The sequence below is a fragment of the Leopardus geoffroyi genome, chromosome A1 (assembly GCF_018350155.1).
Source record: "Leopardus geoffroyi isolate Oge1 chromosome A1, O.geoffroyi_Oge1_pat1.0, whole genome shotgun sequence".
Classification (NCBI taxonomy): domain Eukaryota; kingdom Metazoa; phylum Chordata; class Mammalia; order Carnivora; family Felidae; genus Leopardus; species Leopardus geoffroyi.
This window is the reverse complement of record NC_059326.1, coordinates 2,100,095-2,221,990: the sequence shown is the minus strand read 5'-3', so window position 1 is coordinate 2,221,990 and position 121,896 is coordinate 2,100,095. Positions and strand designations below refer to the sequence as shown.

The 121,896-nt window shown below is 40.9% G+C and overlaps 3 protein-coding genes across 8 annotated transcripts; 2 read left to right on the top strand and 1 right to left on the bottom strand.

The window, feature by feature from the left end:
- The first annotated feature begins 493 nt into the window (after window positions 1-493).
- Window positions 494-80,815, top strand: ZDHHC20 (zinc finger DHHC-type palmitoyltransferase 20). Of its 4 annotated transcripts, none has more exons than XR_006705872.1 (13): window positions 542-858; window positions 27,147-27,173; window positions 31,591-31,694; window positions 37,434-37,554; window positions 45,218-45,287; window positions 47,072-47,104; window positions 48,189-48,309; window positions 57,986-58,118; window positions 64,475-64,601; window positions 67,683-67,772; window positions 69,190-69,305; window positions 76,719-76,883; window positions 78,285-80,815. XR_006705872.1 is itself a non-coding variant. In XM_045452880.1 (13 exons), exons 1-12 carry the CDS (start codon window positions 741-743, stop codon window positions 70,433-70,435), a joined length of 1,098 nt encoding a protein of 365 aa, XP_045308836.1. In that variant the 5' UTR covers window positions 543-740; the 3' UTR covers window positions 70,436-70,475; window positions 72,456-75,957. The 4 variants fall into 4 exon arrangements, 3 of the variants coding, with proteins under 3 accessions (XP_045308898.1, XP_045308836.1, XP_045308972.1); XM_045452880.1 differs by lacking the exons at window positions 76,719-76,883; window positions 78,285-80,815 and adding exons at window positions 70,398-70,475; window positions 72,456-75,957 and having other exon boundaries at window positions 543-858; XM_045452942.1 differs by lacking the exons at window positions 76,719-76,883; window positions 78,285-80,815 and adding an exon at window positions 72,456-75,957 and having other exon boundaries at window positions 494-858.
- Window positions 80,816-97,862: 17,047 nt separating this feature from the next.
- On the bottom strand, window positions 97,863-98,463 carry MRPL57 (mitochondrial ribosomal protein L57). The gene has a single exon (XM_045453843.1). The coding sequence runs from the start codon at window positions 98,461-98,463 to the stop codon at window positions 98,155-98,157; it is 309 nt and encodes a 102-aa protein (XP_045309799.1). The 3' UTR covers window positions 97,863-98,154.
- A 382-nt stretch (window positions 98,464-98,845) lies between these two features.
- SKA3 (spindle and kinetochore associated complex subunit 3) lies at window positions 98,846-120,327 on the top strand. 3 transcript variants are annotated; one of them, XM_045453132.1, is made up of 10 exons: window positions 98,917-99,019; window positions 99,580-99,627; window positions 102,589-102,650; window positions 102,776-102,941; window positions 106,102-106,513; window positions 108,892-108,977; window positions 114,371-114,456; window positions 116,065-116,268; window positions 117,999-118,129; window positions 118,431-120,327. In XM_045453132.1, the coding sequence occupies exons 1-9, from the start codon at window positions 98,917-98,919 to the stop codon at window positions 118,125-118,127; spliced, it is 1,296 nt and encodes a 431-aa protein (XP_045309088.1). In that variant the 3' UTR covers window positions 118,128-118,129; window positions 118,431-120,327. The 3 variants fall into 3 exon arrangements, with proteins under 3 accessions (XP_045309161.1, XP_045309088.1, XP_045309237.1); XM_045453205.1 differs by lacking the exon at window positions 99,580-99,627 and having other exon boundaries at window positions 98,846-99,019; XM_045453281.1 differs by lacking the exon at window positions 116,065-116,268.
- The last annotated feature ends 1,569 nt before the right edge of the window (window positions 120,328-121,896 follow it).

Here is a 121,896-nt window from a genome sequence, read left to right as displayed (position 1 = left end):
ATGTCATCGTAAGCATCGGAGGAGCTTAAAACAATACCCATTCCTCGCCCGCACTTGAGGGGGGCACGGTCTGCTCCTTATCGGAAAATGGGCCCCGACCAGTCAGAGTCCGCAGGACCCCAGGGGAGCAAGTTCCGTACTTCGTGGCCCGAGGCCCACGACCCGGCCAAGGAAATCACTCCCAGCTGCCCCCCGACGTGAGACGCAATCCACGAAAGCCACGTCCTCTCCCGGGCAGCCATCCAGGAAGCGTCCGTCGCCGCGCGCACCGCGCGGGGCTCGCTTCCTTCTCGGCCGCCGCGGCCTCCCCCGCCCCCCGGGCCGGTCCGCACCCAGCCCCGCCACGCCCCAACGGCCGCCGCCGGCGCAGGCCCCGCCCCCACGCCCGGGCCCCGCCTCCTCTGGCGGCGGGAGCCACGCCCCCGGAGGCGCGGCGCGGGCTGCGGCGCGCGGAGGCGGGGCGGACGTGGGCGCGGGGGCGGGGTGGGGGTGGGGGCGGCGGGATGCAGGACCGGGGCGGGACCCGGCCGGGCGAGGCGGGGGGAGGAGTCGCGGAGGGGCCTCCCATCTACTCTTCCTGGGGCTCGGGCTCGGGCTCGGCCTCGGAGGCGGGGCGCCTGGACGAGGAGCGGCCCGGAGCTCCCGAGTCGCCGCCGCCGCCGCCGCCGCCGCCGCCGCCGCCGGGGGCCTGGCGCTCCCCTCGACCGTGGGGCGCCGGCTTCTGCAGCCGCCAGCGGAACATGGCGCCGTGGACGTTCTGGCGCTGCTGCCAGCGCGGCGTGGGCTGGGTGCCGGTGCTCTTCATCACCTTCGTGGTCGTCTGGTCCTACTACGCGTACGTGGTGGAGCTGTGCGTGTGTGAGTACCCGGCGGCCGGGCGGCGGGCGGGCGGAAGGCCGGGCCTCTGCGGCCCCGCGCCCCGCCGGCCGGCGCCTGCGCTCGCCAGGCGGCCGGGGTCCGGCCCAGACCCGGGAGGAAGGCCGGGCCGCCGCGCCCGTGGCTTTGTCGCGGCGGTGCGGGGCGGCGCGGCCTTCCGGCGTGCGCGACACCCCGCGCCGCGCTCCTCGGGGCCGAGGTCGGGGCGGAGCGAGGCGGTGTGAGCGTCCTGGGGTCTGCGGTCCCCCGCGGGCGCCTCGTTCTCCTGGGGCGGAGCGCTCAGAGAGGGGCTTTCCTCGAAAGGAGCAGCCGCACATCGTCCAAGTGTGTGTGTGTGTGTGTGTGTGTGTGTGTGTGTGTGTGTGTTGCATTCTTTGCTTTTGTTAATGTTTGCAATAAATCTGTCCCTCCTAGATCGCCTAACCAGCGCGAGAGGAAAACTGTGCCACCCGAAGAGCCGGCTGGGGGCCGGGGCGGGGGTGGGGGGGCGGTGGGGACAGGTGGTCTGTTCGCTGTCCCCTGCTGACCGCAGGCAGGTGAACGGCGCAAGAGTGAGCGCCCGCTTCTGATTTCTCGTGGCGCGGGACCCGTTTTAAAGTTCATTTCTTTCGAGTCTGAATCCAGGAACTTACACAAAATGCCATTTTTAAGACCGAAAGAATGAGTGAGATGAGACCTAGCCCGATTCTCTTTTATATTACGTCCATGCTGGGGGTTTGAGCTCTTATGTTCGTTACTGCCGATTCTCTCGTTAGTTCTTCGTACCCAGTTTCTCACCAGGTTCCCTGGGATTAAAAAAAAAAAAAAAAAAAAAAAAAAAAAAAGAGGAGTAGCATGGCGGTACGCTTCGACGATGTACGATTCCGATTTGAATCAGTTGCCGTTAAGATGGAAGGGAATTGTTTGTAATCAAAACGTTGTTTGAGGGCTCCGACTGTGTGTGTCACAGTGATTGGTTGCTCGGCCTTAAATGTTCGTAGGCTTTGAGTGTGCGGCTGTTCTAGGGTTAGGCTAGACGGTTAGGCTAGCCTTCTGCTTTCCCGTATGTCTGCTGTTGATACCAGTGCTTCGTGAAAACTCAGGACCGAGTGGGAGGTGGTGTTTGTAAAAGCAGTCCCTTGGCATCCCAGAATGATCTAGTTCGTCCCCAGACTGAGGCCAAAGCTATCCAGAGGGCTCTTGTGACATGCACTTAATAAAAGAGCCACCTGAGCTAGACTGATCCCAACAGGATGAAATGAAAAGTAGTTACACCACCCAGTCCTCTTGCAAGTGGCAAACCCGGGACGCGTCCGGTTGTGGCTCTCGGAGCTGTGCAGCTCTCTACTTGGTTTGGACCGAGTTCTGCACGTGAAAGAATGCTTTGGTTCAGGAAGTTTCAGGGTCGGTTTTTAAATGAAAATAACCACCTTCAAAAAAATTATACAGGGGAGCCTGGGTGGCTCAGTCGGTTAAGTGTCCGACTTCGGCTCAGGTCACGATCTTGGGGCTCACGAGTTCGAGCCCCGCGTCGGGCTCTGGGCTCACGGCTCAGAGCCTGGAGCCTGCTTCCGATTCTGTGTCTCCCTCTCTCTCTGACCGTCCCCCCATTCATGCTCTGTCCCTCTCTGTCTCAAAAATAAATAAACGTTAAAAAAAAATTTAAAAAAAATTATACAGAAAACTACCCCCTGCGACTAGGCCCAGAATAAATTAGCTGTCAATAATAATAGCGTTCATCTGTTGAATGTGATTGAAAAATGATGTTTGAATCCGTTAAAATTGACTAGATTTAGGTATTTCTTGAAGCTGCTTCCCAAAAGTGATAGTGATCATAGGATTGATTCTCTTCCGCTTTTGATAATACTTGGTCTTGTTTACTCTGAAGTGGGCGTTTATTCCGGAAGTGGTACCAGTCTCATTTCATTCTGTCAGAAGATTATTCCCACGCCATTGTAATGCCACAGTGGCTTCGAAGTGCATCTTGTGAAGGAACACTGTTACGGTGAAATCACACGTCTTACATTCAACATAAGGAAAGGGAAATGAATACGAATTGGGAAGTGCTGGGTGCGAGTGTGGGTGGAAGGGACATTTTATTCATTCTCTCCTTTAATCCTCAGTATCTCATAGCATAGATGTCTCTACAGATGTAGGAAATGAGACTGAGCACATAGGTCGTCCTTTGGTCACACAATTGTTGAGTGGCCGTTGTACTGTGATCCACATCTTTATACTCTCCAGTGAGTATAAAGTGCAACTATAATTGTTGCACTGAGTTAGTGAGTCAGTGCAACTATAATTGTTCCATGATTGGGGAAGGGGTTTCGGTGGGGATAAGTGGTTGCCCTTTCTGGAGATCGTAACTTGAGTTAGGCTTTAGGCCCATCCTTTAGAGAGCATAAAAGGATTTCATGAAGTTACACATTCTGCAACAATTAAGGCCCAGTGCTTGACAAAATTTTAAAATATTCAGTAGTGAAAGGTCTTCCGTAGGGACTGCATTCAATACTTCTAAGTTTGGGACGCCTGGGTGGCTCAGTCAGGTAAGTGTCCGACTTTGGCTCAGATCATGATCTCGTGGTCTGGTGGTTCGAGCCCCACGTCGGGCTCCATGCTGACAGCTCAGAGCCTGGAGCCTGCTTTTGTATTCTGTGTCTCCCTCTCCCTCTCTGCCCCTCTCCCACTCACACTCTGTCCCTCTCTCTCTCAAAATAATAAATAAATATTTAAAAAAATTTTAATACTTGTAAGTTATCTGAGTTTAACTAGGGAGGATTTGGGAGGTGTGCAGTGTCACGGGACTCTGGTTGAGCATAAAAGCTCATTCACTTTCATAGTAAAACTATCTTTACTGCTTATATATATTTGTTTTCATAGCACGGACCCTGCCACTAGAATATATCGCTATATAACTTTGCTTTAAGTTGAGTGAAGTGTGAGTTTTACTTGAAGTGCTGTTTTAGCATTATTTACAATAGCTACACTGCAGAAGTGGCCCAAGTATCCACCGGTTGATGAACGGATAAAGAGGAAATGGTGTATATATACAAGGGAATATTATTCGGCCATAAAAAAGAATGAAATCTTGCCATTTGCAACAACATGGACGGAGCTAGAGACTATTATACTAAATGAAATCAGTTAGAGAAAAATGTCATGCGATTTCACTCTTAGGTGGAATTTAAGAAACAAAACAAATGAACAACAGGAAAAAAAAAGGCAAACCAAAAAATGGGTGTTAATTACAGAGAACATAGGGGAGGTAGGTGAGAGGATTGGTAAAGTCGGTGAAGGGAATTAAGAGTACACTCGATGAGCCCGGAGTGCGGTATGGAATTGTTGAATCGGCCTGTTTTACACCTGAAACTGATACAACACTAGTATGTTAACTACATGACTTAAAATAAAAAAATAAAGTGCTGTTTTAATAATTTGTATAGAGTTTTCTTAGTTCCTGGTAATTTTTTTATCAAACCAGATGGGAAAGGATGATTGTATCTTTACTGTGTTAATTCATTTAATACTCAGAAGTGAAATAATTTGTCCAGGGTCATACAACCAGTAAGTGGCGTCAACTGGCTTGGAGCTAGAACCCGTGCTTTTAAAATTAGCTGTTATGCGGGGCGCCTGGATGGGTCAGGCGGTTAAGCGTCCGACTTCGGCTCAGGGCGTGATCTCGCGGTTCTTGAGTTCGAGCCCCGCGTCGGGCTCTGTGCTGACGGCTTGGAGCCTGGAGCCTGCTTCGGATTCTGTGTGTGTGTGTCTCTCTCTCTGCCCCTTACCCACTCATGCTCTGTCTCTCTCTGCCTCTGAAAAAATGAATAAATATTAAAAAAATTAAAAAAATAAAATTACTATGCAAGAATAGTCTACTTGGTTATCAGGATCTGTACACTGAAGGCAGATTTCAGTCTTACGTGTAATATATGTATAGAAGGTAATTTTCTCCTAAAAGGTAGCCGCAGAGGGTTCCTAAATATCTCAGACAATTAAAATGCCTGGCCCACAGGAAGACAGTTGACAAATAGGTTACGAGAGGCCCTCATTCCATCTTAGCCTCTGTAAGTTTCTAATTTTGTAATTCCATACACACACGTATGAAATGTGTAACTCCTGTTACAAGACGGAATAATATTGAGGACAAAATTGAGTAAGAATTAATTAATCGAAGGTGGCCATGTTACAAGGGTGATAAGCAGAGAAATGAGGATCAAGTAATTAGTCATATCGGTGCTTGGTGTTCAGCTGAACTCCTCTTTTGATTTTCTCCCAAGGCTGATATTTAAACATGAATTTATGGGCGGATTGCCCCATTTTTACACTTTGGTCAAGATGGTTATTTCTGAGGAAAGTGCTAATTCAGGTTCCCAGGGTTTTATCAGGATGTCTCATTCAGGTCAGCTAGAGCTGTTAATAGTAGACGTGTACCTCTTATGTGGCAATTTGAAGATCTTAGAGCCCAGAGAGATTTTAGAGATGATCTAATCATTCCATTTATTTAACTTATGAAGAAACTACTGCACGGAACAGCTGTGTGGTTTGCCCGAGGATGGAGATGCCTCTTTTCTCGGAGAGAAGTGTGTAGAGTAGAAACGTAACCTCTGAGTCTGTATATCTGACATTCCTGTGTCTCCTTCGTAATTTCTTCAAATTTAGAATGAGGCAAGATAAATAGTTGAAATACCAACATTGAGCATAGCTCTTGCCACAGTTGATTCCAGTGTTTTTTATTGACTTCAAAAGAACCAGCTTTTGATTTTTCTTGATTTTATTTTCTATTTCATGGATTTCTTGTCTGATATTTATTATTTCTTTTCTTTCTTTTACTTTGGGTTCCTTTGCTCTTTTTTCTGGGTTTTTTTTTTTTTCTTTTTAGAGAGTGCAAGCAGGGGAAGGGCTGAGGGGACGGGGGAGAGAGAATCTTAAACAGGCTCCGTGCCCAGCGTGGAGTCCAAGGTGGGGCTCCATCCCATGACCCTGGGATCATGACCTGAACCAAACTCAAGTTGGACACTCAACCAACTGAGTCACTCAGGTATGCCCCCTCTTTTTCTAGTTTCTTAATATGGAAACTGGAGTCACTGATTTGAGTCCTTTCTTACGTGTTTAGTCTTGGAAATTTACTCCAGATACTACTTAATTCACATCCCATCAATGTTGATATGTTATACTTTCATTTTCATTCAGTTAAAACAATTTTCTAATTTCACTTTTGATTTCATCTTTGACCCATGGGTCAGACTAGAACTATGCTAGTTTGCAGTTATTTGCAGATTTTTCCAGATACCTTTTGGTACTGATTTTGAATCAGTTCCATGTGGTTGGAAGACATACCTTGCATGACACGAGTCTTTATGTACCTGGGCTTGTTTTTTGGCCCAAAATGTGGTCTGCGGTAGAAGCATTTCATCTGCATTTGAGGAAAATGTATTCAGTGTTCAGTCGTGTGTTTTGCTGTTTGCCATTAGGTGGAGTTTTCTATTGTGTCATAATGTGCTGTCGATGTCAAGGCAAGTTGGTTGACAGTGTTTTTCAGGTCTCCTATGTTCTTGCTGATTCGCTCTTTGTTCTAGCAATTAATTATTGAGAGAGGTAGGACTATAATTACGCATTTGTCTCTCCTGGTAGTTCTGGCAGTTTTTGCTTCATGCATTTTTCAGCTCTGTAATTAGGTACATATAATGTTTGGGATTATTGTGTTCTCTTGGTGAATTGACCCTTTGTCATTATGAAATGACTTTCTTATCCCTGGTATCGTTTGCTTTCAAATCTAGTTTGGCAGATATTAACAGTACCACTAATCTTCCTTGTGATTAGAGTTAGCATGGCAGATCCTTCCCCGCCCTTTTAACTTGTTTGTGTCTTTATATTTAAAATGCATTTAAAATGCCTGGGTGGCTCAGTCGGTTCAGCGTCCCAACTCTTGATCTCAGGGATGTGAGTTGAAGCCCCACATTGGGCTTCATGTTGGGTGTGATGCCTATTTTAAAAAAAGAATTGAAATGCATTTCCTATTAGCGGCATGTAGTTGGGTTTTTTTGTTTGTTTGTTTGTTTGTTTGTTTTAATTCAATCCAGTCTGAAATGTCTGGCCTTTTTTCCCCTTTTTTGGGGGCGCTTTATAGAGCTAAAAATGACATAACATTATATTAGCTTCAAGTGTACAACATAATAATTTAAAATATAAATATATTTGACATAATTAAATGATCACTGCAGTAAGTCTGGTTAACGTCCATCACCCACATATAGTTAAGTAATTTTTTTGCTTGTGTTGAGAACTTTAAGTATAAACTCTCTGCAACTTTCAAATATACAATAATATTATCAACTATAGTCACCCTGCTGTACAATCTATTTTAATTGAGGTGTTTTAACCAGTAACATGTAGTGTGCTTATGATGTAGTTAGGTTTAAGTCTTATCATTTGCCATTTTTTAAATCTGCCCTATCCTTTGTTCCCTTTTCCTTCTCCTTCTGCCTTCTTTTGAGATTATTCAAAAAATGTTTTACTGTTTATTTTTTGAGAGTGTGCAAGTGGGGGAGGGGCAGAGAGAGGGGGACAGAGGGTTGGGAACTGGCTCCACGCTAACAGCAGGGAGCCCAACGTGGGGCTCAAACTCAGGAACCCTGAGGTCATGACCTGAGCCAAAGTCCACGCTCAACTGACTGAGCCACCCAGGCGCCCCTTGAGTTAATTTTTAAATGATTTTTGAGTTTCGGTTTTTTTAAATGATTCTATTTTCTCTCCTTTGTTGGCTTATCAGCTGTAACTGTTATTTTAGTGATTTGCGTTAGGGTTTACAGCATACATTTTAAAAAATGTTTTTATGTATTTTTGACAGAGAGAGAAAGAGTGTGCGCAAGTAGGGGAGGGGTGGGTACAGAGGATCTGAAGCAGGCTCTGCACTGACAGCAGAGAGCCCGAGGCGGGGCTTGAACTCGTGAGCCGTGAGACCAAGACCTGAGCTGAAGTCAGATGCTCAACCAACTAAGCCACCCAGGTGCCCCTTAGAGAGTCTAATTTCCATTTGACATTCAGTTAATGTGTGTTCAGTTGAATAGAATCATACAGTGAGGGTCTTCAAACTCACTTGAATTGTGTTTGAATATGTTAGAACAAACATCCACAGTAACAATACTAATTAAATTGTAATTACCTAACATATATTTCAGTAGTCTTCAGGGTTGAAGCCTAGATGAGAATGCTTATTGGTTCTGTATCTGTAGTCTTTGTTTTGGATAATGAAACAATGATTCTTTGAAATTACGCTCATGTTATTTCGGAAAAAATTCTGGCTCCCTATGTCTCATCGCCAGTGGTTGACATAATTATAGGAAAATTTAAGACGTGATTTAGAATATTTTTAAAAACCTTCTTGGGGCGCCTGGGTGGCGCAGTCGGTTAAGCGTCCGACTTCAGCCAGATCACGATCTCACGGTCCGTGAGTTCGAGCCCCGCGTCGGGCTCTGGGCTGATGGCTCAGAGCCTGGAGCCTGTTTCCGATTCTGTGTCTCCCTCTCTCTCTGCCCCTCCCCCGTTCATGCTCTGTCTCTCTCTGTCCCCAAAATAAATAAATGTTGAAAAAAAAAAAAATTAAAAACCTTCTTATTTTGTTATTTCCTTTTTCTATCTGTTCTCAGATCCTGGAGTGTAGTAATTTTCTATATAACTTGCCTTTTGAAAGCTATAGTGCCCTGCAAGCCTTATTTACATTCTATAATTATCCCAGCCTTCTTTCCTTTTTTTTCTTTTTCTAAAGAACAGATTTTTTTTTTTCTTTTCACTGCTAGTGAATTAATCTGTTTTTATGTTATTCTCTGTTGAGACCAGAAAGCAAACTGGTCAGAGAGAGCCCTATAAACAAGTATCCAAAAAAAAAAAAAAAAAAAAGCCAAAAAACAAAAACAGCCCAACCCAAATGAACAAAAAGAGCTTTTTTTTTTTTTAAATGTTTATTTATTTTTGAGAAAGAGAGCACGAGCAGTGGAGGGGCCAAGAGAGAGGGAGACACAGAGTATGAAGCAGGCTCTAGGCTCTGAGCTGTTAGCACAGAGCCCAATGTGGGGCTTGAACTCACAAACTGGGAGATCATGACCTGAGCCAAAGTCAGATGCTCAACCAACTGAGCCACCCAGGCGCCTCAGAAAGAGCTTTTATATATTCTTTTATATAAACTGATCCTTTGCGTCTTCACTGGTTTCTTATAAGAGGAGATACGAAAGAGAAGGTACTGGACAACTTAGAAACCAAGGCAGACTGTTCGGAAGAGGGTGATGCCCTTGTGATACAAATAAAACTTTCCTTCTCCCCTGGCCTCTCCTAGTTTGTGACACAGAAGATAGAGCGTGTATCTTTCTTTGTCTCTCTTTTGTCCTTGTCTCTCTCTCTCTCTCCCCTGAACCAGCTCTTCCTGTCCTAGCTCAGTAAATGAGTTTCATCCTTCTCGTTTCTTGGTTGACAAATCATCCCATATCCAATTAATCAGCAAATCCTGGCATTAAATCTGCCTGCTGACCATCACTCCTGCCACTATATTCATTCAAGCCACCATAAAATCTCTGTCTTGTGAAGCAGATTGAAAAACAGGATTCCAGCAATTTGCACCTCCTTTCGTCAGGATAGGGAGTCTTTGCCTGCCCCGTGAGTCTGGGTTTGGCGTTGTACTGGCTTTGATCAATAGAATGTGATAGAAGTGATGTGTGAGATTTGGACCCGAGGCATCAAGACAGCATGCCTCTCCTGTCTCAGCTCTTTGAAACCGGTTGCCTTAAGGGAGGTCAGACTCTTTGGAGAGAGAGGCCCAGCCAAGATGAGCTAAGTACCAAAGGCCTTGATGTGTGAATGAGACCATCTTAGACTCTCCTGCCCCAGCTGAGCTGCCAGTTGACTGTAACGAGCAGGAGAACAGTCCAGCTGATCATAGCCTGAACTGCTAACCCCCACGATTCCTGGAAATAATACATGGTGGTTCTTTAAAGCCATTGAGTTATCGGTGGTTTGTTACATCATTGTAGTATTCTACATTTTTGGCGCTCTCTCCTCACCCCCATACCCCGTCCATTCTCCACACAGCAGCCAGAATAACTCCTTGAAAATCAATACCACATTCGTCACTCCTCTTCTGAAAACCTCGGCTGGCTTCCTGTCTTGTTCAGTGGACTACCTAAGGTCCCTACCATGGCCTCCTCCCCTCACGACTTCTCCGACATAATTTCCTCTCCATTCCTCCTTTGTTTCGACAGCGGCTACACACTGGCCTCCTGGCCATACTAATACTTGTTGGATGATCTTCATAAATTATTTAACCTGCCTGTGCTTGTTGCCATGCTATAAAATGGAATAATACCGGTCTTGCAAAATAATGTAAAGTTTTTAGCAGAGCAGGCTTTCAAATATTACTGGAGGTGGGGCAAAGATTTAAGTAGCCACTAGCATATTTTTTCTTGTCTTCCTTTTTTGGGCAGTTTTCTTTGTTTCTTTATTTTTAGTTTTTTACAATGTTTATTTATTTATTTTGAGAGAGAGGAAGAGAGAGCACCAGCAGGGGTGGGGGGCAGAAAGAGGGAGAGGGAAGATCTCAGGCAGTCTCCATGCGGCCAGCGCAGAGCCTGACATAGGGCTCAGTCACACAAACCGGGAGATCATGACCTGAGCCAAAACCGAGAGTCTGACGCTTGACCAGGTGGCCACCCAGGCGCCCCGTGTTTCTCTATTTTTCATTCTTAGAGTTTTTATCCCTTCCTCCCTCCGACTTCAGTGAATGAAAGAGCACTTTCTTACAGTCTTTTTTAATTCTTAATTGACTGTATCTGAAGATCGTATTGCAAAAGCATGTGCCTATCTGGCATGAGCGGGTGGGGGGGCGGGGGAGTATGCTGAGAGAGGGGGTCCTCCACGTCACATGGGACTTTAAGAAGATTGATACCTGGCACTGTTCTTGCAGGTGTATGAGCTACACAGATTTAGGTGTTGCTGAGATACGCAGCACGTCGTCTTTAGGGGATGGGCCTCTCCACTGAACTCAAGTAGTAGGTCCCAAGTAATGGTGATGATGCTTTGATGGAAAACAGGTTTCTCTAAAGTTGAGATCCACACGCCTTGATGATAAAAGATCGTTTAAAATTATTATTTAAAAAAAAAATTTTTTTTAACGTTTATTTATTTTTGAGCCAGAGAGAGACAGAGCATGAACGGGGGAGGGTCAGAGAGAGAGGGAGACACAGAACCTGAAACAGGCTCCAGGCTCTGAGCTGTCAGCACAGAGCCCGACGCGGGGCTCGAACTCCCATACTGCGAGATCGTGACCTGAGCCGAAGTCGGACACTCAACCGACTGAGCCACCCAGGCGCCCCAAATTATTTTTAAAACATTTCTGTTCTCTGTGTCCTCTCACTTCTTCCAATGCTTCATTATGCTTACTAATGTGAACGTAGGCCCACCCAGTTGGAATCATAGGAGGAGACATTTTTATTAGTGTACTAATTGGACAACATATAAAACCAAGTATGAACTTATTAAATGTGAAGTCTTCAGGGAAGCTTTTTAAACTAATTGCATGAAAAGGATATCATCAGCACCTGGAGGAATTAATAACACCGAAATGTTATTTTTGCACATGTGGATCGCATATATCACTGGTGTGAATTTACACTGATTTTTTCTTGTTCCTGGTACTGTATCATTCTTATTTTTCTGTGGATAAGTGTATACTTTTTACAAGCATTAAAAAAGGAGAAGTGAGGGGTCATGGCTATGAGAAATACCATGTACACCTATGCAGTAGCTTCCTAACAGTCCCCCCCTCAAATGTCAGCAGGAATCATTAAAAATCCGAGGCAAGATGATTACTTCTGTGTTCAGCACCCTCCAGTGGCTTTCCTCTTTGCTCCTAACGAAATCCAACGTTCTTTCTGTAGGCCGTCAGGCCCTAAGTGTTCTGGTCTGCCACTGATTTTGACTCCTCTCTTCCTTTGCCCACTTTGCTTCGGCCAAACAGGCCTCCTTGCTTTTTACCTGCCAGACCACGCACGTCCCACCTGAGGACCTTTGTGCTTCCTTCTCTTTCTGCTTGGGATGCTTTCCTCCCAGATTCCAAAGGGCTGCTTGTCTCCATCTAGGTTTCTTTCAAAATACTCAACTGTCAGAGAGGCTTTGCTGACTACGCCGTGGAACATAAGTGCTTCCTCTTTCGCTTTCTTACCCTGCGTTGTTTTTCTTCATGGCACTTACTGCTGCTTAATGTAGTTATTTATGTTTCTCTCCTGAGTAACATGTTCACTGCTTTATTTCCAGAACCTAAAAGCAGGTCCTGCTTAATATGTACTCAGATATTTGTTGGCTGAGTGAATTGACTATATAGCACCAATTCCCATGCTAGTAGAAGAGAGAGAATTGAATGTATTCACATAGGAGATAGCTCACAGTTAATCTTGAATACAGATCTGCCCCCGACCTTAAGAATATCTCCGTGTTGATTTCGTCATTTAACAAACGTTAAGTGCATACAGTGTTCTCGGTCCGTATTTGGCGCTGGGAATACAAAGATGTACAAATGTGCACTTGTGCTTCATGCGGTAGTTCTTTAATATCACAGCGCTCATTTGCATATTACAAGTTTCCGTTTTAAATGCCGGTGTAATTAAATTTTTTTTTTCAACGTTTATTTTTGGAACAGAGAGAGACAAAGCATGAACGGGGGAGGGGCAGAGAGAGAGGGAGACACAGAATCGGAAACAGGCTCCAGGCTCTGAGCCATCAGCCCAGAGCCCGACGCGGGGCTCGAACTCACGGACCGCGAGATCGTGACCTGGCTGAAGTCGGACGCTTAACCGACTGCGCCACCCAGGCGCCCCAAAATGCCGGTGTAATTAACAGTGTTGTATTCGTTTCAGGTGTACAGTGTGGTGATTCGGCAGTCCCATAGACTTCGCATCTCTCGTCAGCATAAGCGTCCTCTTAATCCCCTTCCCCTGTTTCATCCACCACCCACCTCCCCTCTGGTAACCATCAGTTTGTTCTCTGTAGCTAAGACTCAGTTATTTTTGGCTTGCCTTTGTTCGTTTGTTTTGCCTTTTAAATTCCACAGATGAGTTTGGGGCGCCTGGGTGGCGCAGTCGGTTAAGCGTCCGACTTCAGCCAGGTCACGATCTCGCGGTCCGTGAGTTCGAGCCCCGCGTCGGGCTCTGGGCTGATGGCTCAGAGCCTGGAGCCTGTTTCCGATTCTGTGTCTCCCTCTCTCTCTGCCCCTCCCCCGTTCATGCCCTGTCTCTCTCTGTCCCAAAAATAAATAAATAAAATTAAAAAAAAATAATAAATAAATAAATAAATAAATTCCACCGATGAGTGAAACCATGCGCTATTCGTCTTTCTCTGACCGGCTTATTTCACATAGCATGGTACCCTCTGGATCCATCCGTGTTGTTGCAAATGGCAAGGTTTCGTTCTTCTTTATGGCTCAGTAATATTCCATTGTAAATATATAGCACAGCTTCTTTATGCATTTATCTGTCAACACTTGGGTTGCTTCCATAGTTGGTTATTGTAAATAATGCTGCAGTAAACATAGGGGTGCATATATCCCTTCAAGTTAGCGTTTTCATATTCTGTGAGTAAATACCCAGTAGTGCAGTTCCTGGATCATAGAGTCGCTCTATTTTTAATGTTTTCAAGAACCTCCGTCTTCCACAGTGGCTGTACCAGTTTGCATTTCTACCATCAGTGCACAAGGGTTCCTTTTTCTCTGCTTCCTCACCATCGCTTGTTTCTTAAGTTTTTGGTTTCAGCCATTCTGACAGGAGTGAGATAATCTCTCGTTGTGGTTTTGATTTGCATTTCCTTGATCATTAGTGATGTTGAGTACATCGTCCTGTGTCTGTTAGACAAATGTGTGTCTTCTTGGACAAATGTCTACTCATGTCTTCTCCCATTTTTAATTGCATTATTTGGTTTTTTGGTGTTGAGTTGTAGAAGTTCTTCATATAGTTTGGATATTAACCCTTTATTGTATAGGTCATTGGCAAACATCTCCCATTCGGTAGGTTTTTTAGGTTGTTGATTGTTACCTTTGCCGTGCAGAAGCTTTATATTTTGATGTAATCCCAATAGTTTATTTTTGCTTTTGTTTCCCTTGCCTCAGGAGACACATCTAAGAAGTTGCTGTGGCCGATGTCAAAGGTTACTGTCTTTGCTCTTTTATGGTTTCAGGTCTCATATGTAGGTCTTTGATCCATTTTGAATTTATTTTTTGTGTGTAAGAAAGTCGTCCAGTTTCATTCTTTTGCATGTGGCTGTCCAGTTTTCTCAGTGCCATTTATGAAGAGATTGTCTTTTTCTGATTGGATATTCTTTCTTGCTTTGTTAAAGATTATTTGACCATATAATTAGGAATTTCCTTCTGGGCTCTGTATTCTTTTCCATTGATCTATGTGTCTGTTTTTCTGCCAGCACTATGCTGTTTTGATCACTACGGCTTCGTAATATAACTTGAAGTCTGGAATTGTGATAACTCCAGTTTTGTTTCTTATTTTTTCAAGATTTTTTTTGGCTATTTGGGGTCTTTTGTGGTCCCATACAAATTATAGGATTGTTTGTCCTAGTTCTTTGAAAAATGCTGTTGGCATTTTGATAAGGATTGCATTAACTGTGTAGATTGCTTTGGGTAATAATAGATATTTTTTAACAATATGTGTTTTTCCAGTCTACGAGTATGGAATGTCTATTTTTTTGTGTCATCTTCAATTTCTTTCATCAGTGTTTTATAGTTTTCAGAGTACAGGTCTTTCACCTCTTTTGTTAAGTTTATTCCTAGATATTTTATGCATATTACAAGTTTTAAGAAGTCCTGCCATAACCAAGTCAGTAACTGTTTCACCAGTATTTTTCTAAACTTTTGCCATAGAATTCTTTTTTCATGAAATACCTATTTAAATTCTTTTAGACTTGTTGATCTTTGGGAACAAAGCTACCAATAGTGGTGATGGGGGTGGAGGGTGGGGAGCACATCACTACTGAAAGGACTGCGCCTCTGGAAAAAGTGGTATTACAGTACATCCGGGAGGTAGTAGCTAATTTCTTCTACTTACCTTTTGTTATTAAATTCATCATTTAGGAAGAAAAGTCATTATTGCTGTAGATGATGAAGAGTTACTTGAAAAATGCCAACATCTATTTCTAATTTTATGTATTTTTTAAGGTTTATTTATTTATTTTGAGAGAGTGAGAGAGAGAATGAGTGCTAACAGAGGAGGGGCAGAGAGAGACGGAGAGAGAGAATCCGAAGCAGGCTCTGCACTGTCAGCACAGAGCCCAATGTGGGTCTTGAACTCACAACTGTAAGAACATGACCTGAGCTGAAATCAAGAGTCGGATGCTTAACTGACTGAGCCATTGAGATGCCCCTATTTCTCATTTTAAAAAAGACTTGATAAAATAGTAATAAATGACTTTTGGACAAAATTACACACATACAAAATACTTGATCACGTTCTGCTAAAACCAGGAACAAGTAAGATGCTTTGTTACCATGGCCATTGCTGTGTACCATTGTACTGTATTGACAAAATCAACTGCTATATTCAATCGAGAGAAAATAATTAGAAGCATAAGACATTGGAAAGGAATAGAAAAAGCTACTTCTCTGTGTAGATGATGTGATAGTGTATGTTGAAAAGCCAAGAGGATCCATAACAGCAGAACACTGAAACCAAAAGAATTGAGTAAAATTAGCAAACAAAAACCCAATACTTTCTGTATATACATAATAATTTGTTTGAAAACATAGTGGGAGAAAAGTCTCCTTTTCCACTAACATCAAGAAGATAAAATACTTAAGAATAAACTTAAGAAATATGCCAAATCTGTAAGGGGTAAACATTCTTGAAAAACACAAAAGTAGACTTAAATAAGTGGAAAGACATTTCATATTTCATGTTCATGAATAGAATAACTCAACATTACAGAGATTTCTGATCTCCTCAAGTCAATATGTAAATGAATTCCATTCTCAACAAAGTTGTCTTTTTCCTGGCACTAGATAAGTCGATCCTAAAAGTCATTGGGAAAAACAAACAAGAAAGAACCAGGAAACCTCTGAAAAAGAGTCATAAAGAGGGCAAACCCCACCAGATTTTAAACTACAAAACCTCTATAATTAAATCTGTTGAGGGGAGCCTGGGTGGCTCAGTCAGTTGAGTGTCTGACTCTTGATTTTGGGTCAGGTCATGATCTCAAGGTTAATGGGATCAAGCCCCACATCGGGCTCTGGGCTGACAACATGGAGCTTGCTTGGGATTCTCTCTCTTTCTCTCTCTCTGCCCTTCCCTTGCTTACGCACCGTGCGCGCCCTGTCTCTCTTAAATTAAAAAAACCTGTTGGGGTAAGGGGGGTATTTGAGAACTCACTCTACTGTCGCTTCAGTTTTGCTCTGAACCTAAAGCTGCTCTAGAAGATAAAGCCTTAAACAGTTGTATGGTGCGTGGATAGAAGTATTGGCCAATGGAGCAGACTAGAATGTCCACAAATAGTAATTATAGAAATGTAGGACGTGATAAAAGTAGCATCTCAAGTCACAGAGGAACAGATGGGACCACTGGGTAGATATTTGGTGAGAGATAACATCCAGTCCATACCTCACATGATACTCCAAGAATAAACTACAAATTGATAAAATCTTATTTTTTCTCTTCTTCTATTTCAACATTTTAATTTTATTATTTTTTTTAATGTTTATTTATTTATTTTGAGAGACAGCAAGAGCTGAGGAGGGGCAGAGAGAGAGAGGGAGGGGGAGAGAGAGAGAGAGAGAGAAAATCCCAAGCAGGCTCCACACTGCCAGCACAGAGCCCGATGGAGCGCTTGATCTCACAAACCGTGAGATCATGACCTGAGCCAAGATCAAGAGTTGGATGCCTAACCGCTTGAGCCAGCCACCTGGGCGTCCCTAAACTTTTAATTTCAAAGTAATTTCAGACTTGTGAAAAATAGTCCGAAGGATTTTCATATGTCCTTCACCCTGATTCCCTGAATGTTATTATTTGCTGCACGTTCTTTGTCATTGTCTCTCTGAAACAGTTTGGGAGTAAGTTGCAGATATAACGTCCCTTCACCGATACTTCAGCGATATTTTCTAAGAACAAGTTTGTTCAAACTTCTGTAACAGCACCGCAGGCCAGGTGGCTTATAAACAACAGAAATTTATTTCTCAGAAGGCTGGGAAGTCCAACATCAGGCACCACAGATTTGTTGTCTGGTGAGGGCCCGCTTACTGGTTCAGATGGCCATCTTGTCACTATATCATCACGTGGCAGAAGGGACAAAGGATTTCTCTGAGATCTCCTATGAGGGCACTAATCCCATTCTCGAAGGCTTCACCTTGATGACCTAATCACCTCCCGAAGGCCCCATCTTCAAAAAATGTATGAATTGGGCGGGGGGGGGGGGGGGGGACACAAACTTCCATCCGCAGCAAAGAACACTTTCTTACGTAGTATCAGCCTACAGTTCACAAAATCAGGAAATTAGCGTTGATAAAATACTCCCCCAGTCTGGAAGCCTTGCTCAGATTTCACCAGGTGCCCCACTAGTCCCTTCTGCTCCGCGGTCCGGCCTAGGATCACGCTGCAGGTAGTCTCCTGTCTCTTAGAGGCTTTTCATCTGGAAGAGTTGCTCAGTATTGCTTTCTCGCTCGTGACCGTAACAGTTTTGACGAGGACAGGCTTCCTCTGCGGAATGCCCCTTAAATTAGGTGGTGTTTCCTCACGATTGGATTCAAAGCGCATATTTCTAGCAGGAGTACCCCAGAGTGACGCCGTGCCTTTGATTGTACCATGTCTCGGATGTTAACTTCAGTCACCACTTCAGGCGCTTCAGGCCAGGTTTCTCCATCCCGTAAAGGTACAGCGTTTCTTTGTAATTAATAAGTGGACTCAGACGTACCACACAGACCCTTCGAGCAAGCGCTCGCCGCTCAGTTGTGTCAGCTTCTGGCTGTCAGCTCTGTCAGTGTGACTAACTGCACACACGGTCACACCTTCCCGTGCCAGCTGCATCCATCCCGTGTCTGAGTGAGAAGGGGCCGCCCGCTCTAGAGCTCTCTCTCGTCGGCCAAGGTTTGGATAAGCCTGTGCCACGGTTGCATTTCTCCTTAGTGCATGGCTTGTAGCCCGCACGGTGTCTCAGCATCGGACTCCAGGTGGGTGTCTTTGTGGGCAAATACCTTGAGACTCTGTAATCTGTTCCTCATGTTGTCCCAGATTTGGCCGGGAGGAGCCCCTTCAACTTTTCCGTGTTCTTTCAACGGGTCGCCATCATTTATCCTTCCCTGACTTTCTGGCAACACAGGATTTTTCAGGCTTATCTGATACTCTTCCCCTTTCAAAATGGGCCACATTTGAGTGTAAAAAATGAAAACACTCAAGTACTGGAAGGAAACATGGGCGGATGGCCTTATAACCGGGGAGTGAGGAAAGCCCAATAGAAAAAAAAGTGCATAAGTGACAGAAACAGTTCCGGGGAAGGGATGGAAGGAAGGGACTGGCTCATAAACATATGAAAAGATGCTTATTCTCATGTAGAAGAAAATGCAAAGTCAAATCACCCTGTGATACAAAACGTTTAGCAACACTGTATTGGGTCGATGGAAAAAACGGGCAGTCCCCAGCATTGCTGGGAGGGGTACAAAATGGAACAACCCTTCTAACAGGGATTTGGGGAAACCAGGCAGATTTACTTTTGGTCCAGTAATTTCATTGTCAGTCATCGACACTGAGAATAAACTTCCACAAACACACAACACATGCGTAAGGTTATTCATTGCCACATTGTTTGTAACAGTAGAGGCTGGAGACCGCCCAGCTGTCTATCGATAGAGCCCTGATTGTAGAACTGGAACACCCACCCCCTGGAACACTGTGCGCTGCTTCCACACACAAACAATGATTGTCTCTGTGTACTCATGTGCAGTGATTTCCAGGGTGTGTTAAATGAGAAAAGCAAGATGCAGAATAAATATGTAAAGGAAGAAATTAGGAATGCATTTTTATTTGTTTACTTTGCTAAAAGAAATATGACAAAGGAGGCTAATAAAAATGACTACCTGGAGTGAGAGGGTAAGGAAGGAAAGCTAGGTCTTTCTGAGTACCTTTTTGTATAGTTTTGACTTTTAAGCCATTTATATTTTTTGCCTATTCAAAAAATAAACAAAGAGGAGGCAAAAGCAAACTGGAAAGTTTGGGACCATGACACAAATAACTTAATTTTACGTAAAATTGATACTATACACAGGAAAGAATCGTTTCAAGTGGCTTTTGGATATTGTACTCCTTCGTGGGATATAGTTTAAAGCCAAAACGAAGCAGAATTTTAAAACTACAAAGAAACCGTAAACTAGTATGCAGTTTTTAAACTATTTTATTTATATTTTAGGATGAGCTGAGTAAGTAAATTAATTAGGAACTAAGATTTTCACTGTACATAAATGCAAAGAGATACAAATATAATGCCAAGAAAATTAAGGAAAAACTTCATAATGTTCTATTTGAATGGGAAATATCAATGTGAACATAAATACGGATTTGTAACACTATTTCGGTCATCCCAAAGGGCCTAAAAGCAGTGAAACTCCAGTAGCTATGAGCACCCCTAGTATTCATCACTTGGTTTCCAAATACTACTAAAAGGAACCAATGCAGGCACCGTGGCTGGCTGGGTCCAAAATGCATGCCACTCTTGATTTGGTGGGGGGGTATGGGTAGGGGTCGTGAGTTCAAGACCCACATTAGGGTTAGAGCCTACTTAAAAAAAAAAAAAAAAAGAACCAGTGCCCCTTGGAGAAATGGCTAATTTCAGGTCTGCAGGAGGGAAGATGTAAAGTGAGCCCTGGGACATCTTGTGCTAGACAGCAAAGACGTGCTCAGAGACTAATGGGGCCCATTCAGGAGGTTGCAGGGGTCCCTCGGAAGAGCATCGGCCAAAGACGAGACAGTTTGAGCCTAAAAAAGAATGAGGGTAGCCGATAATGGCATATTAAATAAAAATCCATAAGTTTCCTCATTGATATTCAAAAAGAGAAAATTTGAATTTATTTGCTAACGGTGGAGTTGAATGTTATATCAACATTCTGTTCTGAAAGTGGGTAAAGGGCAATAATTAAGTTTTTGTGCTGCCTTTTTCGGAAGCTCTAGTTAATCACTAGTTGAAAGCGCTTTATAGAAGAATGCCTGCTTAAAAGTGTAGAAATAAATAAAAGAGGGTTTTTAATGGTAATTTTCAAATTCTACAAAATAATTGATTCATCAGCGGATATTAACACCATTCGGTGAAACGTGTTGGGTGAAGAAGATATTCACATATTGTTAACTTTTACCCCACAAAAGACTTCATGATTAAGTGAAAAATGTGCCTTCACGAAGGAGAGACTTGGTAGTTGCTACCTTGTCAAGTGATCCAAGCGTGGCAGAGTGACAGACTTCAATAATATACCTCCTGATCCCAGAATATTCAGATCTGAATATTCTTGTCCATTCTGTCCCTCCCACCCCCAAATTACATTGAAACCTTTACACTTGGAGTGGAATAATAGGAAGAGGAGTTTGGGGTAGGGGATAGAGTATGAAGTTGAGGACACCAAAAAGAAACAGACAAATCCGGTACATTTCATAAGGCGTCTGGCCTATTCTTTTCATTACTTATTTATTTTCAGAGAGGAAGAGGGAGAGCGCCCATGGGAGAGCAGGGGAGAGGGGCAGGGGAAGAGAGAAAGAATCTTTTTTTAAAAAAAAATTTTTTTTAACGTTTACTTATTTCTGAGACAGAGAGAGACAGAGCATGAGCAGGGGAGGGGCAGAGAGAGAGGGAGACACAGAATCTGAAACAGGCTCCAGGTGAGCTGTCAGCACAGAGCCAGATGCGGGGCTCAAACTCACCGACCATGAGATGGTGACCTGAGCCGAAGTCCGACGCTTAACCGACCAAGCCACCCAGGCGCCCCGAGAGAAAGAATCTTAAGCAGGCTCTGTGCTAAGCTTGGGGCTCAGTCCTATGACCCTGGGATCATGACCTGAGCTGAAATCAGGAGTGGGATGCTCAACCATCCCAGGCACCTCTGGCACCCAGGCACTTTTTCTTTTCAAAAAGTCACTGTCCTGAGATTCTGGGAAGGTGATGGTGCATTATTTTTGAGTCTCCCCAGAGCACAAAAACATTCAACAAATTGAATAATATCTATGACAAAACCAGTTTGCTAGAGAATGGGAATGAGTTTTAGACAACCAGAGTGACTGCAGAGATATCAGCTTAAACTCTGATATGAACATTAAATACGTCTGTTCTTAGAGACCTAAGACCTATAAGTAAAGGTAATAAGGAAAAGGGACTATAGTTTGTAATTGGGTATATGCTACAACATGTAGATATAGTAGAGCTATTAGAAAATGGACAGCAGTGGGCGCCTGGGTGGCGCAGTCGGTTGAGCGTCCGACTTCAGCCAGGTCACGATCTCGCGGTCCGTGAGTTCGAGCCCCGCATCAGGCTCTGGGCTGATGGCTCGGAGCCTGGAGCCTGTTTCCGATTCTGTGTCTCCCTCTCTCTCTGCCCCTCCCCTGTTCATGCTCTGTCTCTCTCTGTCCCAAAAATAAATAAACGTTGAAAAAAAAAAGAAAAAAAAAAAAAAAGAAAATGGACAGCAGTGTGAAAAAATTATTTAAATGAGTAATCATATTTTCAGTAATCATATTGGTCTTATTATCAAAGTTGTTGGGTGGGCAATATGGGATAAAGAACATGAGTAATAAGGGACGCCTGGGTGGCTCAGTCAGTTGAGCATCCAATTTCAGCTCAGGTCATGATATCGTGGTTGGAGAGTTCGAGCCCTGCATTGGACCCGCTGCTGTCAGCACAGAGCCAGCATCAGATCCTCTGTCTTCCTCTCTCTCTGCCCCTCCTCTGCTTGCACTCTCTCTCTCTCTCTCAAAAATAAGCATTTAAAAAAATAAAATGAGTAATATATGATATCCTAATTCTTCATCCTGTCTTTGAGAACCAGGGTTCTCAGTTCTTAAAAAAAAAAAAAAAAGGTACAATTACAAGATAAATGATAAAAACTTTGTAGGCTTGAATTTGAATTTGAATTATTAGTATGAACTCATGAGATGTTTTACTTTAAAAAAAAGCATGTATATGCATATACATAGATAGTAGGGAGAGGAAAACTGTTAATAGACATCATATATGTAGAAAATCGCAAGGAATATACAAAAATACTACTAAAAACTAATAAGTGAATTTAGCAAGTTCATAGGATATGATGCAAGATCACTAAACAAAACTCAGCTATATATCTAACTAATAAGAATTAGAAATTGAAATTTCTTAAAAGCACTATTTATAATCACATCAAAAACATTAAACACTTTAGGGATAAATGTAACAAAATACATACGAGATTTTGTGTATTGATGAGATAAAATCTAAAATGAAGAGATGCCCTGTGTCCACGGAACGGAAGACTGATTATTACAAAGATGTCCGTTCTTTCCAAATTGATCTATGGAGTCAACACAAAGCCAACCAAAATCCCAGCAGGCGTTTTTTTTTTTTTTTTAAAGAAATCAGTAAGTTTAGAATTTATATGGGAATGCAAAGGACCTAAAATAGCCAAAACACCTTTCAAAAAGAAGAAGTTGGAGGACTCACACTGTCTGATTTCAAGATTTACTGAGAGCTACATATAATCAAGTGAGTGTGGTATTGGGGTAAGATTGGTCACATATACATCAATAGGCAGAATAAGAGTTCAGAAACAGACCCTTACACATATTAATTATTTACTTTTTAAAAAATGTTTATTTATTTTTGAGAGAGAGAAAGCATGGGGGAGGGGCAGAGAGAGGAGACAGAGGATCTGAAGCGGTTTCTGCACTAACAGCAGAGAATCTGAGCCATGAGATCATGACGTGAACCGAAGTCGGATGCTTGGCCAACTGAGCCACGTAGATAACCCCCATTAATTTAATTTTTAATTAGTTTTTTATCAAAAGTTTCAAGGCAATTCAACAGGGAAAGGATAGTTTCAGCTAAAAAGATTGGAACTGTTGGCCATCTAAATGCAATAAAATTTATTTCAACCCTGTTTATACCATCTTTTTTATACCATAATTTTTAAAATCAGCTTTTAAAATAGATTACAGACCTAAATGTAAAGCCTATATAACCTCAAGAAAGAAATATATGAGCAAGTCTTTGTGTCCTCTGGTTGGTAAAGATTTGCTAAGTAGGGCCCAAAGCATGAACCATATAAGAAAAAAAATGATAAATTAGGCTTCATCAAAATAAAATATTTCTGCTCTTTAAAACTCACTGTTTTACTGTGTTTCTTTAAAAAATAAATAAAACTCACTGTTAAATAAGTGAAAAGATAAAATATGGACTAGATGGAAATATTTGCACAATATATTGGTTAAAGGACTATAGGATATATAAGGAGCCTACAGTTCAATAATAAAGGAAATAATGATTAAAATGTGGCCAACAGTTTCAACACACAACTTCACAAAGAAGTGTAGGACTGGCCAATAAGCATGTAAAAAGATATTCAGCATCATTAGTCTTTAGGGAAACACGAAATCACAATGAGGTATCACTATATATTTTTTAGAATAGCTACGAGTTTAAAGATTGACAGTTCCAAGTGTTGATGAGGGTGTGAAGCAACTTGTAACATACATTTTTGGTGGGGAATGTAAAACAATACAGCCACTTTTGAAAGCGGTGTGGCTGTTTCTGATAAAGTTAAACAGAGCTCCAGCAATCTCGTATCTAATATTTACCCAAGTAATGAAAATATATGTCCACCCAAAGGTTTGTATGTGAGTATTCGTAGTAGCCAAAAACGAAAAGCAAATGTCTTATCAGCTGGTAAATGGATAAATAAGTTGTGGGACCTCCATACAATAGAATACTACTCTGCAGTAAAAAGAAACAAATTGGAGTTTCCAGTTCTGGGACGAGTGAATACACACTCTTACTGTTCTTCCTGCTAAGTACAACGAAAACCCCTGGATATTGTACGGGGGGGCGCCTGGGTGGCTCAGTCGGTTGAGCGTCCAACTTCAGCTCAGGTCATGATCTCACAGTCTATGAGTTCAAGCCCCGCGTCGGGCTCTGTGCTGACAGCTCGGAGCCTGGAGCCTGCTTCAGAATCTGTGACTCCCTCTCTCTCTGTCCCTCCCCTGCTCACGGTCTGTCTCTCTCTCTCTCTCTCTCAAATAAATAAACATTAAAAGTAATAATAATAAAAAAACCCTGGAACATAAACAAACATAAGATGCTGAAGTGTGGAGAGAGAAAGGCAGATCAGCTGAGGACCGTGGTGCCTGAGGAATGATACTGAGGCAAACTCCCTGCTTCGTGTGTCCCGTCCTGCATGCTAGAGAAGCTGGCAGCCTGGAAGCACCAGTGGGCACAGACAGAAAAACCCCAAGAAAGCTGGTTTTCTTCAGCCAAACCAGGAGAAGGGCGACCTAGGAAGACAAACTAGACAGTAACTGCCCTGCTCCAGCCAAAAACCATGGAAAAACTACACTGTGTCCCCACTTTCTCCAGCAGAGGCTGAGTGTGGGCTTAGACTTCCCCCTGGCCCAGCTTTCACAAGGAAACCGTCTTGTATCTCCTCCCCCACTTGCCTACTGGGGCCGTAACAGAGCAGGTGAAGGCCTGGGCAGTTGGTAGATGTCCATTCCCACGGGGCAGGAATGAAGCATCCGTCCCCGTGGTATCAGTGGAGGCTTGTGGGGAGCCCTCGTGTAGATCTTGCCCAGTTCTTCTGTCCATCCATAGGAATGTTATCTTTTTAGGTGGCCTTATAAATAAAACTTTTATTCACTTATAATTTCTACAGAGCGACTGCACGTATATTGGGAAAGCTCTGATTTCTGTATACTACTGCCACCTTCGTTTATGGTAGTTTCTCCGTTGGTTTTCTTTGGCTATGAAGGCATGTAGTCTTACAATATACAACTAGTGATACATTTGCTTCTTTTCCATTTGTATACCACTAATTTATTTCTCATAATTGTGTGGCTTGCCTAGTGCTTCCTAATCATTTCACATCATGCCAGTATTGAAAATTTTATTTTTAGTGTATATTAGCATAAATGAGGAATGCTCTGTGAGGCCAGGGGGCACCAGCCCAGGATCTAACTACTCCACTGTTCTACCTGACTGTTCTGAGCTGGGTTGAGAAGAAGCCCTATGCCTCTCTAAAACAATGCTTTAAAAAAAATCATGAACTTGCTTATTTTGTTCCTGAACGCTAGTGGGAATACTTCTGTCGTGTTGCTCGTTAATTATGCTGGTTTGGAGATTGAAGTAGGTATGTTTTAGTTTATTAAGGAGGTGTCCAGGTACTTCTCTCTTTTATCAACAGATTTTAGTCCAAAATGGTTATTGAATTAACAAATATTTCTTAAGCATTGCTTCTGTATGCCAGGCTTTGGAACTAAAACAATGAATAAGGTGAGAGATACTGTAGGACAGAATACAAGTCCAAGGAGGCTTGAGCTACACTACATGTACTAGTTTTGTGACTTTAGCCAAGTCACTTAAATATTTTGAGCTTTAGCTTACTTGTCTGTAAAACACAGTTAATAATAACTTTTAGGGTTGTTAATCTGAGACATGATTCCACACCTGTGCAGTCCAGTAGAGCGAGACAGACATATCACCAAGTAATTGCAAAAAAAATGGCGTGGCATGGCAGAGATGAAAGAGTGAGCAGTGATGATAGAAAGGAGTGTCTGCTCTGCCTAAAGAGGGACTCAGGAAGGCTTTACAAAGGAGGTAGTATTTAAACTGTGCCTTGGAGTAGGAGTTGGAGAGGCACACAGCACACATGAAACTGCTTGGTACATTTAGGAAACTGCTGTTTGTTCAGGATAATTAGACCACAGGTACGGGCAAATGACAGACTGGAGAGGTAGATCCCAGAGGGCCCGTGGTTGCTGCCCTGAAGATCTTGGACTTTATTCTGAAGGCTGCTGGGAAGTGTTAAAGAATATTCAGCCATCAAATTTGCTGGGGGTGAGGTGTGTTGAAACTGATAGTTGAAAGTGTCTTTAAGCCATTATGTTTGACGAGGGCCTGAAATAAGGTAATGGGAAAAATTGAAAGGAGGTGACAGATTTGAAGAGGCTTAGGGAGTAGAATTAACAGGACCTAAAAGCCATTGGACTACCTGGAGAGAAGGAATAAATAGCAATTCTCAGGATTTTAGGCTACAGATAAAAAGCACTCTAAAAATTATAGGGATGGGTTCCTTTCCTTTTTTTCTATAGAAAAAGACAAATTGTCTTGAGTATAGTTTTCACAAAGTTTAGTAAGGTACATCCCAGACTGATTATGTAAATATGAGTGCCATAGAGGAGAGTCCTATTTATTCTGTAGGTGGCATTAAGGAAAGAGCTAAAGAAAACATAACTGTCTACGTATTGATAGGTTTGAAAGTAACAAAGGCCTGAAAAAAATTTTAATGTGATTGGTTGAGGAGAAAAAAAATTTTATGTTTAGCATTTTAGTGTTTTTAAAGTGTGCAGGGGCGCCTGGGTGGCGCAGTCGGTTAAGCGTCCGACTTCAGCCAGGTCACGATCTCGCGGTCCGGGAGTTCGAGCCCCGCGTCTGGCTCTGGGCTGATGGCTCAGAGCCTGGAGCCTGTTTCCGATTCTGTGTCTCCCTCTCTCTCTGCCCCTCCCCCGTTCATGCTCTGTCTCACTCTGTCCCAAAAATAAATAAACGTTGAAAAAAAAAAAAAATTAAAGTGTGCAGTCTTCTCATATGTGGAACTTGAGAAACTTAACAGAAGACTGGGGGAGGGGAAGGGGAAAAAAAGTTACAAACAGAGATGGAGGGAGGCAAACCATAAGAGACTCTTAAATACAGAGAACAAACTGAGAGGTGAAGAGGGGTGGGGGAGAGGGGAGAATGGGTGATGGGCATTGAGGGCAGCATTTGTTGGGATGAGCCCTGGGTGTGTATGTAAGTGATGAATCATGGGAATCTACCCCCGAAACCAAGAGCACACTGTATACGCTGTATGTTAGCCAATTTGACAATAAATTATATTTTAAAAGATAATAAATAAAAAGTGTGCAATCTTGAATTTGCGTTAGTGTTTACATATTATAACTAAATTTTATTTTTGTGAAAAAGATACTAGGATGAATAGTTGCTCTGAAATAAAATTTATGTACAAAATGTTTAAAGTATATTATTTATTCACTATTTTTCTTCTATTCTAGTTACTCTCTCTGGAAATGGAGAAAACGGTAAGGCAATTTAAGTCTCAATTTAAGTAGAATATTTATGGTATCGTAATTGCAGCCCGCTTGCTTTTATTTAGTGATGACTATATGTGTTTTTGTTTTCAGAAATAAAATCTGTGTTTTTAAAGTTTAAGTAGGAGATACAGTATTGTGTTTATTCGTATTCATTCGATATCTTTTCATTTGTGGTGTTTATATAAATTGGAGTAGCTGTTATTTTGTAAGTCACCTAGTACCCAAACTTCTTTGATATATTTATGTACATATTTATGCCTTGTATGTTCTTCAGAACTCTTGACGGTAGTACTTCAAAGATTTTTTTTCTTTTTTTTTTAATGTGTAGTTAGTTATTTTAGAGGGACAGAGAGAGCTTGAGTGGGGGAGGGGCAGAGGGAGACAGAGAATCCCAAGCAGGCTCCACCCTCAGCATGGAAGTGACACAAGGCTTGGTCCCAGGACCGCAAGATCATGACCTGAGCCCAAATCAAGAGTCAGGTGCCCAACCAACTGAGCCATCCAGGCACCCCCAAAGATTTTTAATATCCGTTCTAGCTAGAGTTGAAGAGGGGATTTTGTTTCATGATGCCCAGATTTTACTGATGGTTCTCTTGATAATGTGTTTGTTAAAAATAATGCTTTGCTGCTCACAGACATCTTACAAAATAACCAGACTAAATTTGTGAATTGTATTACGAGTTTATTTTGAAAGGGAATTCCACTTTTTGTAACAACTAGTCAACGAGATAATGCCTAGAGGGAAAAATCATTGCTCAATATTTCCCCAGGATAAAAGAAAATACTAAGTTATTGAAATCAAATTTCAAAAATAAAATTTGATTTGAGATACAAAATCCAGAGGATTTCTAAAACAGTTGAACAGTTAGAAATTACTGATAAATATTTATTCTTATTGGAAAGAATTAGGCATTAAGCATGTAGATCTCAAGTTGCCTTTGACTCTTAATTTGTCAGTTCTAGCCAGGGTTGGAGAGGAATATAGACTTCCCCTTGGTAGGCTTGATTTTCTTCCTTTAAATCAAAACTGTTTTCTATATGTGATAGCACAGATACAGAAAGCAGAGAAATTTCTGAAGTATTTAGAAAAGAACATCTAACTTATTATTTCTTGGGGCTATTTTGCCCATGTCTTTCAAAGATTCTTTTGATGGAGTTTTTTTGTTTGCTTATTTGTTTGTTTTTTTAAATTCACTTACAGGTGATTTTTGAATCAGATTTTTTGATTTATAGATTTTTTTTTTTGCTTTTATTTAATTTGCTTAGTTAACTAAGAGTTTACTTTGTTACTTCTGACCAATGGTTTATAGCATATATATGTGAACCAGAAGTTTTCTTACTAACAATCACATTATTTCTAATTTATTTAAAAGCGGTATTTCATCAGGGCGCCTGGGTGGCTCAGTCGGTTGAGCGTCCAACGTCGGCTCAGGTCATGATCTTGTGGTTCGTGAGTTCAAGCCCCATGTTGGGCTCTGTGCTGACAGCCCAGAGCCTGGAGCCTGCTTTGGATTCTGTGTCCCCTTCTCTCTCTGCTCCTCCCCTGCTTGTGCTCTGTCTGTCTGTCTCTCTTTCTCTCTCTCCCTCCCTCTCAAGATTAAAAATAAACATAAATAAATAAAAGCAGTGTTTCATTACATTATAATGTGATAATTTCCATTTGTTAAGAACTTATTATATTTCAGGCATTATGCTAAGAGATTTATCTGTTTTGTTCTTTTAGCTGAGGGTTGAGATTTTTTAAAGCAGAAACCATTTTGTTCTGTGGAGAGCAGAAATACTCTAAAAAGATATTAAATGTCTTTAAAAATATTTTGAGAGTATATTGTTTCATATGCTGACCTTAGTTGTAAGTAACTAAATGATTAAGAAGTTTAAAGTTCCTCAAGGTTACCGTTTATCTCAAATCTATACAGTAGTATACAGACGAAGATTGACAAATTTGATTGAATATGGAGGCCAGGCAAAAATATAAAGAAGTGAAGCAAGCTAAGTAAAAATAATACTGCAGACTCAGTAAATGCCTCACTGTTCATATAACAGTAGGAGACTGAGCTCCAGTATACTTTTCCAAAGGAAGTCGAATGAAGGAATAATAATGAATCCTTTGGGTGGACCACGGGGTTCAACCTGAAGGGAGCAGAGATTTTCAGAAACCAGAATTTTCAATGAGGGTGACAATCAGTTTTAGTGGACGTTGAAAAGAAAGCAAATTTGAAGATAGATGGGAGATGTGGGAAAGATTTTATCTTGGCATCAGATGTTGGCTCTGAAATCGGATGTAACTACTAAGATGGTGGGTAAAGTGAAGGAAAATATACTCTTGGAAAATACGACGTAATGAAAAGAACCTTGGATTTTTGTCAAGCGGATGTGGGTTTGAATTCTGGCTTTATCATTTACTAAGTGACGTTGGGCAAGATGCTAAATTCTCTGAGCCTCAGGTTTCACGTTTGGAAACTGAAAGAACACCTTCCAGGACTATAGGGAAGGTTAGAAATAAGGTATACATTATATACCTTCAGGTAGGCTTTCAGTGGGTGGAATTAGTGATCTGCGTAGCTGTGGTCAAACGTGGCTACTAAGAAGTCCCAGTGGTTTACAGCGCATACACCAGTCATGCACATGGAGTTCCTTCCCAGCCGTGTCACAGCCAAGGTGATACTCTGAACAACACATTTTACACTGGCCATTGAGATGGGCTGGAGGCAAGGGGACCAGTTGGCTTTTGCAGTGAACCAAATGAGATCAGCAACAGGATATGAGCTGTTACACTGAGAGTGAAAATAACGAGAGAGAGTTTACTTTGAAAGAGATTTTAGGAATTGGAATTTGAAGGACTTTGTGCCGATCAGCGGTGCGATGTGAGGAGTCCTTGGGCCCAGGCTTCCCGCGCCAGTTAACTGTGGGACTGGTGGTTCTGCTCTCTTAGCCACACATGCACCAGTATAACAGCAAAAGAAAAGGCTGGGTCCAACGATTGTTAATTTTTTTATCATTATTTTATTTCAAAAGAACACTTTTTAAACCAGAAGTGAGAGAAAAATAACTTCAGACCAAAGGAAGAATAGTACTTCGAATTCAATACATGTTAGCTTTATGAAAACTTCACTACATTGTTCGTAATGTTTCTCATTTCACTGCAGACCAGTGAAAACTTTTATCATTTCTTTAACTTGCGAAACACCGAAATAGGGAACGTGCAAAAAGAACCAAATTTTGAGAGGAAATTAAGATTCTTGGATAGTAATGATAATAATAGCCAGTACTGGGGCTCCTGGCCAGCTGAGTCAATAGACATGCGACTCTTGATCTCAGGGTTGTGAGTGCGAGCCCCACGTTGGGCGTAGAGATTACTTAAAAAAATAGCCAGTATTTATTAAGGATTTATTATGTACCAGGCACTGTTTTAAATGTTTTGCATGTATTAGGTCATCAATATTAAGCAGCTAACTTTAATGAAACAAATTAAGTGCTTTAACTGAAGTCTGAGCAGATTTGGGAGGGAGTATGGTATGAAGAGGTAATGAATTGAAAAGTAATGGAGAAGGCTTATGTGGAAGAAGTAATATTTGATCTCAACTTTCAAAATGAGTAGAATTGCAGACTTTTATGCTTGTGTCTACGTGGTTTTGTTCAGTGGTTTGTGGTGCCGCATTCCAAATGGAAAAGGACTTTAGGCAGCTGGTAAATAGTCCTTGCTTCTTTTGGAAACCTGTTCTGCTTCTTTCAAATAGAAAAACTGCAGAAACAACAAAAAGCTTTGAATTATATCTGTGAGTTAATATTTGGAGCTAAGGGTGTTAGAATGTTACGCTAATCTACTTGGGAACCAGTTATGGCAGGAATTTTAAGTGGCTGAAAATTCTTGGGTACCCTTTGTGGAAAGGAGAATGAAATTTAGCATAACTTTTCTGGACAATCCAGGAACTGAGTTTTTCAGATGACTCATTATTCACTGTGATGGGAACTCCCTGTATTACTTTCAGCTGATAGTTCCTTGGACTTAATGTTCATGGTGGTGGCTTCTGTCTTAAATAAGTTTTAAATCATTTAAAATGTAACTTTTAGATGTAAGTTTTAGAAAGACCTTGAAATACACTGAGAGAAGGTGTTTCAACTTGAATCTTAAGCGTTTTAATAAAATCAAATCTCCTCTCAGACTGCAGTCTTTACTTATAAACCAGGCTGATAACCCTTAAATGCAGGAATTGAATGTTTCTTCATATCTGTAATTGTGACATCATGCAGATAAAGGCGTTTACATATTTGATGTCTTCAGTAGATTTTAATGAAGGTTATTTATTAGATTAAGCATCCTGACCCTAAATATTGTGTTTTAATGTAAAGCTTCTTCCTGTTTTCACCTGGATTCAATGAAATGTTATTTGTTTTTATTTACCAGGAAAGGCCGTTGTTTACCTTGTGGCTTTCCATCTGTTCTTTGTTATGTTTGTATGGTCCTATTGGATGACAATTTTCACATCTCCCGCTTCCCCCTCCAAAGAGGTAAATTTCATGTTGGTAAATTGCCAAATGCTGTAGCTAATTGTGGAATTATTTTCCCTGTGTTACCTTCGTTAAAACTTTATTACATAATGCATTTGTTCTGTTTCCGCTCATGAACTCGCTTGGTGACTCCACGCTATGAATGTGAGTCGTCAGCCCGGTCTTAGATACAACCCGCTCAGCACGCGGAGATCGAGAATAGTGCTAAAGTTTGCTTATACTGGTATTTTTCTGCCATGCTATGTTTTCTTAAAGACATATTTTTTTTTTTATTGGAGTAAAAAATCTTAAGGGACAGAGAATTGAATTAGAGAAGTAGAGTTTATTTTTGGACACCTTAACGTATTTTCTCAGGCCTGAACAAATATGCTGCGACAGAAGAAAGTTTTGGTTGTGAGAACAACTTGTCTAGGCTATTGTTTGTTATACTTTAGTATGTCTAGTGTTTCTTCTAATTTGAGGTTCCATTGGGAAAAATAATGTGAGTAAATATTCATGTAGAGTAAGTTTTAAGACCAGTATGTTTCTCCTGCCTTGACATAGCTGACTGACATTTGGTATAGCTAGATGGCTAAGAATATGCTCTCTGGCGTTAGGGTTACCTGAGTTTGATTTTCTGCTCTAACACATTACATAATGTCTCTGAACCTCAGTTTTCTCATTGGAAAATGGAGCTAACAAATAGTGCCTGTTTCCGTAAGATGTTTGTGAGGATTAAGTGAGATTCATTCACGTAAAGCTTTTAACACAGTACCTGCCACATGGTTGGCAACCAGTGATGATGATAATTATTTCCCCTCCTATCAAATTCTTTCAGAATTATAGACCCAGTGTTTAAAAATGATATCAACGTTCATTTAACTTTTTGTAGAACATACACACAGAAGAGTATAAACATAAGTGTACGCTTGATGCATTTTCACAAACCGAACACCTTTTAGTAACCACTACCCAGTCGAAGACACGACACATCTCCAGCATCTCGTAAGCCTCCTCGTGCGCCCTTCCAGGCACCCACCTGCCACAGACCACTCTCCTGACCCCCTGATAGCATCAGTTTGCTTTGCCTGGTTTTGCACTTCATGTAAATGGGATCCTACACCGTGTGTGTTTGTGTGTCTGGCTTCTTTCACTAACATTCCGTTTGCAAGATTCATCCGTGTCGTTGCATATAGTTGTGAAGCATTCATTCTCATTCTTGTTGAGTATTCGGTTGCGGTAAATAACAGTTTGTTTAACTGGTCTGTTATTCATGGGCAAGGGCATTTGGGTGGGTTCCAGTTTAAGGCTGTTAAAAATAGGGCTGCTGTAAACATTCTTCTGTATATGCATATTATATACACATACATGCATATTTACAAACGTACATATATAGCTCTTTTGGGTAGATGCCTAGGATTACAACTGCTGGATCATATGTGGTGTGTAATTGAGCATTAAGAAAATGCCAAATGGTTTTTGCCCTTTTTTTCTATTGGGTGCTTTTGTTTTAAGGGGTAGTGAAATCATCGATCAAACTTTGTGTTTCTTCAGATATATTCTTCAGACATTTGACGATAATTAGTCGCCTCTTAAAGTTATGTTACAAACTGCCATCCATACCTTAAGCTCTGAGTTGAAAAGGAGCTGATTTTATTGGATCACTTAATACTAGTGATGGCCATTGAAAATATAGCATGTGTAGAAGTAAACAGTTGTCATTATAGGAAAGAAAACATAGAATAAGAAAAACAGTCGGTAATGCTTTTGAGAAGCAGTACAGTGTAGAGGTGAAGAACTCAGGCTCCGGCCCCAGACTGCCCCGGCTCAACAACATTGGAGACTTCCCTCAACCGTCTGTACCTCACGTCTGTCCTGTAGAACGAGGACAATACTAGTATATGCCTTACGGGATTGTTGTAAACGTTGAATAGATTAGTAATATATGTGGTTAGTAATGTTTATAATAACAGTGTATGGTTAGTAGTGTATGTAAAGTGCTGAGAAGAATACACAGCACGTAATAAGCGCCATTTGAGTGTTATTTACTTATTTTGGTTGTTGTTTTGTCATATTGCATCCATCTAGCATTCAGCCCAGGACCTAAGCCGTTACATACACCCCCATTCTTCACGCTCCCTGTTCCGAGAAGGTGAGCTGACTGCCCCGGCCTGTGGCCAGTGGCCCTGCCATGGCACGCTCCACCTTCCCGTCATAGAACTTACCGTCCAGTTTCATAGTTGCCTGGTGCCTTGAATGCATCACTTTACTGTCCGTTTTTTGAGGGCAGAGATCATTTTCATGCTGTTCTGTGCTACACCCGTCTCCCCACTACTTAGCACGTAGTAGGTGTTCACTACTGAATGAGTTGATTATGAAATCGTCAAGGGCGGCTAAGTTAAGCTAGGGTGACAGCCAGAAAAGAGCAGGAGTTTGTGGTTCTCTGATGGCTGACTGAGGTAGCTCCTTGTAGGAGTTACAAAGCTGTGAGGTGGCTCCTAAAGTAACTGCATTAAAAGGACTCTGTGAGCTGAGAGGTTAGAAAAACACTTGGCCATCAGATGCAGGGAAATTGTTTGAATCTAAAAAGCTCTACATTTTTAGGAAAGTTAAGTTATACATATGGGTATTTTTTTCTTTTTTTTCTTTTAGTGTTTTTATTTTTAAGAGAGAGAGAGAGAGAGCGAGCACGAGCGTGCACAGGCGGGGGAGGGGCGGAACGAGCAGGGGGAGAGGATCCGAAGCGGGGCTCTGCGCTGACAGCAGCAAGCCCGACGTGGGGCTCGAACTCACAAACTGGGAGATCGTGACCTGAGCCAAAATCAGACGTTCAACCGACTGAGCCACCCAGGCGCCCCTGGGTATATTCTTCATTCTTTGTCAGCAAGTACTTAGCACCTACTGTTTACCAGACTGTGCTAGGCTCTGGGAATTAAGGGAACAAGACAGACATGGTCCTTACATTTTAAAGGGAGAGACAGATGGTAAACAAATGATTACAACTGTGATACATTTACCTAGTTTTCGAATGAGGACATGATGATGGAGTAAAGCATAACAATAAAAGCCACCAGGGAGAAAAGCTCCTTTGGGTCGTATGGCCAAGGAAACCTCTGAGGACGTGGCACCTAAACTGAGACCTTTATAAGCATAGTATCTCTCTCGCTGAAGTCTTAGCTCTTTGAAGGGAGGATCTTCGTTGTTTATTGCTCTGTCCCCGTTGCCTCGAGTCAGACGTCTTACACAGCAGGCAGATTGCTAAATATGTGAATGAATGAACTGTGAGGAGGAGCAGCATCTGAAGAGCCAGCAGGCATCTTCTGTCACTAGGCGACCTCTCTCCGAGGACAAGATACGGCCCCATCGCTCCTCCCATCACCCTGCAGCGGCTGCCGGCCAGCTACACGATGCAAGCTGTGCTCCTTTGCACGGTGCACGAGACCCTTCGTGACCTAACATCTTAGCAGTGTCATCTCCACTGCTTCTTCCTGGCCCTCGATAGCCAAGTCCTATCTCGCGCTGACTATACCTTGCTGCGGTCACGTCTCCGTGCTTTCTGCACGCTGCGCCTGTTACGGAGATTCTCTTCCCCTCCTTGTTTTCCCACAAGATTCCTGTTTATCTCTCAGAACCAGCCCGGACCCCACTTCCTCCGAGACACTTTCATTGGCAGTTCCCGCTCCCTCCTAAGGGAGCTTTATATCGTACCTGGCACTTACGCTGATTTGTAATTTGTACTTCTCTGTTGGCATGGCTGACCTTCCAACTGGACTGTAGAAACGGACTTTGGAGGCAAGGGCCACGTTGTTACTCATCTGTGGATTCCTGTTACCTGGAACAGTGCCAGGTTCTTAACTGGTATTTAATGTGTATTTAAATGGAACCATCTGAACACTGAATTTAAGATACTGGCGTTTTATAGTTTGAATGATAGTCATAGCTTTTAATGAAAACCAGATACATAATAATAATTTCAGAACTCGAACCCATTAACATTTTTTTTGTTCCATTCCTCACCTAAAATTCTGGTGTCTCGTGAGATTTTCATTTCGTTTAAGTTTTTCATAGTTTGTAACAGTAGTCTTTAAGGCAGAGTGATGATGTTGAGGCCTGGCTAGAAATAGGATGGTCCAGGGAAATCTGTTCACATTTTACAAGGAATGTCTCCTTTCCAAATACATATTTATCCTCATACCATATGGTTCTTATACTTTACTGTGAATGCTACAGGGGCACATCATGTCAGGAAAGAACTTTTAATTCAAACAAGTTACAAGTTATAATTCTCTTAAAAGAGAATGGGCCATTTTGCAAAGTAGGGAAGTACTTCATTATCTGATTCAAGAGGGACTGGATCTCAGAAACGTCGTCTGAAGATTCCTACCTGCCCGGGAGGTTAGATAAGTGACCTCCACAGTCTCAGGTTAAGATTATGGGGATCTTTTCTGACTGCTTTCTGTCCTTTTTATTTGTCTGCTTTACTCCTTACAAATCATTTGGGGATTTCTTGTGCCATCAAGATTTGAGTGTGAGAACCAGGTGAGGTAATCTAAATAGACTTTCACATCCTGAACTGTGCTGTCTGGTCAGGTTAGAGTAATAGTCTGCAAAAATCAAGAACATTTATTTTACGTTAGCAGTATGGAGGGACGCATGCTGGAGTAAAACTCCAAAGACTTGTATCTGAATGTCAGCTCTGTCAGTAGATGCACAGTCTTAGAAAGTTCCTCAACCCAGAGCTCCTTCTGACATGCCAAACTGTTGCCTTGTTTGTAACAGGAGAGACTGCACTGCTAAGCTAATACTGTTATTATTGATGGTGGGGCACCAGGAGTATGAAAGTTTAGTAGTGAGTTAGCAGGTGGCTCAAAATACTTGAACGGAAAGAAATGAAACTCCATTCAAGCAAAACCCTGTAAGTAAAAATTGAGAAACAGAGCAAGTCTCAAGCCATTTTTAGTTGAAAAAGAAATTCTGTGAAATAAAGAGACAGAAACTGGAAGCATCTATCTGCCTGAAATTATAGAGGCATAAGACTCAGGGTCCTTGAGATGCTGGGATGACAGAGCAGCCCTGGACAGTCCTTTGTGGGGAAGGTGCTGTTCAAGGAAACGAACTGCAAGCTGGCCACGCTGTGGGATTAAAGACGTGAGAGATGGAAACTAGGAATGACTCCGTAAAGGAGTCGCTCTTGGAGAAAAGGAGACTATGCCTGCCTTGACAATCCTTAGCCATTTTGCAGAAAGTACTCCTGTTGGTTAGCTTTTTCAAAGCTAAAACAACGTAGTAAAAGAAAGGCTTGTCCTCACTGAGATATTTGGCCAGAAAATAGTTGGACCCCATGCCCGCGATTTAACCTGTTACCCAAAGCAAGTGAATCTTTGGGCATCCTTCCAAAAATTAAAAATTTCTTGACACTAATTTTCAAACACCAAAGTTTTTCTAATAGAAAGTGTATACTTAACCCTTTTTGGTTGGGAGGTATTTAGTTTTGTCTGTAGAAAGCAAAGATACACAATTTTCTAGTTCATATTCTTTCCCATCATTAGAATAGAGGGCAGATATTTTTTAATCTGTCAAAGGTATGTAGTTTTGTTAAAATGTACTTGATTTAGCCTCTTAAATCTGAAAACAAATTTTGCCTTTTCTTCATGGAAGATAATGTTTTTTGTTTGTTCTGGATAAAACTTTCTTTTTCTGAGTGTGATAGTTCATGATCATGGGATTAAAAAGAATTAATAGTTATTTCTCCTTTTATAGTTCTATTTGTCCAATTCTGAAAAGGAACGTTACGAAAAGGAATTCAGCCAAGAAAGACAGCAAGAAATTTTGAGAAGAGCGGCAAGGGACTTACCTATCTACACCACATCAGCTTCAAGGAGTAAGAAAAACCAGTCTTAAGTTTTCCTTTCTGTAGAATTTTTAAAATATAATTAACCCTGCCAAGATATGTCTGCATGATTTGACTATTAAATGGATATTGTGATTGCTGCAGATAATGTCTTCAAGAACAAGATTTTCCCGTGTTCTGTATCTTCTGTGGTATTTCAGAGATATGTCCATATATGTACATATGTTGATAATTGATTTTTTTTAAATTTTTATTTATTTTTGAGACAGAGAAAGACAGAGTATGAATGGGGGAGGGTCAGAGAGAGGGAGACACAGAATCTGAAGCAGGCTCCAGGCTCTGAGCTGTCAGCACAGAGCCCGACGCGGGGCTTGAACTCACAGAGAGCAAGATCATGACCTGAGCCGACGTTGGACGCTCAACCGACTGAGCCACCCAGGTGCCCTGATAATTGATTTTTTAAGGGGCTCACTATGAGTCTCTGTGCATTTTTTTTCCAACTCAACATCATGGCTAAAAATTTCATTTGTTATTCTTAGTGAACCATCTTTTGGAAATTCTGGTTTGAATTTGAATATCGTGTGTCATCACAAGAGTAATTTTTTTTTAATCAACAATGCACGAACTTAGAATGGATAGGAATAAAAGACACAAAGGGGAGGAAGCCTGTTCCAGTTTTTTTTTTTAATGTTTGTTTATTTTTGAGGCTGGGGGAGGGGTAGAGAGCGAGAAAGAGGATCCGAAGTGGGTTCTGCGCTGACAGCAGTGAACCCAGGGTGGGGCTCAAACTCACTATGAGTTCGACCTGAGCCAAAGTTGGACGCTCAACCGACTGAGCCACCCGGGTGCTCTCTGTTCAGTTTTTAAAACTAATATTCAGAGAGCCAGAATTTGAACTCAGGTGAGTCTGGTTCCAAAGCCACTGGTATTTCCGCTGTCCCACTTCCTGCACTGAGGTGGGTGACTCCTCCAGCACCTTCCTTTTCTCAGGTGAGAGTCTTACGATAGGGATGAATTTCTGAGTGACCAGTGTGGTCACTTCAGTATAGGAAATTGTTTTACGTTATGTATTACGTACCTCCTGAGTTTGTTCAAATAGCAGATACTGTAATGGCCGACAGTTACTCAGTTCTGAGTGCTTTACACACACACTAAATATTTAAACTTCACAATAGCCCTGTGCCGTAGACACTGTTGTCTTCATTTCACAGGCGAGGAGACTGAGACACAGAGAGGTTGATTACTTGTTCAAGGTCAGACAGAGACTATGTGAAAAATTGGCATAAAATCGAGGTGCTGTGGCCCTAGAACCCACTATGCTGCTGAACTCCGCGGGGAAGCAAAAGGAACTTTACTTTCGTATAGTCACATACAAGTTGTGACTAAGGAAGTACAAAGTTTGTACCAGATTTTAGGAGGGGGTATTTGATTTTTAAATTTTTCGTGCGTTTAATACTATTCATTTTGCACGACTAATACATTGCCATACATAACGAAAACGTGAATATCAGATCAGACCCCAGCTTTTCTATTACTAGTGTAGCGAGAGTCACTAGCTTTGTAAGTGCTTGTGTCCTTATTTTAAAACAAGGCTAAACATATCTCCGTCTTTGGGTTAGTGGAAATATTAAGTGAGATACGTAAATGAGATGTGCATTTAGTGTAGATCTTGGTATATAATTATAAATTTTCAGTAAATGATAGCTAATATAAAATAATCCTTTTTCTATTCAATCATGAAAACTGTGGTTTACAATAATTATTTGCGCTTCTAGTTCTGTAGATTAGACGTTCTTAACCTAAAATCCAAGATTTTGAAGCATTTATGAATCCTGAGATAATATGCAAAGTTGTGGGTATGTGTAGCTTTCAGAGTAGCCCATTCATAGCAAGATCATCTGATTTTCAGAGCAGTACATGTGTCCTGAAGAGTTGATAGCCACTGATGTAAAATCTTTACACTTTAAGCTTTATTATTTTTCATTAATTATAATGACTTTCCTCTAATCTGAATAATATCCTTCATCTATTCAGTCTTACACACTTTGCTGGTGATTATTTAATCCTCGGGACAACTCTGAGGTAGGTGATGCACTTGTCCTCATTTTAGAGATGAGGACAGGAGGCACAATGAGGGTCCAAAGTCCCCGAGTGATAAGGTCTGAGATTTACAGCTTCTTACCTTCTGACGACAGGCAGAGTCCTAGCTCTGGAGCACTGTTTTATACTGCACTTCTGCCGCTTAGAATTCCAAACTTTGGGGACTTTTATTCTTTTTTCTTGTTGTAGAAGTCAAATCTATTTGTTCTTTAAAAAACAAAATTACAGAAACACGTATTATAGGAAGTGGACCTTTCATAGACCAGAGACGAATGAAAGTGACAGAGCTGCCTCCGCAGGAAGGATCTCCGGGGGCAGAAGGGAAGCTTTTCACTCACTTCCTCTTTGGTCTTTTTGAACCATGTGGACATATTATTATCTATTCATCAAACAAACAAAATTTAGTCTCCATAGGGTGGATCCATCCAACGTCTCTCTCCCTTTGTCCCACACTGTTTCCCTGCATCAACTCTGTGCTGAAGCACTCTGTCTTTCCCCACCTTTTTGAAATGTCTTTTCCTCTGCCTAGAATGATTATTTTTTCCTCTTTAAATCCAGTTTAAGTTTTAATGTCTACTTTTCACCCATTTCTATTCACTTGAACAAGAAGTAATTTTTAAAAGCGCTTGGAACTTCTCAAATTCTTGCCTTGTCGATCACAAATCACAGCCTCCTAGTCATTTCTGTTTATCTCACCTCCTCGACCTGCTTCTAAGAGTCTGGCAGTCAGGAGTTTCTCCCGTGGTCCCTAACGAATGTCTCACTAATAGGCCCTCGGTAGGTGTTTGTTGAGTGACTCTGTCCCTCCTCCGGGGCCGCTCCTGCGCTCCCTGCACGTCACTCTCGTGCGGGGGCCTTGCCGACCTTCTCTGTGTCATCCCAGTTCTAGTGTCGCACCATTTGTGCACTTGCGAATCTGACTAGCCTTCTCTCCGTGATTTTTCCCATCATAGTCCGAATTTCTATTTTATCAGGAATTGTAATCATGTATTTACCAGAAATAATTTTTATTATCCTATGAATAACACCTGCTTTATTGAGAATCTGATATGTTCTAGAAGATTTTGTATTTAATCTGCACGGCAGTCCCTTACACGTGGTATTATTTGCACTCACACAGGAGGAAACTGAGGCTCGTGGAAAGTGAGTTACGGACCCAGTAACTGACGCGGTTGGCGGGAGAACTGGCATCTCACCTGACTGGTGACAGGGTCCCCGCTGCTCCCAGCACAGTGCACTGTCACCACACCCTTACAGGCCGGCTTTTCCGGAGCTTATCAGTTTCCTCTTGGTGTCTGTGTTCCTGTCCTTTTGTTTCTTAATGTTGATTTTATTTATTTCGAGAGAGAAGAGGGCAGCAGAGGGGCAGAGACAGAGAGAAAGAATCCCAAGTAGGCTTTGCGCTGTCAGCATAGGGCCTGATGTGGGGCTTAATCTCATGAACCGTGAGATCATGACCTGAGCTGAAATCAAGAGCCAGACGTTTAACCCCCTGAGCCACGCAGGCACCCCTCGTCCTTTCTTATATTTGCGTGGAGGTTGCTGACCTCTTTCTTCTCTTCTCCCCCAGTTTTCTCCTAAAACTCTTGCTTCTCCACTTAATAAATTACAACCAACTTCTGCCTTCTGCTTTCAGGTATGCGTCAAAGTATGTCTCTCTTAAAAACAAAACAAAAAAAAAAAATCAGGGCACCTGGGTGGCTCAGTCGGTTAAGCATCCAGCTATTGACTTCGGCTCAGGTCCCGGCCTCACAGTTCGTGGGTTCAAGCCCCGCATCAGGCTCTGTGCTGACAGCGAGGAGGCTGCTTGGGATTCTCTCCCCGCTCCCCGCCCCTCTCTCTGCCCCTCCCCCACTCACATACTCTCTCTCTCAAAATAAATAAACTTAAAACAACAGTCACAACAAAAATTTGGTTCTGTTGATATTGTAACCACTATTATATCTTGAGTTAGATCCTCTGGTAAGCCGTCTGTACCCAGGGCCTGTGTTCCTTCCCACGTGATTCCAGACAGCTGGCCTCCATTCTCCCTACTGGAGCTCAGTGGCTTTTGCCCTCTGACTTCTTGAGAAGCTTTCTTCTTTTTGCTTTTCTAGTATAGTTCTGTTCTGCATCCTTGAATGATTATTCATCCTCCTGAATTTTTTTCTTTTTTTTAAATTCAATTTAATTAAATTTTTTTTCTTTTTTTTTTTCTTTTTGGAGAGAGAGAGAGAATGGGAATCTTAGGCAGGCTCCCTTCTCAGTGCAGAGTCCCATACAAGGTTTGATCCCACGACCCTGGGATCATGACCTGAGCCAAATTCAGGAGTCAGATGCTCAGCCAACTGAGCCACCCAAGCGCCCCTTGTTTTTCTATTTCTTCACTTCACAAGGGTGCCCTGCCCCAATTCTTTTTGTACTGTTCCTTCTGTTCCTTTGACGTTTGTTTTCAATTATGGACTTCTGACAGTGTGATATTGTGATCATTCGTTTATCAATTTGTTTTCTTTAATAGTTTTCAAGAAGGAGTTCACTTCCCTCATATGAATTAGAGCAGATTCAAGGACACTGTCACGCCAGCACTCACCTGTATCCCAGACCCTTTCTTGTACGTCAGGTACATGGGCGGAGTTGCAGCTACACACAAGGCTTGCTTGTCTGCCTGGAGGCCTCCCACCTCCCTGCCCCAGGGCTGCAGCGTCCTCCCCGGGGATGCAAGGGAAGAAGGTGCAGCCCTCTCCCCCGGGGGCCCGGGACCCATCATTTAAGGCTTCACACTCTCCTTGGCCTGCGCCACCCAGTTCAGCATCTCCCGCTTGGTTCCTGTTCTGGGTCCCTTGCACCGATGTGTCTGTGATCTGTGAGTGTCCGTGGGATGAGGTGAGCTCGGGGTCGTGCCGCTCCATCGTCTTCCCAGGCCTCCCCCGGGACAGCTGTCCTTGAGCCACCTATTGTCCAAACCTACAAACCCAAACAGAACTGGACGCGTCAATTCAGACTTTAATACCGTCAAGCAGTATTTGCCACATGGCAGAAACTCTCTGGATACAGTACTTGCCGCCTGAATGGGTGAGAGAATGAATCCACGAAAAACACCTACCCCAGGCTACCCGCCCGGCCCGCCCTCACCTGGGCTCCCTTCGGTGGTTTGCCGCCTCGTTCATCTAGGTGCCCTAGACCAGAAACTGAAGTTTTCTGATTGCTTCCTTTTCCTCGGTTCCTCTATCCGCTCAGTCCTCAAGATCCACCACAAGTCTTCTTCAAACGTCTGCTCAGAGGCGCCTGGCTGGCTCGGTCGGTTAAGCGTCTGACTCTCCGTGGCAGCTCGGGTCATGATCTCACGGTTTTGTGAGTTCGGGCCCCACACGGAGCTCTGTGCTGACAGCACGGAGCCTGCTTGGGGTCCTCTCTCTCTGCCCTTCCCCCACTCACAAGGTGTCTCTGTCTCAAAACACATACATAAAAACTGAAAAAAAAAAAAAGTCTGTTCAGTTTAGTCTCCTCTCAGGGCAAAATTACCATCTCAGAATTTTGAGTAGAAGAATAGAGGAAAAAGAAACGAAGATACTTGACCCTCATCTTACTTAACCGCCAGTTCAGCTGTGTTTAGCCTTTGGGCAGATTACTTCCTCTCGACTTTGGGGTGTTTTTCATCTGTTGAATGGAGAGATCAGCTAGCACATTCCTACGGTCCTAAAGCTTTACTTTTTCTACATTGTCTGGTTTTACCTCCCTAGTGTCCAACCCCAGTGATGGGGTTAAGGCCCTCTAGAAGGCCCTCAGTGTAGTACGGCTTACTCATTTACGGAGTGGGTATTTACCTACATCCCCTTCATTTTAAAGACGTTTTTGTTGAAATTACAAAAGTAATACATGCACATGATTTTTAAAAAAATTTTTAGGGCACCAAATGAAAAGTGAGGTTGCCCTTCACCCTGGCAGTGTTCTCCAGGGGGACGCTGTTACATCCTCGCAGAAAATTTTCATACTTGGCACAGTATTACAAAACTTACATGCAATTAATATATTTCAACAACTGGAGTGGATAGGTATTAACCAATACAGATTTAGTTACCTGGATAGTGCCTTTTAGCAAGTATAACATTGCTTCAAAACCTCAGAATAGCACTTTGTCTCTCTTACGTGTTAATTCACCTCTAGAAGGTGGATATATTTTATTGGGATATGTGAAGAGAAAAGAATAGCTTATTTCCCTTAGAGATGTGAAATATGCTCTATATTCAAACTGTTCTACAATTTGCTTTTTTCATCTGATATATTTGCATTTTTCCAGTTTAGGGTATGTGTGTATTTTGTATGGAAAATTCTCATTAAAGTCTGCATAGTATTCCACTGTATGGATAGATATAAAATGCCTAGCCATTTACATAATTTAAGTAATTCATAATGTTTTATTGTTAAAAATAATGCTATAGTGAACATGTCTGTAGAATTTTCTAGAAGTAGAAATCCTGGGTCAGAGAACATATACATCTTAAGTTTTTATAGATGCTCCCAAATTTCCTTCCAAAAAGATTGTAACACATGACATCGTCCGTGCAATTTTTAGAGGGTATCGTTAATTTAAATTTTTATTTGAACCTATTTTCTGTGCTAGGAAACAAACAGTAATAGTACAGAAAACAGGCTCAAACAAATAGGATCACAAGTAATAGGCAGCAACTTAGGCTTTTTAACTCTCACCCCAAAAAACTACCAAAAAATATGAAATGGTGTCAGGAATTGGTGGGTATTTCCAGTATCTTAAGGGCAGGACTGCAAGACAGACCTGGAACCAGAATTGGAGAGCCAAAGCTGGGACTCTGTGGAGCTTGTTTCTTCTGGTTCCTGTAGATCTGTTTGATTTGTAACACTGTCTGCCTCCAAATGAGTTTTCATTTTTTTCCCAAGTCACATGGCAGACTATCACCGTCGCGTGTTTCCCAGCTCCAGCGTTCCGTCTCTGTGGTGCATCCGCGGGAGAGAGGGCACGAACTAGAAGGGGGAAGGGTGGTCTGAACTTGTTCCCCAGAGGAGGAGAGAGTGGCTTTTCGACCAGGCAGATACGCCCCAAAGAAGCCCACTACACTTAGAATACCAAGTAGAGTATTTACCATTTAATTGCTCTAATCTGTAAAAGTTTCAACAGTTTGCGAGAGATCATTGGCCTTGTTGCCAAGTCGGTACAATCTGTTTGCTTTAGAGGCCGTCACGCAGAGAACAGTGAGCATCTAACTATGATGATATTGTCGTTATTCATCCATAATCATGGTTTTAAAAAGTACTTTTTGAGGGGCACCTGGGTGGTTCAGTCGGTTGAGCATCCGTCCGACTCTTGGTTTCAGCTCAGGTCATGATCTCATGGTTTGTGAGTTCTGCATTGGGCAGAGCCTGCTTGGGATTTCTCTCTCCCTCTCTCTCTGCCCCTCCCTGGCTTGCTCTCTCTCTTTCTCTCTCTCTCTCTCTCTCTCAAAATAAGTAAACATTAAATTTTTTTTAAATGATTAGTTGCCAGTTTCACAGAGTTATTTGTAAAAGAATGAAAGCAAATGTTATAGTCAAATTCAGCTTGTACATCCTTCAACAATTTCCTTTTAATTCTTAAATGTAGCCATCAGATATTGTGAAAGATGTCAGTTGATTAAACCTGACCGGGCACATCACTGCTCAGCATGTGACATGTAAGTATGACTCATTTGTTTTCATTTAAACCTAGCACTGCACATTGGTGACGGGAGAATTAGTAGGGGATGGAATATTTCGTATGCTTTATGCTTAGCAAAAACGCTTCATCCTCTCCAATTACTTGCTATGTATGCTGGGCTAACAAAAATATTTATATAAGCTAGAATATACTTTGAAGTAATCTCGCTTCCTATACTAGTTGATAGAATGTTTTTTAAATATACTTCCTATGCTTACGCCTAATGTAACATTGATGAGCAAGTAATAACCCCTTTGAGAAAGATAACTTTAGCTCGTGGATTAAAAAGACTATCATGACAATATTCTTGTTTATCTTGTTAATATTAAAACATAACAAACCACAAACACACTGTTTTCAGTTACTGTCTGTGACATCGTTCCCAGAAAAATTTGAAAGATTTTATTTTATGGGCACTTTTTTTTTAATTTTTTTTTTTTTCAACGTTTATTTATTTTTGGGACAGAGAGAGACAGAGCATGAACGCGGGAGGGGCAGAGAGAGAGGGAGACACAGAATCGGAAACAGGCTCCAGGCTCTGAGCCATCAGCCCAGAGCCCGACGCGGGGCTCGAACTCACGGACCGCGAGATCGTGACCTGGCTGAAGTCGGACGCTTAACCGACTGCGCCACCCAGGCGCCCCTTATGGGCACTTTTGAGAAGATAGTGTGTTGAAGGAAAGGTCTATAGTTTAGGAATCTCTGCTAGTCCTTGAACTGTAGTTAGGTTGTTTAACATTCTGGGTATTAGTTTATTCATTTCTTATGTTACAGCAGTCCCCTCTTATCTGTCTGAGGATATGTCCCAAGATCCCCAGTGAATGCCTGAAACTATATATACTATGTTTTTTCCTATACATACATAACTATGTGAAAAAATTTAACTCCTAAATTATGCACGGTAAGAAATTACCAGTAGCTAATAATAAAACAATAGTTACGACGATAGGCTGTAATGAGTGTATGTGAATGTGGACTCTCTAAAGATGTCTTACTGTGTACCTACCCCAACTGGGAAGAGATGAAGGGAGGTGGGTGACATAGACCCTGTGACGCAGCGTCTGGCCGCCACTGACCTTCTGGGTGCGTCAGAGGGAGGATCATCTGCTTCCAGACCGTGGGTGACTGCTGGGAGCTGAGACGCAGAGAAGCGACTCTAGACAGGGGAGACGGCTGTATTTGAGATGTTCTCTGGTCTGACTTCATACAAATCTGGATTATGTGTATTGGCGGGGAGGCAGATTTGGAGGGGTTTTTTTTAATTATAAAAGCATAGTCGTGCTCATCTATGGAATCCAATTTTGTGAATTGTGTGGAAAAAATAACCATCTACAAGCCCATCATTGGTAAGATTTTAACATATTTGCTCCTATGGTTTTGTTTTTATGTCTTGCATGTGGTTAAAACAGCCTAGGGATTTCTGTGTTTCATTTTATCTCCCTCAGCTAATCTGTAAGCTGGACCTGTCTAATTGACCTAGTGTTACATGTACCATATCAGTATATTCAAATATCATTTGATGTGGTTCAAAGCAGTTGACTGTGCACAACTGAATTCCCAGTATTAAAAATCATTATTTCTTGCCTGTAAAAGTACTTGGCAAAATATCAGAAATATTTTCGAACCTAATGTTCACTGGGTTGGTTTTTCTAAGATGCTACTTGTCAAGGTGAAAATTTAAGCCAAAGAAAAAGAAAATTATGAGCAATTAGAATTAGGGGAAAGTTTATAAGGATTTTCTTATGCTTATTTGTTTTTTAGATGTATTCTTAAGATGGATCATCACTGTCCTTGGTATGTATAAAAAATAGAGGAAATCTCATTGGGGGTGGAGAGGTGGGAAGGAGAGAATTGAGAGTAATTTACCTCAGCATTTTTAAATTTTGAAGGTCAGTGTAATTACTCATAGATATCAAGATTGATGTAGTCATTTATATGCATATATATGTATGTAGTTGTTTATATTAAATGTATTCCTTTAACTATAAATCTGATGTATTAACCCAAGTAAGTACATAAAAAGAATGGACATTGGGGCACCTGAGCGGCTGTCAGTTAAGTGTCCACTCTTGATCTCAGCTCAGAGCATGATCTCGCGGTTCATGGGATCAAACCCCCTCCACCCTCTCCGCCCCCCCCCCCCCCCGGGCTCCACACTGACAGCACAGACCTGCTTGGGATTCTTCTCTCCCTCTCTCTCTGCCCCTCCCCTGCTCGTTCTCTTCTCTCTCTCTCTCAGAATAAATACATTAAATTAAAAAAAAAAAAAAAGAATTAAACATCAAAATTCCAAATTGCTTGAGACACCTGTGTAGCTCAGGCGTTTAAGTGTCTGAACTGTTGATTTCGGCTCAGGTCATGATCTCACAGTCGTGAGATCAAGGCCCGTGTTGGGCCCCATACTGAGCTTGGAGACTGCTTAAGATTCTTTCTCCCTCTCCCTGTGTCCTTTCCGTCTTCCTCTCACTCACTCTCTCTCTCTCAGAAAAAATAAAATAAATTCCAAATTCCTCATAGAATTTATTAAAAACACACATCCACAATGAAGACACTGCTTCTCCTACTTCCCAGATGGCTCATTTCCAAGTAATAATGATTAAGTTTTTTATCTGTCGTATGTGTTATTGTTGTTTTTATTATGGTTTAAAAAATGACGTAAAATTTACCACCTTAACCATTTCTACGTGTACACTTCAGTAGGTACAAAGTACGTTCGCATTGTTGTGCGCCCAGCGTTCAGAGCTTCTCATCCTGCACAGCTAAGGTTCTGTGCCCATCCCTGCCCCATGCAGCCCCTGGAAAACACCATTCTGTGTTTTGTCTCTGTGAGTTTGTGGTTTGTCATATTTTTACAGTGTGACTTTTTGTATTCTTCTAGGGTGAATAACTGTGTGGGATTTTCTAATTACAAATTCTTCCTGCTGTTTTTATTGTATTCCTTGTTATATTGCCTTTTTGTGGCTACAACAGTTTTACAGTACTTTATAAAATTTTGGACGGTAAGTCTTTTTTCTATCTTAAAACATATATTTAAGCCTTTTTAAGATGCTATATTCATAAAGAATTCCTTCATTCTTTATTATAAATAGATACACTTCATTTCAGTTTTACTAGATGGAATTTATAATGGATCAGAAAGTAGATCGGTTATGATTTACCTTCATATGTTTATGTTTATTTGTATATAAATGGATAGTAAACAAGATACAGTGAACTTTAGTGACGCAAACTCTTTTCACCAACACTGTAACAGTAGATAACACCAGTTTTAGGGAAGTAGTTGCTTTTAGTTGAGTTGAAGAGACTTCCTGCAGGTTTACAGGAACAAAAGTGAAATTGCCAATACCCGAAACACCCACTGATCTGTTTCCTGCCTCTGTAGACGTTCATCTTTTTTCTGTCATGAGTTGCAAAGGTTTTTTTCCACGTTTTCAGTTTATATCTTACAACCCTGTTTTGTTTTTATCAAACTGAAGTTTTATATTTTTAAAGCAGTATTTTTATGATTTCTGATTTTCCTATTTATTTAAAAGCCATGCTTTTCATTTATGACTTCTGGCTTTAGTCTGTTCACTATACATTTATACAATATTGACCCAGGTTCTCCTTTTCCATTGGCATTTTAATTAGTTTTGTTTTCACATTTAAATCTTTGATTTTGAAGAGGGGATTATGGTGGTCAAAAAGTACTTTGTATTTATCCTTCCTAAAAATTCTATTGAGAGGTTTTAAAATGTAGGTTTTATGACTGAACTGCTCAGGCATGTTGAAGCCAGCCGATCGGGAGCTGATTAGGTATCATCGAAAAGGAAGTTTGTTCCTCACGGTGTCTGAGGGGAGGGGCCCACCGCGCCATGCAGGACCACGTGGGAAGCACCAGGCAGGGCGACCAGATTTAGGGTGAGCCAGTTTGAATAATGTCTGTAGTCCCTGGGTTGTCCTCACCTTTCCCTGGAGTGGTGAAGGCAGGGCAGTATTGTCTCCCGGAGAGTAACAGCCAGAGAGAGGAGGTGGTTTGGAGTATGAACTCTGGATTGGTCAGGTTGTCATAGAGAAACAGGTTTATTCCTTGCTGTTGCTTAAGGACCGGAAAGCTGTGGGAGAGGCAGCCTGTCTTCAGTCAGCAAGGCCCCCGGTGCCAGTGTGTGAAGAATACAGAAAATAAGAAAATGACGTTAATGCAGAAGGAGCTGTTGCCCTTCCCATTTTCAGAGTTGAAAACCGAGGTTGGACGAGTTAGGTAACCAGCCGGAATTTGAACGTAGATTTTTTTCTGTTTCAGCATCCAGCTACTTTCCACTGTGAGTTGCTTTTCATAGCGTTCCTTGGACGTAACATAATTAAAGCCTCAGTCATCAAGCACGATTATTTATCCAGGAAATAGCTAAGATATTTTGCAAGGACTTTCACTAAAACATTTTTGGATGTTTTCAACTTGGGGCATTTAAAACCAGGGGATGCTGGTACCTGCAGTGCCTTTGTGCATATTAGAAGAAAGCACCCAGTTCTGTGTGGTCTCAGCCCACCGAGTTTTGGGTTCTGTTGTTCCCCTGGTTCTGAGCACCTTTGTTCAGTTAACAACCCTCTTAACCCTGTTCAGTGGCCCTGTTTAAGTAAAGGATTTAGTGCCAGATGAATAAAGTCTAAATTACAGAATTTTACATTTTTTATCAGAAACTCCAGTGTTTGCATATAATGATTTATGAATTAAAGAATAAATATTTTTAACTCCTTCAGATTCATTATGAGTAAGGAAACGCTAGTAAACTTAAATCTTTTTCTTCATTCAACAAATATTTATTGAGTACTTATTATGTACCAGGCAGTGTTCTAGGCACTTTGGATAGATCAGTGAACAAAACAGAGTCCTGTTTTTATAGAACTTATTTTTGAGAAGAGGAAGGCATATACACATAATAAATAAGTAAATCCTACTGTGTATTAGAAAGTAAACACGGTGAAGAAAAGTCAAAGTAGAGCAGAGTAAGGGAGGCAGCAAGTTTCTTGGGGTGGCGTGACCAGGACAGACAGAAGTGTTAGAGGGATCAGCGTAGACCTCAGTAAGAAGCTCAGATTTTAGCAAAGGTTTGACGGGAGTTGGTGGACACCTGAAAAAGGAATGTATGCACCCAACATGGGAGCACCTAAATACACAGAGCGAATATTAACAGACCTAAAGGGAGAAATAGGAGCAATACAGTAATAGTAGGGACTTCAAGACCCCACTTTCATCGATGGATAGATCATCCAGACAGAAAATCAATAAGGAAGGATTGGCATTAAAATGACACATTAGAGCAATGAGGCAGTTTAAATCGTGGGGGGAAAAATGACACATGAGAACAGGTGGACTTAACAGACATACAGAACACTCCATCCAAAAGAAACAGAAAACACAGTGGTATAAAACTCGAAATGAGTCACAAAAACGAAAACTGGAAAACTCACAAATAAGAAAGATCTCAAATAACCTAACTTTACATTTCAGGAACTAGAAAAAGAACATACAAGCCAAAGTTGGTTTTTTGAAAAGATAAACAGAATAGGTAAACCTTTACCTAGACCCATCAAGAAAGAAAGAGGACTCAAAATTAGAAATGAAAGGGGATACATTACAGCTGATACCACAGAAATGCAAAGGATCATCAGAGACTACTCTGAACAATTATGCAGCAACAAATTAGACAGCCTAGAAGAAATGGATACATTCCTAGAAACATACAACCTACCAAGACTGAGTCATGATGAAATAGAAAATCTGAATAGATTGCTAGTAACAAAATTAAATTAATAACTTCCCAATAAGTCCAGAAACCAGATGGTTTGGTAGTGAATTCAACCAAACATTTAAAGAATTAATGCCAGTCTTCAGAATCTTCCAAAAAAAAAAAAAAAAATAGAAGAGGGAACACTTCCAAATTTATTTTATAAGGCCAGTATTACCCTGATACCCAAAGTAGACAAGAACACTACAAGGAAAAAAATTATAGGCCAATATCCTTGTTGAACAAAGACATAGAAGTCTTCAAAAAAAATATTAGCAAACTGAATTCAAGAATACTTTAAAAGGGGACACCTGGGTGGCTCATTTCAGTTAAGCATCTGACTTTGGCTCGGGTCATGATCCTACAGTTTGTGGGTTGGCCTCGGTGCTGACAGCTCTGAGCTTGGAGCCTGCCTCAGATTCTGTGTCTCCCTCTCTCTTTGCCCGCCCCCCCCCCCCCCGCCGCTTGTGCATTCTCTCTCAAAATTAAATAAATAAACATTTAAAAAAAGAATACATTAAAAGGATCATATACCATGATCAAGTGGGATTTATTCTAGGGATGCAGGTTTGGTTCAGCATCTTTAAGTCAATCAGCATGACGTACCACATTAAAAACATGAAGGAAAAAATCATATGATTATTTCCCTGGATGCAGAGAAACATTTGACAAAATTCAATGGCCATTTTTTAAAATGTTTGATTTTATTTTTGAGAGAGAGCATGAGCAAGGAAGGGGCAGAGAGAGAGAGACGGAGACACAGAATCCGAAGCAGGCTGCAGACTCTGAGCTGTCAACACAAAGCCCGATGCGGGGCTCAAACTCATGAGCCATGAGATCATGACCGGAACCGAAGTCAGAGGCTTAACCGATTGAGTCACTCAGGGGCCCCTCAATGTCCATTTTTGATAAAAATTCTTAACAAAGTAGTTATAGAAGGAATATATCTTAATACAATAAAAGCCATATATGACAAGCCCATAGCTAACATCGTAGTCAGTGATGAAAAGCTTAAAGTTTTTCCCCTAAGGTTAAGAGCAAGATAAGGATTGGGGTGCCTGGGTGGCTCAGTCAGTTAAGTGTTGGACTCGATTTCTAGTCAGGTCATGGTCTTACAGTTTGTGAGATCTAGCCCCACACTGGGCCCCACACTGACAGCATGGAGCCTGCTTGGGATTATCTCCTGTCTCTCCGCGCCTCCTTCTGCATATGCTTTCTCTCTCAAAAATAAACATTAAAAAAAAAAGAAGACAAAGATTCCCATTCTTGCTACTTTTATTCAACATGGTATGTGTTGGAAGTCCTATCCACAGCAATTAGGCAAGAAAAAGAAAAGGAATTCAAATAGGAAAGAAGTACAATTATCTTTGTTTGCATAATGCATACGTTTAGAATACCCTAAAGACTCCACCAAAATGTATCCAAAGGATACAAAAATGCTGATTTGAAGGGGCACATACGCCCCAATGTTTAAGCAGCACTATCGACAATAGCCAAATTATGGAAAGAGCCCAGATGTCCATTGACTGATGAATGGATAAAGAAGATGTGGTGTGTGTGTGTGTGTGTGTGTGTGTGTGTGTGTGTGTGTGTGTGTAAGTAATGTAATATTACTCGGCAATCAAAAAGAATGAAATCGGGGCGCCTGGGTGGCTCAGTCAGTTGAGCGTCCGACTTCAGCTCAGGTCACGATCTCACGGTTCGTAAGTTTGAGCCCCGCGTCGGGCTCTGGGCTGATGGCTCAGAGCCTGGAGCCTGCTTCCGATTCTGTGTCTCCCTCTCTCTCTGCCCCTCCCCCATTCATGCTCTGTCTCTCTCTGTCTCAAAAATAAATAAACATTAAAAAAAAAATAAAAAAAGAATGAAATCTTGCCATTTGCAATAACATGGATGGAACTAGAGTGTATTATGCTAAGCAGAATAAGTCAGAGGAAGACAAAATATCATATGATTTCACTCATGTGGAATTTAAGAGACAAAACAGATGAACATAGAGGAAGGGAAGGAAAAATAAGATAAAAACAGAGAGGGAAGCAAACCATAAGAGACTCTTAACTATAGAGAACAAACTGAGGGTTGCTATAGGGGTGTTGGGTGGGGAGGATGGGCTAAATGGGTGATGGGCCTTGAGGGCACTTGTTGGGATGAGCACTGGATGTTATATGAAAGTGATGAATCACTAAATTCTATTTCTGAAATCATTATTACAGTGTGTTAACTTAACAAGTTGGATTTAAATTTAAAAAACAGGATGATTAGGGTGCCTGGGTAGCTCAGTCAGTCAAGTGTCTGACTTCGGCTCAGGTCATGATGTCACGGTTCATGAGTTTGAGCCCCGTGTCAGGCTCTGTACTGACAGTTCTGTACTGACAGGCCTGGAGCCTGCTTCGAAATGTGTGTGTGTGTGTGTGTGTGTGTCTCTCTCTCTCTCTCTCCCTCTCTCTCTCTCTCTCTGTGCTCCTCCCCTGCTCATGCTCTGTCTCTCTCTCTCATAAATAAACATTAAAAAAAAACCCAAAAAAACGGGATGATATAAATACACTTTTACTCTACATTATTTTAGAAACCTCATAAAGTATCTTTTAAGAATTGGGAAGTACAGGGTGGGTATGTCTTCTCAATGAAAATACCTATATAATTTTCACAGCCATCCTTTTATGCTAGTCTATCAATAAATATTATTTGAACAGAAAAAAATAAAAGACTTCACAAAAACTGTTAGAACTAGGAAACTAATTTGGTAAATTTGCAGGGTATAAAATCAGTTGCATTTCTGTATTAGTAGCTAACTGTCAGAAGAGAAATTGAGAAAACAATCCCATTTACACTGGCATCAGAAAGGGCAAAATACTTAGGGAATAACTTTAACCGAGGAGTTGAAAGACCTATACATTGGGGACCGTAAGAGACTGCTGAAGGCAGTCGAAGGCACAAACAAATGGAAAGTTAACTGTGCTCACGGACTGGAAGAGTTAACATTGTTAAAATGTCCATACTACCAAAAGCCATCTACAGATTTCAGTGAACCCCATAACTAAGTTCCAATGGCATTTTTCACAGAAATAGAACAAGCAATCCTAAAGTTTATGTGGAACCACAGAAGACCCCAAATAGCTAAGGCAGTCTTGAAAAAGAAGAACAAAGCTGGAGGTATCATGCTTCCTGATTTCAAGCTGTATTACAAAGCTATAGTAATCAGAACCATATGGTATTGGCGTGAAAACAGACACAATGGTCAATGGAACAGAATAGGCCAGAAATAAACCCATGAATCTCGGGTCAGTTAATTTTTGACACAGGAGCCAAGAATATACAGTGGGCAAAGGACAATCTTTGTAATAAGTAATGTTGGTCAACATGGACAGCCACATGCAAAAGAACGAAACTGGATCCCTACCTCCATCATACAAAAATCCGTTCCAAATGGATTGAAGACTTGAACGTAAGACCTGAAACCGTAAGTCTCCTAGGTTAAAACATGGGCAGTAAGCTCCTTCATGTTTTTTAGATTTGACACCAAAGGCAACAAAAGCAAAAGTAAACAAGTGGGACTGCATCAGACTAAGAAGACAAAGGAAACTATTAACAAATCAAAAGAGCAGCCTATTGAATGGGAGAAGATATTTGCAACTCATATTATCTGATAAGGGGGTAATGGACAAAATATACAAAGAACTCCTATAACTCAATAGCCAAAAAACAATTAAAAAATGTGCAGAGGACATTTGCAACTACATGGATGGAACTGGAGGGTATTATGCTAAATGAAATTAGAGAAAGACAAATATATGACTTCACTCATATAAGGACTTTAAGAGACAAAAGAGGAACATAAGGGAAGAGAAACAAAAATAATACAAAAACAGGGAGGGGGACAAAACATAAGAGACTCTTAAATATGGAGAACAAACAGGGTTACTAGAGGGGGTGTGGGGGGGGGGGATGGGCTAAATGGGTAAGGGGCATTGAGGAATCTACTCCTGAAATCATTGTTGCACTATCTGCTAACTAATTTGGATGTAAATTTAAAAAAATAAAATAAAAATAAAAATGTGCAGAGGAGGGGCGCCTGGGTGGCTCAGTCGGTTAAGCATCCAACTTCAGCTCAGGTCATGATCTCACGGTGTGTGAGTTCGAGCCCCATGTCAGGCCCTGTGCTGATAGCTCAGAGCCCGGAGCCTGCTTCAGATTCTGTGTCTCCCTCTTTTTCCTCCCCGCTCGTGCTCTGTCTGTCTCTTTTCAAAAATAAACGTTAAAAAAAAATTTTTTTTTTAATGTGCAGAGTATCTGAACAGGCATTTTTCCAAAGACCTATGGATGGCCAGCAGGTACATGAAAAAGTGGTCAATGTCACTAATCAGGGAAATGCAAATCAAAACCACAGGGTGAGACATCAACTCATACCTGTTAGAGCAGCTATTATCAAAAGATAAGAAATAACTGGTGTCGGCGAGGATATAAAGAAAAGGGGATACACGCACCATTGGTGGGAATGTAGACTGGCTTAGCCGCTATGGAAACAGTATAAGGATTCCTCAAAAAATTAGAACTGTATGGCCCAGCAATTCTACTTCTGGATATTCATCCAAAGGAAATGAAAATACTAACTTGAAAACATACGTGTAACCCTGCGTGCATTGCAGCTTATTTAGAATAGCCAAGAAATGAAAACAACCTAAGTATCCATCAATAGACAAATGGATAAAGAGAATGTGTGTGTGGGTGTGTATGTGTACACAATGGAATATTACTCAGCCATAAAAAGAAGGAAATCCTGCCATTTGTGACCACATGGATGGGTCTGGAGGACTTTAAGTGAAATAAGTCAGAGAAATAAAAATACTATTTTTGTCACTTAAATGTAAACTTTTTGAACTAATAGACACAGACAGCAGATTGGCGATTGTCAGGGACAACGCATGGGGGGTGGGCACAGTGGGTGAAGGTGTTCAAAATAACATACGTCCTGAGTATGCATAGTGACTATAGTTAAATGTGTTGTAAAGTCGCTAAGATAGTACCTCTTAAAAGATCTCCTCACTAGGAAAAGAAATTTGTGCCTGTGGTATGGATGTTAACTAGACTTATTGTGGTGATCATTTTGATATATATGTAAAATCATGTTTTACAACCAAAACTAACATTACATGTCAGTTATATCTCAATTTTTGAAAGAGAGTGTGATCAGGGTAGGTCTCAATAAGAAGGATAAGATTTGAGCCAAGACTTGAGGGGAGTTAGTGGACATCCGAGAGAAGACTTCTGAGGAAACATCTGGACTTCAGAGCAAAGGCCCCAAATTTTGTAGGCGCACCCCCACCGTGTTCGTGTAACAGCGAGGAGGCTAGTGTGTCTGGAGTAGAATGACTGAGAACGGGAGTGATGCGAAGCCCAGGCAGTGGGCCTCGGACAGTGTCAAGGATGTTGTCTTTCACGCTGAGTGAAACGGGAGCAGAGGAGTGACGTGTTCTCACTGTAACGCGCCACCCTGATTGCCGAGCTGAAACTAGACGGCAGGGTAAAGGACAGCACCTCTGAGAAGGCTGTTGCGGTAGCAGTGAAGGTGGTAAGAAATTCTCAGATACAGTTTTTAGAAAGAAACTACTAATCAGAAGTTTTTTAAAAAGAGCTATTTGCTAAAAAAAAAAAAATGAATTTTATTTTTTCCTAGATATAAATCTCCGTTTTTAAAAACAGTGTAAAAGTGTCTGTTTAAAGTGTACCTTGAATGTGCTTGAAGAGCTGAATATTCGTGTCTGTGTTCTCTTTTGTGTTTCTGGAGGAAATGTCAACGACCTTTAGAGAGCAACATCTTAGTGTTCCTTCAAAACATAAAAGATCTATAAAAGTAGTGTTCAGGATAATTTTGTATAAAATTTGGTTTCTTAATACATTATCTCTATTTGTACAAGCTTTGCCGCAGGAAATCTACAGAGAGTTGTCCAAAGGTAAAAGAACATCATTGCCATGCCATTCTTGTGACATGTCTAGTAAATACGTATAAAACTCATTTGCTTCACAAGATGGGAAGTTAGAAGAATCACTTGATGTATTTAAAACACATTGTGGTTACTCTGGGAGAGAAGAGAAAAAGATGAAAGAATCATGTAATGCTAAAAACCTTCCATTTACCCTGTAAACAATGTTTCAGTCAAGCAGAACCACCTCATGCTCTAGTAGAAAACCATATGGACGGTTTAATTTTAAGAGCCAACACTTAAGGGCTTCCTCTGTCTCCTATTAATAGATAATAATTCCAGGTTAAGGTTTTGCTTCTGTTAAAATGAATATTGCCATAAGAATGGGTAACGGAGAAGCTGTTTTCATTCACTAATACCTTGTGGTAAATGTATTTACCAAGATTGCTAATTACCGAAAAAGACTGGAGGAATTGAACGAGGATAAAAAAGGTAGGAATCAAGACAACTGAGGGCAAGGGGGTATTTGCTGTGGTGTTCCAAAAGTAGAAATTAAAGATAAATTTATCACAGTTAGTGTCTGATTAGCAGCATGTGTCATTAAAATAAGCAAATATTTTGGCATAGATAAGGAAAGCCGTTGTATATCCTGGATATCGGGGAAAGCATATGAAGATATGTGTAAAGTACAAAAGAAAATGTTGAGCAAAAAAGTGCATCCTTATTATTGAAAACATTACTAAAATTTTTAAATGTTTAAGAGTAATTTTTAAAATGACTCTTTCCACCTTTTATATAAGCAAGCTCCTTTGATAATGCCAATTTTCTGTTTTTGGAGATGTTGCCTTTGGATTTATTACCTCAATTTACTCCATAGTCTTCATATCTGGCAAGAGTTTTGGTAGATTCGGCAGTCCTTAGGAAGAACCAGATAATAATATATTTTAGAGGCTGACGATTCTAAAGTTGACTCTTCTTTTTTCCTTCCTCAGAATGAACTCTCTGATACACGTGCAAAGTTCCACGTACTTTTTCTTTTCTTTGTGTCTACAATGTTCTTCATCAGCGTCCTGTCACTTTTCAGCTACCACTGCTGGCTGGTTGGAAGAAACAGAACAACAATAGGTAAGTAGATTAAAAGAAATCCTAATTATTTAGGAAAATGGCCATAAATGAGTATGAAGTATCATGAGAAGATAGATGATAAAGAAGTGTAAAACAGTTCCGTATTAAGACTGTGACTGGATAAGAACAATGGGTGTACAATAAATGTAAACGTTCATTATTTTGAAGGTTGAGGAAATGAGTTTGGCCTTTGTATGTATTTTCAGTGGTGCATTGTATATAAAAGAACCGACTGCATAAATTTTAGTAAATAAAAGCTGTTTCTTGCGTTTACACAATGCTTTTTCAAAAATCAACCTATAAAGGTAGATAGTAGATTTACATGTTATAAGGAAGTTCATTCTCTGAATGCAAAAAATTTTTTGAATCCTCATTTACAGCTTTTTTTTTTTTTTAGCTAAAACATGTATCTTTTATTCTTCTCCCCAACAGTTGATTGCACACTGACTGGCATGTTCCCTGATTGAGTAGTGTTTTTAACATGGATTTATGTCAATTGACAGTGAAATTTATGTATTATATCACTAATATCAGTATTTATTTCCTTTTTTGTTGTTCATTTTTTAAAGTACGATATAGGGGAGAAACTCAGTGAAGTATTAAAATAATTGGACAAACATTTCCTAAGTAAGGGTGATGTGGCATTCATTGCTCAAACTAAGCTATCAGCCTGTAAGCAGCTACCTTGCTCTAATCGAAATATTTAGGCATTGGCTAATGTACCAAAGTACAAGATAAGGATTTCTGGGGGCACCTGGTGGCTTAGTCAGTTGAGCATCCAGCTCTTGATTTCGGCTCGGGTCGTGATCCCAAGGGTCATGGGATTGAGCCCCACGTTGGACTCTGTGCTTAACGTGGAGCTTAACTGAGATCCTCCCTGCCCTTCTACCCTGCTCACACTCCCCCTCTCTCTCTCCAATAAAAAATTAAAAAAAACAAAACAAAACAGGGATTTGTCACATTGTTTCATAGGAAAGTCAAAGACTCCCTGCCATCTAAAGCCATATGTCTAACAGGAGAATTAGAGGCAGATAGATTATAATACAGAAAGATAAAGACATCTTAGGGAGACTTTTAGATATGTCTCTAGGTTATTTTAACCTTGTGTCCTACTGAGTCATTTAAGGCATGATGGGCTCCATGGTAAAGATTTCTGTGCCCTTTCTTTCCCAGCCCACCTCCTTCAGTCCCAACATGCATTCCTCCCTTTTCTGTATAAATAAACTTTCTGGTGTCTAGTAATTAATTCATTACCCTGTTCACAGATATCTTGCCATCTCCTTGTCTTTACCCGGCAATGATAAAAGGCAGCCTACATGGAAAGTCTAGTCCTTATGAACCACCCAAACTAGAAAGGGAGAGATTTCCTATAGAAAAGTAGAATTCTTTTCAGAAATTGGTAAATCTGGTAACAGTGGGCCCGTTTTCCTATCTGGCATCCTTCGGTTGAAGCTGAGTCATAGCTGACTGCTTCAGATGGGAGCCTGAGCACTTCAACTTTTTTTTTTTTTTTTTTTTTTAATATATGAAATTTATTGTCAAATTGGTTTCCATACAACACCCAGTGCTCATCCCAAAAGGGGCCCTCCTCAATACCTATCACCCACCTTCCCCCCCCCCCCCCATCAACCCTCAGTTTGTTCTCAGTTTTTAACAGTCTCTTATGCTTTGGCTCTCTCCCACTCTAACCTCTTTTTTTTTTTTTTTTCCCTTCCCCTCCCCCATGGGTTTCTGTTAAGTTTCTCAGGATCCACATAAGAGTGAAACCATATGGTATCTGTCTTTCTCTGTATGGCTTATTTCACTTAGCATCACACTCTCCAGTTCCATCCACGTTGCTACAAAAGGCCATATTTCATTTTTTCTCATTGCCACGTAGTATTCCATTGTGTATATAAACCACAATTTCTTTATCCATTCATCAGTTGATGGACATTTAGGCTCTTTCCATAATTTGGCTATTGTTGAGAGTGCTGCTATAAACATTGGGGTACAAGTGCCCCTATGCATCAGTACTCCTGTATCCCTTGGATAAATTCCTAGTAGTGCTATTGCTGGGTCATAGGGTAGGTCTATTTTTAATTTTCTGAGGAACCTCCACACTGCTTTCCAGAGCAGCTGCACCAATTGCATTCCCACCAACAGTGCAAGAGGGTTCCCGTTTCTCCACATCCTCTCCAGCATCTATAGTCTCCTGATTTGTTCATTTTGGCTACTCTGACTGGCGTGAGGTGATATCTGAGTGTGGTTTTGATTTGTATTTCCCTGATAAGGAGCGACGTTGAACATCTTTTCATGTGCCTGTTGGCCATCCGGATGTCTTCTTTAGAGAAGTGTCTATTCATGTTTTCTACCCATTTCTTTACTGGGTTATTTGTTTTTCGGGTGTGGAGTTTGGTGAGCTCTTTATAGATTTTGGATACTAGCCCTTTGTCCGATATGTCATTTGCAAATATCTTTTCCCATTCCGTTGGTTGCCTTTTAGTTTTGTTGGTTGTTTCCTTTGCTGTGCAGAAGCTTTTTATCTTCATAAGGTCCCAGTAATTCACTTTTGCTTTTAATTCCCTTGCCTTTGGGGATGTGTCGAGTAAGAGATTGCTACGGCTGAGGTCAGAGAGGTCTTTTCCTGCTTTCTCCTCTAAGGTTTTGATGGTTTCCTGTCTCACATTCAGGTCCTTTATCCATTTTGAGTTTATTTTTGTGAATGGTGTGAGAAAGTGGTCTAGTTTCAACCTTCTGCATGTTGCTGTCCAGTTCTCCCAGCACCATTTGTTAAAGAGACTGTCTCTTTTCCATTGGATGTTCTTTCCTGCTTTGTCAAAGATGAGTTGGCCATACGTTTGTGGGTCTAGTTCTGGGGTTTCTATTCTATTCCATTGGTCTATGTGTCTGTTTTTGTGCCAATACCATGCTGTCTTGATGATTACAGCTTTGTAGTAGAGGCTAAAGTTTGGGATTGTGATGCCTCCCGCTTTGGTCTTCTTCTTCAAAATTCCTTTGGCTATTCGGGGCCTTTTGTGGTTCCATATGAATTTTAGGATTGCTTGTTCTAGTTTCGAGAAGAATGCTGGTGCAATTTTGATTGGGATTGCATTGAATGTGTAGATAGCTTTGGGTAGTATTGACATTTTGACAATATTTATTCTTCCAATCCATGAGCAGGGAATGTCTTTCCATTTCTTTAAATCTTCTTCAATTACCTTCATAAGTTTTCTATAGTTTTCAGCATACAGATCCTTTACATCTTTGGTTAGATTTATTCCTAGGTATTTTATGCTTCTTGGTGCAATTGTGAATGGGATCAGTTTCTTTATTTGTCTTTCTGTTGCTTCATTGTTAGTGTATAAGAATGCAACTGATTTCTGTACATTGATTTTGTATCCTGCAACTTTGCTGAATTCATGTATCCGTTCTAGCAGACTTTTGGTGGAGTCTATCAGATTTTCCATGTATAATATCATGTCATCTGCAAAAAGCGAAAGTTTGACTTCATCTTTGCCAATTTTGATGCCTTTGATTTCCTTTTGTTGTCTGATTGCTGATGCTAGAACTTCCAGCACTATGTTAAACAACAGCGGTGAGAGTGGGGCACTTCAACTTTTTAACCTTAACACTTGGAACACTTGCAGTTCTAATCCTGCTTCGTTTCCTGCCCAGCATTGTTGTTATGAGAGAGCAGTGCTTCATGGGAAACCCGTTGTTCTCTTTAAATAGTCTTCTTCAAACTTTTTTGCCTGTGACTCCAGCAAGAAAGGCATCATTTGTATCGTGACCTAGTGCATGCACACATTTATAAAATTATATAAATAAAATAAGCAAAAAATTTATAAAACATTATTAATCTTTATTTGCAATGTACTCTAATATTTTCTTTATTTGCAATGTACTCTAATAATGTTATAAAACATTATTAATCTTTATTTGCAATGTACTTTCTAATATTTCATTAAAAAGAAATGCTGGTCACAAACCACTGAGTCGATTTCACAGCCTATTGGATGTGAAAAACACCTATCCGGGTGTTTTAACCCACACTTTGAAAAATCATTACCCGGACACTCCACTTCCTTTACAGCCTCACCTTCCACACCCCTGACCTTGGGCTGGTTCTCCATTGCTTCTTCCAGAGTCCTGCTCTTGTGTCCTTTGAGGTGTCCCCTCTACCCTTCTCCATTACTGTCACCTACCTACCTTGAGACCAGTTCTCCAATTTAAAGAGTTTCTATATTCAGACAACTGTGATCATCCCAGACAGGCAAGCTGTCTTTGATTCTGGTGGCTAATCATTCCCATAAACTAAATATTGAACCTTTTATTCTCTTGGAACTGAGGAGTCCCTGAAATTTTCAATTGGAATTTTCCATTCTCTGGCCATTCTTCATCCTTTCATCTATCCTTTTCTGTATGCCACCGAATTTCCTCTTTTACCCTGCCTGTATTCTCCAGCACTTCTCTCTCAAGGACTCCCTTCCTTTCTGGTCTCATTTTCTCGTCTTTTCCGTTTTAGATCCTGTAACAAGTGACTTTGACGACTCCTGACAGTACTCTCACGCTACACCCACCCTGGTTTCCCCCCATAATTCATTTGCTGATCTGCTCCCTGGTTATTCCCCAGCGCTTCACTTTATCCACACGTATGTTGAGGTGTAGAAAGCTGGGGAAGACAGTCTTACTCCCACAGTGATGGGTGCACCTGCCCAGTTAAAGTCTCAGACCTCACTTGGGTCCTCTACTCTCTTTGGCAGTCACATGTCATGTGTTTCTGAAAAAATTAGAAGTTGTCACAGGTAAATTTTTAACCGCCTTCCCCCCACCCTTGTAACCTCACACAGACATTTCTCCTTTCAAACCCATCACTGTCACGCTGCCTCCAAATTCTGAGGACAAATGTCTTTTCTGGTATCTAAGGTTAATCTTTAGAACTCTTCTAGAGGCTGTCCCATTTCTTCTAGAATTTTCTTGCATCAGTTTTTACTTTACTGTTCTGTATCATCAACCTTTCCCAATTCCTCTCTCCCTGACCTCTTACCCATAGCTTATAAAACATGCTAAAATGCATTGTACTTTTAAATAAAGGAAAAAAACCATTTTTCTGGTGAGAAGTGTATCTTTCTTCAGCCCTCACTATGGAGCATTTAGCAGCCAAGTTTGAAATAATGGTCACTGATTAGCATCTGCCTCTTTTTTTATTCATCGTTCAAGATCATGTTCAAGTACTACCACCCCCATTCACACCTGTATCTGTGTCACAGTGCAGTTTTGTTAGACTTTATTAGACTGTCGGTTCTTTAAGAATTTCATCTAATTTACCTTTGGGTCTCAAACATCTGGTACTGTGCCAACAGGCACGTGGTAAGAATTTCATAAGTAATGAATGAGTGAAGTCACAAGAGTTAGCATATCTTTTTTTAAAAGGGAGATATAGGGGCGCCTGGGTGGCGCAGTCGGTTAAGCGTCCGACTTCAGCCAGGTCACGATCTTGCGGTCCGTGAGTTCGAGCCCCGCGTCGGGCTCTGGGCTGATGGCTCAGGGCCTGGAGCCTGTTTCCGATTCTGTGTCTCCCTCTCTCTCTGCCCCTCCCCCGTTCATGCTCTCTCTCTCTCTGTCCCAAAAATAAATAAACGTTGAAAAAAAAAAATTAAAAGGGAGATATAGGGGCGCCTGGGTAGCTCAGTCAGGTAAGCATCTGACTCTTGATTTCGGCTCAGGTCATGCTATCACAGTTCATGGGTTCAAGCCCCATGTGGTTCGAGCCCCACACTGTCAGCACAGAGCCTGCTTGGGATTCTCTCTCCTTCTCTCTCTGCCCTTCCCCCACTTGCATGCGTGTGCACATGCTCTCTGTCTCAAAATAAGTATTTTTTCTATGTTTTATTATTGCAAGAGAGACAGAGCATGAGCGGGGGAGGGGGAGAGAGAGAGAGGTAGACACAGAGTGTGAAGGAGGCTCTAGGCTCTGAGCTGTCAGCAAAGAACCCGATGCAGGGCTTGAACTCAGGAACCGTGAGATCATGACCTGAGCTATAGTCAGATGCTTAACTGACTGAGCCATCCAGGCACCCCATAAACTTCTGTTTTTTAAGTGAGATGTAATGAACACACTTCAGTAGATTTTTTAGTAATATTAGATAATTCTTCTCACATTTTCATTTTATAAAGATGATGAAATACTCAGAGGTAGTATTTTTTCCCAAATAAGTTTGAGAAGTTTCTTTTAATTGTTACAAATATTTGTTTTAAATTATATTTATAAAACTTTGATATCAAAGAGAGTAAGCAAGAAAATTGCTACTTTCCATCCTTGTATAATTATTCAATGGATTAATTCTTTTTTTTAATCTATGTATCTACAACAGAATCATTCCGCTCACCCACATTTTCATATGGACCTGATGGAAATGGTTTTTCTCTTGGATGCAGTAAAAATTGGAGACAAGTCTTTGGCGATGAAAAGAAATACTGGCTACTTCCAATATTTTCAAGGTAATTTATAAAACGCAGGTCTCAGAAATTAGAGAATCTGTGATAGTCTCTGTCTCTCTGGTTAAATGTGTTAAGATTCACAGAATACTGTATATGACATCCTATGAGCCTGGAGAATGAAAACTCAGAATATCTTGATTATATAAAATATTTTATTTTTCATGTTTTTTATTACATGGGCAAGAGAGGGTTTGGTTTGGGCATATATTTGGAAAGCGGAAAAAATGATTCATAAAAATAACAATCACTTTCTCCTTCAAGATGTAAATAAGTTGTTTGAAGTAGAAAATGATAAGAATTTATACTTACTAGCTACCTCTCAAAGATTCTATCGCAGCTTATTCTGTTGTGTTTTAAAGACCCAACACATAATGCAATTTTTAACTTCAAATTTAAATGAAAATAAATGCTTGAGATGATTCATAGTCTCCTTGTCACCCAGACCCCAGGCATCTTAGGCTATCTATATATCAGAGTCACTACAGAAAAGGAAAAAAATATTTGAAATTCGAATGACATATTTATCAATGTTACGGGATTTTCTTCTCTTCGTTTGCTGCACTTCCTATAGTTTGTCTGAAAATAACGTTTTGTTTTCACTTTTGAAAAACATTCTGCTTGGCCTATAATTCTGGATATTGCTGTAATGGTCTTCTGGGTGACATTTTTGTCTGACAAGTTTGCAGTTATTCTTTTTTACTCTGTATGTGATGTGTCTTTTTCACTGAGTGCTTTTAAAATAGGCTTTTCATCACTAGTTTCATGCAGTTTGATTAGGATGCGCCTTGGTATATATTGTTTGGTATGTTGTTCGTTTTTCTTGTGCTTGGAATTGGTTGAACTTCTTGTAGCTGTGATTCTATAACTTTCATCAGATTTGGAAAGTGTTTGAATCATTATTTCTTCAAATAAGAAGAATGCATGTATATTCATACACGAGAAGTTCTACCACAGCTCGGTGATGCGCTGTCCGTTTCTTAGTCTTTTTTCTGTGTTTCATTTGGCAGATCCTATCGCTGTATCTTTAAGTGTACCAATCTCCTTTGTCTCCTGTATTACAAGGTAGTCCACTCCGACTGGGTAGAACACGGGCTAGTATTTTTTAAGATTATTTGCTCTAAGTAGCAATTTCAGTGTTGACTGGTTTGGTTGTTTTTTCCCCCATTTTGACAAGAAATCAGCCTCATTCATCTTTATTCCACTATTTGTAAATTACCGGGTCTTTTTTTTCCTCCTTAGCTTCTTTTAAGATGTTATCTTGATCACTGATTTTAAGCAGTTTGATATGATGTATGGTTTCTTTGTGTTTATCCTCTTTGGGATTCATTAGGCTTCTTGGATCTATGAATTTATAGTTTTCATTACAATTAAATAATTTTAATCATGCCTGCCCATGCTCTCCCCGCACTGGGTTTTCAGGCACCCTTAAATATATGTATGTTAAATTGCTTGATCATGACCCACAGGTCGTTGCTGTTTTTCCCTGCCCCCCATCTTTTTTCTCTACCTGCTGAGGTTTGGATAGTTCGCTGATCTTTTCTTCTGTGGCGTCTGCTCTGCTGTTAAGCTCATCTAAGGAATGTTTCATTTCAGATATTGTGTTTTTCAGCTCTAGAAGTTCAGTTTGGTTCTTTTTTTTTTATATCTTAAATTTCTCTTCTCATTATGTCCATTTTTCCTGTTAATTCACAGACATTTATAATCACTAATTTAAAGTGATTGCTTCAAGTTTTCATAGTCATTTCTCATTCTTTTCTAGTAACTTTTTTTCTTAGCTGTGGATCCCATTTTCCTACTTTTCATGCTAGTAATTTTTTATTTGGTGGTAGACATTTTGAATTTTGTGTGTTAAATTTTGCTTTCTCCCTTTGGCAGTTACTTGTGTTTTTAGTGTGGTCCTTTTGAGGCTGTTTTAAGCTTTGTTAGGTTGGGTTTAAAGTAGCATTTTCTTTAGGGCAGGTTTAGCCCTGCAACACAGGCGAGAGCAAGCTGGGGTCTCTACCGAATCCAGACGTACAGTAAGATCTCTCTAGTGTGGCTGGTCAGATTCGAATGCCTTCCAGTGCTGTAGGAGCTTCATGGATTGTTCTCTTGTACTTCCCAGTTGTTCTTCTCCCAGATTCACATGTGTAGTTTAGCATTCACCACGAGACTCCAGTGAAATGCTGTGCACATTGCCATAGGCCTTCCTCTGCGTATCCGCCCTTCCTCAGCTCTGTCCAGTAGATTCAAGCACATCACCTTGAAACGTGCATCTCTAAAACCTCAATTCAATGAGACGACCTTGCTCTGCTTCCCCTGGTGGTGCCCAGGTCCTGGCAGAAAGCTGGGACTCACTTGGTTGGTTTCTCTTCTTTCAGACACTACAGTTCTGTGTTGCCTGTTTGGAAAATAGTTATTGTATATAGTATTCAGTTTTCTGGTTGTTCATGACAGGAGGTCACATTTACCAGTTAACCCATCTTGGCTGGAAGTGAAAGTCCGTTTTACCTACTTTTGGTATTTTTAAAATGTGAAGATATGTCTATAATTTTTTAATTGTAAACTTCTTGAAGGCAGAGATTTTCTTCTCCTTTGTTCACTGCTCTATCCCTACCTCTTATAATAGTACCCAGAGCATTGTAGGCATTTAATAAATACTTGTCAAATGAATAAATATGTGGAACTTACATCTTGAATTCCATTTTGTGCCTTTATGATGTCCTAACTGATAGTGATGAGCAGGTCACTTACCCAAATATTTGATTACCTGTGTTTGAGGCAGCATAATCTTAATATTATTAATTATAGTCTTAATTACCCAAATTTTTAATTATCAGCTTCCCTGGTACTTGAATACCTATGTTTGAGGTATTATAAGAGGCATTATAATCTTAGTAGTCATGAAAGATATTGTTTTTAAATACATGTAAATTATAAGAGAAGAGTAACCCTCTAAATTAGAAAATTTTAAGAATTATTCTCTGTAATGACAACATATAATTTCTTTATACTGTGACTTTGAAGAATGGTTATTAAATTTGAACACCTTGATTTACATTAATATGATTTAAATTATTGCTGATATTTTTCATTATGCAGCTTGGGTGATGGTTGCAGTTTTCCAACTCGCCTTGTGGGGATGGATCCAGAACAAGCTCCTGTTACAAATCAAAATGAATATGCTAGAAGGTGTGCTTCTTGTCATTAAGTTTTTCAGTATTCATTATAAAGCAAACTGTGTGTGTGCAAGTGTGTGTGTGTGTGTGTGTGTTGTACATACATATAAATACAGTAGTAATTTGTGAGCCAACATAGGCAAAGAGAAATTCTATATAAAAGGTTTTTAACTGAGAGTTAATGTGGGTATTTACCTAATATGTTGAAGACAGCCGTATTTTTTATCATCCAAACCATAACACTTTTAATAGTAAGAAAGAGAATGCTTGCTATTGCTATTAATAGTTGAACTAGAAACCTCTGGGCCAACCAGGAAACATGGCTATCCTAAATATGCTACATCTTTCTAGAAACTAAGATATTCTTTCAAGATTTGATTCTGTTGGTTTGTATCAGCTCTATTTTTTTCAAAGAAATTGGTCATGCGATCCATCATTATATTTTGATAAACAGATGTTAACTGCGGTGTGAAAATAATATTAATGAGGATTTCAAAAATACAAATGTAAAATTTTTTCTCATTCATTCATCTTAGAAGATAGTTTCTCAGTATTTCTATGCCAAGTAATCCGATTCATAAATTCAGAGAAATAGCTCATTTTAAATGAAATTTTAAAGAAGATAGAGATGCTTCTGTCAAAGTGAAACAGTTGAAATTTATTTAAGACAGAAATAAATTGCGGGGGAGGAGGGATTATAAATTCCAAGCCGGCCCATTAATATCAGAACGTCGACCTTAGAACCTCCAGTCTTTGGACCTTAGAACTCTAACTCTTACTGTGGGTCTGAACAAGTCACCTCAGCTGTGTGAGACTCGGTTTCCAGCTCTGTCAAATGAGGGCAATCACACCTGCCTCCAAGGGTTATTGTGAAGCTTGACATGTGTCTGATGCACCCAGCACAGTGTCTGGCCCGTAGTAAGTACGCAAGGAACACTACTTCCCTTTTCCTCCTTCTGTTCCTCCACTCCCTCCCTCCCCGGGTCTCTTAGCAAGAAAAGTAAGTCTACGCTGAGTCACTAAATCGTTTTTTCCCCTTAGATCTAAACTGCAGAGGTAGAAAGCAGAAAACTTGGGAAATGACAGGTAATTTTTTTTGTCCTGGCCACAGACCTAGATCCCCACCTTGTGCTACCTTAACGGCTCTTGATTAACACGTTTTAAAAGTTTCACACCAGCCTTTGGAGCTTTTTTCTTTTGTCTAATAGTTTTCATTGGCACTGTTGGAATAGAGATTCTTGGGTCTAGAGAGCCATTCAGTTGGGGGTTGGGGGCATATTTGTCTTTTGCAGATAGAGTTTTTTAAGAGTGCTGAGATCTCATGAGTTGCCCTCACATATGTAGGAGAAGGAATACTAATTTGCTGCTTATTAATTAAGTATTAATTGAGCATTAAACTAGTTACTGAATTATTTTCCTCCTCTTTTCAGTATTGGCTCAAGTCAACCCTTTCCTATCAAACCGCTTAGTGAATCAAAAAACCGATTGTTGGACAGTGAATCTCAGTGGACAGAGAATGAATCTGAAGAAGGCACTGTCAGATCAGGTAATACTTACTTGTCTTCTCGAAAACACTGCTTTTTCTGGTTCAAATGAAGGTCAACCAGGTTTAACAAATGTGGAAAAATCAAAATAACACCATATTTAAAAATACTAACATATAAGAGACTTTTTAATGGAATATCTGACATATGGGGTGTCAGTGTTTATTGGTAGCTTTTATGGAGAAAAGGTTTGAGGAAGTGTAGTGGCTACTCCTGTGTTCTGTTCTGTTGACATAGTTGGACTTTCATTTTGTTACCCAGCCATATGTTTCTTGACCTCAGATGTAGAAAGTTCTTTTGGCATTCACAATTCTGAATAGCGTTTAAACAAGATTTTTCTCTAGGGTCTTAATTTTGCTTATTTGAAAATACTTTTTGAAATGCATTTTAGTCTTTGCTGCCTTAATATATAAAAAGAGTGCACCAAAAATATTTTAACCTTTTCATGATGACTGTTAATCATTTCGTGAATTATGGATTCATTGTGGAACAGTTGACAAGACAGAGGTGGTCTTTCGAACCAGGCCAGGTTTATGACATAGGCTGGCCATTTACCATGCATTACAAGCTACACTCTTTGCATGGCGGTTTTTAATAGCAATAGTAATAGCACTGTCCTCATCTTGCTCTGCGGGAAAATGGTTTGGACATTCAGATCAGTTTGTACCAAGGGAAATACCCCAACACTTGAAAGCCTGCTGTCAGAATTTCTGATTTTTTGTTTGTTTTTGGCTCTTCGCAATGCTTAAGTTATTCTCTTGAATTCGTATCATTAGGATATTCTCTTGAATTAGTGTTCATTAGGATCATCAGACCCTATGTATAAGGTCAAAGGAAAAATTCATTCATGGGCTTCGCAGTTATTGCTGCTTTCAAAGCCAATGGACATTTTCACAAGTATAAGCCTAAAACCAGACTTTTAGCTCTTAGCGCCTCTGGGTTCTCCAAGAGGATATGGTTATGGTTGATAACCATAAGCATAATATAGTGTTTTCGTAAGAGTTGCTTTTACTGTGATCATCAGTTCTACCATTTAGCCAGAAACTTAATACTTCTTTTTTTGTGTCATGTCGTATATAATTATGTGCTTACAGGGACAAATAACCATGTTACAGTGGCAATAGAAAATTGAGTACCACTGGTTCATAACTAACCATTTGAATAAGAACAAGGTAAGACAGTATAAAGGTAATCTCCTTGAACAAATGCAGTTTTTTTCATGTTTTCTAATCTCAAAACAATTTGCAAGTCATTTTCTTTTTTTTTTACTCTTTCAATTATATCAGCAAAATTAGGTAGTTAAGAAGAGATTGGAAGGTAACAGCTGCCTAAATCCCATTTTTCTTACCACTTCTAGCACAATCTTCGTAAACATGTATTGGTAGGTTAATGAAGAAGCTAAAAGCTTTTTTGGGTTGGTATGTGGACAACTAGTCTTTTCAGTAAACGGTGTCTTATTAATTAGTTTAAGAAAAACAAGATGACTTTTGCCTACTAGTAGAAAGATGTTGATCCAGAGAAGAGTGGCCGCAGAAAAGACTGAAGAGGTTCGCTGATGTGATCTAGTTGGAAAAGACGTAACGGAAGAGCAGTTTCCTGTAGCCAGCCACGCTGATCAGCTGTTCTCTGTCTGGCCGGCCCGAGACAGCAGCCAGAGGAAATTAATTTAACTGGCAACCAGGAACTTCCCAGACAGACTAAACATAAACCTTAGTGCAAGTAGGTGGTGTAACTAAGTTGAACTGTGAGGGATGTAGTGAGCTCCGTGTCTCCCGATGCTTTGAAACAAAGACGGCTCTCTCTTTCAGTCGGGGACTCTCTCGATGACTTGGGAGCATCTTGGGCAGCTGTTAGATTGTTCCGAAGTCTTCCTCGTAACCTGTATTGGTTACCCTTTGCTGCATAACAGACGACCACAAACAGCAACTGAAGACAGTGTCCCTTTATTGTCAGTTTTTCTGTGGCAGGAGTTCATCTGTTCAAGGAGTTCTCATCTGCAGTCTCAATCAGGGGAACATCTGCTTCCTTGCTCAGCAGTTTTCGTTAGCATTCAGTTCCTCACAAAGGACCTGGAGCCCAGGTCCAAGGTAACAGGCAGAGCCTACGTGAGACCTAGCAGAATCAGAACAGAGGCTCTCAGGGTGGGCTTGTGTCAGGCTGGACTCTGGAGAGGAGTGGTGACTGTGCGTCACGAGGTGACCATGCCCACCAAGAACTGTGGCTGTGGTATAGCCTTGGTTCTAGAATTCTTAATGTGGGTGGAAGAATGTCTGATGCTTGCTAGTGGTTGTTGAAAATCCTCAACAGTCTATAAATGTTGCTGTGGGTACCTCCCTATATGCTCTAGCAGTCTTAGGAAGGGGTGGATAAAGATGTCCTCGCAGGATATGTCCAAGTTAACAGTAAGGGAGAACCAAAAGAATCCACCTCTTTTAAAATGTTCTCGTTTGCTTCCGAGGAAGAAAGTCAGCAGTACCCCTTACTTGCTGCTTATAAAAATCTTTGTTATTATTACAGTATTAGTTGTATTAAAGTATTTATTTCCTGTCTTATTTTATTTTATTTTATTTTATTTTATTTTATTTTATTATTATTTTTTTTTTCAACGTTTATTTACTTTTTGGGACAGAGAGAGACAGAGCATGAACAGGGGAGGGGCAGAGAGAGAGGGAGACACAGAATCGGAAACAGGCTCCAGGCTCCGAGCCATCAGCCCAGAGCCCGACGCGGGGCTCGAACTCACGGACCGCGAGATCGTGACCCGGCTGAAGTCGGACACTTAACCGACTGCGCCACCCAGGCGCCCCATTATTTTATTATTTTTTAAGTGTTTGTTTATTTTTGAAGGAGAGAGAGACAGAGCACAAGGAAGGGAAGGACAGAGAGAGAGGGAGACACAGAATCCGAAGCAGGCTCCAGGCTCTGAGCTGTCAGCACAGGGCCTGCCGCGGGGCTTGAACTCACGAACCGTGAGATCATGACCTGAGCCAAAGTCGGACGTGCAGCCGACTAAGGCACCCAGGTGCCCCTGTGTCCGGTCTTGTTATTTTAGCAGCTTTATACCTTAGCCCACAGAACTGCTTAATAAATCTTATTTTCAGAACTATAAAATTAAGTTTTAACCAATAACTCAATTGTTTCTGATTTTGTAGGTTTATAAAAACATATTATGGACTGATATTTTCAGTTTTATTTGCAAGAAAATGATCAATGGAATGAAATAATTGAAGTATAACAGAAGATATATTTTTTAAAAAAGGAAGCCTTTGTACAGATCGCTGGATCCACAGAAGCACTACTCCAGAGCAGGAAGATGCCTTAATCTAACATAAGCCCATTTGTGCTACATCGACTGACTGCTACAAAAGTGACTTAATTTTATTTTGGAAATAACACTTACCTGTTATGAGATGCTACAGTATGAGCTATCAAAACACATGTTAACATGGCAGATGTATTTTTTTGACACCTGAGTCCTATTGTTAGAGTCGTTTCTTTGTATCCATATAAATTTTCACTCCAACAAGCTGAGAAGTTGTCTTAAGTGAAGTACATGTAGGGCAGTGTGGTGGCTGAAGGTGATTGATAATATCCACTTACTGTTGCTTGTACTGTGTAAGGAAAAGAAAATAACTTTTTTTTATTGGGTGTTTGCTAATTTATAATTACTGTTTTATACTTTTCAACATTTTTAATAATAAAGTTTTTTTATTGTTGGCTATAAAATAACACTCAGAAAGATTCAGATATCTAAATATAGTTATTTAAAACATGGAGCACATTTGTATAATTCATTGAGGGCTTAGTTCTAAGCATTAATACAACCATGTAATGTAGTGTTGTGCCCAAGGCTTAAGTAGAAATATTTTTTGTTTTCTCTGCTTTCAAATTCCTTTTTTGTTGAACTTTCATGGGTATTTTTATGGGCAGGGAAACACGAAGGCACATGTGCTATAGAAATATTGGACACAGAATAGTGGCAGTGGCTAGGAGAAAAGTAAAGAGGAAGATGGGCAGGTTTTGTAAGCTGTTAAAAATTACTTGTCGTCCTAAGGTATTTAGGATACACATGCTGTTGACTTTCGAATGTCAGTTTAGGTGATTACTAAAAATTGCTTGGAAACTTTTTACAGCAATCCTATAAAGCTTAAACAGTGACTTAAAATGCAATTTGAACTAGAATAAAACTGCTTAGCATAATTCTACCTTCAGGAGAGAAATTCTAACCTGAGTAGTCCATTTAAAACTTCCAGTCTGTGAGCAGTGGATTCCACTATTCGTGCCAATTTTGAAATCTGACTTCCTTTGGAAATCCTTTTCCTTTGGAAATCCAGTCTAAGCGGCAGGAATTGTTGAATTAATTCTAAGGGAAAGTACTGTGCCCTGTAAAGGAGAAACAACATAGAAATGTTACCTCATTTGTCCTGTTTAGTCCTATATGCACACACAAACCAAAATGATTGATTGCTTCCAGTATTGGATAGAGCTGAATCTTAACCAGCATCTGTAAATATTGACCATTACAGTTTATCTCTCTGTAAAATAGGGTTGGAGGAAGGGGTATTATGCATGAGTTGGACTGGATGACCTCTCACATTCTTTGACTCCTAATTTTGCAAAATTAGCCTTATATTTCATTCATCCACCAAGTATTTTGGAGGTACCTTCTGTATGCCAAACATACGCTGTAGGGATAGCTCTGTAATTTCCTAATGTAGCATAAATTTTTAGTCAGCTGTTCCAGATCTTCAGTTTATAGGATTCGTCTAATTCCATTGGCTATGCTAATAGTAGATTTTAATAGGAAGTAATGTTTTCTCCCTTTGAACCAAAGGAATGAGTTACTTTGAAAATACAGTTTGGAATACTATTACAGTGGTTCCTTTACCTTTATTTGAACTTTGTAGTCCTAATACTCTTGACTCTAGAAGACTTTTAAGTATGAGAGTTAAGGGAGTTAAAAAAAATCACTTCACTTTGGCGGTTTATGTATTGTAAGGAAATTGTGAACGTTTAAACTTACCTGACTACTTTCAGAAATGTTCTCCCGGTACTTTTTGTGAGTATTTCTACATTTAGATCACAGGATTTGCATGCACCTGATTAACAGTTGAGGAAACATAGTTTTTCCCCTTTAACCTATTCAGGCACTTTTGTGGTGATGTAATCTTTCTCTTTTAAGTTTTATTTAACGTCATCTTTAATAGTAGAGCAAACACCTTTTCAAAAGTTTTCACTTAAAGCCTTTGCCTTAGTTACCTTTGGTTTAATTTATGGCCAGCACTTTGCCACATTCTAGATACTTGGCTGATTTATTCATACATGTTAATGGTCATTCAGCAGGGGCCTACAAATGGCCTGGGAGTCACGGCAAGGTTGCCTCTTTGGTGTTTCGACTGGTATTGATTGATTAGTGCTATCAACTCTTTAGGGGCAAAGGTCAAAATGAAGGCCTGTCGAAATCTATTAGTACTCTATCTTTGGTCCTTCGAACACTTTGATATATTTAAGGAAAATAAAGTTGGATTTCAGGTCCTGCCATTGCCATTAAAGACAAATTCTACCAGGAGTCTTGGTTTTGCCTGGGTACAGATTTACTTGAATGTTGGGTACCTGAGGCGTCTGACCGGTATCATTATGCCAAACCAAAGAGCAGCTGCACTACAGTAGTTCTTAAACATGAACATGTTTACAGAGTTCAGTTCCATTTTTACATGTGGATGATTTTTTAAAACCTTGTTGCGTATTGAATGATTTTCATCCAATGTGTCATAAGCGAATTTAACTGTAAGGTTAGTTTAAATCAAATATGCAATGTTTACTTGAATTTTACTTCTTTTAGAAAGATTTTGACTATGTTTACAGGATTGTTTAAAGTAAAGATTACCAGACATGTGAGATGTCCATTCATTAATCTTTAAAGCAAATGTATATTAAGGGCTTAGGATCTGTATATTGGGGGCACTGGATAGACAGTGACTTACAAATATGTTTTGCTTACATTTTGTTCTAGGACTAGCACTGCTATCAATGGAAACTATTTTTAACTAATCTGTTATTAAGAAATTGATCGTATTTTTGCATTTCAGCCAAAATAAAGACCATATCTGATCATTTGCAAGGCACAGGTGATGTGTACACCTGAAAGCCACGTGTTTCATATGATCTGAACTGTATTTTCCAATCTAAGTTACAAATGCAATATAGATTCAGAAAGGTCCATATTTTTCTAATGACTTCACTTGCTATTACTTTGTTGGGTTGCGTAAAGGAGGAAGGAATTGTATTTGTATTAAAAGATTACGAAAGCTATTAGTCAAGTTTATTATATTTGTACATGATTGCAAATGAAGCTATATGCCCATTTGAAAGAAAAGGTGGATACTATTTTAAAATGGTCTTTAATATGTTTTTATAGGAACAAATTTGAAATACAGTGTATTTTGGTTGTCTTTACTTATCAAGTACCATAAGTCCTGTATTTGTTTCTCATAAGTATAATCCTGGACCATGACTTAATGTTAACTCTGCTTTGTCTTTTGGATGGCCTAACCTACATTAACATGAAGGCTGAACATTTTTAAACTTTTTTTTTTTTAAATCATTATATTTACCTTATTAATAAATAAAAATAAAGTCTTGTATTTGAACAGATTTTTGTTGTTGTTATAAAGTGGTATATATCAAATGAGAGAATAACTGTTATTTTGATCCTTTTGGAAATTTGGTAAAATAGTGTTTAGTTAGAGAAGTAGCTAATAATGTGCGCTAACCACATCTAAGACAGGTGCTATTTGAGTGCAAACGTGTTGTAGTTTATGTAGGCCAGAGACTGCTTATTCAAAACGTTTTAAGTTTGCTTTTTCTGAACATGTTAACTTTCAATTCAAAAGTCACTTTAGGATTGTAAGTACCTTGGAAACCCTGTAAAAGTTGAACTGTGGTTGTCAGAATGCTGAATAATGGGTTTTATCTTGTGTAGAATTCTTTCTGACATTTGTATTCTCATTCCCTTCCAAATCAGCGGTTTTGTTATTTGAGGCTGCTGGGTAAGACAGGAAGGTTCTGAGAGCCGTGATTCCAGTTTTTAGACTAGCAAAATTTCAAAATGTTTGCAAGAACCAGTAGAGATGCAGCAGCCTTTTCTGTTTTAATTGGTGGGACGGCAGGGGGGGTGGTAATTTAGAGCACCGTGTTTGAGGTAGGAAGGAGGACAGACTACTAACTGGTCAAGAGGCCATTTTGACACCAAGAGCAGTAGTCACATCACATTGGCCTTACTTTTCTCACTTCTCGTAAGTTAGCTTTTCAGAACCATTCTGGAAAAGATGTTGGCCTCTTTTACCTGTTTTATACTCAGGTACTCCAGAATCTGGAGGGATGAAAACTAACATTTAGTCTTTTGCGTGTAACAGGTTTTTATGAATGTTTTAACAACTCTGTGAAGTTAGCCTCATTTTCTTGAACCCCTGCATATCCGTGCCTTCCATTTGATAAAGAGGATTTAAGGTTCCTTAACTCCCCTCCTGTTGTTCTTCCGGCAAGAATGTCACCACCTGGCAGCCCATTCTCCGTATAAGGTAATTCTCTTCATCCAGGATTCCCAATACAGTAGAAATCATACTTACATCATACTTCCCCATGGCCTCCAGGCCAAGTTAGCATCGCTGTGCTATTACTAATTTAATTTAGCCATAGATTAGTCACATGTACTTTGAAGTCAACTCACTAGATTATAAATTCTTGAGGACTTTTTTTTTTTTTTTTTTTTTTTTTACTAGCTACGCACAAAATGAACACGGAAGTTCAGAAAACAATTGGAGGAAAGAATTTCATGTTCATTAATCTGTCGTGTCCCAAGCTCTCACAAGTGAGCATCAGAGCCTATAAAATTATCCCAAACTTCAAAAATACTAGTCGGTCTTTCACACATTTTAGTGGAAGTATAAATTTATGGGGCAGCATCATTGGAGAGCAGTTTGGAAAAATCATGCTTTCAAATGTCCATATTCTCTGACCTAGCAGTTCTACTTTGGGGAGTGTTACAGATTCACTTACGCATTATAAGCGGTACATGAGGATGTTAGTTGCAGAGCTGTTTAAAGCAACAAAAGACTGGAAACCGCATGTCCCACTGCCATTTACGGTGGCCTAATGCAAGAGACTATCTGAAAGGATACACAATGAACTATTAGTGTCTCCAGAGAGGAAACGGGGGGAGGGGGGAATAGGTTATATACATTTCACTGTGTGCCCTCTCACTAATTTATTTTTATATTATGTGCATGTTACTTTTAAAAAAGAAGAATGGTGGTTTAGATATTCTATAGACCAGTGAGGGAGAAATCAGTTATTTGATATATGATGCTGGGCCAATGTGCTAACCATTTGGGAAAAAAGTCCTTCACATCCTACATCAGAACAAATTTCAGTTGCTCATGATATGTTAGATAGTGAAAGCAAATGCTGCAAAAAAAAAAAAAAAAACCCAAAACCTATGGGTAATGGATTTAATGATGGGCTAGGAAAGGGATTTCTAAGTGGGCACAACGCTGGTGACCGTAAAGCAAGACAGATTTGAATGCCTGCAAAATTAAGAAAATTACCACTAATAGGAAAAAATGGAGATAGAACAATAAGAAGAAATTCACGAAAGAAATACGGATCAATAATAGCGTATAAAAGATACTTCGCTTCATTAATTAAAGAAATGCAAGTGAAAACACCAATAAGATTATTTTTGCCTATGGTAGATAATAGCCAGTGTTGCTAAAGAAGCATTTTGGCGGGAACGTAAAATGGCTTCACTTTGCTAAAAAGGTAATTTGGCAATACATGTCCCAAGTTTCACTGTGCGTAATCTTCGTACTTAGAGATACGCACATAAGGTGAGTTGTTTGAGAGCTTTGGTAAAAGCAGTACGAAAGGAATACCAGTGTTCGTTTATAGGAAATCTGCTAAATTATGTCGCTCTTTTCCAGAGACCACGATGAAGGCATTTGAAGAAGAGGCCACGTGTAGCTATTTTCATCAGAACTAAAGTGTCTCCACTGGAACGATCTTGAAGACATTCCGTGAAATAATCAAATCGCAGCGCTCTGCCCACATGGTGTGATCCCACCTAGAGGCTTCAAAGTACCTGTTGTGTACCTGTGGGTTCAAACTCCGCCTACTTGTGGAGCCCCTGCTCCAGAGGATGGGTGAGTGCTGGGACCAGGGGGAGTCCGGGGCTGACTCGGGTGGGGTCGCAGCTGCTCCTGCCCTCTGGCTGCTGCCGGAGACATACGGGGACCCCAGGACCCACACACTGGAATGGCAGGGGAAGCTCCCAGGCCCGAATCTGCCGGGGTGCCGGCAGGCAGAGCGGGCCCAGGACGTCAGCGGGCCCCCGGGCGTTCTCAGTGCCAGGCATGAACAGTACCTCAGGTGGCTGCCCGGAAGGGACGACCGCCTGTTTGGAAGGTTTGCCAACGACCAACCTGTGCATACAGGGTGGACAAGCTGCGGTAACACTTTGCTCAGCCTTTTACAATAAACCTCAAGCCCCTGTTTGCAATCTGTAGCCTTTCTCGATGCAGAGAAGCCATCGACGTATGCTGAAAGTCCAGTTAGAAAAACGACTTGTTTTGCGATCGTCTTTCTGTTAAAATTCACTCAAGAGACACATCATCCGGAAACGACTTGCGGAAATGCAATCTCTGCATCGCTTCTTGGATTCAGGTCCACGCTTGTTTCCAGAGTTCGAGGGAAGGAGAGAAGACAGTGAGGGATGGGGAAGGGTTTCCCCAGAATGTGGTGGAACTGTTGTCCGTATGTGCATGGTTTTCCAGCGTCCTGCACATAGCATATATAGTGATTAAACTTAAGTCCTTATTTAAAATATGTAGCTTTTCTACGTGCTTAGGTGTGCTTGTCATATGTTACATATGATATACAACAATAGGGAGAATATTTCAATAGTCTTAGATTGTCTTTCTAATAGAAACAGTGAATCACTCTGAGAAATAATTTAGACATTCGCCAAGTGGGTGGAGGAGAGTGAGGAGGGAATTATGCATGTTTACTGTAGTGTTGCTGTATATGTGGTGTATATAACAGAAAAGGGCGTGCTCCAATTTCATATAACAAATAGGGAGCTAATAAATACTTTCGTGTACTTTCTTGGTTAAGTTTGTAAGAAAGACTTTTAAACATTACTTTTAGAGGTGAAATTCTTCATCTACCCCTGAAGTACAACATGCCTGTATTTTGTCCTTGAGATAGGCTGTGAAGACAAAGAAGTCAGGAAAGAATTTGCCAGGACGTTCCTATTTAGGCGACACTTTCAGATTGTAACCGGCCCTCCCCTTGGGCCCTTTATTCCAAACGGCTGTGTGCAGAGTGAACACTGTGGGTCCGTATTTTAACATCTGGTCTTTCCAGACACTTTGAAGTGAAGATGTGTGTTACAAATAGTAAAATAATGTGGTTTTTCAGACTTTTTTTTTTTCTTGGTTGTTAAATTCAAAACCTAAGGTCCTGTGATGGGGTTTACAAAAGAGGACTGTCTTCTGGAACTGATGTGGTTAGTGCATCTCTGTGTTTCACATTTGTGACTCTCTACTGGAAAAGTGACAGAAGAATGTGTGAAAGGAAAGGTCTGCTGCCAGTCTGTTCACTTTTAGGAAACACTCCAAATCACACTTCGTTCCATATGTGTGAGGGGTTTTTGGTGGTCTGGGGGCTTGTTTTGTGTTTTGTTTGTTTGCTTGCTTGTTTCGGTTGTTAAATGATCCTTTATTGAAATACTTTTCCTTCGTAGTTGTTAACTAGCGGGCATTCGGCTGCACCTCCGTTGATGTCGTCAGTGATGTCACGAGGGTGGTGGCCATCAACATTGCAGCCCACATACTGGGCAGTCCCCAGGATCTGTGTCAGGCTCCAGAGAGTTCTCTGGCTGAAGATCAGTGCCACATCCATCAGGCAGCGTTGAGAGTCTCATCAAAAGTGGTATTTCCACTGTGCTTAGTGTTTTTCTGCTTCTCTCTCTTGGCGGTTCCTTGAGGGCTCTGATAACCAGGGCAGAGGCAGAAGGCACCAGTTCAGTCTGGACCTGTCATACCGATGAATGGTCAGTTTTACTGTTATCCTCAGACCCTTCAGTCACTCGTTGCCTTGGTGATGTAATCACCAACCCTTTTTGGAGACTGACCCAGGGGGCCGATGTAAGGAGCCAGGGCAGAGGTGGCATGACTTTGATCTCCTTGGGGTTGAACTTAGGCAGCACGGGGGAGGTGGCTGGTGTCGCATGAACCCAGGTTAAGGAGGACTGAAGAGAATTGCTCCTTGGCCTCCTGTGAGCCAGAAGGTCCACATATGTGTGTTTTCTTTAACATGCCTTTGAAGTGGGTGAAATTACATTTCTTGTTTTGAAACACCGAGTGGAATAACATTTTTAAAATATCTTTCTGTTTAGTTTTATGTAGAATTGGAGACATATTTTATAGGTGGAATTGTTAAACCACCTTTTTTTTTTTTTAATGTTTATTTATTTATTTTGGAGGGGGGCAGAGAAAGAGAGAGAGAGGGAGACAGAATCCAAAGCAGGCTCAGACCTGTCAGTGCAGAGCCCTACACGGGACTCGAACCCCTGAACCATGAGATCATGACCTGAGCCAAAGTCGGACACTCAATGGACTGAGCCACCCGGGCGCCCCAAACCACCTTTGAGAAGTATCCAATAGTACTTATTCATTGGTTTGTGAGTGAGAGAAAAGGCAGTTAGGGTTCTACAGATGTGTTTATATTTAGATTATGGCTGCAGATCAATCGATGTCAATCAGCATTTTATGTAACTATATAGATACATTGTTAAGCAATTAAATGGAAAACATGCTTTCTTGCTAATACTTTAGTAGTATGTAGCTCAAATAATGATTAGTCTTAGAAGCATTCAGTCATATATTCTGTGCTTTGTTGCTTAGTGCTGTATTTTACACTGATTATTAAGAGAAAAGGGGCCCTTCTAATTGAAATATTTACAGAGGCCTGATGTTCTTTCCTGCTTCTAAGATGAAACACATTTTTCTCCTAGCAAAGACTAAACTGCCTTTCTTTATGGTCTGAGTTGGAGGTGTTAACTCATATTGATAAAACTACCAATGCTTTCGGACTCTGACACAGGACATTATTCACAATACATGAAAATGTAAGACGCAAAACCATGTGTATGACCCCCAGTCATAGACAAAGTGTGTGTGCCTGGGTACTGGGCTCTGATTTTGTGATTATAAGCGAGTTTGTTCTGTTACCGAATTACTTTTTCGTTCTCTGTGATGGGCACATATTACTTTTAAACTTGAGGAGAAAAACATACATAAAAGCATTGAAGGAGATCGGAAGGAAGCACCAAGACGGTTGGAAAAGGGGGAGGAGTAAATAGGGTGGCCGTGAAGGGATCATTCATGTTTTGCTTCGTGTGTTATACACTACGTGAATTTTCCAGTCATCATAGGAATCAGCTCAGTGAAATTCCTGTGGCATCAAAATAAATACAAAGTAACATCTGCTTCTTGGAAATTTCAACAAACAGAAGTTGTCAGCATAAACAAAGAGTACAGTCGACAAAACCATCCTTGACTGTGGAGATAAAGCTCCCCGGCTGCAATCAGACTCGTGTGTCATGAAGCTTTTTTTTTTTTTTTAATTTTTAAAATTTTTTTTTATTTATTATCAAGAGACAGAGAGACAGAACATGGGAGCGACAGAGAGAGGGGGAGACACAGAATCGGAAAGCAGGCTCCAGGCTGTGAGCTGTCAGCACAGAGCCCGACGTGGGGCTTGAACCCATGAACCGCGAGATCATGACCTGAGCCGAAGTTGGAGGGACGCTTAACCGACTGAGCCACCCCAGGCGCCCCTACCCACGTATGTCACAAAGCTTGTGGGGTTTGCGCTGACACCGTAAATGACTCTCTTGGTTTCAGTTAGGGATAATTTATTGAACATACTGTAAGAGTAATTTAGAATTGTGGCTAGAAATAAAGTCAGTGTGAAATAATACATACGGTCTTTATTGTGCTGCTCATATAGATCACTCAGTGGGCAAATTACTCATGTTCAAGTTAAGGTATAAGGAAGGAACAAAAATGGATGGAACAGAAAGTCTTCCATTTTTAACAACAACTTTTTAAAAGAAAAAGGGCAGCAAATAAGTAAGAATAATAATATGAGGAATCGTTGCCTTGGAGTTTCTGGCTTCTGGTATGAGAAAATGTGAATTTCCATAATAGGTTAATGAGAAAAGATTCTTTGGGGTGAATAGTTTGGTTTTGAACATTTTTGAACATTTTATTTTTTTTTAATGTTTATTTATTTTGAAAGAGAGAGCGTGCGCACGTGAGCCGGGGAGGGACAGAGAGGAGAATCCCAAGCAGAATCCCAATCTGGGCTGACAGTGTAGACAGAGCCCAGTGCGGTGCTCGATCCCTTGAACCATGAGATCATGGCTTGAGCCGAAATCAAGAGCTGGACGCTTAACCAACTGAGCCACTCAGGCGCCCCTGGTTTTGAACATTTTAACTTGGAGATAACATCTCCGTAAAGATGTGAAATAATGGGATATTTTAATCTGGAGCTTAGAAGAGATATCTAGATAGGAAATACAAATTTTGTGCATCAGATCTATAGACAGGAAACGATTACAGTAATGGTAAGTGTATAGATAAGTTTGTAAAATTATATTTTATTATCTCCTCTAAAAGATGTGCTTGTTTAGGAGCGCCCGGGGGGCTTAGTCGGGTAAGCATCCACTTCTTGGTTTTGGCTCGGGTCATGATCTCACAGTTCATGAGTTCGAGCCCTGCTGGGGGCTCTGTGCTGATGGTGTGAACCTGCTTGGGATTCTCTCCTTCTCTCCTTCTCTCTCTGCCCCTGCTTGCATTCTCTCTCTCTTTCAAAATAAACTAAACTTAAAAATTTCTAAGAGGTGCTTGTTTAAAACAAAGTATAGTGCTATATTGTGAGATTTGTAACATAGTAAAAGCACAGAAGATGGGTTGGTAAATGGAACTATACAATTGTAGTGAAAATATTATAATATTAACTCTAAATAGACTGATAAGTTAAAGAGGTATTTCATAATTCCTGGAGAAACCGCTAAAAAATACTGCAGAGAGGTATAGTCAAAAAGTGAACAAAGGAGTCAAAATGGAATAATAAGAAATGTTAGCCCCAAAGAAGTCAAGAGGGGAACTGAGACACACACACACACAAAACAAATGAGACTAATTGAAAACAGATAGCAAAATGGCAGACTTCACTCATAACTTAAATGTAAGTTATGCTTAAATGTATGCTTAGGGGCGCCTGGGTGGCGCAGTCGGTTAAGTGTCCGACTTCAGCCAGGTCACGATCTCGCGGTCCGGGAGTTCGAGCCCCGCATCAGGCTCTGGGCTGATGGCTCAGAGCCTGGAGCCTGTTTCCGATTCTGTGTCTCCCTCTCTCTGCCCCTTCCCCGTTCATGCTCTGTCTCTCTCTGTCCCAAAAATAAATAAACGTTGAAACAAAAAAAAATTAAAAAAAAAATGTATGCTTAAATGTATACTTAAGTGTAAGTATACACTAAATACTACAAAGACAGTAATTGTCATATTGGATTAAAAAAAAAACACACAAGACCCTATTCTATGACTATATGCTATCTCTAAGAAATGTATTTTAAACACAAAGATAACTTGAAAGTAAAAGGATGAAAAGATATACATCATGCAAACATTAGTCATCAGATAAAATATACTTTCATAGTGATAAAAGATCAAGGCTTTAGGGGTGCCTGGGTGGCTTGGTCGGTTAAGCATCCAACTGTGGCTCAGGTCATGATCTCGCAGTTCGTGGGTTCAAGCCCCGTGTCGGGCTCTGTACTGACAGCTCAGAGCCTGGAGCCTGCTTTGGATTCTGTGTCTTCCTCTCTCTCTGCCTCTACCCTGCTCACACTCTCTGTCTCTCTCTCTCAAAAATAAACATTAAAAATTAAAAAAGAAAAAGATCAAGACTTTAGGAAGGCATAATGCTTGCAAATTTTTATGTGCCTAATTACAAAGCTTCAAATACATGAAAACAACTAAAGAGAGAAACAGACAAACCTGGAGTCATAGGATATTCTAAACCCCTTTCTCTATAATTGATAAAATGGCTGTACCGAAAGTCAGGATATAAAGTAAGAATATAAAGAGACTTGAATGACACTATTACCCACCTTGACGTAACTGACATTTCAGAACACCTCACCCATTAACCTTAGAATGCACTCATGGGATGTTCACTAAGACCACATGGGGAGCCATAAAAAAAATTTCAATAAATTTTAAAAGGCTGAAATCGTTTTCAATGTCTTATTGCCGTGACAGCATAACATTAAATTAATAGCAATAAGACATCTAGAAGAGCTTAAATTATTGGAAATTAAAAGACACGCTGATTAAGTGAAGGATCTGCGATGTTACCTTTCTTACATATTTATGTAGATACTAGCAGAAGCACCAGTCACCTTGGTCAGAGGTCAGCCTAATTCACATTAAGAACAGCCAGAATTGGGGCGCCTGGGTGGCCCAGTCGGTTGAGCGTCCGACTTCAGCCAGGTCACGATCTCGCGGTCCGGGAGTTCGAGCCCCGCGTCGGGCTCTGGGCTGATGGCTCAGAGCCTGGAGCCTGTTTCCGATTCTGTGTCTCCCTCTCTCTCTGCCCCTCCCCCGTTCATGCTCTGCCTCTCTCTGTCCCAAAAATAAATAAACGTTGAAAAAAAAAAAAAAAAAAAAGAACAGCCAGAATAACATTGCAGTATTATTAGTCCCCGCATGCCTAACACTGCGCAGACGATGAACTCAGACTGTGTATACCTACATATGTGGCGGGGCGATTATACTGTCAGAGAGGAATCCTGAAAATATGAATTTCTGCACTTAGAGAATTTCTGTCCAATGAGAGGAGGAAGGATTCTGGGTCCTTACCCTTTGAAATGTAACTCTATTTCCCTGGAGGGGAGACTAAAAGGAAGATAATGTTCAAAATCACTCCTGAGGTCTGGGTTATTCATTCAGTCACCCTTGCCATTAGCCTAGGTCTCTACTCTGGAACGTAACCATTTGGCTCCCAAAGAGATTATTCTCTTATCTTTTGGATTAATCTTTTGGATGGTAACCATTAGTTCTACCTTTCAGGGGCAAATGGCTGCAAAGTGATATATGAAAATCTATTATTTCTAGGGGAGTTAAAAGTAAGCACCTTAAAATCAATTTTACAGCTCAGAAGGTTAAGACTTCGTAGGAACACTGAAAAATTCAGGAAGGATTTGTCCTTTCGTAGCATATAAATCTATCAATGGGTCAGGGCACCTGGGTGGCTCAGTCAGTCAAGCATCCAGCTCTTGATTTTGGCTCAGGTCATGATCTCATGGTTCATGGGATCAAGCCCTGCATTGGGCTCTGTGCCGATAGTGCAGAGACAGAGGGATTTTCTCTCCCTCTCTCTCTGACCCTCCCCTACTCGTGCTCTCTCGCTCGCTCACTCTCTCTCTCAAAATTAAACATTTTTTTAAAAATCTATCAATGGGTCAAAAAAATCAGAAAGGAAATTAGTAAATACTTGGAACTGAATGATAATGAAAATACAAAATTTCAAAACCTGTCTTGTGCAGCTAATGAAGTGCATATGGGGAAAATTAAACATTTAAATGCTTGTATTTTCAAGAACCTTCAAAATCGATCTAAATTAAAAGGCCAGAAGAAGAAAAGCAAATGAAGCTCAAACGAAAAGAAGGTAAAAATAAGACCAGAGAATAATGATGTAGAATATGAAAAATAGCACAAAAACTAATAGAACCAAAAGTTCTCTGAAAGCATTACTAAAGTTATTAGCAAAGTCTCGATCAATACATAAATTACTAGTATCAGTAATGAAGAAGTTACTACAGATCCTACTGACATCAAGAGAATAGAAAGGGAATATTACAAACATTATGCCAATGAATTTGATAACTTAGATAAAACATCCCTAAAGAAACACAACTTACCAAAACTGATAAGATGAAAGGAAATCTGAGTGGCAAAGACAGTGAGTTTGTAATCCAAAATTTCTCCAGGACTTCCAGCTCTAGAACAAGATTGAATAATTCCCCCTATGACTCCCACTGAGTACAACAAAAATTTCTGGATATTACATAAAAAAACATAAGCGTCTGAAAAGTGGAGAGAGAGACCATTTAGGAACCTCAGGACCCAAGAAACAACATTTCTTTTTTGCCACATATATCTAATATTGGGTGTTGGAGAAGCTGGCAGTGTGGAACACCAATGGGAGCAGCCTGTTCTGCAGCCAAAAGACCAAGAAAGGAACACCTATCAAGACAAAACATTTAGACAATAACTACTTTACTGAGTCAAACAGCACACTTACATACACACAACCACCAAAATGCAGCCCTAGCCTTACCCTACCAGCAAAGCCCAGTGAGGAGCCTAGATTTCTACTCTCATTCAGCTGTAATGAGGTCCCCTCCCACCCCATCCTGCTGGGGTCGTATCAGAGAAAACCAGGAGGGCACCCCTCCCACGGTGACATTAGAGACTACATGGGGTGGGGTGGGGGGTAATAATGAGGCTTCAACGACCAGAGGTGTGGTTGGTGAAAGCCTACTGAGGATCCCAAAATACCGCCTCTGCCTGACAATAAGGAGGTACCCCTTGTCCCCAGGGAGTGTCAAAGGGAAAACGTGGACTTTGACACCCATTTGGCAGAAATGAGACGTTACCTATTTCCTTGCGGGCAGGGTGGGCAGTGTCAGAGGAGACCTGCTAAAACAGAAGATCTAAGAAGACCCGAGGTCCCATCGTACCTAACATGTCCAAGATACAATAAAAAAATCAGTCATACCAAGAACCAGAAAAACCTCAACTTCAGAGGTAATACAATAGGCACTGGCACAGATGTTAGAATTATCTGACAAGAATTTTAAGACAGCCATCATAAAAATGTTCCAGTGAGCAATTATAAACATGCTTGAAGCAGAATGAAAAATTGTCTCATCCAAGAAATAGAAGCTATGAAGAAGAAAAATGGAAGTTCTAGAACTGAAAAATACAAGAACCAAAATAGAAAATATAATGGATGGGCTCAACAGTAGGTAGAATGGAGGGGACAGAAGAATGAAGTTGAAAATAGAATAATGAAACTACCCAATCCGAACAACAGAAAGGAACTCCCCTCGAGGAGGGGAGGACAGAGCCTCAAGGACCTGTGGGCCTAGAACAAAAAAAAATTCCAACATTCCAACATTGGACAAAATACAGAAACCTACAGATTTAAGAGGTTGAGTGACTCTCAAACAATACAAAGATATCCAAGCCAACACCCATTGTAATCACTTCTGAAAACTAAAAGACAAGGGAAACGATTCTTGGAAGCAGTGAGAGAAATGACACCTTACCTGTAGGGAAAAACAAGAAGAATGGCAGTGGGTTTGGATTTCTCATCTGAAAATACGAGGCAAGAAGGAAGCGACACATTTTTCAAGTGCTGAAAGAAAGGAATTATCAATGCGGAATCCCATATCTGATGATAATGTTATTCCAGAATAAATGTAAATCAAGACTTTCTCAAATGAAAACTAAGTGAATTTGTGGTTACAGATGGTAGTTACACTTTAGGTGCAATGGTGCATGGCGTAAGATAGAGCCTAGACATTGAATCACCGTGTTGTACACCTGAAACTAACGTAACACTGTGTGTCAACTATGTTTCAATTTTACAAAAGTAAATGAATTCATTGCCAGCAGACCTATCCCTAGATAATGTCTAAACAACAACAACAAAAAAATGATAAGGATTCTTGCAACATCAGAAAGAAAAGAGAAAGAAGAAAGAAAAGAGAGAGAGAAGAAAGAGAAGAAAAAGAAGAAAGAAGAGAAAGAAAAAGGAAAGAAAAGATAGAAAGAAGAAAGACAAAGAAGAAAGAAAAATAAAAGAAGGAAGCAGCAATAACCTGCATCTGTTTCTTCAGAGTTTGGATCCATTTTCCATGTGACTGATCCATTTTCCACATGACTACAGCAGCCATAGCTACTAACCTTTGAAGGTTCATATTCAATAGGAATATGAAGTATCTGTATCCCAGCATTCCAAGGAAGAGCATCATTGTGCCCCACGGACCCTTGGTGGATCACATAACCATTCCTGGACCAGTTGCAACCATAGGTGTGTGATGTGCTCACTGACTGAGTTTGAGATGGATCAAGAGGCCCAGCTGGGGCAAAAGGCTGAATAAGGAGGAATAATTCCCTGGAGGAAAATCAGAGAATTATTAGCAGAAAAAAAGGGAAATGTATGCTGGAAAGCAGTGAACAGATGTTTCACTATAATGAATGAGTAATGGTGAAGAATAAAATGGAAAAAACAAAACAAAGCAAAACTTCGCCACAAAGAAAACACCAAACTCAGATTGTTTCATTGGCAAGGTCTATCAAATATCTAAGGAAGTAATAATACCGATGTTACATAAGTCTTTCAGGAGATAAAGGAGGAAAGTTTCCAACTTATTTTAGGTACAGCATAACCCTAATGTCAAAACTAACAAAGGCATTACAAAAAATTAACTTCCCACATAAACATAGGCAAAATAATCCTTAGCCAAACAAAGCAAATCCAGCAATAAATAAAAATAATATATCATGACCAAGCAGGTTTTATCTCAGAAATACAAGATCGGTTAAACATCTTAAAATCAACTAACATAGGGGCACCTGGGTGGCTCAGTCAGTGAAGTGGCTGGCTTTTGATTTCAGGTCACGATCTCACAGTTGGTGACATCCAGCCCGACATCGGGCTCCGCACTGACAGCGTGCAGCCTGCTTGGGATCCTCTCTCTCCCTCTCTCTCTGCCCCTCCCCAACTCGTGCTCTCTCTCTCAAACTTTTTTTAAAAAGAATAAAAAGTCAACTAATACAATCTAACGTATTACCTGAATAATACAGAAAAACCAAATGATCATATCAGTGGATGCAGGAAAAGCATTTTACAAACTTCAGTATTATTAATGGTAAAATGCTCAGGAAACCAGGAATATAAGGAACAAGGGAAAATGTCCACTCTTATCACTTCTATTTACGGTAATACTGGAGGTTCCTGTCCCTTTCTGGAGGTCCTATCCTATTTGGTAAGGCAAGAAGAAAAATGAAAAACAACAGAAAATAAGTAAACCTCTCCCTGTTTGTGGATGACAATTCCTTAGAATATTCCAAGGAATCAGTAACAATGAAAAAAATTGCTATGATAAGATTAGCAAGGGCTCAGGATACAAGGTCAATAGAAACCATCAATTGTATTCCTATACACTAGTATCAAAGGCACAAAATAGTTAAAGGAAAACAAAAGTTTTCTTTTTTTTTTTAAGTTTTTTTTTTTAATGTTTTTATTTATTTTTGAGACAGAGAGAGACAGAGCATGAGCAGGGGAGGGGCAGAGAGGGGGAGACACAGAATCTGAAGCAGGCTCCAGGCTCTGAGCTGTCAGCACAGAGCCCAACACGGGGCTCAAACTCATGGAGTGTGAGATCATGACCTGAGCTGAAGGCAGATGCTCAACCGACTGAGCCACCCAGACGCCCCAAAACAAAAGTTTTCTACACCGAAAACTGCAAAACACTGCTGAGACAAGATTAAATAAATGAAGAGTTAACACATTGGGGGAGTGGAAGACTCAATATTTTCAAGTTGTCAGTTCTCCCCTAGATGTACTTACAGATTCAATACAATGCCAATTGGGATCGCAGCAGGCTTTCGTATTTCTAGGAAACTGAATAGCTGATTGTAAAATATCTGTGGAAACGTAAAGGACCTAGAGGAATCAAAACAACTTTGAAAAGAAGACCAAAGCTGCAGAAGTTACATTTCAAAATTTACCCTGAAGCAAAAATAATGGAGACAGTGTGACGTAGGCACAGCTACAAAACAAATGGATGGAACAGAACGGAGTCCAGAAATACACCCGCGCTTATATAGTCGATTTATTTTCAACAGAGATGCAGTATGAATTTAAGGCAGGGGGGTATTTTTGAACAGACAACACTGACCCAACAGAGTGAACAAAACAAAAGTGAACTTTGATTCCTACCGGATACCACACACCAAGCAACAGGAGAGAGAGCGCACGGAGTTAAATATTCAAGGAAAAACTAAAGCTTTTAGAGGAAAAAATAAAATCGTCATTATTTGGCCGCAGGTAAAGATTTCTTAGAATACAAGAGGTGCCTGGCTGGCTCAGTCAGTAGAACATGTGATTCTTGATCTAGGGGTCATGAGTTCAAGCCCCACAAGAAACAACCAAAGCAATTACAACAACAACAAAAAAATTGATCAATTAGACTTTGTTGAAATTGACAAATTCTTTCTTTTTAATATACTTTATTGTCAAATTGGTTTCCATACAACACCCAGTGCTTATCCCAATAGGCGTCCTCCTCAATGCCCATCACCCACTTTCCCCTCTCCCCTAATCATCCACCCTTAGTTTGTTCTCTATATTTAAGAGTCTCTTATGTTTTGCCTCCCTCCCTCTCTGTAACTTTTATTTTCAATTTTTTTTAATGTTTATTTTTGAGACAGAAAGACACCAAGCATGAGCGGGAGTGGGGGGGGTTGGGTAGAGAGACAGGGAGACACAGAATCTGAAGCAGGCTCCAGGCTCTGAGCTGTCAGCACAGAGCTGGATGCGGGACTCGAACCCACGAACCGCGAGATCAGGACCTCAGCTGAAGTCGGATGCTTAACTGACTGAGCCCCCCAAGTGCTCCCCATTTGTAACTTTTTTTTTCCCCTTCCCCTCACCCATGGTCTTCTGTTAAGTTGCTCAAGATCTACATATGAGTGAAAACATATGGTATCTTTCTCTGACTTATTTCACTTAGCATAATACCCTCCAGTTCCATCCACGTTGCTGCAAGTGATATGATTTCATTCTTTCTCATTGCCAAGTAGTATTCCATTGTATGTATAAACCACATCTTAAAAACAATAAAAATAATAAAAATAATTTAAAAAATAACAAACCACATCTTCTTTATCCATTCATCAGTTGATGGACATTTAAGCTCTTTCCATAATTTGGCTATTGTTGAAAGTGCTTCTATAAACATTGGGGTACAAGTGCCCCTATGCATCAGCACTCCTATATCCCTTGGGTGAATTCCTAGCAGTGCTATTGCTGGGTCATAGGGTAGATCTATTTTTAATTTTTTGAGGAACCTCCACACTGTTTTCCAGAGCGGCTGCACCACTTTGCATTCCCACCAACAGTGCAAGAGGGTTCCCGTTTCTCCACATCCTCGCCAGCATCTGTAGTCTCCTGATTCGTTCATTTTAGCCACTCTGACTGGTGTGAGGTGGTTTCTCAGTGTGGCTTTGATTTGTATTTCCCTGATGAGGAGTGATGTTGAGCATCATTTCATGTGTCAGTTGGCCATCTGGATGTCTTCTTTGGAAAAGTGTCTATTCATGTCTTCTGCCCATTTCTTCACTGGTTATTTGTTTTTTGGGTGTGGAGTTTGGTGAGTTCTTTATAGATTTTGGATACTAGCCCTTTATCCAATATGTCATTTGCAAATATCTTTTCCCATTCCGTCAGTTGCCTTTTAGTTTTGTTGATTATTTCCTTTGCAGTGCAGAAACTTTTTATCTTGATGAAGTCCCAATAGTTCATTTTTGTTTTTAATTCCCTTGCCTTTGGAGATGTGAAAATTGACAAATTCTAACCAAAAACTGTTAAGAAAATGAATTTGACAAGGCTTAGACTGTGAAGAAATAGTCACAAAACAATTTCTGACAAAGGACTTGTATCCAGACACATCTACAATTCATTAATAAAAATGGAAACATATGCAAAAGACTTGAATAGTTACTTCAGAAAAGAAGCTGCACAGCCAAGATGTATGTTAAAATATGCTGAACTTTTGTTAGTCATCAGAGAAGTACAAATTAACAATACTCTCATACATTGCTGGTAGGAACGTAAACTGCTTTTAAATCACTTTGGGAAACATTCGACAACTTTTAAAACAAGTTTGTTAAGGAATAATTAGCATAGAATAAAATGCACACACATAAAATGTGCATTTTGATAAGATTTTACATATATACAGCTATGAAAATCATCACCACAATCAAGATAATAAAATAACCCACCACCCCAAAAGTTCCTTATGCCAGTTTGCAATCCCTTCCTCCTGCCCCTCCCTGCCTACCCATCTCTAAAGCCAGGCAGCCACTGGTCCATCACTATGGCTTAGCTTGCATTTTCTAGAATTTCATACAAATGGAATGTATTTTATGGGGTCATGGGGCTTTTCTCAATCAGCATAATTATTTTGAGATTCACTCAGATCTGATTGTGTTTATCAGATCATTCATTTGTGTACATTTGTACAAGGATGTACAACAAATGTTTATCCATTCATCAGATGAAAGTGACTTGTTTCTACTTTTTTATTAAAGGTTGATATGAACATTTAGGTCTTTCTATGGACACATGCTTTCATTAATCTTAAGTAAGTACCCAGCAGTAGAGTGGCTGAGTCATATGATAATTGTTATGTTTAACTTTTAAAGGAATTTCCAAGCTGTTTCCAAAGTGGTTGCACCATTTTATATTCTTATCAGTATATAAGTAAGTGTTCTAGGTACTCTGTATCCTTGATGACACTTGGTATTGTGTTTTAAATTTTATACATTCTAATGGATATGTAGTGGTATCTCATGGTGGTTTTAATTTGCATTTCCCTAATGACTAATAATACTGAGCATTTACTCATGCGTTTTTTTTTTTTGCAGTCCATTTGTTTTCTTTGATGAAGCATCTGTCCAAATATTTTGTCCATTCAAAAAAATTATTTTCCTGTTACTGAATTTTAAGAATGATTTATATATTCTGGATATGAGTCCTTTATCAGGTATTCTTCCAGTCTTTGGCTTTTTTTTTTTTTTTTTTTTTTTTTCCATTCTTTCAGCAGAATGTCTTTCAAAGAACAGAATTTCTTCATTTTGATGAATTCTGATTCATCAGATTGGGGTTTTACAAAGCATGACTTCATACATTTTTAAGAAATCTTTGCCTAACCCAAGGTCACAAAGAGTTTCCCCGTATGTTTCCTATGGGAAGTTTTATACAAGTTTTAGGTTTTAGATTTAATCCATGATCCGTTTTGAGGTAATTTTTTTTTTCAACGTTTATTTTTTTGGGGACAGAGAGAGACAGAGCATGAACGGGGGAGGGGCAGAGAGAGAGGGAGACACAGAATCGGAAGCAGGCTCCAGGCTCTGAGCCATCAGCCCAGAGCCTGACGCGGGGCTCGAACTCACGGACCGCGAGATCGTGACCTGGCTGAAGTCAGACGCTTAACCGACTGCGCCACCCAGGCGCCCCGAGGTAATTTTTTTTTAATTAAAAAAAAAATTTTTTTTTAGTGTTTGTTTTTGAGAGAGACAGCATGAGCAGGGGAGGGGCAGAGAGAGAGAGAGAGAGAGCGAGAGAGAGGGAGACCCAGAATATGAAGCAGGCTCCAGGCTCTGAGCTGTCAGCACAGAGCCGACGCGGGGATTGAACTCACTAGCTGTGAGATCATGACCTGAGTCGAAGTCAGACGCTCAACGAACTGAGCCACCCAGGCGTCCCTTAAAAATTTTTTTAATGTTTTTATTTACTTTTGAGAGAAAGAGAGAGAGAACAAATGGGAGGGGGCAGAGAGAGAAGGAGACACATAATCTGAAGCAGGCCCCAGGCTCTGAGCTGTCAGCATGGAGCCCATCGTGGGGCTCGAACTCACAAATGGTGAGATCTCGACCTGAAAGTCAGGTGCATAACCGACGGGAGCCAGCCAGGTGCCCCTGAAATAATTTTTGTATATGGCATTAGACACAGACTGAGGTCATCTTTTGCATATGAATACTCATTTGTTCCAGCACCAGGTTTTAGAAAAGATTATCCTTTCTTCACTGCATTTCCTGTGTGTATCTGTTAAAAATTAATAAATTACATACGTGTGGCCTATTTATGAACTTTCCATTTTATTTGTCTGTCTTTATGTCAACACCACACTCTCTTAATTACTGAAGCTCTACATTAAGTTTTGAAATCAGGTAGTATTAAATCCTCCAACTTTCTGTATTTCAAAATTGTTTTTGCTATTCTAGGTCCTTTGAATTTTCATGAATTTTAGAATTAGCTAGTCAATTTCTACAAAATAAGAAAAAAACCTATTGGGACATAAAATGGGATTCCATTGAAACTATAGATTACTTTTGGTAAAATTGCCAGTTACCTTATGACTCTTCTGCCTAATGTGCACAGAATATCTCCATTTCTTTAGGATTTCTTTGACTTTCCTCAAACAGTTTATAGTTTTCACTATACTGGTATTGTACAATTTTTTCAGACTTTTTCTAATTATTATTTTTAAGAAAATGTTTATTTTTGAGAGAGAGTGCAAGCAGTGGAGGGGCAGAGAGAGAGGGAGACACAGAATCCGAAGCAGGCTCTAGGCTCTGGGCTGTCAGCACAGAGCCCAACGCGGGGCTTAAACCCACAGACGGTGAGATCGTGACCTGAGCCAAAGTCGGACACTTAACTGACTGAGCCACCCAGGTGCCCCAACATTAAAACAAATTTTAATTACCCTAATTAAATTATAAACTACCCTCCATATAGGGATCCAAGGTATTAGGAGTAATACAAATGTTCACAGACTCGTTAATTCTTTTAACCACTTTCCACCTCCGCCATCCAAATTCAGTGCTTAGCCGGATTATTTTAATAGCTACCAGGTTTTTCTATTCCTAGTCATTTCTTCCACTAACCCATTGTCCACAATGCTCTCCATTATTTAACGAATTAAGCATTTTTGATGGCTCCCCATTACTTACAGGATAAAAGTGTCATACAGGAACTTTCATATTCTGGTCCTGCTTACATCCTTAGCCTGTCGGTCACTTCTCCTCCCCCACTCACAAGTAGCCTACATTGCAACCACTGGCAATTCTATGACTAATCATTAGACTGTTACTTTTGCCTTTACTTCCTGCCACACGCTTGCTTGCCAGGCAAATTAAGAATCTGTTCGAAGATCGTCTCTTCTCAAGTTTTTCCTGACTGTTCGGGGAAGGTTGATAAACGGCCCTTTCGCTGACTCTTACTACACCTTGTATCCATGAAGTCAGTCATCACGCCGAATTACTTATGCTGTGCATTTCATCCGGTGAGACAGTGAGCTCCTTGAGGTTAATGTTCGCAAGGTGAACAACCGGATGACACAGAGCCCTAGGAGCTCTATTACAGATCCAAGCCAGCGACTGTCCAGAAGGCACAGGTTGGCACAGATATACTCTATTAGGCATGTAACTATAATCAGCTGAGGGCAATGAGCTCTGTTAAGAAAAGATGAACTCTAGGATGGCTGTGGTGTTAACAGTTGTAGACTCGCGGAGAAAAAAAATCAAATGTTTCAACAGCATTGCTTTGGCCAAGAAGTGATTAAAACACAGCTGTGACCTTGTATTTATAGCAGTTAGTGTACTATATTAAAATGCATATGATCTTCAGATAAACCTAGTCCTGAATTCTAGTTTTACCGTTTGTTAGCCGGGTGAACATGACAGTGTTGCTGACATTTGAGCTTCAGTTTCTAACCTGTACAGTGGAGACGACTACTTCACGAGACTGTTTTACAACTGCAATGTTTATACATAAAAATCTCTCCTCTCGTGAATTACCTTCTATTTCTTCAGACCCAAGATTCTAGCATCTTTTTCCTTCTCTGAGATTCACCTTAACCATTCCATTTTCAAACTCCAAAGTTTCTGAGTTACACAGAGATCGAAGCAACAGAAGTAGGTACTTTTTTTTTTTTTTTTTTTTGAGAGACAGAGTGTCTGCGAGAGGGAGAGGGGCAGAAAGAGAGGGGGGGGAGAGAGAGAGAATCCCAAGCAGGCTCTGTGCTGTTCAGCACAAAGCCTGATGTGGGGCTCAATCTCAGGAACCGTTAGATCACGACCTGAGCTGAAATCAAGAGCCAGACACTTAACTGCCCAGGCGCTTAGTTAACGATTTTATGTGAAATAGTTACAGTTCTAAGGTCCCCTGAGCCCCCCTTCCTTCACCTTTCTCCTAAACAGCATCAGCTGTCACCATTTCCAGGAATGAAAAGAAATGGTCACAGATATTAACTTGCTCATAGGAACCAGAGACATTTTTGTGAGCTATAAAAAGCATTCAATAAGTATACACCACAGAATATGACCTATCAATAACAGAGTTCAGCTTGGTTAAATATTCAACTATCACGTGGCAGGCATTTTTTAGGTGCAATGAATCAAAAAAGTAATGTCTGCACCACAGCCTACACATCCCAACGGCAGATAATTAAATGTGAACCATGAATCATTCATTAATGAAGAAAACAGTCAACGCTGGCAAATGAGATTCACACTCATACATTGGTCTTGCTGTTTTACAATTTTTCTGGAAAGCCATTGGCAATATGCATCATAACCTTTAAATGTTAGTTTTTAACTCAATATTCTATTTACCCCTATGGATTCAGTATATGTTAAAAAAGCATATAAAGACTACAAGAAAAATATATATAAAAGATGATTATTTCATCTCTGGGTAATGGGACTGAATTCTTTTTCTTCCGTATTTTGAAAATGTTGTCAAATATAAACACAGCAGTTGAGATATCTAGATTATACAGAAATTGAAACCCAAGTCACATTCATTACTGGGAACGGATTTTGGACGAGTTTTCTCCACATGTAAAATATACAGGGTATATTTTCTCCACATGTAAAATATACAGGGTATACAACAGTCAAGCCCTTTATAGCATACGATTCGTAATATCGTATATCATATGATTTGGTAATACATGTAAAGGGTATTATACAGTAGAATACAGTATTATATACTGAAAAAGGGAATTCGAAAAGACAAACATCTTCAACTGGTGGCCTGTAATGTCAATTATATCCCAGAAATATGTTGTTAAAATACAATTTCATGTAGCAGTTCTGATGAATACCTTTTACTTTATCTAAACGTCTACTTTCAGGGGTGCCTTGAGTGGCTCCACCCGTTAAGCGACTGACTTTGACTCAGGTCATGATCTCGTGTAAGTTCAAGCCCCCTGTTGGGCTCTATGCCGACAGCTCAGAACCTGGCACCTGCATCGGATTCTGTCTCCCCTTCTCTCTGTCCCTTCCCTGCTCACACTCTGTCTCTCAAAAATAAATAAACATTAAAAAAAAAAAAAAATTTAAATGTCTACTTTCAGCAGCATCCCAGAAGAAAATGCTGTTTTTAGGAGTATGTTCAACTGAACTTTTTCAGAGTTTCATTTTCATTTATTTCACTTTTTCATTTATGTTTAGGCGATGTTTCCACAGAAGGTAAGCAAACTAATTTACATTTTATAAAGCCCCCATCAACTATCTTCATACTGAGGCACAGATTCCAAACCATAGCTCAGTTTTTTTTTTTTTTTGAAGCTTCCATCCAAAATACATTTCATATCCTCTGTGACCCAGGAAATCTCCTGTATCTTCCTATGAGGATAAAGAAAAAGGAAACAATGCGACAGAGATCAGACTCTCAAGTATTAAAGAATTTGGAGCCCCAGATACTCTACATGCAGACCACTACGTTCCTCTTTGCTGTCCATTAAGGCTCCGGTCCAAAGGTTCATTTTCTCTCTAGAGGTTAGCTTTTCAGTTCCAGAATCGGGCCACAGAGATGGCAGCCCCGCGATCCGTCCAGCTGAAAGGCGGTGGCGCTGGGTTAGGACCACTTCTTGGTGACATTGAGATGGTCGAGCTGGTCTACCACAAATCTGTGGGGGGGGAACTTGGACACGCTGGCCGCCTTGATGGCCTCGAAGGCCGCCGCCCGGCGCCCCGCGGCGTGGCCGTACTCCTGCTCCGCGGTGAGGTAGGGCATGCTCAGCCAGTAATGGTTCTCCGCCTCTATCTCCAGGCGACGGATCATGTTCTGCTTCGCGTGGAAAGACACGGCGCGCGGCCGCCGGTGCTTCCCGATCCACTGGCTGCCAGGAATGCGATTGCGGAGGAGGAGGGCGGTCACGAACATGGTACCTGCGGGGATAAGGGGAAAGTCGCACCAGGAACTGGCTACGCCCTCGGCCGCAGGTGACAGCAGCGCACGCGCGCGACCCCGGCTCTCCTGCCGCTCCGCCACCCCCGAGGACGCACAGCGTGCCCCCAAAGAAGCAGGGAGCCCAGCTAGACTCCCTAGGGAAAGAAAGGGACTCCTGAAGCAACGAAATACGGTCATCAACTCACCGGCCGCGTCGTTCACAATCTCCCCCGCGCGCCAGCGGACACGACCCCGGAAGCGCGTCCGCCTCCCGGAACCTCCTTGCCGCTTCGCGCGAGACTTCAGCTCTCGCGAGAGAGGGCTCGTGCGACCCCCGCGGAGGCGGGACACTTCCGGCGCCAAGAGATTCAAACTAGTGGCGGGCCGGGCCGGACCGGAGCGGTGAGATCCGCTCGCGTCTCGCGTCCTGCCGAGCAGTCCTTATCCATGGATCTGATCCGAAGCTTCCACGCGAAGCTACGGTCTCTGGCCATCACCCTCGACAGCGAGACGGCCCGGCTGCAGCGAGCGCTGGACGGAGAGGACAGCGGTGAGTGAGGCGTCGGGCGTCGGGCCCTTCGCGGCTCCTGCGACCCGCCCGGGCGCCCGCAGCCCGCCCCGAGTGCGGCGGGTCGGAAGGGCCTTCACAAGTGCGAACGCACACACTCGGCCGAGAGTGTGTTATTTTAGCTACAGTGGCGAGGGGTGCTTCGAAAGAGATATGGAAGGGCGGTGGCACACCCATCAAAACGCTCGACGTTTGTCGTCAGCAGGGCCCCGAGGGGCTGCAGGTGTCACCTTTTTATTACTTATTCTTCTGCCCCCTCAAGTATGTTGTTGTGGCTGTTTTCAGTTCTGTGTCCAACCACATTTGCTCTCCGCAAATATTGAAATAGCACTGTCACTGTGTTAGGAGGAGAAACAGCATAGAATAAAAGTGTAAATTAAGTTGGCAGACTGAGCTCATAATGCGCACACTAATTTATACATGATATACTTCAAGTCACATAATGGATATTAATAAAAATACTGTGTAATTAAACAAAATGCAGTTATTTAGCACGGTTCTTTGCTTGTAAACTGACTTTGTCTCACCCAAATGGCCCACAGTTGCAGTAAATGCCTGTATTTTCCCCAGCAACCCGTCAGTCAATACTAGTGAGTACCTTTTTTTTTTTTTTTTTTCTTTTTTGGAAACCCCGACACCCAGCACAGGACAGGGCTCAAACTCAAGACCTGGGGATTGAGAGTCACATGACCTTGTGATTGAGCCAGCCAGGCACTCATCAATACTGCTTAAAAATAAAATTAATATAGCAGAATTCTTCACCACTAACCTTTGTATTAGACATTAAAAAAAAATTGTTGCGGGGCCCCTGGGTGGCCCCGTGGGTTGAGCGTCCGACTTCAGTTCAGGTCATGATCGCACGGTTCGTGGGTTCCGGCCCTGCGTCGGGCTCTGTGCCGACAGCTCAGAGCCTGGACCCTGTTTCGGATTGTGTGTGTGTCTCTCTCTCTCTCTGCTCTTCCCTGCTCATGCTCGCTCTCGCTCTTTCTCTCTCTCTCTCAAAAAAAGAAAAAATAAAACATAAAAAATTTTTCAAAATATTGCAAGAGTAGCTCAGGTTTTGAGATTATTTTATAAATGCCATAAATGTAATTTGCCTTAAAACATCTTGCTCTGTAGACACAGACTCCTTTTACTTTTGTTATGTTATGAATAGTGTTCCAGCCATTTAAAAATGTTTATTTTGACTGTAAGAACAATATACGTACAAGACAAAAAATTTGAGAAATGAAAAGTAGAAAGAGGAAAATAAATATTTTCTGTAACTCAGCCATCCAAAGACACCACTATTAATATTTTATTATTTTTTGTTACATTATTTAATGTAAGCTCTACAGCTAATGTGGGGCTTGAATTCATGACCCAGAGATCAAGAGTCTCATGCTGTACAGACTGAACCAGCTAGGTGCCACTTTGGGTTCTTGTGCTAATTTACCTTCTTACCAGCATATTAACTGTGTACGCAAATTTTGCACTTTGTTCTGGTTTTATAAGAAAAAGTTGGGATGATTTTTCTATTTGTGGCCAATATGTATTACAGAAAATATGGTATTGGGGCACCTGGGTGGCTCAGTCATTTAAGCGTCCAACTTCAGCTCAGGTCATGATGTCACAGTTTGTGGGTTCGAGCCCCTGGTCCGGCTCTGTGTTGACAGCTCAGAGCCTGGAGCCTGCTTCAGATTCTGGGTCTCCCTCTCTCTCTCTGCCCCTCCCCTGCTCGTGCTCTTTGTCTCTCTCAAAAATTAATAAAAACATTTAAAAATTTAAAAAAATATATACGGAAATGTGATAGAGAAAATGATCACCAAAAAATTTCAGCTTTTATGAATCATTAAATTGATTGACTTTTTTGTTTTGTTTTTTTTTTAATTTTTTTTTTTCAACGTTTATTTATTTTTGGGACAGAGAGAGACAGAGCATGAACGGGGGAGGGGCAGAGAGAGAGGGAGACACAGAATCGGAAACAGGCTGCAGGCTCTGAGCCATCAGCCCAGAGCCTGACGTGGGGCTCTAACTCACGGACCGCGAGATCGTGACCTAGCTGAAGTCGGACGCCCAACCGACTGCACCACCCAGGCGCCCCGATTGACTTTTTAAACTTCTTTATTGAGATATAATTCACATAATATAAAATTCAGCACTTAAAGGATACAGTCCAATGGTTTTTAGTGTATTCACAGAGTTGTGCAACCATTACAGTAAGTTTAGATTTTCATCATCCTCAAAAGAAACCCTGTGACTGTTAATATCCACTCCCCATGATCCCGTCCCCAACTACCCTAGCCTTATGCAACTGCTAATCTGCTTTCTGCCTGTATATATTTGTATATTCTGGGTATTTCATATAAAAGGAATCATACAAAAGTAGGCTTTTGTGACTGACTTATTTTAGCCTGATGTTGCAAGGTTCATCCATCAGGCTGATGGATGATCATTGTATCAGTGATTCATTCCGTTATATTTCTGAATAATATTCCAGTGTATGGATACGCCACATTGTGTTTATTCATCAGTTGATGAACATTTGGGTTGTTTCCACTTTTTAGATATTGTGAATATATGTCAACATTTCCGGTGAACATTATGCTTTCAGGTCTCTTTGGTATACACTTAGGATTGCTGGGCCATATGGTAAACCTATGTTTAACTTTTTGAAGAGCTGCCACATTGTTTTCTAAAGTGGATGCACCATTGTACATTTTGCCAGCAATGAATGAAGGTTGCGGTTTCTCCACATCCTCATCATTTACTATTACCTGTCTTTTGAATATAGTCCTACTAGTAGGTATGAAGTATCACTGTCACGTTGACTTGCATTTCCCAAATAAAAATTGGTCAGCTTTAACAGGTGAAAAGAGATCTTCAAAGGAGGCATGTTTTAGAAAGAGAAATATAATTCTTTAAAAAACTGCTTTTACATGATGTATAGTCTATATATTGCAACTGATTAGTAAGAAAGGTGACAGTACAGTGGATGAAAGATGTCTTTTCGATAAATGGTGCCAGGTCAGTTGGACCTGGAAATAAGAATGGAAATGGAAAATAAGAATGGATCTTGATCCTTACCTCATGCCATATAAAAAAAAATCAATTCCAGGAGGATTGTAGCTCTGAATGCAAAAGGCAGAACAATAAAGCTTTTAGAAGAAAACGTAAGTGTTGTCATTGGCAAAGATTTTAAAAATAGGAACCAAAAAGTGCTCATTATAAAAAAATTGCTAGGTGGAATTACATTTCCTCCTTCTCCCCTCCCTCCCTCCCTTCTTTCCTTCTTGATCTCAGTGCTAATTATTTAGGTATGTTCGCTTGGAAAGTTCATCAAGCTCTATACTTACGATTTTTGTAGTTTTTTGTATGGATGTGATGATTTAATAACTTTTAAAACAAAGGCTGTAATACTTTGTAATTGATACGAAACAAATGATAAATATCTACAAGGATTTTATAATTCTAAGAAACAATACTAAATTATATTTTCTATTCTTTTTCCTCCTTTTCCTTATTGTACTTTTTCCATATTGCATTTTTTCCTTTCTCTGTTCATATTGAAGACATTGAAGATTATCCAGTGAGAATTTTATATGACCTTCTTTCTGAAGTCCAGACTCTAAAGGTATGGGTCCTGCAATATTAATTTATCATCTTTGTGTGGTAATTTTTAAATAGACTTAGTCTTTTAGTCTTAAGACTAAGTCTTTTGATAGAAAAATTATAATGTACTTTTTTTCCTCATAAAAGGATGATGTCATTCTTCTTCTTGATAAAGCAAGTTTGGAAAGTCAAGAAAGCATTGGTTTCATAAAGGCAACAAAAGTACTAATGAAAAAAAATTCAATGGATATCATGAAAATAACGGAGTTTTTCCAGAAGTATGGATATAATCCACGTGCCAAGAAAAGCTCAGGTGTGAATGATTTGCATTTTATGGCGTTTGTTTTAGTATTAAAGAAGGAAGGCAGCGTGATTCAGTACGGTTACTCTGGTTCTGGCTCCGCCATTATGTGACTTGTCATGTGTGGTCATTTATTCATCAATCTCCGTGCTGGATGCAGTGCTGACTGGTGGTGGCAAAACAAAGACAGTCCTTCCTCTCCTTTCCAAAATGCTAGATTAAAGAAGAGTACAAGAGGGGCGCCTGGGTGGCGCAGTCGGTTGGGCGTCCGACTTCAGCCAGGTCACGATCTCACGGTCGGTGGGTTCGAGCCCTGCATCGGGCTCTGTGCTGACGGCTCAGAGCCTGGAGCCTGCTTCGGATTCTGTGTCTCCCTCTCTCTCTCTGTCCCTCCCCTGCTCATGCTCTGTGTCTCTCTGTCTCTCAATAATAAATAAACGTTAAAGAAGACTACAAGATAGATCCACATGATTTTAGGATGGTTGGTTTCTAGTCAGCTCTGCCAAAAATAGCCGAGAGACTGAAGGTAAGGCATGCTATTTCATTTTTCTTGTTCTCAATTTTTTCTTCCGTAGAACAAGAAATTGGGGGCAATATAAACTGATAAAGTCCTTTTTTAAGTTTTACAGTTCTAACGAAGGGTAGGATAACATGGTGTTTTAGAAGTAGAGCCAGACCATCTGAATGCAAATCTCTAATCCCACCATTTACTAGCTGTATTATCTCTGACCACTTACTTAACCTCGTACCTCAGAATCTCATCTATAGAGTGGAGATGTTTAATACTACTTACCTTTGAGGTTGTAGAAGGATTGAATGAGATAAAGTTTGTCTAGAATAGTACCTGGCATGTTAATCAGCTGGTGTTAACCATCGTGGGGCCCAAACCTGTGAGGGACTAATTTCAGCATACTTCAGTGCCTTTGTTTCCGTTATGAGAATGATCTTTGTACATAAATCAAGCATTAATTACATTCAGCAAATACATATTGGGGATCTGTGTGGAGGGTATATTAAACAGTCTGCGTGGTGCAATGGAAAGAATTCAGCTGACTTTAGTGTGAACAAGCTATGGATTCAAATCCTGGCTCCACCAGTTGCTACAGGGGTGTGACCTTGGATAATTTCTCTGAATTGCTTTTTTCTCACTTGCAAAATGGGGATGATAGTAACTCCCTGTGAGGCAGTGATACCGCGATGATTTTATTAATCTTATCAGTGACAGCCTTGTGATAAATACAAGGATAAGTTTTTGGTGGCTCTTCTAACATTTCTCAGAATTAACAGAAAGCAGAAAGCACGATGCCAAAACAGAACGCTGTGAATCAGCAGCTCTTCCAAGGGCCAAAAGCCATGAAACCAGAGTCTATAACCTTTTTTTTTTTTTTTTTTTGGTATGGTACATACTCCATATTTAACACGTCCTGGTTTATCATGCATGCAAAAAGTGTCCTATCCTAGTTTGTTTCCTGTTGCCAGTCAGAACAAAGAAAACCCTACCTTCAAAGAGAAAGCGTGCACCCCTTCACTTCCTCCAATCTGTTTGATCTCTTCGCTGGCTAACTAAATGTACAGCCTAAATTCATCCCTCTTCTGTTCCTTTGGACCCAAAAGATTCTGACAGGGATCTATGCCAATGTTTGATAGACCCCATCTAACTCTAACTATAGACTTTCCTTTAAAAGATGAAGAGAAACAAAAAAGATCATTATCAGACTTAACAAAAATACATTCCGATTCATAACAAAAGTACAAATACTTTCTTCTTAAAAAGAATACAACAAACAAGGTATTTTGGAGAAACGTTTTCCCATCTCCTTCAACAAGTACAGTTGTTGCAATTCATATTTCTAATTTAGCAACCAAATGATATCTATTCAAGGTTGGCTAAAACAGATCTTTGTAGTAACTCCCTCCCTCCTTATTCTTAAACAAACGGTAGCGTTTGGAATGAGAGGATGTGAGGTCAAGTTTTGGCTCTTTACACTGTATCAGCTGAGTGTTTTCCAAAATGTTGTTCGGTGCCTTTATAAAAACAAAAAAATATCCTAAGATATTTTGTGCTTGAAATAGTTAATATGAAAATTAATTGGAGTGAAACATTCAAATGCCTGTCCCATGGGGGATGCTAAACACATTTTAATTTCTCTTCCTTCAGCTCACCCCCTCCATTTTCTCTTCCTTTCTTGTTACCCTAATTACTGGTTCATTTTTCTTCTCCACTTCATGCTGCACATTTTACATTTGTCCCGCGCTTTCCTAATACCCATCCCATTCTCCATACCTTGCTATCTCACTGAAGCCCTGTCATTTGTTATCTGCCCAGATCCTGGCCAAATCCACATATCTTTCTGATTATCCTCTTTGACTTTCTGTTGTCTCTCACACTAAAAGCTAGTGGTTTTCCTTCTCCAGTTCCTTGGCATCATAGGTGCTATCCTGGACCTTTTAACTGCAACTTGCGTCCCACACCAAATTCACTAACCGTTAATGTATGCAGGAGATGGCAAAGGATTGTGGGGGAAAAGCATAGTTGTTAGTAAATTATTTAGTTTGAAATGTACAGTGTGGTGATTAACCATATGGGGTCTGGAGCCAGATATGACCTTTTCAGGGTTGAGAAACTACGTATCTTTCTAATGCTCTCCTATTATTTTCCTCAACCAGACTTTTGATACAGGCGTTCCAGACTAAGGATAAAAATTTATCTTGGTGTGACAATCTTTCCTTTTTAACTTAGGCATCTGTAAATGAATAATCTAAACTAATGTTATACTTTGTGTTAAATCTGGATCATAGTTAATTCCACCCTGTAGTTAATGTCATCAAATGATAAAATAGTTCCAGAATTCATTAAGAAAGATTGGTAAATCACATTAGCTGGGGGAGTAAGGATATTGGACTTCCATTTGCATTGATTTTTCTTCTTTTAATACTTTAGTTTACTTTCCTTCTTTAATGTGTAGACAAAATGGGATCTGGGTAGACAAAAGGTACATGTCAGAAATTTCCTACAGGGACAATTGAAATAAAACTTTAGAGACTAAGGAGGGAATCGGGACTTTTGCTGATTGGGGACATTTCAGATGGAGCTATTTTATGTGGCTTTAGTACTTGGGATTTGTGGTTTGATGTTTGGCCACAATATGACCTCCTTGGTTTTTCCTCACAGTGGATGGACAAGAAATCACTGACTCTGACTCAGAGTCCACTAAGCATGAAAATGTCCACATGCCTGATGTGAAGGACAGTCTGTCCAATCCTGCTATTCCAAGCACTGCTAGTTCTGAGAAGTCTCCACGGAGTCCCCAACTTTCAGATTTTGGACTTGAGCGGTACATGATATCCCAAGTTCCACCAAACCCTCCACAGGCAGAAAACGACCATGAAGAAGAGCCCAGAATTTTAACTCCATCTTCCAAGCAGTCCGTAGTTAAAGTACTAAAAACTCCAAAATGTGCCCTAAAGATGGATGATTTTGAGTGCGTAACTCCTAAATTAGAACACTTCGGTATCTCTGACTGTACTGCGTGTTTGAATGAAGATTACACGATGGGACTTAAAAATATGAAGGAGAATAAAAGGTAAGCCGCTTTAAAAAAAAAAAAAGTTTATTTATTTATTTTGAGACAGAGCAGGAGCAGAGGAGGGACAGAGACAGCAGGAAAGATAGAATCCCAGGCAAGCTCCACATTGTCAGCACAGAGCCCACTGCAGGGCTTGAACTCATGAACTGTGAGATCATGACCTAAGCCAAAGTCAATAGTCAGATGTTCAACTAACTGAGCCACCCAGGTCCTCTGAAAATAATCATCTTTAGAAAGAACTGTCACTATCAGGGGTCTGCAGACTACTGCCACAGGCCAAATCCAGCCTGCTCCCTATTTTTTGTACATAAAGTTCTATTGGAGCACAGCCTAAAAAAGCTCTTTTTGGGGGCACCTAGGTGGCTCACTTGGTTAAGTGTGCAACTCTTGATCTCAGTCCAGATCTTGATCTCAGCATCGTGAGTTCTGCCCCCATACTAAGGCCCCACGCTGGGCTCCGTGGCAGACATGAAACCTACTTTAAAAAGTTCTTTTTCTAAAACATCTAAGACAGAAAACACTGAGGTTAGTTTATGAGGTTGACATACCCTTGATACACACATTGACAGAGCATGCAAGAGAAAACTATAACCAGTCCACTTGATGAATAATAATGTAAAGTCCCAATTAAACTACTCACAGATTGAATTCACAGAATATTACAAGCATAGTAGATAACTCACAAGTTAAGCTTATCTCAGGAATGCAAAGATAGTTTAATACTTGAAGCCCATAACATACATTTTAATGATTGGATTTAATAAGGGAAAAAAGGATAATCTTAATAGATGCCAATAAGGAATTTGATAAAAAATTTTTTTTAAGTTTATTTATTTTGAGAGAGAGAGAGTGCAGATGGGGGAAGGGCAAAGAGAGAAGGAGAGAGAGAATCCCAAACAGGCTCTGTGCTGTCAGAGGGCTCAATCTCACTCATTGTGAGATCATGAACCGAGATCAAGAGTCAGACGCCTAACTGACTGAGCCACCTGGGTGCCTTAAGGATTTGGTAAAATTTGATACCCGTTCCTTTAAAATGTTTGGTCAAACTCCAAATAGAGTACTTCATTAACATGATAAATTATAAGTATCTAACAATAGTGAAGCTATCTGTCACCATTATTTAACATCATTCTTGATAACTCTGGCCAGTAACAAGTATTTCTAGGCCATGTTTTGTACATGGGCAACTCAAAAAATTCACATCTCAAACTTGAAGAAAGAGGCTCATAGAAGATATATTTTATATAGTGGTGAGTTAACCATTTAAAATAATGTTTTCCAATATTTTATTAATAACTAGTTCCTAAACGGAGTAGAAAAAAATCCATTCAAATTTGCGACAAAAAAGTGAAATACTGATGCCAGTCGTGGGTAAAAAGATCTACATGATAAAAACCATAAATATTTCTGGGTTAAGTAAAGGAAAAAGTGGGGAATATAATGTTTTTTCTTCATCCTGATAGACTGGCTGAATGTTGTTAAGATGCTTAATCATGACAAATTAATTTATAGATGTTGTGCATTTACAACAAAGCCTTGATAGGATTTTTTTTAAGTAAATGATAAAATGACTCTAAAATTTACTTGGAAGAATAATAAGTAAAAGTAGCTAAAAAGGGGGTGCCTGGCTGGTTCAGTCGGAAGAGCACTCATGAGAACTCAAGAGAACTCAAGAGAACTCATGAGGTCATGAGTTCGAGCCCTATGTTGGGGGTAAAGATTACTTAAAAACATAAAATCTTAAAGAGTAGTGAAATAGTAATAAAAAATAATAGTAATGAGGGAATATGACCAAATAGTAAAATATATAATATACAGATACATATAAATATATATATTACAGAAGTAAAAATTATTCAGTAAATTATGCCAGGACAATTGGTTAGTTGAACCATCTTATAGTTATTTGATGATACTCCTCTTTATATTCCAGACATCTGAGTAAATGGCTAGAACATCCTTAGATGACAGGGATCAGTCTTTTTTAGTCTAAAAAAATGACAAGTTCTTAATTTATATCTGTAAACTGGTTGCAAAATTCCACTTTATGGTTTTGAAACCATGAACTATATAGCTCCTGTATTTGAACTGATGAGTTACACTTACGGCTTTCCCTTAAGTCAGGGGTTCTTAGCCTGCTTGGCAGTCAAGGCTGTCAATACCAAATGGTTCATACCCTTTTTTGAGCCATGTGTGTACATTAATTAAAAAAAAAACACACACACACAGTTCATTGGGACTTGTGTTACACAGAATGGAACTGAATATTTGTCTACACTGGACAGTATATAGCAAGACTGAATTTTTTCCCAGAGGTTCAATATTAACTTTTTTTTTTTTTTTACACCTTATAATTTCCCTATGAATCACGCCAGTGAGGAGGCCATAGAATCAGAACCGGTGACCAGTAATCATTTCTTTGCTACTCCTGGCCTCATAATCCAGCAGTTGAAAAAAAATGGTGAGTATAAGAATCACATTACTTCTCAGCTATCCTTTTTCTAGATTATCTTTGTACAAAAATGGTTCTATCATCTTAGACACCCCCATAGTCCTTCTGCATCTTGTCAGTTCATGCTATTGAGTTATGTAAAGTTCTATCCCATTGGGTGCGGCATGATTTCATACTAGAGAAAGAGAATTTTCCGGTATGCTTTTCATAGTTTTCCTGATTATAGCCAATATTTATCTGGAGCGCCTGGGTGGCTCTGTCGGATGAGTGTCTGACTTCAGCTCAGGTGATGATCTCACAGTTCGTGAGTTCAAGCCCCACGATGGGCTCTGTGCTGACAGCTCAGAGCCTGGAGCCTGCTTTGTCTTCTGTGTCTCCCTCTCTCTCTCTCTGCCCCTCCCTTGCTCATGTGTGCTTGCTGTGTCTCTCTCTCTCCCTCTCAAAAATAAACATTAAAAAAAAATATTTGCCAGCCTGTTTGTTTCTAACATTTTAACTTAAAACATAAATATATATTCATTCACCAAACTTCTGATACAGAATCAACAGTACCTTTTTTTAAAATTTAGCTTCAGCCCATTGATCAGATTCTACATTATTTTTCTTACATAAACTACACTTAGAATACAGTAGCTACCATTTCAAATTGTTTTTTTAAAATACTACAAGAACTTAAAGAAAAATTTCATACAGTGTTTTCATATTTGTCCCACCAACTACAAAAACATCAGTTTTCACAAAAATATAAAAGAAAACATTCTAGAGTTTTGTGATTTCTTGATTAATTATAATTGTCTAATCTCTGTCAAATTTATTGCCACATTTAAAAAAAAATTTTTATGTTTATTTATTTTTGAGAGAGAGTGCAAGCGGGAGAGGGGCAGAGAGAGAGGGAGACACAGAATCCGAAGCAGGCTCCAGGCTCTGAGCTGTCAGCACAGAGCCTGACGTGGGGCTCGAACCCACGAGACGTGAGATCATGACCTGAGCCGAAGTCGGACGCTCAACCGACTGAGCCACCCAGGTGCCCCTATTGCCATATTTTTAAAAGTAACTTGTCTTTATCAAGTCTTCCAAACTTAGGAACATCTTTTCAGAAAAATTCTTTTGGTACTAATTTCACTGACATATTAAATTATGTTATTAAATTAACAAGTATTTCTGGCATCAACAGGTGTGAAGAAAGACAAATGACTCGTAGTAAACTTAGAGCTCAGCTTGTAGGAAAGAGCCTGTCTGTACCAAAGAGGGAGAGAGTGGACCATCTCGTACATACCAAGAGTCAGTTCCCAGTGGAGCATAAACTTTTTAGAAAATGATGAGCGGGGGGCACCTGGGTGGCTCAGTCGGTTAAGCATCTAACTCTTGATTTCAGTTCAGGTCATGATCTCGTGGTTCATGGGTTCAAGCCCCTCGTGGGGCTCTGCGCTGACAGTGAGGAGCCTGCTTTTGGTTCTGTGTCTCCCTCTCTCTCTTCCCCCCCCCCCATCTCACATGTTCTCCCTCTGTCAAAATAAATAAATGAATTTTAAGCAAAAAAAAAAAAAAAAAGGAAAGGAAATGATATAGGAGAATATTTGTGTATTGCTTCTGAAGTGGGATGGATTTTTTTAAACATCTTTTTTAAAGTTTATTTATTTTTAGAGAAAGAGCACGAGCAGGGAAGGGGAAGAGAGAGGGAGAGAGTCCCAAGCAGGCTGTGTGCGCTCTGTGCAGAGCCCAACGTGGGCTCACTCACAAGACGTGAGATCGTGACTTGAGCTGAAATCGAGAGTCTGAACCGACTGAGCCACCCAGGTGTCCCCGGGAGGGATTTTTTAAAGAACAGCTTGCTGACGAAAAAACTTCCGTATACCACAGGCAGTGTATTTGCCGGAGGGAATGGCAGGCTTAGGTTTATCCATTAGAACTTTGGTTCAGTGACGGTTTGTTAAGAGAGATTGTATCATATTTTAGTTTGACTCTATTCTTATGCCACAAAAGTACCCTTAGTATGATTCTTAGAGTCTATACCTAGTGAAAATTCGTCATTTGTTTACCATTTTCTTTCTTTACTGTTGCTTCTTACATCCCACTCATTCCTTCTGGGTCTAGTTTTCTTCAGCAGTTCTTTGAGATACTTCTCGTCTGTGAGAAGTGGTCTCTGGTTTTGTGTCTGAAGATCTCTTTTTCCTTTCTCTGTCATTCATTTTGGAACAGTGATTTAGCTGGAAATAGACAATAGATAGCTGACTTTCTTCAAAATTTTATACAGAAATTATTTCATTGTGATCTGGTGCCCATTCCTGATGAGCAGAGTCCTGTGGGCCTGATGTGCTTTCCTGTGTAGATCTGTGGTCTTTTCTTCCCGGTCGTAAGATTTTTGTCATTATCTTTGATATTCTACATTTCTCTGTAATTTTAAAATAAGTTTGTTCTTATTTATTGCGTTTAGAATTTGGTGTGATTTTCAAACTAAGAACTCATGTCATCAATTTTGGAAAATACTCTGAGATTATCTCTTTAATAAGATTACCTCTTCCCTAATTCTTCAGTTTTTTTCTACTGGAATCTCTGTAACAGATTTTAGAATGTTCTCCTTCAGTCTCCTTGGTTTGTTAACTTCCCTTTGATATTTTCCTTTTCTCTATGCTACCTTGTGCTTTAGTTGGAACTTTCTTCCACTTTGCTATATTTCTTTTATACTGAGTCTAAATTATTATTTTAATCCATTGAATTTTTATTCCAGGGACTACATTTTCTGTCTTACATGTTTTTCCCTTCAAACGTGACTGTTCTTTTTTTTCCCTTCCATAATCCTGTTCCCTTGCCTTATGATTTCTGTGCCTTCCTTTATCTCTGAACATTTTAGACACATGTATTTGGAAAACTGTTTAAGGTGTTAATACTTTTGTTTATTGCTCTGATTCTCTTTCTTGGAGGTGTGTTTCCTTACAGGCTTTTCGTCTTTTTTTTTTTTTTTTTTTTTCATCTACCTCCAAGTTAGTTAGCATATAGTGCAACAGTGATTTCAGGAGTAGATTCTTTATTCGGGGTCTTTCCTGGTTCCATAGAAATTTTAGGATCGTTTGTTCTAGCTCTGGGAAGACTGCTGGTGTTATTTTGATAGGGATTGCCAGGCTCTTCGTTTTTAACTCCTCTCAGATGAAGTTGTTTTCAGTGTCATGGGTTGTCACGGAGTCCTGTGGAACCATTTCATGCTTGCCCCAGCCAAGGCCCCACAGGTTTACCGATCGCACACGTTTTTATGTTAACTGCTTGACTCAGGTCGCCTGCACTGGACACGTAGAGTGAGCTCAGAACCCACGACTCTACACCGTTTGGAGCTGCTACTCTGGTTTTCTGTTTCTTGCAAAGACTAGACTTTTAGCCTCACTTGCTTTCATCCTGTTCCCCTGGAGTCAGTGCCACTGGGCAAGCATTTTCCAGTTCCTGCTTCGCAGACCTCACTGCTCTTCCAGGCGCTCAGCTTGATGCACTATCTCCGTTCCACTGCCTCTTCAGAGGCTGTCTTAGAGTCCCACATGTTTGACTGTCTCCATGCAGATTTCAGATTAAGTAGATGTTAGCATCGTACCACATTTGCTTAAGATCTTTCTCTTACCGTTACACATAAAGCTAAATCCCTACTCCCTTATTCTCCTTCCCTTCCTCCCCTAAAGTGATGATTATTCTAAAGTATAGTTGTGTTGTTTGAAAATTTTATTTAAGTTACAACATCCAATTTTTATTTTGTCACTTGTTTTTTTTTTTTCGTTCACTCCATGTAAATCCAGTTCATCTTAATTTTTTTTTTTTTCAACGTTTATTTATTTTTGGGACAGAGAGAGACAGAGCATGAACGGGGGAGGGGCAGAGAGAGAGGGAGACACAGAATCGGAAACAGGCTCCAGGCTCTGAGCCATCAGCCCAGAGCCCGACGCGGGGCTCGAACTCACGGACCGCGAGATCGTGACCTGGCTGAAGTCGGACGCTTAACCGACTGCGCCACCCAGGCGCCCCAAGTTCATCTTAATTTTTAAGCGTTACATGAATAAGCCAAATTTCATTTATTCATTTGCTTATTAAGGGGTAGTTGTTTTTTACTTCTTTACTCCTACAGGCAGTGCTCTGATGACTTTGTTCCTTGTGTACATGTGTTACATCCAGGAGTGGCATTTCTAGATCAAAGGTGATGCATATCTTCCGTATTCTGGAAAATGCTTAATTGCCACCCAAGAGCGGCTGTTCTGATTCCCACCAGCAGTGTTTCTGTTCCTATTTCTCCATCTTTCCCAGCACTTGATTTTTAGACATAATAAAATTTTCCTAGTCTGATCATTTCTCTAACACGTTTACTTTTTCTCTTTGATTTTTTTTAAGACTGCTTTGTCTTAAAAAAGCATGTTAGAGTCATTAAATGTCTATGTGTTAGAGTCATTAAATGTCTGTATACACATGGTTCTGTTTCTGAAATCTCTTTCTTGTTCTGATAGTCAGTTATGGCTTTAGAGTAAATCCTAGTGTCTTAGAAGGTAGGCGACCTTCCTTGTCCTCTTCCTTCCCTCTTTTCTTCTTTAGAAATTTGATCTTCTCCAGAAAGTTTATACAGATTTTGATAGAGTTACCTGTAGGCGTCTTGTCTTCTTTGTTGCTGTTGTAAAAAATGTCTTCTCTCATAAACTGAGGGTTGGTGGGTGGGTGGGTGGGTGGGTGGGAGGGCGGGGAAAGTGGGTGACAGGCATAGAGGAGGGCACCTGTTGGGATGAGCACTGGGTGTTGTATGGAAACCAATTTGACAATAAATTTCATATTAAGAAAAAGATCTTCTATCAGATTATATTTTTAATTGCTTGTTGCTCTTTTGCTAGAACTACTGATTTTTGTTTTTGTATATTGCCCTTATACCTTGCTGAACTTTTATTAGTGCCGATGATAAGCGAATATGAAGTTTTGTTTCTTCCTGTCTAGTCAAGCACACACTGTAGCTGATTTCTTGAGTTCTTAAACATAAAGTACACAAATTATATTGACTATAACGTAAAAGTTGAAATCTTGGGATGCCTGGGTGGCCCAGTCGGTTAAGCATCTGACTTCGGCTCAAGTCATAATCTTTTGGTTCGTGGGTTTGAGCCCCATGTCAGGCTCTGTGCTGACAGCTCAGAGCCTGGAGCCTGCTTTGGATTCTGTGTCTCCCTCTCTCTCTGCCCCTCCCCTGCTCACACTCTGTCTCTCAAAAATAAATAAACATTAAAAAAAATTTTTTTTAAATAGTTGAGAGAGCCCTGACGTGGGGCTCGAACTCACAAGTTGTGAGGTCATGACCTGAACCGAAGTCAGCCGCCCAACCGACTGAGCCACCCAGGTGCCCCTCAACTTTATTTTCAAATGTATATTTTCATGCCATTGTTTGTGTCTCTTAGATGGCGACTATACAGATTCCCCCTTGGTACCCACGTTCTGCACTCCTGGTTTGAAAATTCCTTCTACAAAGAACAGTATAGCTTTGGTACGTTTCCATAACCTTGAAAGCTCTGATCTTTTTCCTGATGACCTATATACGCTACTATTTCTAGACGCAGTCTGTTTTAATATTGTCTGTCAACTATACTTCAGTTAAAAAGGAAAAAAAAACCACTTAGACTACTGCAGCCTTTAAGAGTACATTTACATATTTCTAGAGGGGAATTTAGGGGAATTTGGCAGCATATAGCAAAAGCTTTAAAATTCTCATGCCCTTTAACCGTGTCTCAGAATTTACTCTAAGGTACATTGGCACAAAGAATTATAACAAGGAGTTTATAGAGGAAGGAACAGCATTATTTATAAGAGCAAAGCATGGGAAAAATCTAGATGTCAAGTGGTAGCACAGAAGCAAACTACACTAGGCTGTGTATGGTGTTCTGTAACTAGCGTTATGTTTTTATTATTTTTTAAAATATTTATTTATTTATTTTGAGAGAGAGAGAGTGGGAGAGGGCCGGGGGAAAGAGAGAATCCAAAGCAGGCTCCGCACTGACAGTGCAAAGCCGGATACGGAACTCAAACTCACGAACCATGAGATCATGACCTGAGCCGAAAGAAGAGTTGGATGCTGAACCCACTGAACCCAGGCACCCCTAACATATGTGTTAAAGCACAGATAAGAACATAAAAAGAATGTTTTAAAAATACTTAATGATGGAAAATGACATGCATGTGCATGTATACACACACACACACACACACAATATATATATATATATATTTTATTTCAAGTAAAAAGAATAAAAGAATGGATAAAAACACACCAAAATGTGATTGTCTCCAGGTCACAGATTCATGGGTGATTTTTATGCTTTTTCCAAATATTACTCGATGAACAAATTAATATAATCATACCTCCTCCCTTTTTTGAAGTCACTATGAACACTTAAGACAACCAACACAGTAGGCTGGGCTATCCGTAAAATGTGGCTAGTACATCTGAGGAGCTAATTTTTGCTTTTAAAAACTTGATGAATTTCAAATTAAATCTAAATAGACCCGTGTGGCTTGTTGCTACTCTATTGGACGGAATAGCTAGACGGACAAAATACTAGTATCAGTTGAAGTACCTATCAGGTTATCTCCTGCTAGTACTTGCCACTTTCGATGAATTCACTCCTTGTGTTCCTGTTCTTGTGGAAGGCCCCCTGCTGATGTGACTCTATTAACTCTGACCCTAGAGAGAGGAGGTGATTTACTGGGTTGTTCAGATTAGCACGAATTGCATGCTAAGTTTACCTCACACGGGCTTTCTTTGTGTCAAGAGTGAGGGCGTGTGGTGACACTTTTGCTCATCCATGGTGTTACTCTTACCTGGGACAGCTTAGTGTTGCCTGAAACTGGGTGGGTGAGTCCCTCTAACCTTGTTCAGTCAGGCCCGTTTAGTTTTCATAAGAAGCTGTAGCTCAGCCTTTATTAGTAAGAAGAGACTATTTTGTTCTCCATGTGCCATTTCTTTGTTTCCTACATTTTCTTTAGTAATCGGTCGAGGAAGAGCGGGTCATTTTTGTGCAACAGAACTAAAATTGACTAATTTTTATTTACTGTGTTTTATGCCATCATAATTTAATGATTTACTTCTGTTCAATAGGGATCCACAAATTATCCGTTATCGGAAACAAATAGTTCATCAAACGATTTGGAAATGAAAGACTGTACATCGTTAGTTTTAAATTCGGAGAAGTGTTTTGAGAGTTTTGCGGATCCCTCTTCTCCCGTAATTTCTTCTTACGAGAATCTGCTGAGAACACCTACACCTCCAGAAGTCACTACCATTCCGGAAGATATTCTTCAGGTTATTTTCCCAGGCTGTTTCTTTTTCTGATACATTCTTTTCAAAATTAGACATTTATATTAACGACCTGAAACTGTATAAAAACCATCTTATTTCTCATCGGGCTAATGTGCTGGTTTGTGTACTGAGAAAATCCGAATTCTGGGCTCTCAGTCCCTTCTGAGAGTGCCTGGATAAGGCTCTTCAGACTGAGCATGAGCTCAGGATTTCATCATACTTTTATTTCCTCATGGTGCATTTTCTCTTTACCTTCAACTTCACGTTCTGAAATGTCCTCTTATGATATTTTATAATAATTGTTCAACTGCCATTGCCACGTTGACCATTTTTTCCATTGGAGGTATGGCTGGCAAAATCGGAAATGCCACGTACCCCCCCATTCTCCAGGGTAGGGTATCATGGATAACGTGTTTCTTGAACCTGAGACGTCTTGGACATCAGTTTGAGAAACACTGACTTACATGTTAGAATATCTGATTCTTTTTTTTAATGTTTATGTATTTATAAGAGAGCACACAAGTGCACAGGCGTGAGCGGGGGAGGGGCAGAGAGAGCGAGGGAAGGAAAGAATCCCAAGCAGGCTCCGCGCCGTCAGCACAGAGCTTGACTCGGGGCTCTGTCCTACGAACTGTGAGATCATGACCTGAATCGAGATCGAGAGTCGGACGCTTCACCGACTGAGCCACCCAGGCGCCCCAAGAATGTCTGATTGTTTTGTACACCACTTACCTCTAGTCTACTACCGATCTGTAAGGACTACCAACTCTACCCTGTCGCCACCAGTCATCCCCACCCTAATAGAAGTTAGAGTGGCAGCTGTCGCTCAGGCAAGTGGAGTCGTTCAGAACCGTTCTCGCAAACTACCTCGCTTGTGGAGAGCCGTGGCTACTTGGAGTAATACCTAAATGCCAAGAGAGCGGACTCATCCTGTGATATCAAGAAAGTATTTGCTACCCTTTGTTTTCGGTCTTCTCTGTTTTCCTGGACATTAGAAAATCGGGTGAGCGTCTTCTATCTTTATAGGAGTTTATCTAGAGTTTCTACTTTGCTGTGGTCGATCCTCCTTTTTATTTCTACGTGAAAGGGGGGGATCCTTGTATGTCATGTATCACCTCTTTGTGAAAAAAAATCATAGCTGATATTTCAGAGTCTCCTTTTCATAATCTTAGTAGCTGATCATCTTTTGAGCACATATTTTGCCTCTTTCCTAGATAGATTTTCCCTGACAGTGTTGTAAAGGCTTAATTTGCTCTCGGGGATATGTTGCTGCCTATTTTACTTCCACTAATCTCAGAGTACATTTTAGAAGGCTTCAGAAGTCAAGCCTCTACCTCAAAGTTCAATTTCAAACTCCATCCTTTCTTTGCTGTTGAATGTCTGTGCTGCTGAAAAATTACTGTTTCAAATAACCCATATTTTTACATTTTTCTTGGCTTTTTTTTTTTTAAAGATTTTTTTGGGGGTAAGTTTATTTTTGAGAAAGTGGGGGAGGGGCAGAAAGAGAGGGAGAGAGAGAATCCTGAGCAGACTCCACACTGTCAGCACAGAGCCCGACGCGGGGCTCGAACTCACAAACCGTGAGGTCATGACCTGAGCCAAAACCAAGAGTCGGACACTTAACCAACTGAGCTGAGCCCCTTTTCTTGGCTTTTCTTGAGTATTTTATAACACCTTCCAAGTTTGTTGTGTAGTTCTTGGGACTTGATAAAAAGGAATTTGTTTTGTTTCAGATTTTATCAAAATACAATTCGAACCTAGCTACTCCAGTGGCAGTGAGAGCCGTGCCACCCGGCAAAGCATTCCTCGCCAAATACGGAGCACCGAGCGCCCGAGGTGCTGGCAACAAAGAAAACTGGTGAAGGTAGGCACCATTCCAGAGAAATCACCTGTGTTATTGGAGGAAGACTTACAAATGAGCTTTCAGATGGTAGTAAAATGTTTTGACATTTGCCAGCTTAACAGGTTAACAGCCCAACTCTGGCTCTCGGGATACTGAGCTTGCTGTCCCTGCAGTTCAGATCCCCACACTAGCAAGTAGGATGATGTCACTGGGCACACGGTTTTCTAAGTGCAAAAATATATAGTCACGGTGTTCTGTCATTTGTGTTGTTGATGTCTATTATAGCTCATGGATTTTTCTTAAACTTTGTATCTTTTTGCAGAAAACTTTGCAAGTTTTGTAGACACAGAACAGAAGGCGGTGGAAGCGGAGCGGGATGGACTCGTCGTGTAGCCCCACATCTTCCCCCTTTTTCCAAGCCAGCCCAGAGTAAAGATGAACACGGACACAGATGTGCTTTTTGTTAAGATTTGACTCCATTTAACCTCGATCTTACTCAGCTATTCCATTGTTAAAGTTGTCGTTACGACTGCACTGACTTCACATTCACCTGCCTGATCTAACAAAATGGTTGAGAGATACTAGGACGCAGGGTAAAAAGCTTAAAGTTCTTAAATGTTTGTGACTTCCAACAAGGCCATCCTGATCTTCTCGTGGCGGGGTGGTGGTGCCGTCAGCCAGAGCTGGGCTCCTCCCTTGATTCTGGCTCTGTCCTTGTCCTGTCTCCTCTCACGACTGTCCCCGAGCCTTTCACACCTTTTAGCTCAGCAGCGCTCTCTTAAGACTGTTGTCTACAGATGACAGCTTAAGTTAATTTAGGAAGAGGGAGGAGGCCGCAGGCCTGGGTGACTATACCGCGGACGGCCTCGGGCGGACCACCAGAGCCAGGGGCTCACCCAGCAGGACGCGTGCCTTTTGTTTTTACTCACAGCTTCTTCGTACGCGTCAGTTCTGTCCTCTCCAGTCCACTCCATCCACCACGTGGCTGCTGACCCTCTCAGCGTTCCCTCTCTCCAGCTTGGCCACCCAGCACACCCCGAGCCTCTATGTGGAAGGTTTTGAGGACTCTTCCTGGGCCAGGTGCCCTTCTGTGGACTGTCACCTGGGACCCCAGGAGGCAGGGGCCCTTGTCTCTTGAGCCCTCTGATAGCTTCAGGCCTCCCTGTCCAAGCCCAGGAAGTAGTTCTAAGTTCATGCAAGTAATGCTGGCGAACTCCAGATTACAGCCAGAGGGAGAAGAAGGGCCTGTCCTCTGTGGACACCAGTTAAAATTGAGAAGCAGCAGTTTGCAAGTATCTTGACAAGGTGCTTCAGTGTCCCCAGCCTACTAACCTTCAAAGGCTTAGGCTTGGGAAATTGGACGCAGGAAAGATGACCCGACCCTCTTTTATGCCTGTGCCTCGGAAGTCCAATGTGAAGACCTGTCCCACCGTGCTCTTCTCATCCTGTTAGAAGATCATCCCTAAAACAACACTTGATGATTCTTTGTTCTAGGAATTACTATGTGGTTATAACTTAATTTTTGTTAACTGTAGTGTAACATAATTATCTGCAAGTTTTTCAGTTTTATTTTTCAAGGGAAAGCTCTGGTCAATTTTATATATGACTCCCGAATTGCTGTCAAGCTCTTGTTGGCGGTTTTCTGGAGCTACACGCACATAGATCCAAGAGCAGATGAGACGGCCGAAGGAGGGAGGGGTGGACGCGAAGCATATTCGGGACTCAAGCCTGGGGTTCCCCTGACTTTGGAAGAAAGAGGCGGAGCACTCTAGCAAAGGAGGTCGAGAAGAGGCCGGTGAAGGCAGAAAATATTTCACAGAGAGTGATCAACTCTATCAATATTGCTGAGGATCCGAGTGAAAAGACAGAAGCGACCACTGGGCTTGGCGAAACAGGTCGTTGACGGCACTAGTTTTTTGTTTTTTACGTTTGTTTTTGAGAGAGCGTGAGCGGGGCAGAGAGGGAGGCACAGCGTCCGAGGCAGGCTCCAGGCCCCCAGCTGTCAGCACCGAGCGGGACACACAGTTCAAACCCGCGAACCGTGAGATCATGACCTGAGCCAAAGTTGGATGCTCAACCCACCGAGCCACCCGGGAGCCCCCGACAGCACTAACCTCGACGGGGACCCAGGGAAGGAAGTTCGCAGTGGGCTGGAAAGAGGGTGGGGGTGAGAAGCCTCAGGTGTCTTCAGACGCGAAATAAAGACCGAAGTAAGCGTTTCCGGTCGCCTGCTTTTTTCGCGGCGGCCCCTCGACTTCCATTTGCCCGAAACTTCTCCCCCGCAGCCCTTTCCACTCTTCCCCCATGGCCCTAGTTCCCGTTACTTCGCGCTGCGATGCTTCCAGCTTATTAGGCTCCGAGGGTCGGGATCCGGCAAGCCTGTCTCCTGGCTTAAAACCCTTCGGTGTCCCCCTGTGCTTTCGAAATGAAACCCAAGATCTCTGAGGCGGCCTCCGCGGCCCTATTCGATCTGACCTTGGGCCACTTGTCCCTCTTCGCTCGCAGCTCGTGCTCTCCGCACGGGCCAGCTCGCCTTTTCCGCCCCTTCCTGCCGCGGGGCGTCACACACACTGCTCTCGAAGGAACTTTCCCCGGCCGCCCCGCTTAGCGAATGCCCTCCCGTGGCTGGAGGTTCCGCGTCAGTCCGCCCACCACCGGCCTTTGAGGGGAAACGGCGTTCCAGGTTTCCCGGAAGAACTCACGGCCGAGCTCCGGGCGCCACGGAGCAGCGTCGCAGCCCCGGGCCACAGCGGCCGGTTGCCGGGCCTTTGGCCCAAGTCAAGCCTGCGAGGGCCGATCCCGGGACTTCGGGGGAGCGCCGGTGAACGAAACCGCGCGCCTCTTGCCTCCACGTGCCGAGACGCGCGGCCGCGGCTGCCAGCCGCCATCTTCTCACCGCGAAGCGGACGGAGCCCCGGCCGGCGAGCGCGAGTCGAGGGGTGACAGCGCCGAGCCGGATCTTCCGGCCGGGCCTGCGGCCGGCCAGCTCCGGCCTGGGGCCTTTCGGTTAAGTGCTTCACAAGCTCCTCCGCCTCGCTAGCTGGAGTCTCCTGGTCATTTCAGAGGCGTTTGGGGCGATCTGCCTCAGGTCTCGGGGTAAATGTCACTCTCTCCCCGGTCCCGGAGGCCCTCCCGCCTGGTTCTTTCTGAGCACCGTGTTTTCACCCTTCACGACGGGCGGCAGAATTTGTGGTATATTTGGGTGTACGTTTTTGTCGCTACGAACGGACCGTGAGCTGGAAGACGGCAAGGACCTTGGTTGCTTTTGTTCGTCCTGTAGGAACCCAGCAACTTAAGCTACTGAAACAGTGGTGACGTCTTACTACGCGAGGCCCAGTTCTAAACACGTGAACCAATGTAATTCTTGGATCAACTCCTACGAAGGATCGAGTACTCTCATCCCAACTTGCACATGAGTAAACCGTGGCTCTAGTGCCTGACTTTCCCTTGCCAGGTCCCGCGTCCCAGCCCAGATCCCGCTTCCAATTCTTTCTGCTGGCCTAACATCTCTGGGACGTGCTCCCTCCCCTTTGCCCTCTGCCGCTACTGCGATTCTCACCTAAATTACCGCAGTAGCATCAGACATTTCCTTTGTACCTACTCCAGCCACCAGGCACTTCAGCGCCTACCCCCTCACATCCGTGCCTTGGCCCTTGCCAGATCCCACGTGGGGAACAGAAATCCGACCCAGCTGCCCTTAGGAGCTGGACAAGCTCCAGTGCCATTTTCAGCAGTGATTCTCTTCGTCGTGACACCTTCCGACCCACCTGTTACCAGTTACACTTCTG

Excerpts from the sequence above, each read along its gene's own strand:
- MRPL57 (XM_045453843.1), bottom strand. The coding sequence starts at position 98,463 with ATGTTCGTGACCGCCCTCCTCCTCCGCAATCGCATTCCTGGCAGCCAG.
- ZDHHC20 (XM_045452942.1), top strand. The coding sequence starts at position 504 with ATGCAGGACCGGGGCGGGACCCGGCCGGGCGAGGCGGGGGGAGGAGTC. Across the intron at positions 27,174-31,590 it reads CTCTGGAAATGGAGAAAACG|GAAAGGCCGTTGTTTACCTT; the intron begins GTAAGGCAATTT and ends TTTATTTACCAG. Across the intron at positions 64,602-67,682 it reads CTACTTCCAATATTTTCAAG|CTTGGGTGATGGTTGCAGTT; the intron begins GTAATTTATAAA and ends TTCATTATGCAG.
- SKA3 (XM_045453132.1), top strand. The coding sequence starts at position 98,917 with ATGGATCTGATCCGAAGCTTCCACGCGAAGCTACGGTCTCTGGCCATC. Across the intron at positions 102,651-102,775 it reads CTGAAGTCCAGACTCTAAAG|GATGATGTCATTCTTCTTCT; the intron begins GTATGGGTCCTG and ends TCCTCATAAAAG. Across the intron at positions 108,978-114,370 it reads CCAGCAGTTGAAAAAAAATG|ATGGCGACTATACAGATTCC; the intron begins GTGAGTATAAGA and ends TGTGTCTCTTAG.